Source organism: Mastigoproctus giganteus, chromosome 14, assembly GCF_048544385.1.
Source record: "Mastigoproctus giganteus isolate SK-2022 chromosome 14, ASM4854438v1, whole genome shotgun sequence".
Lineage (NCBI taxonomy): Eukaryota > Metazoa > Arthropoda > Arachnida > Uropygi > Thelyphonidae > Mastigoproctus > Mastigoproctus giganteus.
This window is the reverse complement of record NC_143588.1, coordinates 93,907,146-94,051,324: the sequence shown is the minus strand read 5'-3', so window position 1 is coordinate 94,051,324 and position 144,179 is coordinate 93,907,146. Positions and strand designations below refer to the sequence as shown.

Here is a 144,179-nt window from a genome sequence, read left to right as displayed (position 1 = left end):
GTTTCTATACACGGTAAACCAACTAAAGTTATACATCATTATATAAAATCTCATATTGTGATTCCTTCACAACGTGAAATGTTATGATATAATTCACATTAATTAACATCTCATATTGTGAAGGAATCACTATGAGATTTTATGTAATGATGCCACTGTACAACTTCAGTTGTCTTACTATGTATATAAATGATGCTAATGTACTAACTTATATGACTGTAAACTTTTCCTGCAGTCTAAGGCTTTTTAGCCATAATTCCTACACATATTAAATTAAACCCCACTTAAGCGCTCATATTGTGAGCTTAATTCACAATGGGGTTGTCAACTGTTATACCATCAGGGTACCTACCGACTGTCCTATGAGGGGCTAAATAGCCCTGAAAAGGCCATCTGGATGATGCCTACTGAGAATAAGTAACAGTAGTTTTCTCTACTAATGAGCTAGGTAACCCATATAGGAATTCACAATATGAGATGTTATGTAATGATGCCACAGTATAACTAACTTATATGACAATTTGTTTTTGTTCTTATTGCCTTTAGTACATTTATCACTCTTGGTAAATTTAGTACATTTATCATTAAAAATACTAATAATACTATTTTATTAGTATTTTTAATGTTTCCATATATTGTACTTTATTTTTACTGTAAATTCTTAATAAAGTTTTATTTTATACTTTTACATTTCATCACTAGTGACAAGATTTGTTTCAGTATGCTTGTTCTCAATACACAAAGTATTTTTGTTAATAAACTATATGCTTTTAAGATTATTTGAGCATGATTTTTTTCAATTTATTTTAATTTTCATTACTTGACAAAATTCTGAACTATTAAAATGGAAAATGAGCTAATTATTAGTTAATAAAACAGTTTGTGGCAGGCAAGGTTCTTTAAAAATAAAACACGGAGTTTTATTTTAGTGTAAAATAAAATGGTAACACCAACCCTTTGTTCCATTCACTAATCTTGTTGCCCTTCTCTGTACTCATTCCAGCAGCTCTGCATCCTTCCTAAAATGAGGCCTCCAGACCCATATATGGTACTCAAGGTGTGGCCTGGCCATTGCCTTATACAAGGGGACAATCACCCCCTTATCCTTGCTAGCAAAATTCCTGTATGTCATTGACAAAACATCATGAGCTACTCCTCAGCCTTTTTGCACTGTTAAGAAAACTTCATATCTGACTTTACAGTTACCCACCCAGATTTTTCATTCTCCACTACCCTGAGTGTAGTACCACCTAGTTGATACGGTACTCTGGGGTTACTGCCACCCATAGCAGTACTTTACATTTGTCAATGTTAAACTTCAGCTGCCACCTCTCAGCCTATCTGCTCAACTTTTCCAGATCCTGCTGCAGTAGCGTACTATCATTACTGTCATTAACAACCCTGCCAACCTTCGTATCGTCTGCAAACTTAGACGTTAACCCTGATATACCTTCATCAATATCATTGATAAATACTGAAAACGATAACGGGCACAACACCGAACCCTGGGGAACTCCACTAATAACATTAGTCCATGACATGAAGAGCAGTGTCCATCGATAACCACTCTCTGTCTTCTCCCACTCAACCATCCTTTTATCCGTTGAAGTAACTTGTCCTTAATGCCGTGCCTCCGTAGCCAGATAGGCAGGAGCGGCAGTACGTAGCACACGCTTCTTGATTAGACCAGGGTTCGAGCCCATGACCACCAAAAATGGAGGATGCGGAAAGGTCAGGAAATGACCACCGCATATCCCTAGAGCAATATGACCTTAGTTGCTAATGCTCCTAAAAAAAAAAAAAAACACCTTAATGCCATGGTGCTCCAATTTGTACAGTAGTCTTCCATGTGCCACTGTTTCTTGCTGCCTTTACTCTGTCAGCTAGTGACTGGAGAGAGAGAGTCTGGGTAGTGTGTATACAAGAAGCATTGTTGAGGACACATTATGTCAAGGAGCTGGGTATATTCTTGCTGTGTGTACACCATATCCAAAAATTTCATTAATTCATACATCATACCTTACCCCTCAATACCTGAAAGAGCCTTGCCATTTCCTTTGGCGAGGATAAAAATCTATATTGCATATTTTGGAACCTCTTCACCAGCATTGGCTTAGAGCTTCATCTAAATGTGGGCCTAGTTAACCCCTATTTAATTTTCAACTGAAATGTGAGCAGAGCCAGAACTGGACAATCCTATGCCTGGGGCAAAAGTGTTATAAGTACATCCCCATTATATGCAGGTAATCAATCTTTCAGTAGCATAGCTAGTGTCGTCGATGCCCAGGGGCAACACGTCTTTCTGGAGCCCCTGATTGTGATAGATAATTCCTTCAGTTTGCACTCCTGAAGCTCAGTGCCCAGGGAGAAATCCCCCCTCTGCACCCCCCTTGCTATGCCTCTGCAATCTTTATGAATTTATAAAAATTACTATTGCAATGGTCTACGATTTGCATATCTATCTGTCTATACATTAAAAATGTTTTCCTCCTAGTGATATTTATTCAAGCCAATGGGGAGAAGAGGGCGAGGCAATTATGTCACTACAAATGCAATTAATTATTGACAACTGCCTTCGTAATGTTCACCAACTCATGCACGTGATTCACTGTCTAACAGTTGATGTTCCATCGTAATATTTTTTGTATATTAATGAATATTATAGATTTGTAAATATTTCAGTTAAATATTTTAGTCCTGCCCTTTTGGATGCAACAATATTCCTCATGTATTATGGAACCTGAAGCAAAAGGCCATTTCCTAAGTGACTTATGTAAATGCAGGTAAATAATTACATAGTGATATTGGCTGAAGTTCAGTATAGTATACACCAGCATGTACTTCGATGAAGTACCTTCCGGTGCCAGAAAAGGGAGGTGCCTTCAGGTGAAGGCACCTCCCTTTTCTGATTGTTTTGTATTGTCAAGAAGGGGCAGCTTAGCTTAGGTAGGGTGTTTATCCTTCCATCCCACTGTTTTAAAATGGGAAAACGAGTTCCCGATTTAAAAACAGCAGCAAATATGGGGAAAAAACACCTTGGCATATCAACTTAGGAGGACAGTGGGTGGGGAAAGCAGTGGCATCTGCCAATCACTGCTTTGTTTCTGTCTGTTTGTCAATCACTGCTTTCTCACTGTTTTGCTTGCTGCCACATTGGAGGGTGTACACCGTTCTGGAGTTTTACCGTGATATTTATTCAATCTTCAGAATGTCACACACTAAAATGCACATGTAAATAATTACATAGGTCATTTCGTGATTAAATATCAACCAGTGCGTTTCGACAGGTGTGTCTTTTACGTAGAAAAGATTTGACTTTGACTACTCCACGCAGCTCTACATTTTACGTAGAAAAGCATGTGCAGGGGTGGGCGAGCAAGGGTGAAGCCCACTAGTATTTATTAATAAAATAATTTAAATAATACAATGAATATAACAAAACAAGGCTGCCTCCGTAGCCAGGTGGGGAGGAGCAGCAGTGCGTTACACACACTTCTTGATTAGACCAGGGTTCGAGCCCATGACCACCAAAAATGGAGGATGCGGAAAGGTCAGGAAATGACCACCGCATATCCCTGGAGCAATATGGCCTTAGTTGCTAATGCTCCTAAAAACCAAATAACAAACAACCAAACATAACAAAACAAAAATATGAAGGAAAAAGAAACTTACAAATATTTGTTTATATCTACAGAGAATTTAATTCTATATAACTGCAAAGTACATATAACTATAAATAAATTAGAAAACCAGATAGTTTATATTTATATATCTAGTATAAAATTATAGAAACAAAATATTGTAAAATATAGTATTATTATTAAAAAAAAAAAAAAAAAAAAATTTCCCATGTTACCCTGAGAAAGAGGGAGGGAGGGAGGGAGGGAGGGGGGGGAGAGAGAGAGAGAGAGAGTTAGAAGTAGAAGGGAATCACCAAGAAGGCAAGAAAGAGAAGAATGATGATATCCAGCTCAGGACCCTAGGTTTGCCAAGCCCATACTCACCAGATGTGAGCTCCTAGTACTTTTAACATTATAACGTAAACTAAAAATTATAGAAACAAAATATTGCGAAATATAGTATTATTATTATTTTAAAAAAAAAAATTTCCCATGTTACCCTGAGAAAGAGGGAGGGAGTGGGGGGGAGAGAGAGAGAGAGAGAGAGAGTTAGAAGTAGAAGGGAGTCACCAAGAAGGCAAGAAAGAGAAGAATGATGATATCCAGCTCAGGACCCTAGGTTTACAATGAAGGTGTTTGTTTTAATTGAATTATTCTCACTTTGAAGGACCTTTCACAAGAAGCTACTGTTACAGGCAGGGTAAGAAAAATTCATAGCACTATTTCTATATTTAGATAAGATTCTATTAGACAATATTCATGAGCGAATTGGAGAAGTTGAAAGGGGTTACAGATTTTATATCCTACAAAATTGATAAAACATGATGTTTTGAATATCTGTTGAAATATCAACAGATATTCGAAAAGTTGTTTGTCCTCCAATGCTAACCACTGGACGACAAACCAAATGCTCAGAGGTGTGACATTACAAAACGGACCATACTTTGTAGAAGTTTGTAATTGGAGTTTCTCTGTTATTTTCGAATTTATTAAACACTGTTCCTCCCTGATATTATTTTTTGCAAGTGATTATAAATCCCGAATTTATAACTTTTTTCACTCTCACAAAATCACAAAAATTTCTGAAATCATAAGTAGTATGTACAAAGGTAATATAGTATTTCTTTTAATAAAATTTTTATTTTAAACAAAGAACACAAGTTTACCAGAAGCTATTATCCATGTCGGGAATACGCCTTAATCTTTTGACTGCCTATAGAAAGCGGTTGACTAGCATGACTTCTCAGTACGTGGGATAGGTGGCTGCATACATCTTATGTTCCACTTACATTTCAGGAAATGTCAGTGGAAATTTTTCCTGAAATCCAAAATTTCAGGAAAGCTTTTGACACTGTTGCACATGGAAGACTACTGTACATATTGGAGCAGAATGGTATTAAGGGTAAGTTGCTACAATGGATAAAAGGATGGTTGAGTGGGAGAAGACAGAGGGTGGTAATCAATGGGTGCTGCTCTTCGTGGACTAATGTTATTAGTGGAGTCCCACAGGGTTCGGTGTTGGGTCCACTGTTGTTTTGTATATTTATCAATGATATTGATGAAGGTATATCAGGCTTAGTATCGAAGTTTGCAGATGATACAAAGGTTGGCAGGGTTGTTAATGACGGTAATGGCAGTGTATTACTGCAACAGGATCTAGAAAATTTGGGCAGATAGGCTGAGAAGTGGCAACTGAAGTTCAACATTGAAAAATGCAAAGTACTGCATATGGGTAGAAGTAACCCCAGAGAAATGTACCAACTGTGTGGTACAAAACCCTTATGAAGTTTTCTGAGCAATGCAGACCAGCTGCCAGGGCAGGTCATGGGATGTTGTCAATGATATACAAGAATTTTGTTAGCAGGGAAAAGGAGGTGATTGTCCCTCTGTATAAGGCAATGGTCAGGCCACGCCTTGAGTACTGCATGCAGGTCTGGAGGCCTCATTTTAGGAATGATGTAGATTTTCTTGAGCGTGTACAGAGAAGAGCAACAAGATTGGTGAGGGAAATGAAGGGATCTTCTTACCAGGAGAGGCTTAAGTTCTGCAAATTGCAGCAGCTGGAAACTAGGCACCTTGCGAGGTGATCTGATTGAGGTGTATAAGACCTTGAATGGGTTGAGCACGCTGAATTCTGATGGGATTCTTCCACTTGTTCAGATTATGAACCTAAGGGGGCATAAATTGAAATTGAGGAAGGACAGATGTACAATAGATGTGCAGAAATTTGCCTTTAGCCAGCAGGTGGTTAATTGCTGGAACAAACTTCCATCTGTCATTGTGGAAGTTGATAGGTTAAATAAATTTAAGGAGGAACTGGACAAATATTTAGAGGGGATTGTTTTGTAATTTTTTTTTTTTTTTTGGCTGATGCTGCATAAGCTCATATGCCTGCTTTCTTGCATCACATGCCAGTACTACTACTACATTGTGGAATGGTAATCCCTTTAACCCTTTCTAATTTTCACTTTCTAATTGCTTAAATTGCCTAAAGGCCGGAGATGGAAACAAGGCATACAAAGTTAAGTCTCTCGTAATCCGTTCATTATATGGAAATTTTCTTCATTCTGCAGAAACTTTTAAATGTTAAAGCAATTTTAAAATATATAACTGGTCGAATGTGCCCTTAAAAGTTCTGGATCTGGATGTGAGTACAATGAAATCCAACACTATGCATATAGAAACAAGTTAGTTAATGTATGCAGTGCATGAAATTTCAGATCCCTTATCAAACAATAATTTGTGATTTGTTACAAAAAAAAAAAAGATGAGCAAAAACTAACAAATTTTATATATGAAACAAGAGCATTTTGTTTCTGGGCATCTGCCATATTGGTCATTCAATCCTTAATCGGCACAGCAACAGACATAATATCCATTACTTCAGCTTCAATATATGGGTAGCCTATGTGATATGTATGAAAAAATTAATAATTGACCAATTTTAATTTAATTTGGATGGCTCATAAAATTGTTTTAAAAGAGTGAAATATAAAATTTAATGAAAATCCATCTGCTGGGAGCTGAGATATTATACATAGATGAACAGAGAATAATGATTGCTAGATTCCTATTGGTCCAATTTTAATGAAATCAGGAATGGCTTGACAATTTTTTCTGAAATGTCTAAATGAAAATCCTTTTGCTATGAGCTGAGTTATGACATACAGACAGACACAGTGAAGACAATAAGCACATTACACATATATACTAATGTGCCTAACAATCATAATGGGGTACTATATTGGACATGTATCGTATCTTATGTAGGGTGACTCTTGAATATTAGCTCAACTCCGCCATGATATTCTGCGATGATACAGAACTCCATAAAAAGCCAGGAATAAGCATAGTGCTTTGTTTGGGGAACTAAATTAAGAATAAGGGCATTACAGAAGAATTATGTATCTAATAATAATTTTAAGTATGTGAATTTGACGTTTAAGTTTGACAATATGGCAAACTTAAAAGTCAATACGAATAAATTTAGATTGGCACTCCTCGAAATTTCCCAAGGCCAGTAACATGAAATATCACTAATGATGATACTAAAAAGCAACCACAACAACTTGCCTGATTTATGAAACAAAAATAGTGACCATTGTGTCCCATCTCATTAGAAAATAACAGTGGTCACAGAATCTGCATTTCAAACATAAAAAAAAAAAAAAATCAACATCACAGAAACTGACAAATAATTTATCAAGCATGCTTATGCAAATGATTCTGTATAAAAGTGATCCTTATACAGTGACTAAGAGCATTCACAGTGCAAAGCCGAATTGAAAAATAAGGTTAAATAAAGAACAAAAATGTATTAAACAAGAATATGAGAGAATAAATAGAACTCTCCTCCGCCTCATTCTGTACTTTCCTTTTTTTTTTTAATTTACTGAAATTACATATAAAAAATTGATACAATGCCAGTAGTATGGCAAAACTCTACAACAAAAATTTAACATTAACCTAACAATTACATAATAGGGAGGGAAGAGAAGGGGTAGCAAGACAGAAACTAGCCAAAAGCTTCCAAATAAATCCATTTTAAATTTAATTTAAATTTAAAATGGATTAAATTGGTTAAATTTAAATTTAACCAATTGTATAGCAATTTAGCAGCACCTAGTAAGGTACCAGTTCTGAGAAACGTGAAATATCGTCAAAAGAGACTATTCAAAATAAAATGGATTTATTTGAATTGGGTTTAAATTATATTCTAAATTATTTGGAGACTTTCGGCTACAGTTTCTGTATTGTTATCCCTTCTCTTCCCTCCCTATTATGTAATTGTTAGGTTTATGTTAAAATTTTCGCTCTACAGTTTTGCCATACTACTGGCATTTGTATTAACTTTTTATACGTAATTTCAGTAATATATTGAGTATCATGTGGAGGATGTGTAATTTACTGCCTGTAATGACTACTTCATATTTATTTTATTTTATTATCTTATCTATTTTATTTTTAATGTTATTACTCATACATATTTATATATATATATATTTTTTTTATGAAACTCATTTAGCAAATAATTCAATACAATTTTACTACATCTAGCAGTTGGTTTAATTTTATAAGATACAAATAAGATAATTTTATAAGAACAATTTTTATATTGTAAATTCTATTACTTTTTAAATATTTAATAAATATTTTAAAAATAAAAAAACCCATAGGGGATCCAAAGAAAAAGAGAAAAACTGAGAAGATTATATAAAAAAACAAACTATTGCACCAGTGTCCAGTATTGATAATACAATACTGTTTTAGAATCTATTAGTTTACAGAGATATTATATAGAAAATCTTTTTTTTTTTTTTCTGTTTAGCAAGAAATCAGTTCCATAAATATATATACTGTATATCTGAAATTTAAGCTATAGAAAATTTAAATGCATTGTTCCATCCAAAAAATTTATAACAAAATTTAAGTTGTTAGCATACAAGAATTAAAACATGCATGAAATTTTAAATAACATTGACTTGCTTGATCAAAATTGATCATCAGAGACATATCAGGATCAAGTAGAGTACCAATCTGAGAATTCCACTGAACTGCATCAAGAAACCTGGTACACATTTGTAGAAGGTTATCTGTCCGTGATACATTTTTTTGTTCTTTGGCTCTATTATAAGATGCTCTTTTCAAGTTATTAACTAAAATATTTATCTTCTTTAACCAATGGTCAACAGTCCTGTTCATATAAAAATAAAAAACGAACCTTTTGCTTAATCTTGAATTTCATAGTGAAAGAAATATCATTTAACAAAGATCAAATCAATAAAAATTTTTATAAACTCCAAAAAAAACTTTATTTTATAAAAAGTTCAGATTTAAATATTTTCATATTTTTATTAAATGTTATATACACCAATGAGCCAAAACATTATGACCAGCAAGTCGTTATGCAAATCGAAGCAACTACAAGTGAATTACTACGCTGTGTGTGTGTGCGGGTCAGGACACGGTATAAAAAACACCTGATACTGAGCTCCATTAATCAGTGTTAATCTTGTTCTTCAGATGGGAAACACAGCGGACTTAAGCGAGTTTGACAAAGGCCAAATTGTAATGGCCAAATGACTGGGTCAGAGCATGTTCAAAATGGCACGGCTGGTGGGGTGCTCACGGTCAGCCGTGGTTATTACCTACCGAATGTGGCCCGAGGAGGGGGACCCCCACAAATCGCCAGTGAGGGGTTGGATGACCACAGCTCATCGATGCTCGAGATTAGCGAAGGCTTTCCCGGATGATGTGTGGCAACAGAAGGGCGACTGTGGCTCAACTCGCCAGTAATTGGAATGCTGGTGATGGGAATAATGTGTCACAACCCACAGTACATTGAACCCTGCTGAAAATGGGGCTGCATAGCCGCAGGCCGCTCTGAGTGCCCATGCTAACCATGGTTCACTGGCGACAGTACCTACAATGGGCACACGAGCATCGAAACTGGACCTTGAGTGATTGGAAGAAGGTCATCTGGTCAGATGAATCACGTTTCCTGTTGCACCATGTGGACAGCCGAGTATGTGTGCATTGTTTACCTGAGGAAGTGATGGCACCTTAATGCTCTGTGGGATGATTTTAAACAAGCCGGTGGAAGCAGTGTCATGCTTTGAGCAATGTTCTGCTGGGATACCCTGGGTCCATGTGCCAGGCACTCTGACATCTACCACCTACCTAAACATTGTTGCTGACCAGGTACACTCTTTCATGGCAACGGTCTTTCCCTTTGGTGATGCCATCTTTCAGCAGGATAATGTGCCATGCCAGCCACACCGCCTGGATTGTTCGAGACTGGTTCATGGAACATGGGAAAAACTTCCAGGTATTGCCCTGGCCTCCAAATTCCGTAGACATCAATCCCATTGAGCATCTGTAGTTTGTGTTGGAGTAGCAGCTCCGATCTGTGTGTTTCAAAAATGGACCTTACGGGAGTTAAAGGATCTGCTGGTTACATACTGGTACCAGATACCACAAGAGACATTTAGAAATCTTGTAGCGTCCATGCCTCATCAGGTACAAGCTGTTTTGGCTGCACATGGAGGACCAATATCATATTAGGCAGGTGGTCATACTGTTTTGACTCATTGGTGTATGGCTGTTATTTTAGAATTCTGTATAGATTTTTTTTCTAATTTTAATTTTTACGTAAATAAAAGATGGGTGAAATTTCCATAGTAGATTTTGTTAACTGTTTACAACTAAGAATTTTTACAGTGAATATAACTGAAGTTTCTTATTCATTCTAACAACCAATTGCAGAATATGACTTTTGAAACAGTGTTTGCTTTAAGTCTCAGTGGAGATTTTCAATTTAAATTCAATTCAATTCAAAGAAAGGTTATGCAATTAACTGCATAACTTTTGTTAAGAAATTAAAATGCAATGTTTCTCATGATTTTAAAATCATATAAAACACTGCCTATGAAATATATGCATGTACAAAGTTTAGCATTTAATGGGTGTCTAATGTGGTGATGATTTCAAATGTCTTACACTTTCTACTCTCCATCCTCTCCAGGAACAGACTGGCTATAGTTGTTCACAGCAGCTCCCAACAATTTTGGCTTCATTTTTTTTGTTTGCAGTAGCAGTAACATGCTACAATGATACTGGCACTGCCAATAATTGCCACTTAGCCACCTGGATCACCAACCTCTAACCCCCCCCCCCATACCATAACATTACACTTAGTTGAAATTAGCCTCATTAGTAGTGTGGCCACTGTTAAAGGCTAATTCACAATATAGCAAATACCAGTTTTTTTTTTTTAATTCATTCCACTTAAATTTGCTATGAAACTCTTTAAATTGCATTGATAAAAATATCAAAATTATTAATCAAGTATTTCAATAAATTTTAATACTCTATGAGTTTGTTATCCATTTCAGAAGAAATTATATCATTGAGCACAGTCAATGTACAGATTCCATCTTAGGCACAATGGCCGTGACTAACAAAGGTAGCTAGTTCCTCCGCTCAAGCTTATCCAATATAGTGGGTGGCTTTTCTATTGCATCTTCACACCATTACCACTTACTAATGGTCAGTGTAAGCCTATATGAGATGGCTAATAATGGCTGGTTGGGTTGGCCTAATCACATTTTCTGATTGGTTCTTGTGTGTTAGTATTAATGTTAGCCGTGCAGTACAAGGAAGCCTGAGGCTTTTGCTGCACTATACAAAAAATAAAAAAAATAAAATACACTAAGCAAGTTCTGGAAAGATACAGTGCCCTCACACTGGGAGTGCCAATAATATTTTTTTTATTTTTCTAATAATAGTACTGTAGGTGGGAATATTAATAACTTAAATCCTGTTCACTCTAATTCTGACATAAACAATCATACTCATCAAGAACTGCCATGTCAGTTGCTGAACAATACAGTGGTACATCAGTAACTGACCAATGAGAGCATTTGTATATTTGTTTTTATCTGTAAAGATAAAGTGAATGTTTGAATATAAAAAAGGCTTATAATGATGATAATTTTTATATTGTATTTTTTTTTTTTTTTTTTGTTTTTCAAAGCATTAGCCAGGATAAGAGTTAGAAATATATGAATAATATAAGTGTGTTTGGAAAGTCACCATACACCCGTATGACAGCAATGTGTAAAATGATATGCTTGATATGAGTCGTGCACCATCATGTGGTGTGTGTCAAGGTCAGTTGGATTTCCTTGGCCAACAGTAACACAAGACATTACAACCATCCTGTGTACTTGGTAGCAATACCCATCACAGAGTGGAATCCCCCAATCAGGGAGAAATAATATAAGATCAATAATAATAATAATAACAATAAACAATATGCAAAGCATCTTGAGATAAATATGCCAGTACCATATCAGTATGCTGTGTGGGCATTAATACAAAATTTCATGAGGGAAGTGTTGTACATGATGCAGTGTGTAGTGGAAAGCCACCAAAACTGACAGAAGAGAAACCTGGATATATCAGATTCAATACTGCAAGGTCCTTCAAAATCAAAGCAGAAATTGTCACAACAGCAAAATATTGGTCTTGCAACTGCGCATTTAGCAGTAAGGAAGTAGCTATGCCTTTGTTTGTTTGTTTGTTATTTGGTTTTTAGGAGCATTAGCAACTAAGGACATATTGCTCCGGGAATATGTGGTGGTCATTCCTTGACCTTTCCGCATCTTTCGTATTTGGTGGTGACGGGCTCGAACCCCGGTCTAATCAAGAAGCGTGTGCTACGCACTGCTGCTCCTTCCCACCTGGCTACGGAGGCGCCTAGCTATGCCTTTACCCATACAAAATCACAGCTGCCCAAGAATTAAAAGCAGCAGATCACCAAAAGCAAACACATTACTGCCATTGGTTTCAACAGTTCGACACTAAAAATACCAATAGTATTCTGGATCTTACATTCTTCACTGATGAGGCATGATTCCATTTGTCAGAGTATGTAAATGCTGCTCAAAATACCTGATTATGGACATCCAAATATCCACACAGTCTACATCAATACCTCTCTATCAGCAGAAGGTTTGTGTTTGGGTTGGTATCTCCAAAAGAAGGATCCCTTCCGTCCGTGGCTTGGTGGACTGTTTGTGCCTCCACTGTTTATTGGGAGATTTCTGCGTTTTACCCACCCTTTCTTGCACTGTTTCCTCACTACTCTAACTTTTTTATTAACTTGGTCTCCAACCATGAAGCTCAGGGAACCCTAGCAGAGACCAGCCAGAGATGCAATTTCTATTGCCTGGCTGACCTCCTAGTGGTGTGTACGGGCAACGTGGTTCCACCAGGGGCCCTACGGCCGAGTAGCTAGAACAACAGAACATGACACAAAATACCCCTTGTCGCCTGCCCCCTCACCATCCCTCTTTTCCCTCTATTGGGGCATTGGCCTAATCCACTGATTTGGGGATCATCTTCTCTATGGACCCCCTTATCTCTGTCTTTTCCCCCCAGCCTTCAGTCTCCCTCCCCCTTCTCTAACTTATAACCAGCGTCTGAACCATCTCTAAATTGCCTGCACCCTACACCCAAAAACTTAATAACAACATCAGTTGCATAATCAGTAATATTTTTGGCTAACCCATGAAGAAAAAATCCAATTTTTTTTTTAAGGTCCTAGCCACTGAAATCTCAGGAAATTAGGTGGCTGAACCTGCCAGAGTAAATAACTATATATAGAGTAAATAATACTGGTATACCTGGTCTGCCTCCACGGGGCAGAGTGTGGACAACGTTGGAACCAATTAGGGGCCCAGCGGCTAAATGACCAGAGGAACAACGGTACACAACACTACACATTTACAAAACCCATACACTTTTTAACCTCTGGCATTGACAGTATTCTGTTCCACACCCACAATGTATACTACGCGGAGATGGGGGAAACCCCTGGTGCCGTTTGACACTAAACACACTCTGCACGAACCATACACACACTTCTGGCATTTACAGAGTACTGTTTTCCTTACAAGAGTACTGAAGCTACATTTGGTCATCACGCAACACGGCGGCAGCCCCCAAGGCAGAATGCGCTGGTCCCAAAGGAACTAGTAGTTGTTGGTGACTCTATTGTCAGGGAAACGGGAAACATGCTTTGTAAAAGGATACGTGGAACAGGACCAGGGTATGTCTGCCAGGGGCAAAGGTTGATGATGTTGTAGAGCGGATATCATCTTTTAAGGGCACAAATGGTGATATAGTTGTACACGTTGGCACTAATGATATTAAGAGTAGGAGACCGGCGGAATTACTTAACAAGTACAGGTCACTGTTGAAAAAAAGCCGTGAATTAGGGTTGAATTTGAAAGTTTCTGCAATTCTGCCCAGACACGATTGGAGGGAGTATATGATGAGAGCCCTGTCGATCAATTCGGCCCTGGAAAGATTGTGCAAGGCTCAAGGGGTAGAACTTTTTTCAGCCTGGTCTGTACTTGTTAACAGGAGAGACTGCTTCTACAGGGATGGGATACACTTAAATAGAAAGGGTGCAAGAATATTTGCTGATGCTATCAAGGCAGTGTTAGGTGGGTCGAAAAACTGCTAGATTGGGTGAATACAAGGACTAATAGATTAACAGTAGCCACTGGCAGAGGTGAAAGTGATTCTTGCACTGCTTCTATTGGAATGAGCTGCAGCCTGGAAAATAAGATGCAGGATATTTCAGAGACTGCTGGGAATCATTGGGATACAAGTAAACACATAAGAAAAAGAACAGGTGCATGTATACTTGCGTGTAAACCAATGCTAGGAGTTTAGTAAATAAATTTGATGAATTTGAGGTATTGCTCAAAACATCAAAGGCAGATATTGTGGGGATGTCAGAGACATGGTGTCACACAGGTATAAGGAATGAAGAACTGGAATTTTAGAGTACAATGTCTACAGAAGGGATAGACAGGTTAGGAAGGGAGGAGGACTTATGCTATTAGTTAAGAAATACATAAAATCCAAGGAAGTGAAGCCAGTCGACATCGCTGGACAGTGCAGTGTTGAGTCAGTTTGGTGTGACATAAGCATTGGGAGATCAAAATTGAGAGTATGAGCGTGCTATAGGCCTAATGACTCTGATAAGTATAATAAGAAATTGTACAGGGAAATAGAGTGGGCCAGTAAATCAGAGAGTCTTATAATGGGAGATTTTAATTTCCCAGATATTGACTGGAATTTGGGGGCTGGTCACTCACACACTAATAGGGCTTTTGTGGATTTATTGGATGATTGTTTTCTACATCAGCATGTTCAGGAGGCAACTAGAGGGAGTAATACTCTTGATTTGATTATCAGCAGTGATTCTTCATGCATTAAGAATCTGCAGATAAATGAACCACTAGGTGGCAGTGATCACAGTGTGCTGAAGTGGGATTTACTGAAAGAGGTAACTACCATTAGGGGTAAAGGGAAGGGTTATTGCTTCCGTAAAGGCGACTACGATGGACTTAGACAGTATTTAAATTCTATACTGTGGGACCAACTGATGATGTTACCAACAGCAAATTCAAAATGGGAAGCATTCAAAGAACTTATCTTGGAAGCTACTAGGCTTTACATATCAACTAAGAAATATTGTTCATGGTTTAGGCCTAAGTGGATGTCAGATGAACTAATGAAACATATGGCAGAGAAGAAAAATGCATGGGATACATAAAAATTAACAAGTGACACAGAAGCCTATGTGAAAAAACAAGTTGATCTGTAACCAAGTTACAAAGGAGGTTAGGCAGGCGAAGGCAGATTATGAGAAATCTTTGGCAAGGGATGCAAAGGAAAACAGCACAGAGTTCTTTACTTATGTAAACTCTAGAAGGAAGGGGGTGAATCAGATTTGGCCACTTGATATCGATGGGTCAACTATTGATGATCCTGCTCAGATAGCTAACAAACTAAATGAATATTTTGCATCGACATTCACACATGAGGAGTTATTCAGTGAGGGGAATGCCAGAAGTGTATTCAACTCTGGCAGTAAGCTAGAGAATCTTGTAATAACTGAGAGTAAAATGGAGGAGAAATTGTTGAAGATAAGTACAAGAAAGGCACCTGGGGTGGATGGGATCTATCCAGTTATATTAAAGGAGGCAGCAAAGGAAGTAAGCAAACCCTTAGCCATAATTATGAGAGCTTCCTTGGACTCAGGGGAGGTACCCATGGACTGGAGATGTGCAAATGTGACCCCAATTCACAAACGAGGATCAAAGGGCAACACAAGTAATTATAGACCTGTTAATTTAACTTCTGTTCCCGGAAAATTAATGGAGGCCCTGGTTAAAGAAGCACTGCAGGATCATCTAGACAAGACTTCAGTTATAGCTCGGACACAGCATGGTTTTGTTAAGGGGAAGTCTTGCCTGACCAATTTGATTGGATACTATGACAGTCACAAAAGAACTGGATGCAGGGAATAACTTTGATATTATATACTTGGAACTTAGAAAGGCTTTTGATACTGTTGCACATGGAAGACTGCTGCACAAATTGGAGCAGTGTGGCATTGGAGGCAAATTGCTGCTATGGATAAAGGGGTGGTTGAGAGGGAGAGACAGAGAGTGGTAATCAATGAACACTGCTCATCGTGGACTGATGTTATTAGTGGAGTCCTTCAGGGTTCCGTATTGGGTCCATTATTGTTTTCTGTATTTATAAATGATATTGATGATGGTATATCAAGCTTAATGTCCAAGTTTGCAGATGATACGAAGGTTGGCAGGGTTGTCAAGGACACTACTGACACTATGCTACTGCAACAGGATCTGGAAAGGTTCAGCAGATGGGCTGAGAGGTGGCAAATGAAGTTTAACATTGACAAATGTAAAGTACTACATATGGGAAACAGCAACCCCAGAGCAACGTATCAACTCTGTGGTACTACACTGACAGTGGTAGAGAATGAAAGGGGCCTGGGGGTTGTGCAGGCAGATATGAAGTTTTCTGAGCAGTGCAGACGGGCTGCAAGAGTAGCTCATGGTGTATTGTCGATAATATATAGGAATTTTTCTAGCAGGGACAAGGAGGTGATTATTCCCTTGTATAAGGCAATGGTCAGGCCACACCTAGAGTACTGTATACAGGTCTGGAGGCCTCATTTCAAGAAGGATGTAGAGATGCTGGAAAGAGTACAGAGAAGGGCAACAACATTGGTGAATAGGACAAAGGGGTGCTCTTACGAAGAAAGGCTTAAGTTTTGCAAATTACAGTGTCTGGAGAATAGGCACCAGCGAGGTGATCTGTTAGAGGTGTATAAAGCCTTGAATGGTTTGAGCATGCTCAATGCTGATGGGATTCTTCCTCTTGCTCAGAATAATCAACTGAGAGGGCATAAATTCAAATTGAGGAAAGACAGATGTAGGATAGACGTGAGGAAATTTGCCTTTAGCCAGCGGGTGGTTGGTTGGTTGGTGGAACAGACTTCCATCCCTTGTCGTGGAGGTTGATAGCCTGAATAAGTTTAAGGCTCAACTGGACAGGTATTTCGAACGAGCGGAGGGGTGAAGTGGAAGTGGTTTTTTTTTATTTATTTATTTTATTTTATTTATTATTTTTTTTGGCTGATGCTGCATAAGCTTGCTTTCTTGCATCAAATGACTCTACTAATGCTAATGCTAATTTGTGGAAAAGCACCGGCTGCACCGCACCCCAAATATGATTCCTTGGGTCCCCACAATAGTAGACTTAGCAGAGCAGTATGGTAGTTTCACTACTGTCCCTAGATGCTAAGTGACCAGTCGATAACACTACTACCCATCCTAAATTGGCATAAACCAAAACTGTTCTCATGACTGGCTTTTCAGAGTATTGAATAGAGAGCACTCACAGAGAGCATATGTACATACATGCATTGTGTTATCCAAATATATATATATATACTGGGTGGTTATAAAATAAGTTTCCCTATTCAGGAGACCCTAGTGTCAAAACGGTTAGAGTTAGCGCTGTGAAAATCGGTGGGTATATCACTTAGGGTATGGGGAAGGGATTTGTAGAAGAAAAATAAATTAGTTCAAATTTCCGCCACCAGGGGAAATGGTGCTGAACATATGTAAAAGTTGTCATTTACTTCAAGAGACATGCTACTTATGCAAATAACATCCTGTTGAATAAAAGCAGAAAGGCCAAAGCCACCGTCAATAACCATTATGGCTCTTTAAAAAAAAAGGAATGTGCTCTTTTAGTAAAACTGTTCCACCAGTATAATAGTAACGCTAATGCAGCACTACATGAATATTGGACATGTAAAGGACCTTTGGTGTTAGTGGGGCTTCGAAAACTAATAAAGAATTTTTAAGCGGCCGGGGAATTAGATGTAATTCCAGGCAGGGATGACCACGTATTGGAAAGGAGGTAGTGGATGAAGTGGTTGTTGCAATAGTCAGAATGAAAAACATTACCAGTCAGTAGTGCCAGAGGTGTGTCAAGAGTCTTTAACCTTCCTTGGTCTATTGTACGTAACGTGCTTCGAATAATTTTACGCTGGTTCCCATACGAGATTCATGTAATGCAAAAACTAAAGTCCTGTGATCAGCAACAACGAATAGACTTTGTAGTCTGATGAGGCACATTTCACTCTTCATGGGGCTGTAAATGCACAAAACTGCCAAATATGGGGAACTTCTCGTCCATCTGCTGTGTATGAAAGACTGCTACAAAGTCCATGCGTTACAGTATGATGTGGATTCACAGCAGAGTTTATAATCGGACCATTTTTCTTTGAAGAGCTACACCTCATGGGCCCCGTAAAGTGTACGGTAACTAGTGCACGGTACTATGCTCTTCTAAGAGATCATATTATTCCTGCTCTGCAAGAAAGGCAATGCTTGGAGACCATAGTACTCATGCAATATGGTGTCCCTCCCCACGTTGGTCGACAAGTGAAGGAACTGCTCCGTTCAAAATTTAGAAATGATTGCATCATTTCTAGAGATTTTCCGCAGTTTTGGCCAGCCGGATCAGCAGATCTTAATCTCTGTGATTTCTGGCTATGGTGGGAATACCTGAAAGACAGTTTACTGTGGCGGCATACAGACGCTTGTCGATTTGAAAGCCAGTATTAAACAGCATGTAGCCAACATCCCCAATGAGATGCTACACGAAAGTGTCGCACGCAGTCCTCCGTTTTCAGAATGTCATCTCAAGTAAAGGAAAGCACATAGAACAATATCTGTAAATTTCTAAGTTCTGATATTAAAATCTAATACTAAGTTAAGCATTCCATCTCATGTTTACAGTGCCAATTTCTCCCCTGGTGGCGGAAATTTTAACATTTTTTTTTTATTCTACAAATCGCTTCCCCATACCCTAAATGACATACACACCAATTTTCACAGCGCTATCTCTAACCGCTTTGACACTAGGGTCTCCTGAATAGGGAAACTTATTTTATAACAACCCGGTATGTGGATATTGTTGTTCCTCCCAAAGTATATACACAGGGTGTCTCAAAAATACACGCCATACTTCAGGAATGAGTTCTTCATATATAGACAATAAAAATATTTTATATTAACATAATTCCGTAAATGCTTGGTTCCCGAGTTATTAACCGGAATGTCGTATCTCCTGCAGGTAATTTCCTTCATCACAAGGTACTGACAGAATCTGGTGGTTTTCCATTCCGACCATGTATTCAAATTAGGAGCAAGCGGATATGCACTTTATGTACGGTTTGGCGAATGGCAATGCCCTGGGAGCTCGTCGTTTGTACCATGAAAGGTTCCAAGAACGAAGATGTCCAGACAGGAAAACGTTTGAAGGTATCCATCACCGCCTTTATGAACATGAGACCTTTACATTTAGTGCTGCAGACAGGACGACCAAGATCTACGACTCCTGAAGTAGGGGAGGGGGACCACCTGCCCTCCACGCTCACTGATTTAAATCCACTAGATTTCTTCTTGTGGTGCCATTAAAGTCATTGGTGTATTCGAATCCGGTAGCTGATGTGGAAACTCCGCAATCGAATTGTGGCAGGTTGTGAGACAATATGAAATATGCCAGGAATTTGGCATCGTCTTTGTGAGTCGATGTGAGGCCTGTATTCAGGCAGAAGGTGGACATTTTGAACAATTACTATAAGGTGATGCGAACAGTTAAGTGTCATAGACAGACCCTCAAAACTCGGAAACCAAACATTTCCGGAACTATGTTGATATAAAATATTTTTATTGTCTACATATGAGGAACTCGTGCCGTGTATTTTTGAGACACACACACACAAATTACAGCAATTATTTGCACAACTGCAATTTTAGATGGAAATTTGTCCAGTGCATTACTAAAGCACATTCAAAAACAACAATTCAATTACGGTTAAATTAGTAACCTTTTATCCAGGAAACTGGACCATAGTGCATAATGTTCCAGTTCTCCATAAGCACTGACATGTATATATTTGATTATTAAAAATAAGATATTTATTAATAATCATTTCGTTTTATAAAATTTTACATTTTCAACCCTGGTTTTATCATAACTAATAAAAGATCTTTCATTTATTTGCCGTTTTTGTGTTTGTCTTTAACTGCTGAACACCAGTGCAGAGTACATGTGTATGGCTCGATGCTTTTGAGCACCAGCGCACAGCAGTACTGTACACTAGTGTTGAAAAGTTAAGGAACAAACACAAAAACAAGATTTGGTAGTTCTCCATAAAAATACCCTTGTTTATACTCCGGCACGACCACCAGCTCAGCGGAATTTACAATAAATCAATCAACACAAATTTTAATCATATTTAGTAGTCAAGGGCTTCAATCCCAGTCCACTGAAAGAGCGTGTGCTACTGCACTCGCGCTCCTGACCACTCGGCTAGGTCAGACTGTGCTTGCCAATGAACTGTGTTTTCACGGTAGCACAGTGATTATAATCACCGTCCTCCCCACATAGGGTGGAAAGGGCCTGGTTCAAATCTCGTCAATGACGTGAGGGGCAATTATGGGCTTTTTTTTGCTCTGTGGCTGAGTTCGTCGGTCTCAGGCATAGATAGCAAGGTTATCCCCCAATAAACTCTGGGTTTTCGTCCAGCAAAACAAGAAAATCGACCAAACTCAGTTCACGAACATAATACCCTTGGGTAGTTGAATTAATATTCCGGGTAATGGTTTTTTTTTTTTTTAACGCTGTGGCTGAGTTAGTCAGTGTCAGGTGAGAAGAGCAAGGTTCTCCCCAGAAACTGAGTTTTTTGTCCAGCACAACAGGCAAACTCGCCCAGAGAAAACATGGGTAATATTCTCAGGGCGCCCTGATGTGAAGTCTCAGGCGAGGATAGCATGCTTTTTCCCCAGAAACTCCGGTTTTTTGTCCAAACAAATCAGCCACAGAACACACGCAATTTACAGACATAATTATACACAGCACAACATGGCCTAAGTTGCTGTGTCCTTAAAATCCTACAAAAATAAACCAACCCTGATATGAATTTTTTTTTGTTTTGATTTTTTATAAATGAAATGTACACTTCGCCAATTTATGCTAAACCCTAAAATGCTTTATCGTCCACATTTTTAGTCTGTACAAAATAGTAAAGGAACATGATTACAGATATGGAAGATTCGTTTTTTTATATTCCGACATCCTGCCTGTGGAGTTTAGATTTTCATCATAACTGCTTATAATAATCATCAGATAATCTAAAACCACAATGGGTTAGTGGTCTCGAGCAAGGGTTGCATGGTTTTATCGCCTACAGACTAAGGATTTTTCTTCCCTCAAATAGGCAAAGAGACCTTCTTTCCTGTTTGCTTGCTTGCTTGCTTTTTTTCTTTCTTTCCTATTTGTCTGTATGCTTCTTTCTTTTAGAACAGGTACAGAGGCAACCAAGACCATGAGGTGTCAATATACTGTATAATTGTCGTAAATTACATGTGTTCTTTAGTTGGTGAGCCTGTATGAAAACTCGCTTCCAACTGAAGTTGCCAAAGTGTGGCTCAGCAGCCTACACACAATATATAAATAAGTTTCCTGCAGGAAAAAGCAACCCAATGCTCTCAAGACATGAAAAAACAGGTACACTTCGAAAAAAAAAAATAATAATAACATAATGGCACCAATTATGTTGAATCAAAAAGAATATTACACTAGCACACCACATTTCCAGCGGACGTATTTCAAATACGGGTAGTTCTATGTTTATAAAAATACCAAATGGGTCGAATTAACGGTAATTGTTATTGCTGTGTTGTTAAGAGCTAGGAATGGCCAGTCCATGTAGGCCACAAAAAAAAAAAAAAAAAGTCATATTAGGGCTACCCAAAAACTAACATATGCCTATGTGTATTATGTCCATAAACTGCATGTGTTTTCTCCATTTGCTTCTTTTGCTGGACGAAAAATCAGTTTCCGAGGGTAAATCTTGTTGTACGCCTGAGACCAACTAACTCGCCACGGAGTGAAAAAAAAAAAAAAAAAAAGAAAAAAAAAGTCAATAAAAGTTCCTCCCATCATTGGCGGAATTCGAACCCGAGCCTTTCAATACGGTATGGAGAGGACGGTGAATATAACTACAGTGCTGCCATTGCAGACAGGGCCATGCAAAGGTGCTTGGGGGCCCAAATGCAAAAGGGATTACAGGGCCACATTTATGTTGAGACTTTGTTGGCTCCCTCGATTGAGTCCTCTATATAGGGGGGGCCCTAGTGCAGCGCATCCAATGTACCCCCATTTGCATGGCCCTGCTTGCAGACGTCATATAAGCCAACTAGGCAGTCGCCAAAAAATCTCAGCATACATTTGTGTTTGAGGTTTTTTGAGGAGGGAGCCGGTTGCTAGCACTGCGTCTGCTAATTATTATACATAATATTAACCTTGTTGATATTATTTGACTTTTGAAGCATATCTTAAGAAACTTACATTTCGTAGGAAGCCTTTCTTTCGTCTGCCATTATTTTCATGATATCATCCAACTCCGGTAATTCATGCAGCTCTGGTCTTTCTCCTACCACATTTCTCTTTGCTTCTCTCCCTTCTTCTATATTATAGTTATTCATTTTGTCCAAATCCATCCTTTCTGTATGCATATCAGAATTAGGTGATGTCATATATCTTGCCTCAGCTTCGAAGTCATACCTGTAATCACCATAAGAAGATAATCGACTGTTTGGAATTACAGCACGCACACTACCAATCACATCAGCAATTGTAGTCACACTCATTGCACTGTGCACACGATGAAACTTTACAAGCTCTTCTTGCACTTTCCTGTGATAAGTACTTTCGTTCCTCTTATTCCAACCGGGTCTGGAGAGCAAGAACATATAATGGATTGCTATTTCAATTAAGGAGTAGCTCCGGTCCAACGTACTCTTGTTTATTCTAAACCGTGAAGTGGGAGGGGTATCAGAAACATTGTTTTTATCTTCATAAATATTCTATTAAAAAAATAAATAAAAGGATGATTATCAATATTACCTCTCCCTTTCATAATTACTGAAACTTTACATTTCGAATAATAAAAATATGAAATTATGATTTTTAACCTAAGAAAGTTGTCGCAAAACTGCTGCATGTTCTAGAATTAAGGTCTATGCATAAAATTCTACTAGGCTCATTTACTAAGTTTAATGTAATACCAGATGGCACCTGGAAGCTTCCAGGCTGTATAAAAAAAAAAAAAAAAAAAATGGTTTCACTTACCGGCCGTTCCATTGTAACAATCTTCGATGTAATCTCCTTGCAAGTAACACATATATTTGGCAATTCTTCCACTGCTGGAAGCATTTCTGAAATCGGTCTTTTAAACTACTCTTGGAGTGACTCGATTTTTGTTAGACTCCCAAAACGTCATTATATCTCTTCTCTTTGATTGAGTTTTAACCTCAGAATTAAAAAGAAATCATGAGCTAGATCAAATGGGGGAAGAGGATAACAGACTACGGTTGTTCTTGGTCAGAAGTCATTCCACATCGAGAAAGAAATACAGAATTTCTCAACGATTTTTCATATCGGTTTTTCACCAAAAAAATGCGTTGACAGCTTCTATAGAATACTCGTTGTTTGTTCTGCGAAGACATTAGCTTTAGTTGAGGCATATGATGCAAGAAAGCAAGATTATACAGCATCATCCAAAATAAAATAAAAAAAACCCTTCCCGTTATATGCTAAATGAATGCTAAAACCAGTTTTGAATTAGCTCGCTATCTTGTGCAACCTTTTAATCTGAGCTTGTCAGATGAATGCCCTAAACGTTCTGCATTTCACAGAGGTCAGCAAATTTCTGAATTTCTCAAACTACTAAAAAAACTTGCAGTCGACCGGAAAAAACTAACAGTGCTTGTTATTCAAATGGCCATTAGCATTTCGTGGATTTCAGAAACTGTAATTACAACTTTGTAACAGAACTTGGTGCAAACTTGTTTGGTTCGTCTTTCCAATCTGGTACTCCGATTGATCATTGCGGGTAGCAGTGATTGACATATCTAGGGTGTTTATCCCCACTTTCCTTGTCGCTGTTTTAAAATCGGGACTGTTGTTGTTTTGGATTTTAGGGGCACCGGCAACTAGGCCACGTTGCTCCGTGTATATTTTCTGTAAATTGCGTATGTTCTGAAGTCGATTTTCTATTTACTGGACGAAAAATCCGAGTTGTCGGGAGAAAAAATTATGCTACCCTGGACTGAGACCGACTAATTCAACCATGTTCTGAAAAAGGCTCATAAAAATTCCTCACTTCATCGACGGAATTCGAACTCAGGTCTTTTTCACTGGGTGAGGGGAGGACATCGATCCTGCAGCTGTGCTACCCACGAGGGCTTAAAACCGGGGACTCGTTTTCCGATTTTAAAATAGCGGCAAGGGGTGGGGGAGATAAACACCCCAACTAAGACTAACCATAGGCATGCGGGCTAGGCATGTCAATCACTGCTACTTGCAACGATTAATCGGAAGAGGCAACGATTAATCAGATTGTATAGACTAAAAAAATTTGAGACTCGTTCCTTCAAATATGCCATCCAACTAAAACACGGAAATCGTAACGGGTACCCAACACAGTTTTGCTCGGTGGCAAGTAAAATAACACTGAAGAAGGAGGTTGGATTAGCGAGGCTAGCAAAAAAACTATTCATGGAGATATCCACTATCACCATCTAACAGGAGAACGCAATTACATCATAAATACATAGTCCGCAAGAAAACAGAAAACTTTAGGTAGCACCTCCACAATATTCTGTATAATAATTATAAGTTCAGCAAAAGTGTTTTTTTATTATTATTTTATTTTTAACAGTATGGAACAAAATAATGAAGTCTTTCCCTTTTCCTCATTTTTTGATAATATAACTTTGGAACAAGAAAATACATGGGCTGTGATTGGGTAACTAAGATTAAGAACAGATGCATGTACACTTGAATGTACACCAATGCTAGAAGTATAGCCAATAAATTATATGAATTAGAAGTACTCGTCAAGATATCAATGGTGAATATTGTTGGAACATCACACACGTTGTGTCACACATATATAAGGAATGTAAAATTTAAATTTGGGGAGTACAGTGTGTACATAAAAGACAGACAGGATAGGAAGGAAGGAAATTATGCTATTAGTTAGGAAATGCATAAAATCTAAGGCAGTAAATCCATTTTACCTGGATGGACAGTGCAGGCAGTGCAGTTTTAAGTCAGTTTGATGGGACATAACCACTGCGAAAGCAAAAATTGGAGTAGGAGTGTGTTACAGATCTAATGACTTTGATGAATACAACGAACAACTGTACAGAGAAATAAATTTAAGTGGGCCAGTAAAGTAGAATGTCTTATAATGGGGGATTTCCACTTTCCCGATATTTCCTGGAACTTGTGGGATAGTCACTCGCACACTAGAAAGAGAGGATTCATTTTGGGGATTTATTGGATGACTGTTTTCTACAGCAACATGTTCGAGAGGCAACCATATGATTAATAATCTTGATCTAATTATCAGCAGTGATTACCCATGGATTACGAATCTCAGATAAAGGAACCTTTACCAGTAATCACAGTGTAGTGATGTGGGATTTACTTAAAGATGTAACTACCATCAGAGGTATAGGGAAGAGTTTTTGCTTTCGTAAAATGAGACTATAATAGTCCACAGTTTTTAAATTCTATACAGTGGGACCAACTTATGATGCTACCAACAGCAAATTCTAAATGGGAGGCATTCAGAAATTAATCTTGGAAGCTACTAGGCTTTTCATACCAACCAGAAATGCTGCTCAAGATTTAGACCTAAATGGATGTCATGTGAAGTAATTAGACTCGTGGCAAAGAAGCAAAATACATGGGATACACACAGATTACCAGGCGATAGAGAAACCTATGGTAGGTCATGGGGTTTTGTCAATGATATATAGGAATTTTCTAGCAGGGAAAAGGAGGTGATTATCCCTCTGTATAAGGCAATGGTCAGGCCACGCCTTGACTATACTTACAGGTCTGGAGGCCTCATTTTAGGAAGGATGTAGATTTACTTGAGCGTGTACAGAGAAGGGAAACAAGATTGGTGAAGGGAATGAAGGGATCCTCTTATCAAGAGAGGCTTAAGTTCTGCAAATTGCAGTGGCTGGAGACTAGGCACCTGCGCGGTGATCTGATTGAGGTGTATAAGGCCTTGAATGGGTTCAGCACGCTGAATTCTAATGGGATGCCTTCCACTTGTTCAGATTACGAACCTAAGGGGGCATAAATTCAAATTAAGAAAGGACAGATGTAGAATAGATGTGAGGAAATTTGCCTTTAGCCAGCGAGTGTTAATTGCTGGAACAAACTTCCATCTGTCGTGGTGGAAGTTGATAGGTTGAATAAATTTAAGGAGGAACTGGACAGGCATTTAGAGGGAATGGTGTGTTTTTTTTTTTTTTTGGCTGATGCTGCATAAGCTCATACATTTGCTTTCTTGCAACACATGCCACTACTACTACTACTACTATGTGATGCAAGAAAGCAAGCCTATAAGTTTATGTAACATCTGCCAAAAAAAAAACAAAAAATTCACACAACCATTCCCACTAAATGCTTGTCCAGTTCCTCCTTAAATTTATTTAACCTATCAACTTCCACAACAACAGATGGAAGTTTGTTCCAGCAATTAACTACTCGCTGGCTAAAGGCAAATTTCCGAACATCTATTCTACAGCTGTCTATCCTCAATTTGAATTTATGCCCCCTTAGGTTCATAATCTGAACAAGTGGAAGAATCTCATCAGAATTCAGCGTGCTCACCCATCACCCATTCAAGGCCTTATACACCTCAGTCAGATGACCTCGCAGATGCCAATCCCCGGTCGCTACAATTTGCAGAACTTAAGACTGCAGCAATAATTCAGACCCAGCATGGTTTTGTTAATTAAAGTCTTGCCTGACAAATTTAGATGTGGTTACAAAGGAACCGGACGCAAAAAATAATTTTGATATCATATATTTGGATTTCAGGAAAGCTTTTGACACTGTTGCGATTTCAGGAAAGCTTTTGACACTGTTTGACACTGTACAAGTTGGAGCAGAATGGTATTAAGAGTAAGTTGCAACAATGGATAAAAGGATGGTTGAGTGGGAGAAGACAGAGGGTGGTAATTAATGGGTGCTGCTCTTCGTGGACTAATGTTATTAGTGGAGTCCCACAGGGTTCGGTGTTGGGTCCTCTGTTGTTTTGTATATTTATCAATGATATTGATGAAGGTATATCAGGCTTAGTGTCGAAGTTTGCAGATGATACAAAGGTTAGCAAGGTTGTTAATGGCAGTGTGCTACTGCAACAGGATCTAGATAATTTGGGCAGATGGGCTAAGAAGTGGCAACTGAAGTTTAACCTTGAAAAATGCAAAGTATTGCATATGGGTAGAAGTAACCCCAGAGAAACGTACCAACTCTGTGGTACTATACTTAAGGTGGTAGAAAATTAAAATGACCTGGGAGTAATTGTGCAGTCAGATATGAAGTTTTCTGAGCAATGCAGACAGGCTGCCAGGGCAGGTCATGGAGTTTTGTCAATGATATATAGAAATTTTGCTAGCAGGGTAGAGGTGATTGTCCCTCTGTATAAGGCAATGGTCAGGCCGCGCCTTGACTACTGCGTACAGGTCTGGAGGCCTCATTTTAGGAAGGATGTAGATTTACTTGAGCGTGTACAGAGAAGGGCAAGAAGATTGTTGAGGGGAATGAATGGATCCTGTTACCAAGAGAGGCTTAAGTTCTGCAAATTGCAGTGGCTGGAGACTAGGCACGTGCGCTGTGATCTGATTGAGGTGTATAAGGCCTTGAATGGGTTGAGCACGCTGAGTTCTGATGGGATCCTTCCACTTGTTCAGATTACGAACCTAAGGGGGAATAAATTCAAATTAAGAAAACACAGATGTAGAATAGATGTGCGGAAATTTGGCTTTAGCCAGCGGATGATTAATTGCTGGAACAAACTTCCATCTGCTGTTGTGGAAGTTGATAGGTTAAATAAATTTAAGGAGGAACTTGACAGTCATTTGGAGGGAATGGTGTGATTTTTTTTTTTTTTTTGGCTGATGATGCATAAGCTCATACACTTGCTTTCTTGCATCACATACCACTACTACTATACTACTCTCTTGGTAAGAGGATCCCTTCATTCCCATCACCAATCTTGTTGCCCTGCTCTGTACACGCTCAAGCAAATCTACATCCTTCCTAAAATGAGGCCTCCAGACCTGTACGCAGTACTCAAGGCGTGACCTGACCATTGCCTTATACAGAGGGACAATCACCTCATTTTTCCCCTGCTAGCAAAATTTCTGTATATCATTGACAAAACCCCATGACCTGCTCTTGCAGCCTGTCTGCATTGCTCAGAAAACTTCATATCTTACTGCACAATTACTCCCAGGTTTTTTCATTTTCTACCACCTTTGGTGTAGTACCACACAGTTGGTATGTTTCTCTGGGGGTTACTTCTACCCATATGCAGTACTCTGCATTTGTCAAGGTTAAACTTCAGTTGCCACTTCTTAGCCTATCTGCCCAAATTATCTAGATCCTGTTGCAGTAGCACACTGTCATTAACAACCCTGCCAACCTTTGTATCTTCTGCAAACTTCGACACTAAGCCTGATATACCTTCATATTTATCATTGATAAATATACAAAAGAACAGAGGACCCAACACCGAACCCTGTGGGACTCCACTAATAACATTAGTCCACGAAGAGCAGCACCCATTAATTACCACCCTCTGTCTTCTCCCACTCAACCATCCTTTTATCCATTGTAGCAACATACCCTTAATACCATTCTGCTCCATTTTGCACACTAGTCTTCCATGCGCAACAGTGTCAAAAGTTTTCCTGAAATCCAAATATATGATATCAAAATCAGTTTTTGCATCCAGTTCCTTTGTAACCACATCATAATATCCTATCAAATTTGTCAGACAAGACTTTCCCTTAACAAACCCATGAATTATTACTGCAGTCCTGTCTAGATGATCCTGCAATGCATCTTTAACCAGCGACTCCATTATTTTACCCGGAACAGAAGTTAAACTAACTGGTCTGTAATTACTCGTGTCACCCTTCGATCCCCCTTTGTGAATTGCGGATACATTTGCACATTTCCAGTCCGTGGGAACCTCCCCTGAGTCCAAGGATGCTCTCATAATTATGGCTAAGGGTTTGCTTAGTTGCTTTGCCGCCTCCTTTAATATAGCTGGATAGATCCCATCCACCCCAGGTGCCTTTCTTATGTTTAACTTCAACAATTTTATAAATATTGATATAGATAAACATATACAGTTTTATATATACAGTTTTACCTAATAACTGTACTATGAAATAGCAGGATAACAAAATGCAGTGGTATAACACGTCTTAAGTCAAACTAATAATCATTAGAATAACACGAAACACATTTCTCAAGAAGTCGACAGGTAATGAAGCGTTGATCCATATTTAATCAATCGTGATAATCAAATATTTAAACGTAAACAAAAAACAGTATTTTTTTTTTTTTGTATTCCAATAAATTAAAAGAGATATAAAGAAAGAAAATGTAATATAAAATGTAATTTTAAAAAAGCGTCAAATAGTTCATAACATTAGCTCATTTCAACTTATATTTTTATTCGTTAAATAATGTTCATTTATTAAGTTATTTTATAAGATTACGAATGTTAGACTATAGGCATATTATGACTGTACATCTAATTAGAAACAAAAATAAAACATACCAACTTATTTAGTGACATCTTCATAATTTGAACATTATTCTACAAATATCGGCATGGAAAATATATGCCTTCGATCAGCTGAATAAAATCTCACTTCAAACTGCACCCATCATGTGACTTTATTTAGCTACTATTATACACGTGAACTTGTCATGAGCATAACGTTCTGGCATATTGTTAACTCAGTGTGTTTGTTTTTAATTTTTAAATCACATTTTCCACACATATAAACGGTCACAAATATCAATTAAGTGCTTATTAATATTTATTTTCCTTTTCATTTTTCATTTTATTTATTCATTTTTATTTTATTTTTTACGACCTGTGGAACAGTGTCGCTCCCAGAAATTTTGTTTAGGTCTATCATAAAAACAAATTAAACAAATAAAAAAAAAACAATTGTCTTAGCAGGACAGAAAAGAGAAAACTTAAAAAAGAGAAGAATGAACATGTAAAAAATTGTGTATATCCACATGTTTTGAACTTAAATCTAGTGAAGATGTGTCAAGTATAAATGAAAACACAGGAGACCAATTAGTGGAAAGTGAAAATGCGGAAAATTCATTTTTAGCCATTCCGGCTTGTTCAAATGCTGACTTATTAATACCAGATAATAGTGAAATTAATACCAGAAATAGTGAAAGTGATGCATTTATTACAGAAAAGTCCGAGAAAATTAATCTTAATTTTGCAGAACAGGACGATGATAAAGTTAAATTTAAGGACTGACATTAGTAGTGACATTGCCCTCGTGGGTAGCACAGTTAGTAGAATCACTGTCCTCCCTCAAACTGGGTGGAAGAGACCTGAGTACCAGTCCCGTAGATGACGAGAGGAAGTTTATTGGCTTTCTTCACAGCGTGACTGAGTTAGCCGGTCTTAGGCGACTGCAGCAGGGTTTTTTTCCTTCCCGGAAACTCGAGTTTTTCGTCAGCAAACGGAAAATCGACTTCAGAACACACGCAATTTACAGACAATATTCATGGAGCAATATGTCCTTAGTCGCTGATGCTCTTAAAACCCTACTACAACAACCTACAATTCAGTCTAAACCTCTGTCCCATAAATCGAAATTATAACCACTGGTACTGGAATTATCTATAACTGAAAATTTCGCTTTCGCTCATTTTACTATCTCCCCTCCGAGCCTTATAGACCTCAATCACTGCCCCTCTAAGGTGCTTGATTGCTAAGATCTGTATCCTATATTCGAAGTCGTTCCTCATATGGGTGCCCTTTTGTAGATCTGATCAAATTGGTTGGATGCTTTAGAGAGGTTAATATTTTTAGGTATAGTTTTCGTATGTAGACACAATATTTCAAGCGCAGTTTCCCAATTGCCTTATACGGTGACATTATGACTTCCCCATCTGTACATGAAAAATTCGATAGGACAAAATGAGCCTTCCTTGCAACCATTTCGCACCAATCGCAGATGTCTGCCGCTTTCGTAACTTCCAAATCTCTTTCTTTTGACACAGTTTTTAATTCAACAGCCAAAAATATGTGTTATTGGGGGGGTGGCGACTCCTTAAATGTATAATCATGAATTTTTCTGCACTAAAACATAGCTGCTACTTTTCTAGCCACTCCTAAAAGCTGTCCAAGTCATCCTGAAGAAGCGCTGCCTGCCGCTTATACTCTCCCAACCTCTACATTATCTGCATATTTTTACATTATGCCATCTGTTTGTCGATGCCTTTTATTAAAATTAGAAGCAACAGTGTTCCATTGGGGGTCTTGACTGTTCTTTATGGTTCCCAGAGTAACCATTAATGGCAACATTTTTTCTATTGCTTTGCAGCCATCCTGCAGTCCATCTTGTAATCTTACTGGTGACCCTAACGCATTATGGCTTATGCAGACATCTCATGAAACTCACTTGACTGAGTCAGATGCTTTGCTAAAATCCAAATAAATGATGAGGAAATTATTCCTGCATCCAGTTCATGAGTAATTGTCAAGTGCTAAGCAAGTTAGTTAAACATGATTTTCCCTTAACAAAACTGTACTGTTTATATTCCAGAATTTCATTTCTCTCTAAATGTTCCTCTATTGCACTTTTTGTCATTGTCTCCACGATTTTCCCTACCACTGAAGTCAGACTAACCAGTCTGTAGTTACCTACTTCACTCTTCGAACTGCATTTATATACTGGCGATACATTTGCACTTCTCCTCTCCAAAGGAATCTTCCCTGAATCCAATGATGCTCTCATATTTATCTTTTAAGATTCAATGCACTCTCTTGCCACCACCTGCAAAATTACTGGGTATATGCCATCAACTACAGGAGCCTTTACTTGCCTTTATAAGTTGTTATGAAATTTTTCTAATAAGTAATCTTCTGTAATTTCTATCTTGCTAATTTGATACTGCTCACTCACCCAGTTTCTCCTCATACTGAGGGATATTTCCTGCAAACATCAATATTGGTGCAAAGTACTTGTTCAATTCACAACATCAACTGGGTTATCTAAGACTTTTCTGCCCAATTACATAAGAGTCTGATCTGATTTTTCTTTCTTTGTATTCACATACATGAAAATTCCTTGTCCTTTTCTATGCTCTCTTATCCAGTGATTTTTCATATTGAACCTTCTGAAACTATTACAGACAAACTTAGCTGTTATAGGGTTCAGTAATCTTCATCGCTCTATAACTTTCCCGTGTTATCTTTTTCTGTTCTATTAACTGGCCTGTTCTGTATTCATCCATCACGTATCCTGCCGGCGATATTTTCTATACATATGCATTCACAGCTACTATGACTATTGCTTTAAAGATGTTCCATAATTCTAATGTATTGATCGTCCTTGTGCTAACTGTCTAATTGATAGAGGCTACTTCATGTATAAAACTGTCGTAGTCCCTTTTCCTGAAATTAAAACCCACGCCTTTAACAATTTTGCAACTTCATTCCTCATCGTCTTCATTCGAACTGTATGATTATTTTCTGCCAATGGTTGCTATAGTGTGAGACATACTGTATGATGCCCATTTAGTTCGACCAAAAGATTACTTCGAATGAATTAACACAGTTCTTTCATTTTCATCTGTATCGGTTTTAAATCCACACCGGGCGGAAAAGATCCGGGTTCGAATCCCGTCGATGACGCGAAGAACTTTAATGGGCTTTTTTCACTCCGTGGCTAAATTAGTCGGGGTTTTTTCGTCCAGCAAAACAGATAATCGACCAGAGGACACACGCGATTTACAGACATAATATATAAACGGGTATATGTAAGAAATTACGGGTGGCCCTAATATAATAATTTGTATCGGTTTTAAATGTACACCTTCTAGTTGTACGATGCCAACACATCTCACATTTTAATACATGAGCTTTCGAAAATGCATAATTATTTAAAAACTACTACTTATTACCTTTTTCGCTCGGTATGTTTCACTTTCACTGTAGAAGAGCAAATAGTGCTCCACCACAATAAAGATATAGCCAAATTGAATTATTTGCTCGTTTCCGAAATTTACGCTCTAGTTATTCCTGGTTGAGTTTCGGTTTGGTTGAACTTCATAGTTGATGCAGCAATACTCTTAATAACTGCATTAAATACACATGCCCATATATATGACAAAGAATTAAATTAAATTAAACACGGGATAACAATATATATTTAATATAATAATAGAATTCACTGATAAAACTATGGAGTTGAAAGCCATTAAAACAGTTAAAGGCTAAATCCAGATAAAAGTATTATCTGAATTTAGCCATCCTTTGGGATAAAGAGTCAAACGTCCATGAGATGCTTGGACTCTAGAATGATCCATCACTCTACACTGCCACTCCAGTAAAAGCAAATGTTTCATTTCTTTTACTCCAGCCATGTTTAGACGCTCATTTCCGGGAAATAGAGCTCTTGTGGGTAGCATAGTTGGTATAATCACCATCCTCCGCACACTGGGTGAAAAATATTTCAGTTTGAATCCCCTCATTGAGGCCAGGAATTTTTCTGGTTCTTTTTCACAACGTGGCTGAGTGAGTCGGTCTCAAGTAAGGAGAAAATGTTTTTTTCTCCCGGAAACTCGAATTATTCGTCCAGCAAGCTGCAAATCGACCACAGACTACACACAATTTACAGACATATTATATACGGTGCAATATGAGCTAAGTTGCTGAAGGGAAATAGTTCGACTTACAAGCTCTACCCATCATCATCATCATCATCATCATCAGCCATTTTCAATCCACTGCAGGATGAAGGCCTCTCCAGCAACTTTCCAGTTCCTTCTGTTTTGAGCACTGGCCATCCATTTACTACTCAAAAACTCATGAATTTCATCTATCCATCTCCGCCTTTGTCTTCCAGGATTTCTTCTAGCTCCTCTTGGGTACCATTCTGTTATTTTCTTAGTCCATCTGTCTACCCAGCTCTACCCAGCCATGGTAAATCATTCTACAAAAAGTTTTTCTAAGGGTTTTTAGTCCTACGCTTTTACCGTATCTGTCAACTGCACCCCAGGGGCTCACATCTAGTGGGTATGGTCTTGGCACACCTAGAGGCCTGAGCTAGATTCGATACACTATGAAGCTCGTGAGTGCAGTGAAACCACTCTGAAGAAACCCTTTTCCTGTTATATAAACTTCAAATTATGGAATTCTGCTGTAAACACTATCGACTGAAGGTCATCGTAACGTGCGGTACTCAGTTGACAGCTTCTCTTGGAAAGTTTATAATATTAAACTTTTAATGTCTTACTTTTTGAAAAAGAGGCATCGAGAATTTTTAACTTTTAATCTTTTACTTTTCATATCAGTTCATATAAATTACAACAGAAAAGTGAAGTAATTTATAATCACAGATTATACGTAAGCGCTGTGATAAACTTTTGATGTAGTTTAATCCGGTGTTACTTTAATTTATTTCAGTGCAATAAGAAGTTTTATCACGAATAATATTTATAAACTGTAGTTAAGTAACCCGAAATACCTGTAGTGTCAAACGTCCATCTACAGATAAGTGTATTTCTTTATTTTGATTTGATTAGTTATCGCGTTAGGCCTAATAAATTTTCAATTACTTGAGACGAGGCCGAAACCCGGGGGAAAAATGTCTTATCTCCCAGGGCTACAGGAGAAATAAGGACTTTGCCAACTTTCCACAGTTTAATAAGCTTAGTCCAGCAATCAAAGAAATGTATCCAAATGGAAATAATAACCTTTCACCTCAGTTCTAAGAACAGAAAGTAGAGACGGCAAATGAATATTGCCCTACTTTTTTAATATTTCACTCCCTCAACAACAAGCCACTAAGTAAAATCTCTCGATTTGTTATCCAACGATACCTGAAGAATGCTGCAGACTCACAAAAATGATAAGACGACTTAAATTCGGAGATCTTTTGGTGGGAAACACTCAATCATAAACATGCTTCAGCATTTCTGAAACTGTCGTCTTTCGTTGGAGTAAACATACAAGTCATGCTACACAAGACGCTAAATAGTTCTAAAGGCATTATTACGGAATGAAACCTAATGAATGTCACAGAACAAGAACTTATTCAAGAATTAAGTGATCAGCAGGTAAAGCAAGCTAAACGCACTCTGATAAAGAAAGATGGCATTCTGGTGCCCAAAAAAAACATCATCCTTACCTTTAACAATTCAACTCCACCAAGCTCAGTGAAAGCTGGCTACTTAAGTTGCCAAGTACGTCCTTATATTCCTAACCCACTAAGATGCTACGTGTCAAAAATGGGGTCACACCCAAAAAGTATGCCGTGGAGTGCCAGTCTGTCCAAGATGCGGATCCACAGAGCACAATCAAACATAATGCCCATCAGAAATAACGAAATGTCCAAACTGCAATGAAAATCATGCAGCATATTCTAGATATTCTAGATGTTGCAAACGCTGGAGGCGCCTCCGTAGCTAGGTGGGAAGGAGCAGCAGTGAGTAGCACACGCTTCTTGATTAGACCGGGGTTCGAGCCCGTCACCACCAAATACGGAGGATGCGGAAAGATCAGGGAATGACCACCGCATATTCACGGAGCAATATGGCCTTAGTTACTAATGCTCCTAAAAACCAAATAACAACAACGCCGAACGCTGGAAGATCGAAGGGAAAAAATCCAGAAATATAAAGCAGAGAACGAAATAATTTATCAGAAAATTAAAAATCGTATTGGACCTCCCACTTCCAAACCGTATGCTGTATCACCTCAGAGGAAGCAGACTGTTGAAACACAGGCAAACCTTTCCGTCTTACCCTACATCGCAATTTTCTCCTGGGTATGTACAGTTCTCTTGACACCAAAAGAACCCATGAATCACGCAAACGCAGATCAAGCTAATAACACAATCTTATTAATTCCACCAGAAAGTGGATCTTTAACAAATGCAAAACCTTACTCGGCAACAATTATTGACTCCAAATAATTACAAATGGATATGGATCTCCAAACTCAGCAATAAGAACCATTACTTGAGACATACAGAAATTGATACGAATTTTGACTGATCCTTTATTCCAAAGGAACGAGCTAAAACAGAAACACAAGCAGAATACTAGCAAACAGTCAGACCCAACCTTCTTCACCAAGAAGAATTGATGACCAAATTCATTCAATGAAACTGTACAGGAATGCGAAACAATAAAAACAATATTCACTATTTAATAAAAAAATACAATCCTGCTGACATCTCTTTATAAGGAATTCTGCCCTCTTGGATAGTACAGTTGGCAGAACCGTCATTCTCCCCCACACTGGGTGGAAAAGATCTGAGTTAGAATCCGGTCGATGACGGAAGGAATTTTTATGGGTCATTTTCACAATGTGACTGAGTTAGTCTCAGGCGAGGGTAGAATGATTTTCCTCCCGGAAACTTGGGTTTTTTTTGTCCAACAAGCCCAAAATCGATTCACAATATACTAATCAATTCCAACTTTCCATGTAAAGCAATTTCTACACATATCTTGTTGGAAGCAGTTGCAGTACGTGTTATCGTTTGGTTTCAGCTTTTTATGGTATTTTCAGTATTTATCTTCCCCTCTTTCTCCATAAAGGACTTCGATGATATTCTGAGAGAATGATGAATCAAATTGATGTCCACCACCTCTCCTTGCTAAATGCAAGCAACCGCCCATTCTTACACCTGCCTAATGCGTCATCCTCAGAAATTTATTTGTCCACCTGCTCCCCCCCCCGCTATACCTAAACTTCGGTCACTTGACTCACTTTACCAGGATCCACTAAGCAGTAACCATAGCAAAACATTCAAACGATAAACCTTGCTGAAAGTGGCAGTTGACAAAAGCAAACTGGCCAATCTTTAGTTCTCATGTGAAACTAGATCAGAATTTTATCCAGTCGGGACCGATCGATGTAGTAAATGATTAATTGTCACCACACACACACACACAAAAAAAAAATATATATATATGATATTAGGGTCACTCGTAAATTATATTTATTTTGTCTGTAAATTACGTGTGTCCTCTGGTCGATTTGTTCGTTTGCTGGACGAAAAAAACACTGCTATCTACGCTTGAGACCGATTAACTCAGCCACGGAGTGAAAAAAGTCCATTAAAGTTCCTACTGTCATCGACGGGATTCGAACCCGGGCCTTTTCTGCCCAGTGTGGGGAGGACGGTGATGATACCACTGTGCTATCCCCGCAGACTTCCATTCTACAACTGTCACCACACCGAAAACGGACTAATCAATGGTGGAATCAAAAAATGTACAAAAGCTAAGAAGGAGAAAACATGAACCGATTCCGCCAATATCCTACTACTGTAAACCTCGTAACCTATAAACAACGTAGAACTCGACAAGTTATCAGAAAAGAAAAGAAAGATTCCTCGATCAGATTCGCTTCATCAGTTAACAAAGACACCGACATCAGACTAATTTGGAAGATCAGGCTGCTCAATAACAAGTTTCCACCATCTCACTTTTCCATCATCTACTGGAATGGGAATGAATTATCCATTCCACAAGATATCGCGAACATCCTATGAGAAACATTTGCTCACATATCAGCAATGGCAACGTACAGCTCAACCTTTAAGAAATTTAAATCTCAAACTGAGCAATGCAAAATTAATTTCCATACAAATATTTCTTTTCCCTATAATCAGCGGTTTAGGTTATCACAACTGAAACAGTCCATAGCCAAATTTCGCGATTGTGCAGCTGGTCCGGACGAAATATCCAACTCAATGCTACGACACTTGAATGAAGCAGACTTAGAAAGCCTGCTAAACTACTATAACCGTATTTTTCTAGAAAATGTTTATCCGAGGTCTTGGTGCCATTCAATAATTTCAGCCTTTTTAAAACCAGGGAAAGACCCTTCTAATTCTCGGAATTATCGACCGATATCGGTATCCAGCTGTCTTGCGAAAACTCTTGAAAGAATGATTCATAACAGCTTAACTTGGCTATTAGAAACAACATTTGCTAAATGCTAATCAATTTGGCTTTGTCAAGCACAATCCCCTTGACCTTATGATCAAAATAGAATCCTACATTTTCAATGCATACATCAAAAAATAACATATGGTTTATGGTGATTCTGGATATAGAAAAAAATATTTGACACTACTTGGCGTTATGGAATCCTGTAGGACATTTATAAGCTGGGACTTCGAAGCAATCTTCGCTTCTTTTTTCAAAACTTTCTACTACGTCGACCCTTCCAAGTGTAATAACAAAACAGTCTTTCCAAGCATTGTACACGAAAAGAAGGAGTATCCCATGGATCGATGCTAAGCCCCACTCTCCTTGCTCTAAGACTTGATCAACTACACTGGTGTGCAAAATTTAAGAACCAGTCAGGTTTTCACCTGTAGGTTCTCATAGGAGTGACCTGGATATGGGAAAAGCATACCAAAGGAACCTCGTGAGGTACAGAAATGATGAAGGAAACAACACCGACACAACAACGGAAACAAAACGGTACAGGACTTTATTCAAAAATGGCAACATAGCACTGGCTGCCATGATACAGATTCATCACTGTCAAAGGTGGAACAAAGGGAAGAGGTTGTCCTCAGTAGGAAATGTGGCCACCCTTAATGTCGATGCAGGCTTTGCACCGCCTGTCCGTACTTAGAACAATGTTGTTGATAAGTTCTTGCGGCAACATCGTCCATTCCTCTGCCCGTGCCAACTTCAGCTGCTGAACATTTTCTGGTGGGTGTGGACGTGCTACTAGGCTTCTCCCCAGAGCGTCCTAGATATGTTCGATGGGATTTAGATCGGTTGAACGGGTTGGCCAATCCAACCGAGCAACGTCCTCACTTTCCATAAGCATATCAACAGCTGCAGTGCGATGGGGTATGGCGTTATCATCCATAAACACGAACTCCGCGCCAATGGCACCTCGGAACAGACGCACATGTAACCGGTGCAGGCTACTGTACCTCAGTACAGTAGCCTGCACCGGGTACAGTACCGTCTTCCAGTATCTGGAGTTGTGTACGTCAATCCAAGATAACGCCTCCTCAGACGAGAATACCTCGACCGCCATATCGATCTCTTTCAGTCATGTTTGCGGGGTGGTATAATAACTCTCGCCAGATTAGCTTACGTCCAGAGTCGCTGCTGAGAATGAATCTACTCTCATCAGTAAAGAAGTAAAGATTTTGCGGTTGTAACCTTTAGAAATAGTGTTGGTCCTTAAGTTTTTCACACCAGTGTATCTGTAATTACTATTCTGTGTTTGTAATATGCAAGAGGTTTTCCGTTTGACTATTTTCACCTAATAACTTAATTGAAGAATGCTGTAAGTCAAAGAAATATGAGCATTCAGCTCTAGAATCAATATAAAGCGCCTCGCGTCAATAGTGTGCACTCCGTTTACTGGTCTCAGGAAAAGCAAGTGCTTCTAGGTGTTAAGATCACTTACGCGAATCTATTAAATTTCAATGGTTTGTCGAGCCGATTGTGACCATAATTCTTTGTGTCAGTTAGCGAGCCCACTATTAATTGATGACCAACCCTCCACTGGGTAAAAGAACCCACAAATTAAAAAGTAAAAAATAAATAGAAAGAGAGAGAGAGAGGGAAAAAGAACAAGTTAAATATAGAAACTTCTGCGTGTTTCTTTAAAATAAAGGTGGTGAAATCACGTAGCTTCAATCTGGTTCTAGGCCTACTACCCACACAGAGTCATCTGCTGTCAGTGCGTTTTTCTAGGTTCAATGGCTTTATCAATACCTGCTGCTTCAGGAAGTAGTATGGCAACTATTTTCAAGGTTATTGGCTTTCTAAGAGTGTGTGGTGGTCTCTGTCAAACCACGCCCAGCTATTACAGCAAATTTCTTAGTTCAAGTAGAACAATTACACAATTTTTATGGATTCGTTAACATTGTAAATTAATCATAATATTATAAAACAGTTTTTATTTTCAATATTGTGAAACTCAGAGAACCGCATTTTATTCAAAACTCTAATGAGGTCTCTTGCCAAGAGTTTCAATCTTAATAGCATCTCTAAAATTATTAATCAAAATTTAAGGCATTAATTTTTTTTTTTTTTCTGGAATCTGATATCAACCTTCAAGTTTGTTGATTATGATTTATGGGTCGCTTATACACTTTGCAGCTAGCATAATGATTCTAATTACTGTTCAGCTATGTGGAAACAAAGCTGTTTCCACATAGTTAAACCACATCTTTAGTCCTGCAAAGGTGGCGGCTAATTTTAACAGCTATTTTCACACTGTGGCCTAGTTAGTCCATCTCAATCGAATTCTTCACGGTTCATCCTCGCGGAAATTCTGTTTTTTTTTTTTTTTTTTTTTTTTTTAACATACTGACACCCTGTCGTAAATACAAAAACCTGGGTTCGATTCCCGCCGTCCTCCAAAGTCGAAGAATATCTCCTCTCGGGTAAGGAGAGGAATATTTCCTCACGGGTAAGGGGAGGAATATTTCCTCTCGGTTAAGAGCCTTGTTTTTCACACTTCCACTGGTTTATCTAGGCTAATCCCATACGGATCAAGTTTTTTCACTTTACAAATTTTACAAACTAAAAACAGAATGCAAGCAATTTTCAGATGAATGCCCAAGGCCTCACATCTGGTGAGTATGGGCTTGGCACACCCAGGGGCCTGAGCTGGATATCATCATTCTTCTCTTTCTTGGTGATTCCCTTCTACTTTTGACTCTCTCTCTCTCTCTCTCTCTCTCTCTCTCTCTCTCTCTCTCTCTCTCTCTCTCTCTCTCTCTCTCTCAGCAGTAAACAGAAAGAAGCTTGAAACTATTCAAAAATTTATTATCCTTACCATTACCAGGGCCTGCCGTACTGTCAGCACCCATGCCCTTCAGGTGCTGGCAGGCGCCCTCCCATTGGACCTGGAGGTGATACGATGCGGGTTCCTCTACCAACTATCAAAAGGCACATCGGTGAGGTTCATGGACCACACCAATTATCCCACTAACAACTTGAAGGCTGAAAAGAAGCGCCCTAGCTTCCATTTACAGCAGACCTGGCAAGGTAGATGGGCTAACTCCACTAAAGGAGATATCGCTGGGAAATTTATTCCACATATCAATAAGGTATAAGGTATATCCCAAGTCTCCTTCATGGTTCTCCCCGGGCCTGCACGCAACTTTCATACTAACGGGTCACGGATCCATTAGCGCCAAACTCTCAAGTCTTGGAATTATTGATGATCCCCTCTGCCACTGTGGAGAGCTGGAGAGTTGGAGTCACCTAATGTATGACTGCCCTTTGTATGAGGACCTTCGCTGCATTCTGATTACCAGAATTAACTTCAATCCAAAACTGCAGGAGCATTACTTGTTGGATAGCAACAGAGAGTACAAGGCCTTCTCGCAATACTGCTAGGAGCTCTTCACAAGAAGAAATTCCCTACCACTGGAACGAACGTACACTTGACTAATTCGTCTTGCCCAAATTCAAGCAGGACTGTCAACTTGACTACCATTGATATTTGGAGGGGACCTCTGTCCCATGAATGACAACACTGTTTTGGACCTTCCTGATTTAGTCTCTTCACAAACTATAATATTATGCAGCTCTGCTGAGCAAGTGACTAAATGGACAGGAGCCCTGAAACCGCCCCCCAGTCAGACTGCAGTGAGCATACATCTCTAATTTTGACTTAACAAACGGGAAAAATCCGAGGAGAGACTCCTACTAGTGACACAGTCCAGTGATAACCACACACCTGACGACCAGAACTGAAAGCTCCGAACTTGTAGTGACAAGTATATATCGGGCGGGACGCATGACGTACAGTCCCGAAAGTGACCACAATCAGGCTCGTTGGACTCTGAAAAGGAAGACAGGATGGGACCTTCGTCCCAGGTATGACACTCCACCAGCACAGCTCAATTGCTGCCATTGAGCTTTCCTTGCCACGCTCCCTTGTGTGTTCCTTTTCTTCCACCACCCAGGCAGGGGAAGGTTACCCCTGGTTTGCTTCCCCCTCGCCACCCCTCTTTTCCCTCTGGTGAGGCATGAGCCTGCTCCACTGTTTTGGGGTCATCTCCTCTATGAACCCCTTTTCTCTGTCTTTCCCCCCAGCCTTCAGTCTCCCTCCCCTTCTCTAACTTATAACCAGCATCTGAACCATCTCTAAATTGCTTGAGCTCTACACCCAAAAACTTAATAACAACATTAAATCGCATTACCAGTACTCCTTTTGGCTGACACCTATTTGTAGCGTTTTTTTTTTTTTTTTCCCCTAAGTCCTAGCCACTGAAATCTCAGGAAATTAGGTGGCAGGACCTGCCAGTAAATAACCATAATGCTGGTGTACCTGGTCTGCCTCCATGGGGCGGAGTGCGGCAACGTTGGAACCCTTTAGTTGCCCAGCAGCTAAATGGCCAGAGGAACAACAGAACATGACACTACATTTATACAAAATCAATATACAGTACTTTTAAACCTCTGGCATTGACAGTGTTCTGTTTCACAACCACAATGTATACTACGCGGAGATGGGGGAAACCCTGGTGCCGTTTGACATAAAACACACTCTACTCTCTCTCTCTCTCTCTCTCTCTCTCTCTCTCAGGGTAACTCGGAAATTTTTTTTGGCTGGTGCAGCATAAGCCTCGGGCTTCCTTGCACCATAGAGCTAATAATAATTATGATACCGGTGTACCTGATCTGCCTCCGCCCCATGGAGGCAGACCAGGTACATCAGTATTATAGTTATGTACTCTGGCAGGTCCTGCCACCTAATTTCCTGAGATTTCACTGGCTAGGACATAACAATAACCACCCTGTGTACTTGGTAGTAATACCCGTCAGGAGGTGGAACCCCCAATGAGGGAGGAATAATATAAGAGCAGCAATAATAATAATAATAATAATAATAATGAAACAGTTATAACGAACCCAAAAATAAATAAATAATTTTGATTATTATGTTAACAGCATCCAAGCATAATTTATAGGCATATACACTGAGTGATCACTGAATTATGACCACCTCTCTGAAAACTGAATGCGATCCGTTGATCACGTGAGGTACAAGAGTGCGCAGTTAGTCGTCCTACATAGCATAGATAAAGTGTCAGAGGTTCAGTAGGTAGTAAAATTCCGAGCGTGATGGGTAAAAGGAAGGATTTATCGGACTTTGATAAACGTCAGATTGTCGGAGCTCAACGAGCTGTTGCCTCGATTTCCCACACGGCTGAACTGGTAGGGTGTTCAAGAGCAGCTGTAGTTAAAGTGTATCAGGACTGGTGTCAAATGGTCAAACAACGACCCGACGGAAAAACTGTAAAGGTCAGCGAAAGGTTGGTGTTAGAGATGAGCGCCAGGTCCGACGACTCATACAGGCGAACAGGCGCGACACTGTTGAAAAGTTTACTACCCAATACAACATGGGCCAACCCAGAACAATATCTGGCATGACCATGCATCGCACGCATGGGCTATACCAGCATATGACCCTTACTGTATCCTCTCCTAACCAAGTTCATCGGCGTAAAAGACTCGCTTGGCGCAAGTTGGTCCAACTTGCATGCAAGAGCATGCAAGTTGGACGTTCGAAGACTGGAAGAAGGTGTACTTGGTCGGATGAGTGATGTTATTTACTCCACACCGTGGATGGTCATGTACGGATTGAGCGTCAACAACATGAGGCTCTTTATCAATCAAGTAGAGTGTCAAAAGTGCAGACCAGTGAAGGCGATTGTATGGTGTGGGGCATGTTTCACTTGCAGGAACATGGATCCCTGGTGCATGTGGAACAACGTATCAGTGGTCTTCACTATCGTTAACTGCTTACTGACTGTGTTACACCCCACTATGTTACACTTTTTCCCCAATGGCGATGGTGTCTTCCAAGATGACAATGCGCCGAGCCATCGGGCACTTGTTGTAGGAATGGTTTGAGGAACACAGTTCTGACTTCCGGCATATCGATTGTCCTCCGAACTCCCTCGATATCAATCCCATATAGCACTTGTGGGACACTGTGCAAAGGCATATCAGGAGTCTGGATACACCATTCAACTCCATACCTGCATTGCTGACCGCATTACACACAGCTTGGTTGCCCATACCTCCCGAACGCTTCCGTCATCTTGTTGCCACGTCGGATAGCTGCTGTACTAAGGGCAAAAGGAGGACCTACGAAGTATGAGGTAGGTGGTCATAATTCAGTGATCACTCAGTGTAAGTGTATTATGATGAACCTCACGGAACTTATTTGGAATCCAACTAAGTTTCAGATTATGAGAAACTTGCAACGTTGATCATATTGAATGTTCCAGTATCTTGCAAGTTGGGAATGCATGTTACGAAGCCTGTATGTATTAGCTCGGCAGTCTAATAAATGGTATGAGGATGTCTAAAATTATTGACCTGATGAAGTTGTTTAAAGTCTCAAATCTGTGGATGAAAGCCTGGTCCCTTTTATTTGAAGCCCATGGTTATGATATGGCCTGTATCAAGACTTTTAATCACCTGAATGATAACGAGAAACTGCAACTCCACCCCCATAACATGAAAATCTCTCAATGTTCATTTCATCATGTTTACCTCTTACACGTTTAAAAAAAAAAAAAAAAAAAAAGTGTGTTCAACTTGCAACTCGACACTTGCCTTTTCATGATCAATGCCAGGCTTCTTTATTAAACACAGTCCTAGTCATGATGCTAACTTGTAAACAACCCTCCTCTTTAAAGCAGTTCCATCAACAAGAAGTCTAGAAGACTTAAATCAGGCAGTCACAATGATTTATTTACATGTCACGTTGCAGGTTTTTTACAATTTGAAACAGTGCAATAGGAAGTTGCTGGATCGGTGCAGAACACGTTCAGTGTCCGTTAAGGTGGGTATATTTCCCATATTCTGAGGTATGTTCCATGTGTTTTCTATATATTTCTAAGCATTTGTTACGAACATGAACAGGAATGGAAAATTCCTGTTCATGTTCGTTTGATAAAATATCTTATATTTTATAATTAAGAACATGATCTTTTCGATGAGTGTGGTGAGCCGGAACGGCGTTCTGCTTCTCTCCAGTTCATTCCTGGTTATGGTTATTAGCAACTTCGTACGTTCTCTGTTTATAACAACTGATACATTTCAATTACTTATTTCTTTTTAATGTACTATATATCGGTATACCCCCTATTTAGAAAGAAATTAATTTTTTATATGTGTAAAATATGAATGGTGAACACTTGTTTAAAATTGGAAAGATTCTATTTTTTTGTTGTTGTTGTTGTTATTGAACTTATGGCTTACGCATTTCACCGAGACTGAAAACATTTCTCAGTATTATTATTATTATTATTATTATTATTAGCCATATGGTGCAAGGAAGCCCGAAGCTTTGCATCAGCATAATCCAAAAAAAAAAAAAAAAAATTGAGTTACCCTGAGAGAGAGAGAGAGAGAGAGAGAGAGAAGTAAGGGAATCACCAAGAAAGAGAAGAATGATGATATCTGGCTCAGAACCCTGGGTGTGCGAAGCCCATACTCACTAGATGTGAGCCTTGGGGTTTAGTGAATATCATAGTTAAAATGCTTTCAGATGGACGATTTTAATTAGTCAAGTAACTGATAAATGAGTATCTGAGGGAAAGGTTGGTTATTCAGTTTATATTAGCTTTGTATTCAGGAAAATTAAAATATAACACAAAATTAATGTGAAAAAATCGATATTATAACGCCGTTCTCAATATCGAATCTATGCTGCACTGCGGTTGTTATTACTTAGTGCGACATTACTTATTTTTTTCATTCGATCCTCCCTTCCTTTCCCTTATCTTATCTGCCCCATGGATTAAACCTTTGGGTAAGCAGTATTGCCATTTTAGCGCTTTTCCCGCTAGATTTAGCGGAATTGCTCAAGGTTTAGCGGATAAAAATATGAAATAGCGGATAGCGGATTTTTTAGCGGGAAGAGTATAAATGTTTAGCATTTTATGTATTTTGGCAATGTAACATTTATATTAAGAAATATTAAATTAATTGTTCAATTAATTAACAATAAAAATAATTCATAATTGAAATAGTAGGGATATCATATTTCATAGTTTTTTTTTTTTTTTTTATAAAGCGAAGAATCGGTTTTATATTATTCTGGATTTCCCTGAGGAGAACCCCAACAATTTTACGTAGTTACGCTCGCGGTCAAACGACCTGATCATTGGGTCATGGCTTTAAATTGTTGAATCAAATCTAAAAATGTGGAAAAAATTCTAATGACGCCTTTTTTTGAAACAGCGAAGGAATGGCATTGGATAATTTTTCTTCGTCGTATTTGTTTGGCTTCCAAGAAATGCGATCCGAATTACCGACATCTCTTTCAACGTTTCTAATAACCACAGAGCAATAAGTAATAAGAGTAATAAGTAATAATTATTTCTAATAACCACAGTTTAATAATATCTTAGTATAGTCAGTCCACGTATAGCACGATAGTTGTATTCCTAGAAACCCTCGTGCAATGCAAAATCGTGCGTTTTTAAAAGCCCATTTTGAAATAACTCGTTTGACTAACAAATGTTATACTGCAGAACTTCTTTATTCAATGTTCAAAGATGAAAGTAATTTAGCATATCTTTTATTTTAAAACCTATCTTATCTGAAGTACAAAGAGTAAACAAATCTTTTGAATCAAATACTGCCGATCCTACATTATTACTACATGATTTAAACATGCTATTGTCGACGATTGCCAATCAAATGTTTTTACCAAATACACATATTGAAAAGATAGAAGAGGACATTAATAATTATTTAGACCCCAATTTGAAAGAAAAATAAATGAATTAATAATGAATAAACTTATCACAACAACAACGGATGAAATGGCAATAAGGGAGAGATGCCGTAATTTCTTGATTGATTTGTATCAACAATTAAAACAACGCCTTCCGGACAACATAAAAGAATTAGAAAAAATGTCATTAATCTCAGTTAACAATATGTTAAAGCAACAAAAAGAACCACTGATAAATTTATTACAAAATTTAAAATTGTCTGAAGTAGAAATTGAAAAAAATGAGCAACAGTATATAAACATTACTCTCGTTAAATGGGAAAACATCAACAATACAATGAAGTTTTGGTCAGAAGTTTCGAAATATCGAGATGCAAGCGGTAAAAATCCATTTAAAGAAATTAGCGAATTTGCATTGGGTATTTTAATTTTGCCATTATCCAATGCAGATGTGGAAAGAATATTCAGCAACTTAAATCTAGTAAAAAACAAAACACGTAACAGAATGAGTGTTGGCACGGTTAATGCAATCTTATCAGTACGATACGGGCTCAAAAGAGTTGAAAAGTGTTGTAAAAATTATGTTTTACCTGAAGAAGTGCTTCGCAAAATAGGTACACAAGAAGCATATGATGAGGAGGTATTGAATTTCGAAATTAATTTAGATTTTTAGATATTGATTTTATATTAAAAACAGAAAAATAAATAACTATTTATATATACTATTTGTTTGTTTGTTTTTATTCACTACAAAGTACAAACAAATGAAAATTTAAAAAATTTGGCGGGTCAAGTGCTAAAAATAGCGGATTTTGAGTATGCGGCTAGCGGGAAATATTATTAAGAGTTGGCAGCACTGTGGGTAAGTGCTCTAAGATGGTATTGTGTAAAAAAAAAAGCATAAAAAATCACGTTCTGCACATACGTTGAACTGAGATCGTCTTACATTGTCATTATACAAAAATTGAAACTGAGTATTTAAAGCAAACTGTTTCGTGGTAATACAAACAACCGTTCCCTCTAGAATAGAGAATTATTTAAACGGGATTTCGCACGGCATTCCTCAAATAACTGTAAGTAATTTTTTTTTTTTTTTTATAGTGCTCTTATTAGAAAAGTGAATAAATGATGTTTTGCACTTGTCTGGATTAATGTTTAATAAAATTCGGACTGAACTCTGAACTGGAGTGGACTTGCGGGGGGCGATTGTGAATTAAAGATTTATTCATTGTTATCACAGGAAACTGTAACCTAGGTAGCAGTTTTTTACACAGAGCCAGCTTTATAAAATTCGCGAGATTCGATGACTGATTATCAGGTGTAGTTTTAAGTGCCGGTCATAGATCAATTTATGAAACCGACGAGAAGCATCTGACTTCCGTTAGACCCCTCCTCGGCTTGGTGAAAGGCGAATGTATCACAGCTGTGAAAAAGTTTTAAAATATTAGATTTAACCACTACTTGAATGGGTTCAATAAGTTTACTTTTCTAAACAAAGTGTCAAGTTACAATTGTTAAAACTTCCAAAATGTTAAGATCGTCATTGAATGCATTCATAAATATGATGGTGCCCAAATATCAGACCCAGTAAGAACCAGCATATAAATTATTTTTAATATTTGCACTTGTTGGATAAAACTTTGACAAAAATATATATTTAATCAGTATAAAAAAATGCCTTGAATAGCAGGAATCATATTAATAAAATTTCTTGCAGCCACCATCTAAACAAATATAATATATTTAATAAATTGTATAAAACCAAAGATTAATATACTGTGTAAAAACAAAGTAAATTAATTCTCGTGTTATTATCATTCACCTTCATGCAAAACAAAATGGGGGGGGACCAGAGGAAGTGCAAAGACCAAGTGGATGAGGATCATCCTGGATTTAGATTTTGCAGTTGGACTGGGTGTTAATCATTCTGGTACCATAATCTATTATTATTAGCATTAGCATTAGTAGAGGCATATGATGCAAGAAAGCAAGCTTATTCAGCAGCAGCCAAAAAAAAAAAAAAAAAACCACTCCCATTTCACCCCTCCGTTCGCTCGAAATACGTGTCCAGTTGAGCCTTAAATTTGTTTAGGCTATCAACTTCAACAACAAGTGATGGAAGTTGGTTCCACCAACCAACCAACCACCAGCTGGCCAAAGGCAAATTTCTGCACATCTATCCGACATCCGTCCTTCCTCAATTTGAATTTATGCCCTCTGAGCTGATTATTCTGAGCAAGATGAAGAATCCCATTGGCATTGAGCATGCTCAAACCATTCAAAGCCTTATACACCTCTATCAGATCACCTCACCGGTGCCTAGTCTCCAGACTCTGTAATTTGCAAAACATAAGCCTTTCTTCGTAAGAGCAACCCTTTGTTCCATTCACTAATCTTGTTGCCCTTCTCTGTACCCGTTCCAGCAGCTCTACATCCTTCTCGAAATGAGGCCTCCAGACCTGTATACAGTACTCAAGATGTGTCCTAACCATTGCCTTATACAAGGGAATAATCACCTCCTTATCCCTGCTAGAAAAATTCCTGTATATCATTGACAAGACACCATGAGCTACTCTTGCAGCTTGTCTGCACTGCTCAGAGAACTTCATATCTGCCTGCACAATTACCCCCAGGTCCTTTTCATTCTCCACCACTGTCAGTGTAGTACCGCAGAGTTGATACGTTGCTCTGGGGTTACTGTTTCCCATATGTAGTACTTTACATTTGTCAATGTTAAACTTCATTTGCCACCTCTCAGCCCATCTGTTCAACCTTTCCAGATCCTGTTGCAGCAGCATAGCATCAGTGGTGTCCTTAACAACCCTGCCAACCTTTGTATCATCTGCAAACTTGGACATTAAACTTGATATCCCATCATCAGTATCATTCATAAACACCGAAAACAACAACGGACCCAACACTGAACCCTGAGGAACTCCACTAATAACATTAGTCCACGTTGAGCAGTGCCCATTGATTACCACTCTCTGTCTTCTGCCACTCAACCATCCCCTTATCCATAGCAGCAATTTGCCTCCAATGCCACACTGCTCCAATTTGTGCAGCAGTCTTCCATGTGCAACAGTATCAAAAGCCTTTCTAAAATCCAAATATATAATATCAAAGTTATTCCCTGCATCCAGTTCTTTTGTGACTACGTCATAGTATCCAATCAAATTGGTCAGGCAAGACCTGCCCTTAACAAAACCATGCTGCGTCTGAGTTATAACTGAATTCTTGTCTAGATGATCCTGCAGTGCTTCTTTAACCAGTGCCTCCATTAATTTACCTGGAACAGAAGTTAAACTAACAGGTCTATAATTACTTGTGTCAGCCTTTGATCCTCCTTTGTGAATTGGGGTTACATTTGCACATCTCCAGTCTATGGGAACCTCCCCTGAGTCCAAAGAAGCTCTCATAATTATGGCTACGGGTTTGCTTACTTCCTTTGCTGCCTCCTTTAATATAACTGGATAGATCCCATCCACCCCAGGTGCCTTTTTTATATTTATCCTCAACAATCTCTCCTCCACTTTCCTCTCAGTTATTACAAAATCATCCAGCTCACTGCCAATGTTTACTTTACCTACATCATTCTCCTTCCTGAATAACTCCTCATGCGTGAATGTAGATGTAAAATACTCGTTTACATTGTTAGCCACCTGAGCAGGATCCTCAATTGTTGAACCATCAGTATCCAGTGGACCAATCTGATTCATCCCTTTCCTTCTTGAGTTTAAATAAGTAAAGAACTCTTTTCTGTTTTTCTTTGCATCCTTTGCCAAGGATTTTTCGTAGTCTGCCTTTGCCTGCCTAATCTCCTTTGTGACTTGGTTACAGACCAACTTATATCTATCATAGGCTTCCATGTCACCCATTAATTTGTATGTACCCGTGCATTTTTCTTCTCTGCCACATGTCTCATTAGTTCATCTGACAACCATTTAGGCCTAAACCTTGAACAATATTTCTTAGTTGGTATGTAAAGCCTGGTAGCCTCCAAGATTAGTTCCTTGAATGCTTCCCATTTTGAGTTTGCTGTTGGTAACATCATCAGTTGGTCCCACTGTATAGAATTTAAATACTGTCTCAGACCATCATAGTCACCTTTACGAAAACAAAAACCCTTCCCTTTACCTCTGATGGTAGTTACCTCCTTGAGTAAATCCCACTTCAACACACTCTGATCACTGCCACCTAGTGGTTCATTTATCTGCAGATTCTTAATGCATGAAGAATCACTACTGATAATCAGATCAAGAGTATTGCTCCCTCTTGTTGCCTCACGAACATACTGATGTAGAAAACAATCATCCAATAAATCCACAAAAGCCTTGCTAGTGTGCGAGTGAACAACCCACAAATTCCAGTCAATATCTGGGAAATTAAAATCCCCCATTATAAGACTCTCTGATTTACTGGCCCACTCTATTTCCCTGTACAATATCTTATTATACTCATCAGAGTCATTAGGCCTATAGCACACTCCTACTCTCAATTTTGATTTCCCTATGTTTATGTCACACCTAACTGACTCGACACTGCCCTGTCCATCGATGTCGACTGGCTTCACTTCCTTGGACTTTGTGTTTCTTAACTAATAGCATAACCCCTCCTCCCCTCCTGTCCTGTCTATCCTTTCTATACACATTGTATTCCCCAAATTCCAGTTCCGCATTCCTTATATCTGTGTGACACCACATCTCTGATATCCCAACAATATCTGCCTTTGATGTTTTGAGCAATACCTCAAATTCATCAAATTTATTTACCAAACTCCTAGCATTGGTGTACATGCAGGTATACATGCACCTGTTTCTATTCTTGGCTACCCTAACACAACCCATGTGTTTACTTGTACCGCAATGACTCTCAGCAGTCTCTGAAATATCCTGCATCTTGTTTTTCAGGCTTCTGCTCATTTCAATAGAAGCAGTGCAAGAATCACTTCCACCTCTGCCAGTGGCTATTGTTAATCTATTAGTCCTTGTATCCCCCCCCCCAACTAGCAGTTTTCCGACCCACCTAACTCTGCCTCGACAGCATCAGCAAAAAATCTTGCACCCTTTCTATTTAAGTGTATTCCATCCCTGTAGAAGCAATCTCTCCTTTTAACAAGTACAGTCCAGGCTGAAAAAAATTCTACCCCTTGAGCCTTGCACAATCCCTCCAGGGCCGAATTGATCGACAAGGCTCTCATCATATACTCCCTCCTATCGTGTCTGGGCAGAATTGCAGACACTTTCAAATTCAACCCTAATTCACGGCTTTTTTTCAACAGTGACCTGTACTTGCTAAGTAATTCCGCTGGTCTCCTACTCTTAATATCATTAGTGCCAACGTGTACAACTATATCACCTTTTGTGCCCTTAAAATAATTATATAATTATTATTAGCTATATGGTGCAAGGAAGCTTGAGGCTTATGCTGTAACAGCCAAAAAAAATAAAATAAAATAATAAAATAAAAATTCCCTATTTACCCTTGAGAGAGAGAGAGAGAGAGAGAGAGAGAGAGAGAGAGAGAGAGAGAGAGAAAAAAAAAAAAGTAGAAGGGAATCACCAAGAAAGAGAAGAATGATGATATCCAGCTCAGGACTCTGGGTGTGCCAAGCCCATACTCTGGGCGCCTCCGTAGCCAGGTGGGAAGGAGCAGCAGTGCATAGCACACGCTTCTTGATTAGACTGGGGTTCGAGCTCATCACCACCAAATACGGAGGATGCGGAAAGGTCAGGGAATGACCACCGCATATCCCGGAGCAATATGGCCTTAGTTGCTAATGCTCCAAACAACAAAAAAACAAAAAAAACAACAGCCCATACTCACCAGATGTGAGCCCCTGGGGTTAATGTGGGCATCCTCTCTCAGGCATCATGAAAATATGTATAACCAGTTAGAGAGGATTGGATTTTATTTACAAATTTAAAAAAGTGTCACCTGTCAGATGACATACTAGCAAAGTTAAGGTAACTGATTCCAGAAAGCACAGTCTTTCATACATACATTTTTCGATGTGGAACAGCGATATATACATGGCAGTCATTCAGACTAGTTAAAACTATCTCCAACTCATCATTAACCTGTCATTCACACCCTTAATTTAACAAAGATGCTTGCATGGTGTCTGCCAGACACCCATTTTTGTTTTAATAATAAAAAATTTAATTTTAGTTTTTTTTACTGAATTGAAAATGGTGATCTATTAATTATGATTTGTTGAAGTTAATTTAAAAATGTCTAATGAAAATAAACGAGAGAAACCAATGAAAATAATAAAGGTTATTGTATTTTTTAGAATATTCAAGCCGACCGGGCTAGCCAGGTGGGTAAAGTGCCTGCCTGGCAACCCAAAGGTCGCGGGTTCGAATCCCGCCTCGGGCTTGGATCAAAGTACTGCAAAAACATTAGGAGGTGCACATGGCCACAGTAGCCGATGCGCCAACAACTACCAAAAAAAAAAAAAAAAAAAAAAAAAATATTCAAGGTCACTGATCTGGATTGAAACACAAATGCTCATGTAGTGTCTGGCAGATGCATAGTGAATGTCTTTATTTTTGTCAGTTTGCATTTAACCTGAAATAGGGCACCTAGTATACTAGATGTGACCGCAAAAGTGTAAACCAATGTAAGCAGTGGGCCAGGTGTGGCATCCACATCACATAAAGGAATGCTACCCTTCTGCATTACCAGACAATACAAGGTGGTAAATGATGCTCATCAACTGATGCAATATCACTACTTTGCTTATTTGCTTCAAGTGGTGAAACCCATCTTTAGTCTCTAGAGTAAAACTCCAGCAACTCCCTCATCTTTTCCATAATCCAGTGTGATTGATGTTCTTTTGAGATTATAATTGGCATCATGGCGAGATCAAATCTTTCTTACATTTCAAGGTTATGGATCTAAAATGGTGTTCACAGGCTGGCTGCTAGATATTCCACTGTACCTACCCTATTAGTAACTCTTTAGGTGGCAGCTGGATCAACTGGTGTATAATCTCGCTGCTTCTGCACTACCAGATAGTGACTGAAGGAAATCCAAGTAGGGTGTATGCAGGGGATGGGCATTCTTGAGACCATGTTATGCCAAGAATCTGGATATATTGCTGTGTGTACACCATATCCAAAAATTTCATTACTTCATATAACATGGTCCCCCTCCTTTTCTTTACTACTGAATACAACCCCAGGGGCTCACATCTGGTGAGTATGGGCTTGGCACACCCAGGGTCCTGAGCTGGATATCATCATTCTTCTCTTTCTTGGTGATTCCCTTCTACTTTTGACTCTCTCAGGAACCTTTTTTTTTTTTTTTTTCCCTGGTGCAGCATAAGCCTCAGGCTTCCTTGCATCATATGGATATTAATAATAATAATAATAATAATAACATCATGAATAGTCAAACTAATAGAACAAACTTATCTGCAAAAAAGATCTAAACCTCTCAAACACTTCCTTGTTCATTTTATAAATATACATGGTCTAGTTCCGATCTTAGTTATGTCCATTTCCACGTTCAATTTGCCAAGCCCAGTTACTTTTCTGACAGAATATCTCAATTATCGGTTGATTCAACTACTGCTCATTTCAGCAATTGTCCTAATTATTATTCTCTGTATGATTATTTTCACTTCAAAGGTGGTACTTGTGTGTATATGACTGCTGTAATGTTCCCTGTTACAGACTTGGCAATTTGGAATCTCCTCTTCTCGATCTCTTGCTTAAAATATCTCTATCCCTTTCAATCAAATTCACCGTTGCCTCTATTGATCTCGCAATTCCACTAATCACTTGAAACTCTTTTGACTTCTCTCTTTGAAGCTCAACTTTCTCCATTCCAATGTTCTCAACAGTAAGATAATTTTCCTTTACAATTTTAATGTTCACAATTGCAGCCAGCTGCACTTTACTAGTCATGTCGATATGTGGAGGCTTTTGCAATTACTAATGACTGCACAGATTGTTAATTTACCTTGGAGAATATCAGGCAATCCTAACCATATAGCCAACACCCATGATCTTTTTCTCACAAACAACCCATCCAAGTGCATGGTTGAGGTGAGTGGTCCTCTAGGCACCTCAGACCACAACTTCGTGATGAGCTTTTCTCCAATGGAGCTCTCATGGCCCTATTCAGCCTCATGTTGTTTGGCATTACAAGAATGCAAAATAGGATGAACAGCGATATTTCTATTCTTTTCCTTGGTTGGATTAAATTAAATCTTCTATTTTAAATCTTCTGATATCAATTTTTGCTCAGGTCATGTCTGTGAAATTATACATGTAGGGATGAAATCCTCGATTCCAAACTCTTTAAAATCTTGTTCTTTATCCAAACAGCAATTTTCAATAAATATGCAAAGTCTGTTCAAGATAAGAGGTTGCTGCATATTGCAGTTGGCTTGCATCCAAATCTCCAGGTTCATTTTCTATTTACACCAAATTATAAAACAGTTATTAATCAGGCCAAACTAGATTTTAAACAGCCTAAAAATAGAAAACTTGCTTTTTGTTTCATTGGTATTTGAGCATTCTGATCTCTTACCAGAGCTGTTGGCCACGACTTTTGCCTATCTGTACTCCTGCATCTTTTAAAACCTGATAGTTCTATTACTACCTAGGCTAATGATAAAGCTGATCTTCTGGCATCTTACTTTCCTTCTAACATCTTATATTGATGATCTTGGTAAACTACCTCCTACCACTCCACTCAATGCCTCTTGTGGTCGCCTGTGGTCTTCCTCATGGTAAAAATAAATACATGGGGTGCATTAGGGTAAATAAGAGTAAGAACAGGTTATAAGAGTAGGAACAGGTTCATGTGTACTTGCACACTAATGCTAGGAGCAAAGTATATAAATTTTATGAATTTGAAGTACTTAAATCATGAAATGCAAGCACTGTAGGGATATTGGTGACAAGTGTCACTCAGACATAAGGAATGCATAATTTGAATATGGGGAGTATAGAAAGGACAGACATGCAGGAATATGAATGGAGTTATGCTCTTAGTTAAGAAGTATATTAAATCTAAGGCCATGTATCCAGTCAAAATGGGTGGCTAGTGCAATGTTGAGTCAGTTTGTTGTAACATAAGCACTGGGAAACAAAAATGAGAATAGGGGGTGTGCTATAGGACTAAGCTGTGATGAGTATAACAAACAAGTATACAGAGAAATATAATGGGCCAGTAAATTAGAATTACTTATAGTGGGGGATTTTAACTTTCTAGATATTGACTAGAACTTGTGGTTTTGTCCCTCACACACTTGCAAGACTTTTGTGGATTTAATGGATGACTTTTCTACAGCAGCATGTTAGAGAGGCAACAAGAAGCAGCAATATTCTTTATCTGATTATCTGTGATTCTTCGTGCATTAAGAATCTGCAAGTAAAAGAACTATTAGATGGGAGTAATTGCAGTGTACCGATGTGAAACTTACTTAGATGTAACTACTATCAAGGGTAAAGAGCTTTTGTTTCTTAAGGACAACTAAAGTGGTCTCCGAGCATTTTTATATTCTATGCAGTGGGACCATTTGATGATGTTACCAACAGCAAATTCTAAATGGGAAGCGTTCAAAGAATTAATCTTGGAAGCTACTAGGCTTTTCATACCAAATAAGAAATATTTTTCAAGGTTTAGGCCTAAATGGATGGCAGATGAACTAATGAGACATGTGGCAGAGAAGAAAAATGCATGGGATACATATAAATTAACAGGTGACACAAAGCCTATGGCAGATATAAACTAGTCTATAATCAAATCACAAAGGAGGTTAGGAAAGTTAAGGTAGTTTATCAGAAGTCTCTGGCAAAAAAAAGCAGTAAAGACTTCTTTATTTATATTAACAGTAGAAGGAGGGGTTGAATCACATTGGTCCACTTGATATTGATGATTTAACTGTTTTCGATCCTGCTCATGTTGCTGATAAATTGAATAGGTAGTTTGCATCTACATTCAAATCTGAGGAAATCTTTAGGAAAGTGATAGGAGAAGTTTTTCAAACTCTAACAGGGAGCTAAATGATTTTGTAATAATTGAGCAGGAAGTGAAAGAGAAATTGTTGCAGCTAAATATAAAAAAAGGAACCCTGGATAGAGGGAATTTATTCATTTATATTAACAGAGGCAGAAAAGGAAGTTAGGAAACCCTTAGACATGATTATGAGAGCATCTTTGGATTTGGAGACAGTCCCTGTGTTCTATAGATGTCGGAATATATCCCCAATTCACAAAGGGAGATCAAAAGGTGACAAGTAATCAATTACAGACCTCTTAGCTTAACTTCTGTTCCTGGGAAAATAATGGAGTCACTGGTTAAAGTCATAATACAAAACCATCTAGACAAAATTCACTTACACTCTGGTCACATCATTGATTTGTTAAGGGGCAGTCTTGTCTGACCAACCTGATTGCATATTGTGATGCAATAAGAAAGGAATTGGATGCAAAAATTCATTCTATCATATACTTGGATTTCAGTAAAGCTTTTGATAGTGTTGCACATAATAGACAGCTGTATAAATTGCAGCATTGTGTCATTAAAGGCAAGTTGCTGCTCTGGATATAGGGAAGACAAAGTAGTAGAAGACAAAGTGGTTATTAATGGACACTGCTGTTAATGGACTGATGTTACTAGTGGAGTTTCCCAGGGTTGAGGACTGGCCTCATGTTGTTTTCTGTATTTATTAATGATATTGATAAAGGTATATCAGGTTTAATGTATTAGTTTGAAGATGATACAAAAGTTGGCATTGTAGTTAATGACAGTAATGAAAGTAAGCTACTGCAAAAAGATCTAGAAAAATTGGGCAGATAGGCTGAGAAATGGGATTTAACATTGACAAATTCAAGGAGCTGCTTATGGGTAGCAGTAATTCCAAATTAATGCACCAACTTTGATGTTTTAAGGTACCAACATACCTTGAAACATCTAATCCCTGAATGTGTGGAACTACACTGTGTAGTAAAAAGTGAAAAATTCCTGGGGCTAATTGTGCAGTCAGGTATGAAGTTCTCTGGGCAGTGCAGACAGGCTGCTTGGACAAGTCCATGGGATTTTCCTATATATCATTTCCTGAATGATATACAGGAAATTTTCTAGCAGGGATAAAGAGTTTGATATCCATATCCAATTATACGAAGCCATGGTTAGGCTGTATCTTGAGTACTGCATACAGTTCTTTAGACTTAATTTTAAGGAGGAGGTAGATCTGCTGAAATGAGTGCAGAGAAGGGCAAAGAGATTGGTGAAAAGAACAAAAGTGTTATCCTACCAAGAAAGGCTTGAATTCTGCAAATTGCAGTGTCTGTGGACTAGGCACTTGCGAGGAGATCTGATTTAAGAGCTTGAATGGATTGAGTAAGCTCAATGTTGATGGCATTCTTCCTCATGCTCTGACTACATATATGAGGGAGAATAAATTTAAAATTGAGGAAGGATGATTGCCGGACATGTGTGGAAGTTTGTCTTCAGCCAGCAAGTGGTTGATTGTCAGAAAAAACTTCCATTTGTTGTTGTTGAAGTGGATAGTTTGAATAAATCAAGGATGGACTAGAAAAATCATTGTAGTGGTTGGACAGGTGATGTAGAAAGTGTTTTTTTTTTTTTTTTTTAACTAATGCTTTATAAGGTTTCTTTCTTGCATCATTTGCTACTACTTATACTAAAAGGATGTCAGAAGAATTTTGAACAATCTTTGATGCCAAGGAAGCTCCAGGTTGTGATGACATTTCTCCACCTGTTCTGGAAACCTGTGCTCCTGTTCTGTGTTGCCATTTTACACTTTCTTATTCCACTGATGTTTTTTCTTATGCTTGGAAATTTGCTTGTATATACAGGGTGATTCACTACCAGTGCGACAAACCTGCAGGAGGTGTAGGGGACACAAAGACGAATCGGAATCACATAGCATTGCAGGGTCCGAAATGCCTTCATCATGCGGTAGAGGACGTTGAACGGGAAGTCGCATGAACAGCGATCCCGCTGGAAGTCAGCATTTGCAAACCGGTTCCCGAGGCAGTAGGATGGACGAGTATTCAAACGTTGAACTGGCCGACATACACCTCACGTATGGAGCTGCGGACTGTAACGGACGCGCCGCTCTGCTATTTCCCAGTCCACTGTATGGAGGACACTGTCAACAAACCAAATGAGTTCATACCATCTGCAACGTGTCCAATCATTGGAGCCTGCGGATTATCCACTCCGGAGGACTTTTGCTACTTGGTTTCTTCAACAGAAACTGTTCGCAAATGCTGACTTCCAGCGGGATCGCTGTTCATGCGACCTCCCGTTCAACGTCCTCTACCGCATGACGAAGGCATTTTGGACCCTGCAATGCTATGTGATTCCGATTCGTCTTTGTGCCCCCTACACCTCCTGCAAGTTTGTCGCACTGGTAGTGAATCACCCTGTATCTAATTCCTAAAAAAGGGTGACAACTCTTGCACCAAACTGATGTCATCAACCCACATTATTTATATAATTATTTTGTTTTAGAAATAAACAAGGAGTTACCTTTTATTCAGTCAGTAGGATTTATTCTTTACCAATTTTTCTTATGCAAATAAATTACGAAATGATACGTTAAAACCAGATTTCATAATTTAAAATAATTTAAAACTCATAATGTGTTCCTCACTGTTGACACACGGGCAGTCCAATACTCCAGGATCACAGTGGCAAACCGCAACCCTACCCCAGAAATTGACCCCAGAAATATCAAAACCCCCATGCAACCTTTAGTGAAGGAATCTCTTCCTTCACTAAAGGTTGCATGGGGGTTTTGATATATCTGGGGTCGGGTTGTGGTTCGCTACTGTGATCCTGGAGTATTGGACTGCCTGTGTGTCAGTAGTGAGGAACACATTATGAGTTTTAAATTATGTAATCTGGTTTTAACGTATCAATTCATAATTTATTCGCTTAAGGAGAATTGGTAAAGAAGAAATCCTACTGACGGAATGAAAGGTAACTCCTTGTTTATTTCTAAAATATTAATAGAATGTAGGAAAAATTGAGCTTATGTAAGCTCTCATTTATGTAATAATTATTTTGAAGTTTAATGTTTATTTATTTATAATCATGAAATTTAATCTTTATTGAAATTTAATCTTAATTAGAAACATGTTACTGAAAACTTTATTAAGTGAAACCATAAATGAACAGAATATTTATTTATTTTAGCAATGGCCTCAGAAGACATCTTAAACTATTGGAGAGCAAAATATAATGAACATGACACTCCGTGGAGTCTAAGAACAAAGAATGCGTAAGTGTAAAAGAATCCTGATTACAATGGCAAAAAAAAAAATAGATTAATAATTTTTTAGAATCTTTTGTGTGTCTAGGATGTTAAAAGCTTACTGACACCTGAAGCACGATAGTAGTGTTAATATAATCTTATGAAAAGACGCATATAAAGAACCTTCAAAAACATCAAACACCCTTGTGATACAGTACACTGACAGAAGAATGCATAAAGGATTGTTTGGATTAGCACCAAAGAACCTCAGACCACGAAGCAGGTACTTCAAGTAATGACTGATTGAAATGTAAGCAGTCTTGAATAGAACAAAAAAGTAAAATTATTAATCTGTAATATAAAATTTTGTTGCTGTGATAATATCTGTCATCGTAATCCTAAAGTATATATATATATACATATATATACGGTAGGCTCTCGATTTTCCGGGATAGATGGTAAAAATAAATTCCCAGATAATCGATTTCCTGGTTAATACAAAAATACAGTAAGTCCCCGACATATGTGAGAGATACGTTCCAGGACTTCTTACGTAAGTCGAGTTTTATGTAACTCGGGTATGACTAATAAAATATTGTTACTATATCCCTGATATGCCAAAATTACAAAAACCACATAACATCTTCAGAAGAATGAAGAAAACTAGTTATGTATTTTAATTAGTTCAATTAAAAACTTTATCTGGGGACAGCGGTGAATTAGCCAGAGTGGCACATAAGAAAAGAAAACATAAGGAAGAAAAAATGCATGTTATTGTACTGTAAAAACTGGTATGCATTTCGTAGCAGCCTTGGTTATTATTGTTGTCTTATTGGTGCCGATCACGTCTCGCATTCTGTCTTTCTCCTTTATTGTGTTCACTGTTGCCACTGACAAATCTGAATTCCGTGCGATGCTTGTTAATGTTTGACCATTTTCATACATATTGTTTCAATTTTCTGATTCAAATCGATCAGTTTCCTTTTTTTGGTAGATTTACTAGTACCTCTGTCACTTATTCTCTTAGTCGGCACCATGATAATAGTCAAAATTAAATTTTCTGAAAAGAACTTCACAGGGTTAAGTCAAAATCTCACTATTATCACCCCATGCAAGCTCACATTTTACTAAAGCATATTTCCGGAAGTCACTGCCATAAAACAACGAAAACAATTTGCACTTTCCGAGTTATTTGGGCTTTTCTGTTAGTGCAATTCATTATAAAAGGATAGTAAACTCGATCTTATTGCATTTGCGATAATACCAATAGCTGGAATTCTGTGAGTTTTTACGTTATTATGTGAAATACTGTTCCCTTCACTGAAATCTTCAGTCATATAAATAACGTAATCTAAGTCTGAAGCTACGTAAGTCAGGGACTTACTGTATTGAAAAATGTTCAGCAACCTATGTAAAAAGTATGGTGATAGACAAAAACAAAAAAACTTGCCATGCACTACTCATGTGTCCAATACGATGCTTCCCTTTATTTTTTACGATGTTGATTTTAAATCTAATAGCTTTCCTTTATTTTTTACAATGTCATGTATGATATGGTCACAAACATTATAATGGTTCCTTAGAGATTTAACGGTGCACCGTTTTCAAACTTTTGTATAATTTCAAGTTTTTGTTTAATTGAAAGCATAACTCTTGCGTTTGCCCATTATTTTCACAATTTCTAACAAAAAAAAATAGTTACTATAAAAAAAAAAAAAAATTCCGACATCCCTGACATGCATAACGAAACAAAATTTGTCCTTTTGTGGTGTGACGGAACACAACAATCGATGATGCACTAAAATAAACTAAACATTTGGTCTCTTTTTTTTTTTTTTTTTTTTTTGAGCGGCAGGTGTGAAGAAGACAGCAGGGGTTGCAAGTAATAGGTACATTAATCTCCGAATGACAATTTATAATGCCACTTCTTGTCGCTTATTTATGACTTGCAAAACATCTGTTTATACCTTTTTATTTATTACTTGAATTTTATGATTTCTGGTTGGTTTTTTTTTTTTTTTTTGTTTTTGATTTTTTTTTATTTGGAGTCTTTGAAGTGTCCCGGTTAATCCGATCTCAATAAATCAAGAGTCTGCCATATATATATATATGGCAGTTATTTTTATTTTTTTTTTTTATGGAAATCCCAAACACGAAAGGTATCAAATCCTATAGTACTTAGTACCGTGCATGGGTTGAAAGAGAAGTATGGAGGGAATGCCGGAAACTTTGCTCTAGAGACTAATCATGGGTTTCACCACTTCAAGCCTCCAATAAGCAAAGTGGTGGTATTGCACCGGTCGATGAGAGTCATCTACCACCTATAACTTATAAGTTTGCTGAATTTTAAAAGAAACTACATATCAGATTTCAGTAATAGAATCTTGCTTGCAACATAAGAAAAAGAAAAAAAAAGTGCATTCTTGATCAGCATAAACAAAAAATGACATTTACGAAATAATTTTATTGAAATGTACCGTTCTGTGCAATGTCTGTGGTTAACCAGCAACAAATTTTGGTGAATAAAATGCTGCAATACAGATTCACATAGTAGTATATCATCACAAGCTTGTGCCTTGGTGCAATTTAATTTATTTAAAATTAACTAAAGGCAACAAGACATAATACTCTAAGAGTTTAATATCTCTATAATATCAGTATAGATACCCCATAGATAACTCTTAAGAAACTACGATGGTAGTGTGGTAGGCATCATTAATATGGTTTCTTCTTCCCATGTGTAAAGGTTGATGAGTTTGTGGGACATCCTGGAATATTCCAAAAGTCAGCAATCATTTGGATACAGATTTTGCAATGTGAAAGGCTAGGTGTAACTTGAATTATAGCTGAGAACCTCTTCAGGTATGAACCTTAGATATACCAGAACTGCCAGTTTGGACTGGTGGTTCATTTTGCATCAGTATACTTTAGTGTGTGGTATTTTGTTTCTGAATGTTCACACAGTACAATTTCAAGGAAAGTGTAAGTATTATTCTGGTGATCTGCATATGTGCCACCATCTGCATTTTGTACATAAAAAAAGAGAGAAAAGGCCAGTGATTAATCTTTTCCTTTCGAAGATGGGTTACTTTGTGCTTACAGATTTTAAGATTACCAAGTGTGACAAATGGCAGTATTATGGTACCTGAAAGGCTAATATGTACTTTATCGTAAAGTACATTCAACAGTCAGTCCGCATTTGAAGCAATATTATTTGTGGTTTTGGAGAAAACTCATTATATAATTAATTCACTTTTGAAGGTCTGACAGCAAGAATGTTTGGAGGTGGCTAATCATATAAAGATGAAGATCTCATTTTTCTCAGTGCATTCTGCATAGTGCACCATGCAGTATTCAGTTCTTGAAAACTCATGGGGCTATTTACTTAGGTAGCCAGATATGTTTTATAATCCATACATGAGTATTATAGCCAGTTTATCTAGGTCTGCTGCATCTTGGTGGATCTGCTAAGTCATCTACTTTATTAATTACCTGTGTTGAATGACCTGCCTAAACTTCTTGTTACTGTGCATAAATGTTGAATTTTTGTAATTAGCATTACAAATTAGTTGAGGCATATGATGCAAGAAATCAAGGAAAAAACCCCTTCCCATTTCAACCATCTGGTCACTCCAAATGTTTGTCTAGTTCAGCCTTAAATTTATTTAAGTCTGTTCCAACAATCAACTAACCACTGGCTAAAGGCAAACTTCCACACATCAATTCCACAATTGTCTTTCCTCAATTTGAATCTATACCCCCTCAGGTTTTCTTGGTCTGAGCAAGCGGAAGTATCCCGTCAGCATTGAGTTATACACCTCAATCAGATCACCTCGCAGGTGACTATTCTCCAGATGCTGCAAGTTGCAAAACTTAAGCCTATCTTGGTACGAGCATCCCTTTTGTTTCCCTCACCAATCTTGTTGCCCTTCTTTGGACTCGTTCTAGCATCATTCCTAAAATGAGGCATCCAGACCTGTATACGGTACTCAAGGTGTGGCCCGACTATTGCCTTATACAAAGGGATAATCACCTCCTTGTCTCTGTTAGCAAAATTCCTATATATCATTGACAAAACTCCATGGCCTGCTCCGGCAGACCATCTGCACTGCTCAGAGAACTTCGTATCTGACTGCACAATTACCCCCAGGTCTTTTTCATTCTCCACCTCCCTGAGTGTAGTACCACACAGTTGGGACATTTCTCTTGTGTTACTGCTACCCATATGCAGTACTTTGCATTTGTCACTGTTAAACTTCAGTTGCCACTTCTCAGCCCATTTGCCCAACTTATCTAGATCCAGTTGGAGTAGCATACTCTCTTTCCTGCCTTTAACAACCCTACCAACCTTTGTATCATCTACAAACTTGGACATTAAGCATGATATACCTTCATTGTTATCATTGATAAATATACAAAACAATAATGGGCCCAGCACCAAACCCTGGGGGACTTCGCTAATAACATTAGTCCACGTAGAGCAGTGTCCATTTATTACCACTCTCTGCTGTATCCCACTCAGCCATCCATTTATCCATTGCAGTAACTTGCCCTTAATGCCATACCACTCCAATTTGTGCAGCAGTCTTCTGTGTGCAACAGTATCAAAAGCTTTCCTGAAATCCAAGTATGTGATATCAAAATTATTTTTTGCATCCAGTTCCTTTGTGACCACATCGTTGTATCCAATCAAATTGGTCAGACAAGACAAACCCATGCTGCGTCTGAGCTATTTAGGCTGAGCCTAAATAAGTTTAAGGCTCAGCTGGACAGGTATTTCGAACGAACAGAGGGGTGAAGTGGAAGTGGTTATTTTTTATTTATTTATTATTTTTTTATTTTTTATTTTTTTGGCTGATGCTGCATAAGCTTGCTTTCGTGCATCATATGCCTCTACTAATGCTATTACTGCTGTCTTGTCTAGGTGATCCTGTATCACCTCTTTAACCAGTGACTCCCTGGAACAGAAGTTAAACTAAAAGGTCCATAATTATTTGTGTCACCCTTTGAACCCCCTTTGACTCTAAGGATGCTCTCATAATTATGGCTAAGGGTTTGCATACTTCCCTTGCTGTTTCCTTCATTATAACTGGATAGATTCCATCTGCCCCAGGTGCCTTTTTTATGTTTAACTTCAATTTCTCCTCCAATTTGCTCTCAGTTAATAAGAAATCACTTAGCTTCCTGTTAGAGTTTAATAAACTTCTGGCATTTCCCTCCTTGAATAACTCCTCGTGTGAATGTAGATACAAAATACTGATTCAGTTTATCAGCTTCTTGAGCAGGATCATCAATAGTTGAACCATCTGTGTTAAGTGGACCAATGTGATTCATCCCCTTCCTTCTAGAGTTTACATAAGTAAAGAACTCTTTGCTAAAGATTTCTCATAATCTGCCCTCGCCTGCCTAACCTCCTTTGTGACTTGATTACAGAATGGCTTTTATCTGCCATAGGCTTCTGTGTCGCCTGATAATTTATATTCGTCGCATGCATTTTTCTTCTCAACCACGAACCTCATTAATTCAAATCACATAAATCTCATTGCAAACCTCATTAATCACATAAATTATATGCATTATTTACTTTTTTTTTTTTTTCTATTTCAGCTGGTGCGTAGTTTAGCATAGTCTAATGTTACAGTTACACTGTCGTTACAGTAGAGGCCCTCTTATCTGACACGAGGAGGACAGTAGTTGGTCAGTCAATTGAAAAAGTTGGTTAAAATGGGGAGTGACAAAAAAAGTATACCTACGTATACTTTCACTGTTTTATTTTCACTGTTTTCATCTATTTAGATGACGAATTGTGACACTTTACAGCATAACCCCCTACACTTCTTTAATAAACATCACATTATTGACTGTTGAATTGGGTTGTTGTTTGGTGTATTGTAAAGCTGTATTTAGGGTGATTTTTGCTCTCAATTTGATATGAAAAAAGAGAGCTAATATGAAAAACTTCTTTTTCATATTTAGCTCTGTTTCTATCACAGTATGTATGATTTTCTGCATTATCCTGTATTGAGCAACCTAGTAGCTGTTCAATTGCATACGTACAGTCAAACTGATTAATTTCAAGTTAATTCAGGGTGCCTCCGTAGCCAGGTGGGCAGGAGCAGCAGTGCGTAGCACATGCTTCTTGATTAGACCAGGGTTCGAGCCCATGAGCCACCAAATACGGAGGATGCGGAAAAGTCAGGGAATGACCACCGCATATCTCTGGAGCAATATGGCCTTAGTTGCTAATGCTCCTAAAAACCAAACAACAACATCAAGTTAATGCAGAAAATTGTTCTCCAAGTAGTGTTATTGGTTGACAAACTGATTCTCCAAATATGATTATATTTAAATGAAAGTAAATTAATATTTAAAAAAGCATATCCAAAAATTCATGTGACAATTTGCTATCTACAGATTCTCTTTGGAGCTAGTAGACTTTTGACTGCCACAAGGAAAACATGCTTTGGTTTAAAGAAACTCAGAATAGTAACAGTCAGCTGGCTGCTAAACTGTCAAATTTACCAAATTGATTTATAAAGTTATACATTTTCTGTGAGTGTATTAAATATTTGAAGCTGCAACACATTGGATTGTATCATCATACAAATCACCTTGATGTCACCATGCAGTGTCACACTGAATTCCCATCATTGTCATTCAAATTAGAAAGACCAGATATCAAGGTCCACGAGCAGGCTGGAGGTGTGGGGGGGGGGTTGCAGGTTTAAGTTTTTGTCAATACACAGCTGAAATGGGGTGACTTCTCCTTGGTGGCATTCTATCACTGATAGAAGGTTCAATAGGGGTGTAATAAGGATAAAGAACTGGCAAGAAGGGGGAAAGGAAGAAAGAGAGAGATAAGTCTACTTAAATTGAGCCAATGCGAGTGTTTAAGTTTCTTGTAGTTTGTTTGGCATTTCAAAGTGTGAATTTACCTGAAGTTCTGGAAATCTCCCATTTGAGCTGTGCATTGATGTCCTGGAGGCCCAGAATATGAAAAGAATAAGCAAAATCATCAGTAGGAACTTTAGCAGAATAACCATCCTCCTACATTGTTGTCCACCCTGTTTTAAATTAGAGGAAATCATCTAGCAGCTTTGCTGATCCACCCACAGACCCAGTTACAGTTTGCAGGAAGAAATGGCCAGTCATCTTCAGTTATTTGCCCTCAAGTTCCTTTCATTTGCCCTCAAGCATTGTCATGACAGTAAAACAGAATGTCAGGCCACTCCATTGCATGACAAATCTCCCAAAATTCCCTTCAGACATTGTGTTCTCTGTGTTAGTGGAAGATGTATTTTCTCACCAGAAACTTATTAATTGTTGTTGTTAAATTGATATATTTTTTACCACAGAAGAAGAAGGCAAAAACCTCTGAAATGCATGGTTGCTTAATATATAATAAATTTATTGAATTTATTTAAATTATGATACAGTAGAGAGTAGTGTGTTTACTTATAGTATTGCTTATTCCTTCATTCATCATTATGTCCTTTAACGGCATTTTAAATTAGTCTTTTGCCTTCCTTGTTATCTATAAAGCAATTGTTAGCTATTTTTTACTTAAGTTTGGTGGGTATCTGTTATTTTTTAAGTGTTTCATTACTTTTTCCAGTTATTTATAACAGATTTTTTTTGTCTGCCCATAAAATTGTAAATTTTGCAGTGTTCCAGTGATTGAGAATGCTATGTACACAAGGCTAGAGTTTATCCTTTGTCACTGTTACATTATGACAGGGATATAGCTTATAGAGTATATGAGTACACATTCCTTTCTGTATTAGTTGAGTGATGTATTTGTGATTAAGGTATTGGCAGAAATCCTCTGATGGCATAGATTTTTTAAATGCCACTGAGATACCTGATAATAATTATATAATGTCTTTCTCTTATAATGATAATAACTGATTTTTTCTTAATCAATACCAACATGACTGGTCATTTTTAATAATTTTATATTTTTTATGTTTAATGTTATTAATTTTTAATAATGTTATATTTTTAATGTTTTAATGTTATTAATTTTTTAATATTGTTATATTTTTAATGTTTTAATGTTATAAATTTTTTAATATTGTTATATTTTTAATGTTTTAATGTTATTAATTTTTTAATATTGTTATATTTTTAATGTTTTAAAGTTATTAATTTTTTAATATTGTTATATTTTTAATGTTTTAAAGTTATATTTTTAATGTTTTAATGTTATTAATTTTTTAATATTGTTATATTTTTAATGTTTTAATGTTATATTTTTAATGTTTTAATGTTATTAATTTTTTAATATTGTTATATTTTTTATGTTTTAATGTTAATTTTTTAATGTTATTTTTTGTTTTAATGTTATTAATTTTTTAATAATGTTATATTTTTAATGTTTTAATGTTATTAATTTTTTAATATTGTTATATTTTTTATGTTTTAATGTTAATTTTTTAATGTTATTTTTTGTTTTAATGTTATTAATTTTTTTCATAATGTTATCTTTGTATGCTAAGTAAAAGCTGTATCCAGCTTTTAAAATTATTTGAGATAAATTTTAATTCAAATAATTTTGGAAATGGTATAGAAACAATGAACAGTTAGTCATTTGGAACTTAATATCATTTTGATTGTAGAACCCTGCTAAGGCATAAAGACCTACTTTTGAATGGTCGCACCAATATCCAGATATTTTTTCCAATGTGTGGCAAATGTCTAGACATGAAATGGTAAGTGTAAGGAATCTTCACTTTTTACTCTTAGAAAAAAAATAACAAAAGGTGCTGTTAATCAGTCTTTATTATGATGTCAAAATTATAAAGAAATATTAAAAAAATAGTTATCTTTGAATGTACAATTTTTTTATATTGTTAAAATAAATTATATGCATTATTTAATTTCAGATTGTGCATAGTCTAGCATGAAGAAAATTGAACAAAATGGTCTTTTATTTTAAAATTGTCATTATGTGTAAAATTTTCAAGTAAATTCAAAATCAGAAATCTTTGTTTTGAATTCTGTATTAAGCACTTTGTTAAACTAAAGTTCACTATTTTAGTGGGGTTATGTATTTTGCTGTATTATCTAATTATGCTGTTTAGTAACTGCATTACATATAAAGCAAAGACATGAACTGTAATGATGTCTATTAACTAATGCAATATCTCTTATATTATACTATGAGATACTTGTATAGTATAATATATATAAAATATTATACCATACAAGTATTTCTTATGTATGCCTGTGTTGCCTTTCCTCCTTCTTTTGGTAGAAACAAAATGAGACTGTTCAGACATGGGTTAAGATGCGTAGACTTTACAGGACTGTTTAACTCCTTATCTGTTTATGTATGATCACAGTATTAGTATCAGAGTGTGCTGATATATCATAACAGTGTAGACGAGCTAGGAGAGTTTTCTGTGGCAGGTGGATTCTTATGCTACAGAAAGTAAAAAATTTTTAAAACTTAATAAAAGATGATCAGTTTTATTGGTCAGAATGCTGAGATACAAAAAGAGGATGTGATCACTTAGTATGCTTAAAAAGAGGATGTGATCACTTAGTATGCTTAGAAAGATATTTGAGATTATCAAGAAAAATTATGTCTGATCTATAAAGCAGAGATTTTATTACTATTATAAAAATTTTTCTTTAAATTGCATGAGAACCCACCTACCACATAAGACTGCTACTCTGTTGGTTTGAAGTACTTTAACCTTCTTCATATTTTATCCGTTGACGAAATTTTCTTCAAAGCTCTTGTAGTATACTGTTATTGATTTGGATCTATTAAAAAAAAAAATAATTTTTATACGTTGTAAATAAATTTAGGGACAATTCACAAAACTAGAGACAAAGCTGAGCTGCACATTAGCTGTAGGTTGTTTTTGTAATGATCCTGGTTATCCCTTTTTTGCACACGAAGAAATTGTTTTGTCATTAAACAGAAATTAAAATTGAAGAGGAGGGACATTATGATAAGTATATATTACAAACACTAACAGCTAGTGAAGCACTTAACACCCTTCAGATCACTACCAGATGGACAAAATTTCAAGAAGAATAAAATGAGAACCAATTTACAAAGGATTACAGGGAATTACCTTGTAGCTCTGCCTTACCTTCAGTATATGACACTGACTATTCCCCCCACCTCCTTTGCCCTGCTTTTCTCCTTCTGAAATCTACATGTGCAACAATAAGTAGCATGATCCATTTATATTAGTAATCATTTGATTGATCTAATCCATGACCTTTTGAAAATCAGTAATCCCTGTAAAAATTGATGAATCACTAGTGGAGAGAGAGAAATACATCTCTTTAGTAACTTATGTTTCTAATAGTTTTAATTTGTACCTGACAAAACGAGTACAAAGCAGAAGACTTTGTATACCGTTGGCTTCAAATTAAAATTGTTAAATTATGCTAAAGAACATGGAAATAGGGCAACGAAGACATTTCAATCCTCTTCAGCTAAGAAAATGAAATATATGCAATAACTTATCATACCTTCTCATTGTATGGATTAAAACTGGAGGAACAAAGTCAATGAATGTTTCAAAGTTAATCGCATATTCACAATTAAAACTAAATTGCCATCCACATGAAGAAAAAAGTAAGTTTTTAATATTTGACAATAGTTTTCGGCAGTTTGTACCAGGAGTATTGATAGATGATATTCCTTCAAGTTTTGTTACTAGATAAAATACACATCTGAGAAGGTATTATGACATATGCTTTTCAAAAAATGATATTAAGTAGCATGCTTTTTTCCTTTTGTGCACAATGCCAGATGGATGCAGAATTTTTTTTGTTTGATTCTTTATCAATTGAATGCCAAAGCTCTTCAGAAAAATTATTTGTTTCCTTCAAATAAATCACATTCTTTGGGGAAATCAAATATTTTTGCATAATGAACTAGTTATTTAAAATGTGTAAGTCTTGTATTGCAGAAAAGCTGGAAACCTAGTTTTTCACATTTCTTAGTAAACTAAAAAGTTCAGTATCTTTTTGGTGAAGACTGTGCCCATTTTTCATAATTTAAAAAAAGTTGCAAGAAAGTATCTTACATCAGATGATAGCTTTTTACTGTCACTTTTCAAACCAGAACACAAAAATGGTACCTTACTAAGAGTTGCACCAATTGACATTTCATACTCAATCCCAATTTTTTTTGCAGTTAATAGATTTCTTGGCATTTAATAGAGCTTTATCAAATTTTCAACAAAGAGATTAAAGAAAACACTTTTCTTTGAAGGTATGTCAAGTTTGAGTTAGTAAATTAATAAGAGGGGTTTACCTCAATATAGTACGTGGAACACTTCCGTATGATACCCTCCAGAAATTAAAACGGAAAAAACGAAAAAATCGACAACTTACCGGTACATTAAAGTAAAATATAAATAATAAGGAAGGAAAATCGTTTTGAATATTTTCGTTAGATTCTTTTAATTGCGTTAATTTGAATTTTAATTGTTTTGAATTGATTTTGAATTGTGTTAAATTGATTATTTAATTATTTATATTTTACTTTAATTATTTATATTTTACTTTAATGTACCGGTAAGTTGTCGATTTTTTCGTTTTTTCCGTTTTAATTTCTGGAGGGTATCATACGGAAGTGTTCCACGTACTATATTGAGGTAAACCCCTCTTATTAATTTACTAATATTATTATCAACATAGAACATATTGAGTATTTCAGCTCTGATTCATACTATCTAGTCAAGTTTGAGTGCATGGATAGGTTGGCTGAACAGCAAAAAAGAGCTCACGGTCAAGTTCATGTGGATTAACGAAAAAAAAAGCAAATAATACTCTGGTATGAATTGGAGTAATTCATTATGTAATAATGGGGAAAGGTCAGTCTTGTTGTTATGGCATGTTATGAGAGGTGTTAAAAAAGTTAAAAGTTGCATTACATAATTTGTGAATGGCCCCATAATAATGTCACACTTGGTCACTGGTTAATACAAGTTTTCTATGACCATCTTACACACCATTTTACAAGGGCAGTTTGTGCAGAGTTGCAAAGTTTTTAGTAAATAATCAATAATGCTAAAAGAGAAATGCCACCCTTTTTTTGCATGGGTTACAAGTATTAAACAGCAAATATCCAAAAATATGGATACTCCTCTTCAGTAGGTATATAAAATTATACATAATAAACAGTATAAAACTTGTTTTTATGTGTATGGTTCATATTCATCATGCTATGTGACATAATGGCAGAAATGAAACTCGGCAGTCTTTACTATGTAAGAAATTGACTAAGAATTGTACATGCCTCATTGTGAATTCCATAAGAATAATTATTTTTTTTTTATCCTTTAATGTAAAAGTATTTTCTCTAAAGTACATTCGTTGTCATTTTCCTATTGAGCATGTTTCATATCATAAGCAATTGTCTTATATTTTGGCCTTAGTGGTGTGAACAAAATAGATTACATCTGTGTTTGTAATGTGAATTAGAAGTATATGAATTCTATGTGATTCCACATGCAGTTCTGGAGGAAGTGAATGGAAATGTCAAATTTAAAGGTGACATATACTATATAATGATATAGTACAATAGCAAATTTTTGTTATTACAGTGTTTGACTCTAGTTGGTTTTGGCAGGCATTTCGAATTAGATAAATTGTTCAAGTCCCAGTTGATCAAGTCCCAGGATCCAATTCAGGCTAAATAAGGCATATTTCAAATTATCTCTACTAAAATTCATATAAAACTACATAATTAGTAAGTAAAAGGTTGTAACTTTGAAATATTTCACATTTTAAATAATCCAATGTAATATTAACAAGGATATACTGTATCAACACTATTTGAATTTTAAAATTGGGCTGTTTTTGGCCCCAAACAAAAGACATGACAATACGTGCCATTAGTATATATGGGCTAATTAATAATGTAAAAAGTTCTTATTGTTAACCCTAACATCAAAAAGATTGTTTTAAAAGCAGTTAAATTACTGTATCAGTATGTGTTTTAAAAGCAGTTATTTGTACTGTATCAGTATGTGTCAGGCACCTTTGGCTGTTGTATCATGTCCCAGAGGGCGTTGCCAAATTTTGGCATATCACCATTCTGATTTCCTTCCATTGCATATACTGATATAACTAATTAAAATGCAATTATTGAATAAGACATTAAAATTTTAATAACATTGATTTCTTTGTGTACTTCATACCCTGCACCTGGTGAGCTCTGGACACGTTCTTTCTTTTTTGAAAGATAATAATTGATGTAGTTAATTTCAAATGGCTTTGGTTAAGCTTGTTCTTGGTACTACACATCTTCCTTCTCTCTCTCACCCTTGTTTACATGTTTTTTGACCTGAAACAAGGAAGTTGCATACTATTGCATTTACCATCAACATAAAGATAAGGAACAAAAAAGGGTGGAGGATGGCAAATTAATTCTGGCATGTGCATAGTGTGTTGGCATCAAAAAGTTTGGAAAGCATTGACTTAAGTTATTCTGTTATCAGTTAATATTGCTTGACATCAACTGAGGTTAGGATTAATATTATTTTGCATAATATTATTCTTAACCCTGGAATGAGGCTGTAATTAATCTTATCCCTTGGTCAACTTCATTAAAGTGTTTATAATGGAATTGGAAAACCAAATTTTTATTTGGTAATTTTTTATATAATTTTTACTGTATTATCAAGGTGATGCCCATTTAATGGCTAATTCTTCATCCTCACTTAAATTGCTAGGTTGTATGAAGAAGGCCATAGAATAGTTGGAGTGGACTGTTCTGAGACAGCTGTAAGAGAGTTCTTTACTGAGCAGAAGCTTGATTACAGAATACTTCCAGAAGAAAGATTGAATGGATCTGTCTATCAGGTATTAAAGTTTCTTAATTCATTATGTTAGCACTACTTATCATAGATGAAGTTATGAACCAAGTAATACTTTTGCCATGAAATAAATCATAATTTTTGTTAGCTTTCTCTGTTTTTTATTTAAATTTATTTTTGCTTTCTGCTTTTGATTTGTTTTATTGATTTATATACTTGTTTATTTATGTACATAATAATTGGAAAAAAGTTGATTAAAAATTCAGTTTAGCTGGATGTTGTTGGTATGTATCAGATTATTTTTTTAAGGAAAATTTACCCGTTCAACTATAATAGCTGTCTTATAGAAAAAATGCATAGTTTTGTGAGTAAAAACTTTAAGAGCTGTATAATTTTGTTTAATATCATGCCTAAGTCATAAATTATCTTATTAGCATTAGCACAGGCATTTGATGCAAGAAAGCAAGCTTATGCAGCATCAGCCAAAAAAAAAAAAAAAAACCCACTTCCACTTCACCCCTCTGTTCGTTCAATATACCTGTCCAGCTGAGCCTTAAACTTATTTAGGCTATCAACCTCCACGACAAGGGATGGAAGTCTGTTCCACCAACCAACCACCCGCTGGCTAAAGGCAAATTTCCGCACGTCTATCCTACATCTGTCTTTCCTCAATTTGAATTTATGCCCTCTCAGGTGATTATTCTGAGCTAGAGGAAGAATCCCATCAGCATTGAGCATGCTCAAACCATTCAAGGCTTTATACACCTCTATCAGATCACCTCGCTGGTGCCTAGTCTCCAGACACTGTAATTTGCAAAACTTAAGCCTTTCTTCGTACGAGCACCCCTTTGTTCCATTCACTAATCTTGTTGCCCTTCTCTGTACTCGTTCCAGCAGCTCTACATCCTTCTTGAAATGAGGCCTGCAGACCTGTATACAGTACTCTAGGTGTGGCCTGACCATTGCCTTATACAAGGGAATAATCACCTCCTTATCCCTGCTGGAAAAATTCCTGTATATCATTGACAATACTCCATGAGCTACTCTTGCAGCCCGTCTGCACTGCTCAGAGAACTTCATATCCGCCTGCACAAACACCCCCAAGTCCCTTTCGTTCTCTACCACTGTCAGTGTAGTACCACAGAGTTGATACGTTGCTCTGGGGTTGCTGTTTCCCATGTGTCAATGTTACATATGTCAATGTTAAACTTCATTTGCCACCTCTCAGCCCATCTGCTCAACTTTTCCAGATCCTGTGGCAGCAGCATAGTATCAGTAGTGTCCTTGACAACCCTGCCAACCTTTGTATCGTCTGCAAACTTGGACATTAAGCTTGATATACCATCATCAATATCATTTATAAATACAGAAAACAATAATGGACCCAACACTGAGCCCTGAGGGACTCCACTAATAACATTAGTCCACGATGAGCAGTGTCCATTGATTACCACTCTCTGTCTTCTCCCCCTCAACCACCCCTTTATCCATAGCAGCAATTTGCCTCCAATGTCACACTGCTCCAATTTGTGTAGCAGTCTTCCATGTGCAACAGTATCAAAAGCCTTTCTAAGATCCAAGAATATAATATCAAAGCTATTCCCTGCATCCAGTTCTTTTGTGACTGCATCATAGTATCCAATCAAATTGGTCAGGCAAGACTTCCCCTTAACAAAACCATGCTGTGTCCGAGCTATAACTGAAGTCTTGTCTAAATGATCCTGCAGTGCTTCTTTAACCAGTGCCTCCATTAATTTTCCGGGAACAGAAGTTAAGCTCACAGGTCTATAATTACTTGTCAGCCTTTGATCCTCCTTTGTGAATTGGGGTCACATTTGCACATTTCCAGTCTATGGGTACCTCCCCTGAGTCCAAGGAAGCTCTCATAATTATGGCTAAGGGTTTTCTTACTTCCTTTGCTGCCTCCTTTAATATAACTGGATAGATCCCATCCACCCCCGGGTGCCTTTCTTGTGTTTATCTTCAACAATTTCTCCTCCACTTTACTCCCAGTTATTTCAAGATTCTGTAGCTTACTGCTAGAGTTGAATACACCTCTGGCATTCCCCTCACTGAATAACTCCTCATGTGTGAATGTCGATGCAAAATATTCATTTAGTTTGTTAGCTACCTGAGCAGGATCATCAACAGTTGACCCATCAATATCAAGTGGACCAATCTGATTCATCCCCTTCCTTCTAGAGTTTACATAAGTAAAGAACTCTTTGCTGTTTTTCTTTGCATCCCTTGCCAAGGATTTCTCGTAATCTGCCTTCGCCTGCCTAACCTCCTTTGTAACTTGGTTGCATATCAACTTGTATCTATCATAGGCTTCTGTGTCATGTGGTAATTTGTAAGTATCCCATGCATTTTTCTTCTCTGCCATATGCCTCATTAGTTCATCTGACATCCATTTTGGCCTAAACCTTGAACAATATTTCTTATTTGGTATGTAAAGCCTAGTAGCTTCCAAGATAAGTTCTTTGAATGCTTCCCATTTTGAATTTGCTGTTGGTAACATCATCAGTTGGTCCCACTGTATAGAATTTAAATACTGTCTCAGTCCATCGTAGTCGCCTTTACGGAAGCAATAACCCTTCCCTTTACCCCTAACGGTAGTTACCTCTTTGAGTAAATCCCACTTCAGCACACTGTGATCACTGCCACCTAGTGGTTCATTTATCTGCAGATTCTTAATGCATGAAGAATCACTGCTAATAATCAAATCAAGAGTATTACTCCCTCTAGTTGCCTCCCGAACATGCTGATGTAGAAAACAATCATCCAATAAATCCACAAAAGCCCTGTTAGTGTGTGAGTGACCAGCCCCCAAATTCCAGTCAATATCTGGGAAATTAAAATCTCCCATTATAAGACTCTCTGATTTACTGGCCCACTCTATTTCTCTGTACAGTTTCTTATTATACTCATCAGAGTCATTAGGCCTATAGCACACTCCTACTCTCAATTTTGATCTCCCAATGCTTATGTCACACCAAACTGACTCAACACTGCACTGTCCAGCGATGTCGACTGGCTTCACTTCCTTGGTTTTTATGTGTTTCTTAACTAATAGCATAACCCCTTCCCCCTTCCTGTCCTGTCTATCCTTTCTGTAGACGTTGTACTCCCCAAATTCCAGTTCTGCATCCCTTATATCTGTGTTTCACCACGTCTCTGATATCCCAACAATATCTGCCTTTGATGTTTTGAGCAATACCTCAAATTCATCAAATTTGTTTACTAAACTCCTAGCATTGGTGTACACGCAAGTATACCTGCACCTGTTTCTATTCTTAGCTACCCTAATACAACCCATGTGTTTACTTGTACCGCAATGGCTCCCAGCAGTCTCTGAAATATCAAGCATCTTGTTTTTCAGACTTCTGCTCATTCTAATAGAAGCAGTGCAAGAATCTCTTTCACCTCTGCCAGTGGCTACTGTCAATCTATTGGTCTTTGTCTCCCCCCAAGCTAGCAGTTTTCCGACCCACCTAACACTGCCTCGATAGCATCAGCAAATATTCTTGCACCCTTTCTATTTAAGTGTATCCCATCCCTGTAGAAGCAATCTCTCCTGTTAACAAGTACAGTCTACTCTGATTGTTACACCTAGCAGCATTGTAATATTTGCCTTCTCTTTTTTGGTTCTAATTCCCATATGCCAGTGTACTATTGAGGATCAATTTCTAATGACCAGATGAGTGGGAAATGTATAGTATTATTCCCCAAATTTTGATTGTTTTTAGGTCAGTTTGTGTTTACAGAATGAAAAACTCAGAGTAAATCTGAAAATCTCCACCTCAGACCAGCTAACTACAATCCTGACTCACTTTCTACAATAACTCGTGTATATAAGCTTGAGTACATTCCCAGTCACATGATGGAGGTTTCTTGGATGTGGCAGTTGTAAGTACTAGTAGAAAGATAATTATGCTGCAACCATTGTAATTTGGATGGATTTACAATATCCAGAAAACAGACTGTTGAAAATTGCAACAAGTCAGTGATTTTATTAGTTACAATTATATGAGTAATTAATCCAAACTCCCTGCCTTGGCTGCCCTTGAAGGGTAACTAGGATGAAGAGTTTGGTAAAATTATTCCAACATTTCACAATTTCTAGGTCAAGGATGTTTGATCCCCTTGTGCTTTGTCTAATAAATAGCACTCATCTAGTTGATTCAGGTCTATTTGTGGTGCCTCCATAGCCAGGTGGGCAGGAGCAGCAGTGCGTAGCACACGCTTCTTGATTAGACCGAGGTTCCAGCCCTTGACCACCAAATACAGAGGATGCGGAAAGGTCGGGGAATGACCACCGCACATCCCCGGAACAAAATGGCCTTAGTTGCTAATGCTCCTAAAAATCAAACAACAACATCAGGTCTGTTTGTGCTATGTGGACTGCATGTTCATTATTTCTAATATATGAGGGAAATTAAAGTTGCCCATAATGATGCTCTTGCTTCTCCATTCAAGCTGCCTCATGAGATTTCTATCATACTCTTCAAAATCACTTGACCTATAACACACCCTTGGTGTCATCTTTTCTTTACCACTAGTCATCTCATATTACACAGACTTAACATCTGCCCTTCCTTGATCAGATTCTGGGAACCATATTGTTACTTTCAAGCAACTTTTGATAGGCAGCACAATACCTCTCATCCCACCCCTTCACTCTTTCCTTTGTCTCCTAATGAAATTCATCATTTCTTGTCTCAGGATGGCACGAGGTTTCAGCTATTCCTACAATATCAGTATTAGTTAATCTAACCAGAAGCTCAAGTTCACTTGTTTTATTTACGACTGTTCTAGCATATTTTGACATATAGACGTTTTTTTTTTTTTATGTCCTAATATATCCCAAGTCTTTCTCTATGTCACGTAATTGCCAGAGGTTGTGTAATTCATCAGGTTTTTCCATATATATATATATATATATATACACAGAATTACGTAGTATTCCATATGCACGTTTGAGGAGAATGCAAGTGTAGCATTGGTAAATATCCTTAAAATGTGAGTCTTACTAGAGACTCCCCTTGTCTTCCCCCTCACTTAACAGTTTACCTAAACCCTGAAGGTATCCTCTTAAGTCTCGGGTTAATCCACAAGATTTTCACCATATAGTCCTATCATGTCTCGGCAGAATTTGCCAGACACGATGGAGGGACTGTATGATAAAAGTAACATTTTGACCTATCATGCAGCATTTTCCCAGCATGACGTTATATATCTTGACCAGATTGTCAGTTCACTTTTGTTTTAAGTCATTAATTCCCATCTGTATAATCATACACACTTTATTTTCTTTAAAAACTGACAACTGGTTAGTAGCAACATCAATTTTAGCACCTGGTGTGTGTATTCTAACCCTCTTCCATCTGGCTTGATTACAGAATACATTTCCAGTCTTTCTAACAGTTGATCACAGACTAAAATTAACTTATTTTAAATTAGAATATTCTACATCTGATGATCCGTTCCTGATGCTCGGTTCTTCAGGAGAGTTGTTCATTGGCTTAGTATTGGCCACTTGAGTAATTGCTGAGCCTCAGATTTAATTTTCAGGGCATCCACTCACTGTCTCAGAGACTCTCTCCCATCAGTAGGCAAAGTTTTGGCTTAAGATGGTTACATTCCTTACACCTTGAGCACAAGAAGTTATCACTATCAGCTGGCAACAGTTCGGCATGCATTCATCTGTGCTGGCAAGCATTCTGCAATTTGCTCATGAATCACCATTGGCAATTCCCTCACAAGACATACTATCCCAAGACACATTATATTTGCTGTTTTTAGTTTCTGGATGATAAAGTTTGATTCAAATCACAAAACTAAAACTATCACAATATTAATAAAACATATGTAATGATATCACTTATATACTCTTAATGAAATGTCTTGCTACACAACATCATACTTTATAATTTTGTATTGAATGATTCAGAAGTTCTAGAGTTTTCAGTAGTAATCAGGAACATCCACTACTGACTATTGTAATGTAAATCACTAAACTATCAATCTATAAAATTGCTGTAGTATTATTTATATTATTGCTTATAAAGTTAAATATATTATTTATAATTTCACAAAGAAATTTTTACCTATGATGCTAATTTTGCACCAAAAATCACTACTGGCAACAGCTGTTAATTAAATCAAGGGTGTCTATCTTCTGAAATACTTGTTTTATTTCATATGTGATCAGCAAGATAAAAAATTATAACGTGGCACTAGTTTATCCAGGGCTGGAAAAGTGCTGCCAATTCCAGTCATCTCTGTAGAGCACCCTCCTATTGTAAAGTACAAAATTAATTGCCAAAAATACTGATTAAAATTTAAGTCTAATTTTAAATTTTCCAAAATAAAATTTTTTGCAGAAAATGTCCCCCCCCCCACTTCTCTCTACTGTTGTGCATACCTATGTTATTAACCTTCACTTTAGAGAACTTCGTTATACATGTTTTGTTATCATCATCATCCCAATCTGTTATACCCAGGAGGTGTACAAGTCACTGTGGTAGTACAAATCAGTGCTTCCGAACTATCAGCCTTTCATTCACTATTTTCTCCCAGGCCAGATTTATTTTCTGTTAAATTTTTAGCTAGCCCTATCTAGAGTAAGTCCACTTTCTTATAATGCCTGCTTGGCACCATCAGTCCACTTCCCTTGTTTTGCCTCTGGACTTACTATCACTTATTTTTGCTTCAAATATCTACAAATTCAATGCTGATGGAATTCTTCCTCTTGCTCAGAATAATCATTTGAGAGGGCATAAATTCAAATTGAGGAAAGACAGATGTAGGATAGATGTGCGGAAGTTTGCCTTTAGCCAGCAGGTGGTTGGTTGGTGGAACAGACTTCCATCCTTTGTTGTGGAAGTTGATAGCCTAAATAAGTTTAAGGCTGAGCTGGACAGGTACTTGGAATGAACGGAGGAGTGAAATGGGAGAGGGTTTTTTTTTTTTTTTTTTTTTTTGGCTGATGCTGCATAAGCTTGCTTTCTTGTATCATATGCCTCTACTAATGCTAATTCAAATATCTATAGTTGTTAATCTCTCTCTCCTACTTTTGTACATGCCACCATAAGTTTGTGTCATGTAACTCTGATTTCATATTTGTTATCCCAATATTTTGCATATTTGCTCATTTGTAATATTGTTTTGCCATTGCTTCCATCTGATCATGTCAGTGAAATTATTCTTGTGGGAATGGAATCCTTTATTCCACACTCCACCTTAAAATCTCATCCTTTATCTAAACCTTGGTTTTCCAATAAATATGCTAAGCCTGTTCAAGAGAAGAATGTTGCATATCATAATTGGCTTGTTTCCATTCTTCAGTTTCATTTTCTGCCTACACCAAAGCTTGCAACAATTGTAAAGCAGTTATTAATCAGTCCAAACTAGATTTTGAACAGGCTGAGTAGAAAATTTGCTTCTTGCCCTAATGGCAGCCGGACATTCTGGTCTCTTGCCAAAGCCATTGACTGCAACTTTTGTCCATCTCTGCTCCCACCTCTGTCAAAGATGGTTCTATTGTCACTTCAGCAAAGAATAAAGCTAACCTGCTTGCATCCCATTTTTCTTCCAACTCACGTATTAATGATCTTGGTAAAACACCTCCCACCATTCCTAGCACGTCCATTCACTGCCTCCTGTGGTCTTCTGTCAGAAGGTAGCACACGCTTCTTGATTAGACCGGGGTTCGAACCCGTGACCACCAAATACGGAGGATGCGGAAAGGTCAGGGAATGACCACCACTTGTCCCCGGAGCAATATGGCCTTAGTTGCTAATGCTCCTAAAAACCAAATAACAACAACAATCTGTCAGAAGGATATCAGAAGGATTTTGATGAATCTTGATGCTATGAAAGCTCCAGGTCTTGATGGTATTTCTCCACTTGTTCTCAAAACCTGTGCTCCTGAAATTACTCCTGTTCTTTGCTGCCTTTTTTCCACTTTCTTATTCCAAAGGTGTTTTTTATTCTGCTTGTAAATTTGTTCATATCCAGCCAGTTCCTAAAAAAAAAGGGTGACAAATCCCTCCCATCCAATTATCGTCTCATTGCAATTACTTCTACTCTTTCTAAAGTAATAGAGAAATCCATTAACCGCCAACTCTTAAACTATCAAGAAACCTTCCATCTGATCAACAATCAACAGTATGGATTCTGTAAGTATCGATCCACTGGTGATATTTTTGCTTATGTTACCCATTTATGGACAAATTCAATGGAAAAGTTTGGTGAAACACGAGCAGTTGCTCTTGACATCTCAAAGGCTTTCGATCATGTTTGGCATGACGGTCTTCTAAACAAACTTCCATCTTATGGTTTGCCAACTGTTTTTTTAATTGGTTATCCAGTTTTCTCTCTGACCACTCACTGAGGGTGCTGGTAGATGGCTCTGTCTTCTAACTTCTTCACTAATTTTTTAATTGGTTATCCAGTTTTCTCTCTGACCACTCACTGAGGGTGCTGGTAGATGGCTCTCTGTCTTCTAACTTCTTCACTAATGCTGGTGTCCCCAAGGTTCATTTCTTTTCCCACTCTTTTCCTCTTGTATGTTAATGACCTTCTTCCATTGACCGGATATCTCCTATCCATTGTTTTGCTGATGATGGCACATTGCATTCCACTTTCCAGTTTGAGAAACCTTGCCCTACTCAATCAGCTTCAACTTCTCGAATATCCTCTGCCAATTCTCAGCGTTACTTTTCTTCCAAACAGCTGTTCACTCTGTACAAATCAGATCTGCCCTACCATGGAATATTGTTCCCACATCTGGGGGGGTGCCCCTAAAACCTCTCTCAGGCTTCAAATTCCATTCAGAAGAGGGTGGTTAGGTTAATTAATGACTCATCTCTAACAGAGTTTCTCCATTCACTGTCTCATAGACATACTGTGTCTGCTGCATGCCTTTTCTACAGATACTTCTATGCGCACTGTTCTCAAATACGGAAAGGTCAGGGAATGACCACCGCATATCCCGGAGCAGTATGGCCTTAGTTGCTAATGCTTCTAAAAACTAAATAACAACAACAGTGCACTGTTCTTCTGAATTGGCTTCTATAATTCCCGCTCTCTCAAAACATTCTGAACACATGCTGCCACCAGCCAACATCCATTTACTTTCCAACTCATAGAACCAACTTTTCATCTTCCTTGTTTATTCATTCAACTGCCATTTTCTGGAACAACCTTCCTTCATATGTATTTCCTGAAAATTACAGTCTATAGAAGTTCAAGTCTAATGTCAATAAATATCTTCTTTTGTCTTCCCAGCCTCCAACCCATGCACAGTACTAAGTACTGTAGGTTCTAATACCTCTCGTGTTTGGGGTTTTCATATGTTCTATTAAGAATTATTTAGATTTATTGCCAAAGTGTCTTATAATATTTTTTTCCTTTTCTATAACTGTTTCTAACTTCTTGGACCTGCCATGGCATTCTGAATTTCTTGTATTTATACCTTCTTCCCTCCTATATCTTTTTCAGGCAGTACTAAAGTTCTTAATTTTTTTGTCATTCTTCATCTAAATTCATATGAACATCAGGTGTGCCATTTATCTTTGAGAAAGAAAATTTCTATATTTAATGGTTGTTGGCATATCTGAGAACTTCAATTTTTGTCCATTTTGACACTCTTCAATCTCTTATTTTTGGAGCTAATGATAATTTTTTAAATTTCTCGCTATATCCTTATACTTTCAACTAGTTGTGTAAGTTCCTTTTCTGTGATGATATAGTCAGTTATGCTTTTCTTATTTTTATTATGCACCCTCTGCATAAACTTATGATTATCTTTTTTGTAATTAATAGTGCATAACTGGCACAAATTCCTATTAGCCTTTTACCATTATTATTTTGTTTACCTTTCTCTCCAAATTTTGTGTGCACTTATAATTATTAAACTATCATGTTAAGTAACTCACTTGTGTAAGTAATAATTAGAAGTGCACAAACTACCTTAAAATATTATGTTTTTGCATGTGATTATCGAATACTGCAGTAATAGTTTGTCATTCTGGTTAGTCTTCTTTTTTTTTTTTTCCTGACTGGGCATTATGCTGTTCATCTTGTCTCAAAAAAAATTAACAGTACAAATTAATTCCACAGTAAACAATAATTGAAGCATAACACAAGACTACTGAAATTTAAACCAAACTATATTTCAGTAGAAAGGATATAGTATACTGAATAAATGAACACTGAAATATATAAAATTTCAGTTTTTATTATGGTCAAACTATACATGATATTTCTTTAGTATTAAATATTAGTATTAATAAGTGGGCAAATGATTTAAGGAAGAAAGCTTATACAGCACAGGAGAAAAAAAAAAAAAAAAAGAAAGCACTATTCACCTCATCTGACCATCCCCTCTAATAATCTGTCTAATTCTTCCTTAAATTTATTCAAACTACCTGCCTCCACAACACCAGATGGAAGTTTATTTCAACAATCAATAACTGTCTGACTTAAATTAATGTCCCCTTAATGTGTACCATCCAAGCAAGAGTTAGATGCCATCCACATTAATTTACTCAGTCCATTTAAGGCCCTTAAACACTTCAGTCAGATATCATTGAAGTGTCTAATTTTCAGATGCTGGCATTTACAGATCTGAAGTCGTTTATGGTAAGAATACCCTTTTGTGTTCTTTACTAATCTTGTTGCTCTTCTTTGCATCCATTCCAACATATCCACATCTTTCCTAAAATGAGGCTTCCACAGCTGAATGTAGTACTCAAGATGTGGACTAGCCATTGCTTTATACAGTGGGACAGTCATCTTCTTGACCTTGTTGGAAAAATTCCTATATATCATTGACAGAATTTAGCTGCCCTAGCAGCCTGTTTACACTGCTTAGAAAACTTTTGTCAGACTGTGCAATTATCCCCAGTACCTTGATGTGGTACTGCCCAGTTGGTATGTTGTTCTGGGATTACTGCTTCCCATATGCTGTATCTTGCATTTTTCAATATTAAACTCCACTTGCCACTTCTCAGCCCATCTACCGGCGCCTCCGTAGCCAGGTGGGAAGGAGCAGCAGTGCGTAGCACACGCTTCTTGATTAGACCGGGGTTCGAGCCCGTCACCACCAAATACGGAGCTTGCGGAAAGGTCAGGGAATGACCACCGCACCGGAGCAATATGGCCTTAGTTGCTAATGCTCCAAACAACAACATCTACCTAATTTTTCTTTCAACATTTGTATCATCTGCAAACTTTGACATCAAACTTGTTATGTCTTTATCAGTGCTGTTAATAAATAATAACAATAAAGGACTCAGCACTGAACCATGAGGGACTTCACTAATAATTAGTTAAAAAAAAAAAAAAAAAGTGCCCATTAATAATCATTCTCTGCGTTGTGCAGCTTAACCACCCCTTTATCCATAGCAGTGACTTTCCCCTAGCGCCACACTGCTTCAATTTGTACATCAGTTATTCATGTGGAACACACTATCAAAAGCTTTGTTGAAATCTAAGTATATGATATCAAAATTATTTTTTGCATCCAGTTTTGTTACTTTGTTGTACTAGCCTGTTAGATTGGTTAGACAAGATCTTCCCATACAACACTGCTGCAATTGCTGTATAACTGCATTTCTGTTAGGGTATCCTGCATTACTTCTTTGATCGCTGACTCCATTATTTTCCCTGGAAGAGAAGTCAATCTTAAGTCTATAATTATTCGCTTCTCCCTTTGAACCACCTTTTATGAATAGGGGAGACATTTGTACATCTCTAATGCATAGGGACCTCCCCTGAATCCAAGGATGCTCTCATAATTATGGCTAAAGGTTTATTTTACCTCTTAATATAATTGGATGGATTCTATTAGCTTGAGTGCTCGATTTATTTTTAGCCTCAACAGTTTATTCTACTGTATGGTCAAATCCACAAAAAAAATTCAAGGTCGGTCCATTAATAACCATTGTATTGTTATATCAACTACAATACAGTGACTATACTGGGTAGAAAGATGTTTCGCCAGTGCAAAAAATTCTTGTACTAACTGCTTTGTTGACACAGCATTATCATACTTATACAAATAGTACACCTCTCCTAAGAATTGTCACAGTGCAGATAGGGAAAAATTGTTCAGGATGTCATAGCAGACAACTGCATGGGAAATTTTATCAAATATAAGTGGTCCAAGTCCAAACTTTACATACCACACCCTGTTGTGTTCTTCTGATGCCTAGTCTATGTTATTCTTCACACACCACATCATATTTTGCCACTGCTGTAATGTCCAGTGCTTCCATTCTGTGCACCAGGATAAGCAGTGACATGCACTGCTTTGGGCAACTGCACATTAAAATTAACTCAAATATTACCACTTTATACCATGTTAAATTAATAATATAGTTTATTAAGCTTTGCTTATTAAATTTATTATACCTCAACTATTATACATTAAGGTAATGTTTCAGGTATCTTACCGATACCCATCATGAGACTGTACTGTTAGCATTAGCATTAGTTGAGACATATGGGCGCCTCCGTAGCCAGGTGGGAAGGAGCAGCAGTGCGTAGCACACGCTTCTTGATTAGACCGGGGTTCGAGCCCGTCACCACCAAATACGGAGGATGACCACCGCATATCCCGGAGCAATATGGCCTTAGTTGCTAATGCTCCTAAAAAAACCAAAATAAATAAATAATGAGACATATGATACAAGAAACCAAGCTTATACAGCATCAGCCAAAAAAAACCCTTCCCATTTTGCCCATAGAGTCACTCCAAATGTTTGTCTAGTTCAGCCTTAAATTTATTTAAGCTATCAACTTCCACAACAACAGATGGAAGTCTGTTCCAGCAATCAACTACCCGCTGGCTAAAGACAAACTTCTGCACATCTATTCTACAATTGTCTTTCCTCAATTTGAATCTATACCCCCTCAGGTTTTCTAAGTCTGAGCAAGCAGAAGTATCCCGTCAGCATTGAGCCTGCTCAAACCATTCAAAGCCTTATACACCTCAATCAGATTACCTCGCAGGTGACTATTCCAGATGCTGCAAGTTACAGAACTTAAGCCTATCTTGGTACAAGCACCCCTTTATTGCCCTCACCAATCTTGTTGCCCTTCTTTGGACTCTTTCTAGCAACTCTACATCCTTCCTAAAATGAGGCATCCAGACCTGTATGCAATGGTGTGGTCTGACCATTGCCTTATACACAGGGATAATTTTTCTTGTCTCTGCTAGACAAATTTCTATATATCATTGACAACCATGGCCTGCTCTAACAGCCCGTCTGCGCTGCTCAAAGAACTTCATGTCTGACTGCACAATTACCCCCAGGTCTTTTTCATTCTCCACTTCCCGAATGTAGTACTACACAGTTGGTACTTTTCTCTTGGGTTACTGTTACCCATATGCAGTGGTGCCTCTGTAGCCAGATGGGAAGGAGCAGCAGTGCGTAGCACACGCTTCTTGATTAGACCAGGGTTCGAGCCTGTCACCACCAAATACGGAGGATGCAGAAAGGTCAGGGAATGACCACCCCATTTCCCGGAGCAATATGGCCTTAGTTGCTAATGCTCCTAAAAACCAAATAACAACAACCATATGCAGTACTTTGTATTTATCAATGTTAAACTTCAGTTGCCACTTCTCAGCCCATCTGCATAACTTTTCTAGATCCTCTTGCCGTAGCATACTGTCTTTAATGTCATTACAACCCTGCCAACCTTTTTATCATCTGCATACTTGGACATTAAGCCTGATATACCTTCATCGATATCATTGATAAATACACAAAACAACAATCGGCCCAGCACGGAATCCTGGGGGATTCCACTAATAACATTAGTCCATGTAGACCATATCCATTTATTACAAACTCTCTGCCGTCTCCCACTCAACCATCCCTTTATCCATTCCAGCAACTTGCCCTTAATGCCATACTGCTCCAATTTGTTGATACTGTTGCACATCGAAGACTGTGCAACGATATCAAAAGCTTTCCTGAAATCCAAGTATATGATATCAAAATAATTTTTTGCATCCAGTTCCTTTGTGACCACATTGTAGTATCCAATTAAATTGGTCAGACAAGACTTCACTTTAACAAACCCATGCTGTGTATGAGCTATTACTGCTGTCTTGTCTAGAAGATCCTGTGTCACCTCTTTAACCAGTGACTCCCCGGAACAGAAGTTAAACTAACAGGTCTATAATTATTCGTGTCACACTTTGAACCCCCTTTGTGAATTAGGGATACATTTGCACATCTCCAGTCCATGGGGATCCCGCTGACTCTAAGAATGCTCTCATAATAATGGCTAAGGGTTTACTTACTTCCCTTGCTGCCTCCCTCATTATAACTGGATGGATTCCATCTGTCCCAGGTGCCTTTATTATGCTTAACTTCAATTTCTCCTTCAATTTGCTCTCAGTTATTATGAAATCACTTAGCTCTCTTCTAAAGATTGATAAGCTTCTGGCATTCCCTTCCTTGAATAACTTCTCATGTGTGAATGTAGATGCAAAATACTCATTAAGTTTATCATCTACTTGAGCAGGATCATCAATAGTCAAACCATCTATGTTAAATGGACCAATCTGATTCATCCCCTTCCTTCTAGGATTTGCATAAGTAAAGAACTCTTTGCTGTTTTTCTTTGCATCCTTTGCCAAAGATTTCTTGTAATCTGTCTTTGCCTGCCTAAGTGCCTGACTTGATTACAGCTTATGTCTGCCATAGGCTTTGTGTCACCTGATAATTTATATGCATCCCATGCATTTTTCTTCTCTCCCAAGAGCCTCATTAATTCATCTGACATCCATTTACGCCTGAACCATGAACAGTATTTCTTAGTTGGTATGAAAAGCCTAGTAGCCACCAAGATTAAGTCCCTGAAGGCTTCCCATTTAGAATTCACAGGAATATCAGTAATCTCACTGTATAGAATTTAAAAACTGTCTGAGATCACTGTAGTCACATTTACAAAAGCAAAAACCCTTCACTTCCATATCACCTAGTGGTTCTTTTATCTGCAAATTCTTAATTCATGAATAATCACTGCTGTTAATCAGATCAAGAGTGTTACACCCTCTGGTTGCCCCTCGAACACGTTGTTGTAGATAATAATCCTCCAATAAATGCACAAAAGTCTTTTTAGCATGCAAGTGAGCATGCGACTATATTTCTGTACACAACTGTTCATTGTACTCATCAGAGTCATTAGGCCTATAACACATTCCTGCTCTAATTTTTCCATTTCCCAGTGTTTGTCACAACAAACAGACCGAACGTTGCACTGTCCACCCATGTCAACTAGATGCACTTCCTTAGATTTTGTGTTTCTTAACTAACAGCATAACCCCTCCTCCCTTCCTACCCTGTCTGTCCTTTCTGTACACATTGCACTCCCCAAATTCCAATTTTGCACTGCTTATCTGTGTGACACGATGTCTCTGATATCCAAACAATATCTGCCTTTTGATGCCTTGATCAGCACTTCAAATTCATCAAATTTATTTACTTCTAGCATTGGTGTACATGCAAGTATACATGCACCCATTTTTTTACTCATAGTTACCCTAACACAGCCCATGTATTTACTTGTTCCATGATGACTCCCAGCAGATCTTGAAATCCTTAACAACTTGCTCTCTAGGCTGCTGCTCATTACAATAGAAGCAGTGCAAGAATCAGTTTTGTCTCTGCCTGCAGCTACTGTTACTCTTTTAGTCTGTGAATCCCTCCCCCCAAGCTAGCAGTTTTCCAACCCACCTAACACTGCCTCGATAGCATCAGCAAATATTCTTGCACCCTTTCTATTTAAGTGTATCCCATCCCATCCCTGTAGAAGCAGTCTCTTCTGTTAGCAAGCAAGCACAGACCACGCTGAAAAAATTCTGCCCTGTGAGCCTTCACAATCTCTCCAGGGGGCATTTGATTGACAAGGCTCTCATCATATACTCCCTCCTATCGTGTCTGGGCAGAATTCCAGACACTTTCAAATTTAACCCTAACTCACGACTTTTTTTCAGCATTGACCTGTACTTGTTAAGTAAATCTGTTGGGGGAACTGCTGAAAGACTCCTCTTGCCGATGCTCCCAGAAACCTGATGTGCATAGTTTCTGGGAGCATTGGCAAGAGGAGTCTGTTAGCAGTTCCCCCAACAGTATGGTGTGATGATGGGTATTGGTAAGATACCTGATTACATCAATGTATAGTAGTTTAGGCGAATAGCGTAATAAATTATATTATTAATTTCACTTAGTATAGGAGTGGTAATATATTGAGTTAATCTTAATGGATAACATCCTTCCCTAACTATATTAGCAACTGCACAGTTATGGTAACCTGTATGAAGTGCTTTGTCTTTGGTCTTACATAGATCCTAGTTCTGTCAGCTGTTTCTCAAGTCAGCTCAATTTAAGGGTGCCTTTGTGATTTCTGCTTGCTACCTGTTTCAATTGTCAACATGTTTGTGATTGTTAATTATAACCTATCTAACTTGCCATCAGTCAATACATTACTTTCTGTCTTCTGTTGGTGTGCAGTGCTTCCAGTAGTTGATTTTTGGTTTCTCACTCTTTCTGCTATGTGAAAAATGAATATACCCACTATGTGACAAAATTACTATCACACCTCTTGTGAAGAGATCTGGGTCTTTTTCTCATCCCTCTGCTCCATATACCTACCTGGAGTGTGTATGATTTTATACTTTTAACTGGTATTACCATCTATGTGACCTCTAGAATTAATCATTACCTGTTACTTTCCAGGGAATAATATACAAGGTGTGATAATAAAATTCCCAGACTGGTGCTGTTGCAGTCATGTTTAATGACTTTGAAAATAAGCAGAATTGCTATGTTGTAGTTCAAACTTTCTCCAATAGATGGTCATACAGAGATTGTCCAGTAGGTTGACAGGTTGCAAGTAAGAACTAGTTTCATTAGTAGCATTAATGTTTCGTGTCATGATGGAACAACGAACAATATCAAATTTTACTTTGAACTGGGAAAATCTGCAACAGAAAAATGTATGAAATGTTAAAAACTGTTTAAGATGAAGCATTAAATTGTACCAGTGTATCTGAATCACATGAGTGGTTCAAAGACGAATGTGAGGACCTTCGCAATGAACTAAGGAGTGGGCATCTGTCAACCTCTCAAAATGAGGACAGAGTTGCAAAAGTTTGGGAAATTATGACAAATGATCGTCATTTTACCCTCAGAATAATGGCTGATAAATTGGATCTGAACAAAAAGACAATTCGTCAAATTCTGCATGAAGATTTGGAGAAGAGGAAGGTCTGTGCAAATTATGCTGCACAGTCTCACAGATGAGCAGAAGCAGCAAAGAATGTCATCATGCAAATACTTCATCCAAATTTGTTAGTTATTAGGTTTTTAGGAGCATTAGCAACTAAGGCCATATTGCTCCGGGATATGCGGTGGTAATTCCCCGCATCCTCCGTATTTGGTGGTGACAATCCAAACTTGTCAAAAGAATCCTAATTTCCTTGACTGTGTTGTCACTGCAGATGAGCATTAAGTAGTAGTAGTACTTTGAGTGTTTCAGTAAGACCCAGAAACAAAGCATCAGAGCATTCAGTGGACTTCAAAATCATCACCAAGGCCCAAAAAGTTTTTGTTTACAGAAGTTCTGAATCAAGACAGTACTGATCATATTTTTTGACAAATAGGGTGTGATTCACAAGGAATTTGCCCCTGGAGGGAGGAGAAGGAGGAGAAGAGAGAGATTGTATATGTGTTCCAGTGAGGCTACATTTTGAGAGAAAGGCAACTTGGTTCTTGTTGCACAACAGTGCATAAAAATGCTGAAGACATTTCTGACAAAACGTGACATTGTACAGATCCAACCATCCATCCTGATCTTGCACCATTGGAATTCTTCCTCTTTCCAAAGATGAAAACTGCCTTCAAAGGAAAGTGATTTCGGGATGTTGAGGACACAAAGAAAAATGTAGCCACTGAACTGAACATTATCTCTTTGGATGCCCCTTTGCTGACTCTTTTCAGAAACTTTTAAAATGATGTAATAAGTGCATTCAGTCAGATGATAATTACTTAATTACTTCAAATATAAATAAAACAATTTTTGCACTCCTTCACTTTGTGTTCTTTTTATTGTACCATTTGAGGAAATTTATTGCCACCCCTCATATGTTGCATAAACTTAATAAATACATAAAATCAGTACCAGTGCTAGATTGGTCACTTTTTTATTTTGATGTTTTATCATTGTGGTGGTTATTAAATAAATACCCTACTACAACAGACACATTCCTAACCATGATTTATATCTTAATAAATCAGTGTTTTATGGCAATTTTAATCTTCTTTTTCTTTGTATATTCTATATATTTGATTCTTTTGTACAACTTATATTGCCAACAAATTGAATATCAAAATTTGTTATAGAAGTACCAAACTTCACATGTATGGCAATTGTTATTGATTTTTTTAAAATAATTTTTAAAAGGTTTTATTGGAATCCAAGGGCTATTTTGATATTATGCATTTCATTTTCAGACCTTAGATGGCCGACTACAAATTTTCATATGTGACATTTTTAAATTTGACAGGTAATTATTAATATTATTATTGATAGTACTACTACTTGTAACTATTAATGCCTTAGACTTTTTTGAAGTTAAACTAATCAGGGTTAATAAAAATTAAAAATTTTGTAAATGAAATACTAAAATTAATTGTAGAAAAACATGGGCTGCTACTCTTAGTCAAAATAATGTGTTGCATAGGTTTTTGTTGCATATTATTATCTTTCATCCTGAGATTATGATTATTTAGGGAAAACATTATTTAACATATTATTCATATTATTTAACAAATATGAGAAGAGGCACTTTTTTATATAATGAATATTTTATGTAACAAAATAGATTTTGAATGAAATCTGACATAAAAATTACATTTCAAAAACGTAATGCAAGATACTGGTATTAATGTGAGAGTTGAACTGTTAACAAAAAATCTGCCAAGTATAGTTTATCAGAATAATGGTACCTTCGGGGATTCGAGGTGCCATTATTTTGATTTTTCCGTTATCTGGAAATTTTTATTTTTAATATATTTTTTAATGCAGAAATAATGGGGCTAAGTAAGAAATTGATGGATTAAGAATGCACTTTTATTAACTGCACATAAAAAAACATAAACATGTTGATGATCCAATGTCATGTTCTGCCATTGATACTTACACCCTGTTCTATTTTCTTTATTATATCAAGTTTAGTCTGCTTGGGTAGCACAGTGGTGTCATCACCATCCTCCATGCACCGGATGGAAAAGGCTGGGTTTGAATCCCGTCGATGATGCGAGAAACGTTTTTCACTCCCTGACTGAGTTAGTCTCAGGCTTAGATAGGAAGGTTTTTTCTCCCCTAAACTGAGGCTTTTCATCCAGCAAAATGGGCAAATCGACCAGAGAACGCACGCAATTTTACAAACACGATACATATGAGTATACGAATTAACTTTTCGGGTGACCCTAATGTAATACAGGGTTGTTAAAATTAAAGGATCCCTATGTAGAGGGCTCTGGAGCGAGTTCTAAGGCTCGTACTGAAGAGAAATTTGGAAAACAGGTACAGTAAAGAATGCGCTCAACATTTATTGGAAAAAAAAAATTAGTTACAAAATTTATCACTATATGGCATTGTGGCAATACAAATCACTTGAACAGTGCTACAATTGTTCAGTGTGTCCTCCATTTTGGTCAAGAACAGCATTTTCTACAGCAGAACGTAACATGTCAACTGGAATAGCCAGCACATGATATCTAATGCTGTTCTTCAGATCTGCCAGAGTTTGACATCCTTCCCGATACACCTGGTTCTTCAAAAAACCACAACCAGAAGTCGTATGGGGTGAGGTCCAGTGATTGGGGTGGCCAAGATGCTTGGAAAACAACGGCTGATGACTCATTCACCTGTAAAGATTGCCTTAGCAATCTTTGGACACAACGGTGGATGTGGGGTGCTGCACCATCTTGCATGAATATGGTATCCTGAAGGCACCCACGTTGTTGCAGCTCTGGTATTGCAAAATTTGCCAACATTTTATAATATCGCTGTCCAGTGATGGAGCAGGTGCAGAGTCCAGTCGGTGTTACCTGTTCAAAAAATATGGCCCAATCATGAATGCGGCCGTAAATCCACGCCACACTGTCACTTTTGGAGAATGCAATGGGACCTCTTGGACAATTCAAGGGTTTTCTGTTGCCCAAATGTGACAGTTGTGCATATTCACTTGTCCATTTAAGCAGAAGTGGACTTCATCACTCCAAAGGATGTTCCATGGCCAAGTGATATTCACTGTCATTCGCGCCAGAAACTGAAGTGTGTATGGGAAACGGCGCCTCCGTAGCCAGGTGGGCAGGAGCAGCAGTGCGTAGCACACACTTCTTGATTAGACAGGGGTTCGAGCCCATGACCATCAAATACAAAGGATGCGGAAAGGTCAGGGAATGACCACCGCATATCCCCCCGGAGCAATATGGCCTTAGTTGCTAATGCTCCTAAAAACTAAATAACAAACAAGCATATGTGATACAAATATCTGCATCACCATACTTTAGCTGCTGTAGCATGTGCATCTTGTAAGGATAGTACCGCAACACCTGACACATTACTAGCCTTACAGTGGAATGCATGTCCACTTCACGAGAAACAGCTGGCACACTAGTGCTACCACATGGAGATTGACTTGATAAATCCACGACAGCCATAGCCACACCTTCAACATGAGAGAAGTCCACTTGTTTTTGACTTCTACATGGTTGAACACCAAGATATCCTGTTGCTTCGAATTTTGCAATCATTTTGCGGATGGCACAAACAGTCATAGGTGCACGCCTTCTGATGCAGAATTCTCTGATAGCCGCAGCTGCATTGTTGGTGTTCTGATAATACAGCTTCAGTAATAGCACCTTTTCTGGCAACGTTGTTGTCATTGCTGCTGTAGTGCAGGCAGACATCTACTGTATGATTTTGAAGAGACTGCTTTGCTTTTATACAGTATAGTAGAGTTGAGTAGTGGCACTGTAGCAATAACTTATGATTATGCAAATAATGTAAGTTATTTGCATAATCGTAACTAAGATAGTTATGTGCCATGTAGTGACAAATTTTGTAACTAATTTTTGTTTTCCAATAAATGGCGAGCTCATTCTTTATTGTACCTGTTATCCAAATTTCTCTTCAGTACGAGCCTTAGACCTCCAGAGCACTCTACATAGGGATACTTTAATTTTAACAACCGTGTAGTTTGGATTATATCAAGTTTGTCACTAAGCTTTAATGTTGTTCTTCTTTTCTTCTCTGTATGAGGTTTAGGAGCCATAATGAGAAGGAGAAGTTTTTAATTTAAACTAAAAGTAAAACAGTGGTATAATCTGTGTTATCAGTACAGAATTCACTTCAAAATGGCGAGCGTAAAGAAATACAGTAATCGCATAACTTGCTGTTTTCTTTTTTTGTCACTGCAGGATATCTGCGCTGTATGTAAACATCCAATCTCAATGTGCCGTTAGCTCGAACGTTCCATTATTTGGGGTTCCGTTATTTCGACAGTCTACTGTAGTTTATCTCCTAAATGAATATATGTAAAAAGAAGTTTCATAGGTATATTAAGTTGATAATTAAAGTGTATATATATAATTTGTATTAATAACTATAAAAAACTTTCTATATTTGGTAAGAAACAAAAGCACTGTTCTTACTGATAAATATGTAACCCACAAATAATGGGTTAATCTTTTCTGCTTCCATTAGTATGAAGCTCTTTCCCACCCTCTAACTGCAGTACCTATATACTTATAAATTGAAATACCTTAAAATAAGGATGTGTGATTTTTTAGGGACAAAGGTTTACACCATTTTTAAGTTTTATTTTGCATTTTTATTGTTTAATCCTGTATGGAGGAATAGATGACTAATGGGATATGTTACTACTACAAATTTGATGCAACTTAATCCACAGCTGATAAAACTTTGATAGCTAATAAATATTTATTTTTAAATTTAAAAAATATGATTTTACAATTATATAATACATTATATATTTTTCAGATATGCCACAGAAAAAAAAAGGGTTTCTTTAACTTTTTTTCGTTATACTATGATATAACCTTAGGATGGCTAGAGAAATTTATAACTTTATTGTAACTGTTTTGAAAGCAACCATTATGTCAACTCCATAGTTTACAATGCACCTATTGTTTTTTTTTTTGTGATGTGTACTATCTAAAGACCACAGCCAGCCCTAATACAGTCTGTCCTCATATAGCACGATAGTTGTTCCTAGAAACCCTCGTGCAATATAAACAACAGGCCCTATGGGAAAAGTGGGGTTAGGTGCCGACCACCCAAGATTGAACACACATTTGGAACCAAAACATTACCAAACACAATAAATAATCAGGTAATTTTAATCGTTATAAAATACTTACGTATTTTATAACGATTAAAATACGTAATAAAAAATAATATTATAATATTTTTTTTATTTTTATTATAATATAATAAATAATAAAAAATATTTATTTTTTATTATTTATTTAAATAATAAAAATTTATTAATAAAATAGTGAAAATGTATTATATTAAATAAAATAGTCGTAATAAAATGCTTATGTTATTACGACTATTACGTAATAAAATATTGCTAAGCTTTTGCTTCTGTCGTAAGCAAACTTGTTTTTTGTTTGATTTTCTATCCAAACAGATGACAGCCATTCCATCTCTTCCACTTCTTTGTATCTTAATCTAATGGAATTTAATTACACTTTGTGTTGTTCCCGCTATGAAAGTTGTTTTTATTTTCTCTGTATTCTTTCTAATTCTCGGCGTTGCCTCATTTCGGTCTGTAGCACATGCAATATCACATGGTCTTTCATTTTGTTTTGCTCAAAGCGTTTCACAATTTCATATTTTTTCTCTATCGACGGAGGCGGACTGGCCATAAGCCTTACCTGGGAAATCCCGGTGGGCCGGAGGCCTGTGTGATTTTGGCCATAAACCGTAGTATGAGGCCACTATAAATTTTCCCGGGTAAGAACGGCGCCTCCGTAGCCAGGTGGGAAGGAGCAGCAGTGCGTAGCACACACTTCTTGATTAAACCGGGGTTCGAGCCCGTCACCACCAAATACGGAGGATGCGGAAAGGTCAGGGAATGACCACTGCATGACCCGGAGCAATATGGCCTTAGTTGCTAATGCTCCTTAAAAAACCAAACAAACAACCCGGGTAAGAATTTTTGACCCAGTCCACCTCTGTTTATCGATATTGCTTTTTTTTTTCTCTCTCTCTCTCTCTGAATCTGCAGTGTCTTCGCCAGGACGCTTCCTTTTCACACCTTTTAAGTATTTTACTAATTTTTAGGGAATAAAGCACAATTACAAAACGAGGAGGCACGCTTGATACACATAAACAAAGCTGCACCCGTGTAGCAACTGAATAAACAACACTGTAAAGGCTGAGATACACTATTAACATCTCACATTTTACTAAAGCACATTTCTGGGGGTTACTACCATAAAACAATTTCCAGTTGCGTTTCTGCTAGTGGAATCTGTTATAAACTGGTAGTAAACTCCATCTAATTGCATTTGCGATTATATCGATAGCTGGAATTGTGTTGGTTTTTACGTTATTATGTGAAATGTGTTTCCCCTTCACTGATATAAAAAACAAATACATTTTCAGAATCTTCTCTTCATTCCTATCATGTTGCGTTCGGTTGGGGTGATTCTGCGTTCGACTGCCATTTCTTGTAAACACAAAGGCAAATCGTGCATAAGCGAATTCAGTTCGTGCATATAAGATATCGTTCCTCTATTTATAAATCGTGTATGATCGAATTCGTGTAATGTAAACACGTGTTATACAAGGACTGACTGTACAGTATAAACCTACACAAAATTTACTCGCTGTCATGCTACATCATTTTACAAATATCTAGTTATTGATTGAGAAAAAACCTTAATATTTATTTTATTTGTTATTTTGTTATTTGGTTTTTTTTTTAGGAGCATTAGCAACTAAGGCCATATTGCTCCGGGATATGCGGTGGTCATTCCCTGACCTTTCCGCAATCTTCGTATTTGGTGGTGACGGGCTCGAACCCCGGTCTAATCAAGAAGCGTGTGCTACGCACTGCTGCTCCTTCCCACCTGGCTACGGAGGTGCCCCCTTAATATTTATTCTGTGTGTGTGTGTGTGTGTGTGTGTGTGTGTGTGTGTGTGTGTGTGTGTGTGTGTGTGTGTGTGTGTGTACCCCCCCTTTCTTTCAACATGTTAGACTTCATACAATGCATGACAACTCTAAAACTGTTCTTAAAATGTTCATCAGTGTGAAATTCTTATTTTGGATTTTACATAGCTTCATTCTGGAGTGCTAATGACTTTGCTAATGCCTTGGAAGTGAGATGAGCTGAATGTAAGTGAGGTTATAATAGACACCCAAAAACTGTATATACAACTGATCCTCAATTAACTGTCTGTAAGACAAACCGACCTAGGCCTCCTAGCATAATGACAAAATGTTATGATATTAAGCAGACAGTCACAGAAGAGGTTGTTGGGCTTTTCAATGAGTTGCAAGTTGAGAATCCTTCACAAAAAAAAAAAAAAAAAGTCATCTCTAATTTCTCAGCCACTCCCCGACTTACATAAGAGTTGTGTTCTGTTGAACTCTACGTAAGTCGGAATTTCCATAAATGCTTAGTGTACAATTACAAAAATTTTACTTTGTGGAAAGTACTTTGTTGTGGAAACTAGTGCAATGCTTGAACAAATTAAACTGCCTGTTGCTTGCCACAGGCAGTTTAATTTGGAACTTGGCTTGGGGTTTGCCATATTTATCCTTGCTATCTTCGTAAATACTTCTTGCTTTTGCTTGAATGGCCATTAGACTTGGGGGCACTTGCTTCTGAATCTGATATTCCATCCTTATTATTATAGCTTTACTATCTTCGATATAGCACTGAATGCTGTTTTGTGATCACTCTTGATCTTAAATGCATTGATCCTTTAACATGGTCTTTTACATGTACACTGGCCTTTAAAATAACATTCACTGTTGAAGTAGTGAGACCTAATTCCTGTGGAATAGATGACAAACTTTGTCCTGCTTCTTACTTCTTAATCATTTTCATCTTCATTTCTAAATCAATTTTGTTTCATTTCCTAGCACTGCCACCACCTGTACTTGCCATTGGTCGCCTTCCCTTCATCATTGTAATGAATGAAGGGAATGTAGGAATGAAGAGAAGATTCTGAAATTTTATCTATGTTATTTAAGATCGAGTTTACTACCCATTTATAATAGATTCCACTAAGAGAAAAGCCCAATGCAAATTGTTTTATGGTTGTGACCTCCAGAAATGTGCTTTAGGAAACTATCACAAAGGTGTTCAAAATTGATTCTTATAACTGAACATATGATAACAATGAAAGTGTAGTTCATTCTCCGCTGGACCGCATAGCCCTTCCTTTCAGCCAATAGTAGCATTTGCAAACATGTTGGCTGCGTGTCTTTTTTGCATCCTTTAGTTAAAAGTGATTTTTGTGTTGTGCTTATTTGACATAAATTTATATAAAACTAATCCAATTTCCATTATAAAAATTACCTTTCAGAGAGTTAAATATCTTAGTTATATAGCAAAAATTTAACATTTAACTTCCGAGGTCTTGGAACGAATTACCAAAAAAAAAAAAATGTGTTATTGGTTCACATTACGATATTTTCACAATACCCCCATTTATTCCTACGGGATGCTAAATACTTTTCCATATATTTTTTTTTAAATTTGTACCAGTCAGCAAAAACTTACGTGAAGTTGAATTTACATAAGTAGAGTATCACGTAAGTGGTCTATTACATCAGGGAGTGCCTGTATTAAAAATTTGACAAATAAGGGGACAGTTTTTTTGTAACCTTCAAAGTAATGTAATGTAATGTAATAGCCAGGGTTATAGAATAAAATTATTTTTAGATTACAGTTATATTAATTTATATCAGAAACACTTCTCCTAAATTAATATTGTGTAATATTAATTTTCATGCAGGAATATTGTTGGACTTATGGATGCTGTGTGGGATAGAGGTGCCTTCATAGCAGTTGAAAAAGAAAACAGAAAAATGTAATTAAATTGTTTCCTTGGTAATTACCTAGCTGTATTATTCTGTTTGCAGTTGTATATGCACTGTGTAACAGATATGCCATTAAAATATTTTTTCTAATGTTTACTTAGTGAAAAACATTTTTGCACTATTATGATGTTTAATACTTAATGCGATAGTTACTCTGTAAATTATTAATATTTTTCAGAATTTAATGTTTTGTATTCCTTTTTCTTTTGGGAGGGAAACTGTATCTTGCTGTATTTGAAGAGGTGTGGTTTCTGCTGTTTCATTTCAAAGGATGGTTAAGTGGGAGAAGACAGAGGGTGGTAATCAATGGGTGCTACTTTTCATGGACTAATGTTATTAGTGGAGTCCCACAGGGTTCGGTGTTGAGTCCGCTGTTGTTTTGTATATTTATCAGTGATATTGATGAAGGTATATCAGGCTTAATGTCGAAGTTTGCAGATGATACAAAGGTTGGCAGGGTTGTTAATGACAGTAATGGCAGTGTGCTACTGCAACAGGATCTAGATAATTTGGGCAGATGGGCTAAGAAGTCGCAACTGAAGTTTAACCTTGACAAATGCAAAGTACTGCATATGGGTAACCCCAGAGAAACGTACCAACTGTGTGATACTACACTTAAGGTGGTAGAAAATGAAAAAGACCTGGGAGTAATTGTGCAGGCAGATATGAAGTTTTCTGAGCAATGCAGACACGCTGCCAGGGCAAGTCATGGGGTTTTGTCAATGATATATAGGAATTTTGCTAGCAGGGAAAAGGAGGTGATTATCCCTCTGTATAAAGCAATGGTCAGGCCACGCCTTGAGTACTGCGTACAGGTCTGGAGGCCTCATTTTAGGAAGGATGTAGATTTACTTGAGCATGTACAGAGAAGGGCAATAAGGTTGGTGAGGAGAATGAAGGGATCCTCTTACCAGGAGAGGCTTAAGTTCTGCAAATTGCAGTGGCTGGAGACTAGGCACCTGCACGGTGATCTGATTGAGGTGTATAAGGCCTTGAATGGGTTGAGCACGCTGAATTCTGATGGGATCCTTCCACTTGTTCAGATTACGAACCGAAGGGGGCATAAATTCAAATTAAGAAAAAAAACAGATGTAGAATAGATGTGCGGAAATTTGCCTTTAGCCAGCGGGTGGTTAATTGCTGGAACAAACTTCCATCTGTCGTTGTGGAAGTTGATAGATGATGTTTCATCAGAAATATCCTCACGACAAGTGCAGAATGGGTGGTGACATTGTTGTGTAACAAAAACCAGATGCCTTTCTCTCAGAATTGTGGACCCTCCTGGGAAATGCACTTCATAATCTTTGAAGCACCTGTATATAGAACACAACGTTAACTCACTCCCTGTTAGGTACAAAGTCCTGAGCAATCACACCTTGTTCATCGAAAAACATGATCAGCATTGTCTTGATCCTGAACTTCTGTAAATGAAACGTTTTGGGCCTTGCAGATGATTTTGAAGTCCCCTGCATGTTCTGATACTTCATCTTGAGATCATACTGAAACACTCAGCTTCATCTCCAGTGACAATACAGTCAAGGAAATTAGGATTCTCTTGACAAGTCTGGATGAAGTCTTTGCATGATGATACTCTTCGTTGCTTCTGCTATCATCAGTGAGGCTGTGTGGCATAAAATTTTCACAGACCTTCCTCTTCTCTAAATCTTCCTGCAGAATTTGATGAATTGTCTTTTTGTTCATATCCAATTTATCAGCCATTATTCTAAGGGTCAAATGACGATCACCTCCCACAATTTACTGAACTTTTGAAACTCTGTCCTCATTTTGAGAGGCTGCCCACTCCTTGAGTCATTGCAAACATCCTCATGTCCATCTTTGAACCACATACACTATCCAGACACACTGGTACAACATAATGTTTCGTCACCATAAACAATTTTTAACATTTCATGTTTTCTTTTTGCAAGTTTTCCCAGTTCAAAGCAAAATTTGATATTTGTTCATTGCTCCATTGCAAAATTGTAATGTAGAACATTAACGTTCTACAAAGAAACTAGTTCTTACTTGCAACATGTCGGCCTACTGGACAATCTCTATACCATCTTCTTTTGGAAGAAGTTTGAACTACAATATACTACTTCTGTTTATTCTAAAAGTTATCAAACATGACTGTAACAGCACTAATCTGGGAACTTTATGTCCACACCTTGTATATTTCTGATTACAGTAGCTTTAGAAGGCTACCAACATAAAATAAAAGTTATGGCACCAGTTACTGGATGACATCCTAGTAATATAACTATGGTCCTGTGGAGAAGAGGAATTGAAGTGTTCCATAATATTCTGATATAGCATAAATAACAATATTTGAATTTGCACTGGAAATCAATACCAGTGACATATTGTCATCCTTGGATGTGTCTAGAGAGATTAAACAGTTAAATTCAGTTCTTGAAGAAATAGTGGAATGATGATAATATTTCATAATCATTCCCTAGGAAGCTGCACGGGGTGAACCTCTCCTCATGCTTTCGTACCACCTGGGTTTTAGCAAAAAAGCAGCAAAGGATATCTAGGAAGTATCAGTAAACTCTTCTTTAAAGGCACTAGGAAACGTGAGACGTTACTCCTCATTTTCAATGGAAACTAGATGCACAGTCTGCCGGTTGATATACTAGTGCAAAAAGATGTACATAGCCAGTTCTGTCGAAAATTAAAATTTCAGAATATGACAGGTATATCAAACTAAGTACAGTAGAGCATCAATTATCTGGAATAATTAATGTCAGATCTTTTCCAGATAGCAAAATTTTCCGGAAAATCAAACGTAAGGTAAAATTAAATAAATTCTGTTATTTCACATATTTACATATATATGTATATTTGGATAGGTATTTCACTGTGAGTTTTATGTGGAAAAAATTTAAAGTAATTTTTTAAAATAATGTTCAATTGTTTTTTGTGAGCTTTTTTTTTTTTTTTTTTTTGCTGTGAAATCTCTTAAGTTCCTTAATCACTGATTTGATTATATTGCATTCTTCCTGGTTTTTCTGCCAATTTCAGTGCTGTTTCTTGTCATTGACATTTTACTGTAAAAAAAAACTGAGAAAAATAATAAATCTCGCAATTTCGGGCTGATATTATTCTTACCGAATCTGGAGCTAAACTAAACATAATATGAAATGAAGAGAACAAAATATGTAATGGAAAATTGGGTTCAAGGAAGCGAATGACTAAACTTTGTCACTCGTGATTTCCAAGAAAACCCAATTAGTCCTAATACAACATTTCACTAGATATACAACATATAAAAACAGACAGAAATACTTTTGTAGTGTAATAAACATTTGTCTCAAATATTACCATTAATAAAAAAAAAGAATAAAAAATCAGCCTTTCAAATTATTCCAGATAACCGACGTTCTACTGTAATATGAATAGCAATGACACTGCATTTTGTTGCCATTAATTTAACCTCTTTTTTTTTTTTTTTTTTTTTTTTTTTTTTGTAGTTGTTGGTGCATCGGCTTCTGTGGCCATAATGCACCTCCCAAGGTTTTTGCAGCACTTTGATCCAAGCCTGAGGCGGGATTCAAACCCACGACCTTTGGGTTGCCAGGCAGGCACTTGACCCACCTGGCTAGCCCGGTCGGCTTAATTTAACCTAAAAGTGGGCCACACTAGAAATAAACAGTACAGTGAATCATTTTAATATACAGAAAAGCTCTTCTAACAAGAAGAAAACAACAAGAGGTATCAGCATTTCAAATCCCCTCTCCCAATGGATTGCTGTCCACCGCCACCATCACCCATCTGAAAACAGGAATCCCCCCCCCAGTCTCCAATACCCTTGGAGTTTACATCATCAAAAGTTAGTATGCGATAAATAAACTGAACTTACATATGAAATCCCCCCATATCGACCCAGAGAAAGCAAAATAGGTAGACATCCAAGGCTATACATGAATTTTTAGAAAATCACAGCAGAATAAATGGGAAAAGTCTTGCAGCCATGAGATTGGAATAAATTAGAAGGATCCATACAACTCACAATAGGCGCCTCCGTAGCCAGGTGGGAAGGAGCAGCAGTGCGTAGCACACGCTTCTTGATTAGACCGGGGTTCGAGCCCGTCACCACCAAATACAGAGGATGCGGAAAGGTCAAAGGAATGACCACCGCATTTCCCTGAGCAATATGGCCTTAGTTGCTAATGCTCCTAAAAAAAAAAACCAAAAACCAAAAACCAAACAACTCACATTTTGAGAATCCCTGATTAAAGGAATAGTTTCTGATTATACTTAAAATTAGCATCCTACAAACACACATTGCTGTTATATTTATGCTTGCTAATGCTGAATAAGTAACTTTAAACAAAACTTGATTCTAATACCTTATTAAAAAATTAACTGTTAAACAACTATTAATATAAGAACTAATTATTTTGCAGGTATGTAAAAACAATATTCTCTCTTTTGGCTCCTCGATTTCGTATTCTTTTGATCTGCTTGACTTTCAAAGACTGGTTTTTCTCAGGTTTGTTCTTAAATATTTTAATTTAATTTAATATAAATTTGCCAAGTTTTTAATGTGTTTTTAAATGAGTGAAGATATCATTCATTTAAAACATATAATATTGTGATGATGAAGTACCATATATTCCAGTATATAAGTCAACCTTTGAAGCTAAAAAATTGTCTAAAATTTTAAGGTTGGCTTATACTCTGAATATAAAATCTTAAGCTTGAGCTGAAGCCACTTCTTAGGGTTAGAAAGGCATGAATTCATAACACTATATTTATGATTTATTATATATAGATTTTTACACAAATATACACATGGACAAATTCTTGGACTTTTAAAGTCCAAGAATTTGTCCATCTTCTTCATTAGACAAAAACAATTCATGTTTTCAGGTTTACTTTTTGAAATTGTCAATTTCTAATGGCTAACTCACTTCCATATCGAGGTATTGTTTACAGAGGACTAATTAGTAGTACATTACTAAAGAGGCAACAAAGGAATGGCTCAGCTACACAATCAAAGCATCCCATATACAAATAGCATCAGTAAGAGAAATGCCACATTGTCACCTGTGCCTTCAGATTTGGTTTCGTAATCTGCTACATAAGGATTTACTGAAGGAATGTCTTATTGCTCTCTTTACAGTTTACTGTGCAGTGTAATAAAATGTCACAACATTTTATTATTTTAATTGTTTATGTCACAACATAAACAATTAAAAGAAAGAAAGGATAAAAATAATTGAATTAAAAAATAGGCAGTGGTTTTAAATGGAGATTTGAGTCAGTACTATGTAAGGTATGAAAGACAATGTTAAAAAAAGAGGGTCATCTTTTATGGCAAATATGTGACTAAGCACCAGCTTTTGAGGCAAAAATTAGAGGTTGACTTATGTGGTACAAAAAAAATTTAATGAAGACTTGGATAAGTGGAATGAAGTGAATTAAATTGAGTTAAACTTAATGAGTTAATATATTTTGAATACAAAATATGTAATGTTAGAAAATCTCATAATATTTAATGTTCACTTTAATAGTACAGCGGAACATCGGTTATCCAGAATGTCAGCGCCGGTTATAGTGATCACATTTGCAAATTGAATTTTGATTATAATATGTGAAAGATTGAGTTTGCCCATTTATAACAGATTGTACAAACAAAAAGCCCAATAAACCGAAAACTGCAAATTTGTTTTTATTGTTTATGGGTGTAACCTCTAGAATTCTATGTGACCTTCAGAAGTGTGCTTTAGAAAAATATCACAGAGACTAGTGGGTTTTCTCGAAAGCCATGAGTGAATTTCAGATTAGTTTAGCTCCAGATTTGGTAAGAATAATATCAGCCCAAAACTGTGTGATTTATTATTTTTCTCAATTTTTTATGGTAAAATGTGAACGAAAAGAAAACACATAGTTTTAACATTGAAACAAAAAACTGAAATTATTAATAGAATTAGAAAAGGTGAAAATTTAGGAAATCTCTCCAAAGGGTTTTTAATGTGGGGACTTCAACAATTTACGACATCAAGAAAAATTCTAATGCTATAACAAAATTTGTGTCGATTATGGATATTGAAGAAGGATCTAGCAGGAAGAAGACTATGTCGAAACCTGAAAATGCCGCTTTAGAGAGTGCACTTTATTTTTTGTTTTCTTCAGAAGCGAAGTTTAGGTGAACCAGTATCTGGCCCAATGTTGTATGAAAAAGCATTGGATTTTAATCGAAAATTAAGAGGTAATGAAGATTTTAAGGCAAGCACAGGTTGGCTGAAAAACTTTAAACCGAGACACTGTATATGTGAACTAGATATTCAAGGTAAGAAACTTTCTGTAGACGAATCGACAGTGGTGTCCTTTAAAAGTAAGTTTGCTTCAGTTATAACAAATTAAGAGAAAGAAAACATTTATAATGTTGATGAGATGGGCTTATTATGTAAAGCATTACCAAGAAAACCCCTAGTCACTAAAGAGAAATGCCTGCACTAAGTTTTAAGATGAGAAAAGAGCAGGTTACAGTTGCTATGTGTGCAAATGTCATTGGAATGCACAGATTGTCTGTGCTCGTTATCAGTAAGTTGAAAAAAACCGAGAGTATTTAAAAATCTTTCTAATTTTACTGTTTTGTATAAAAATCATAAAAATACCTGGGTGGATGTTTCTGTTTTCTGAGATTAGTTTATAATTTCTTTTTATTTAATTAATCTTAAGTATTTAATTTAATCGTAAGGTAAGATTAAATTTATTTAATCTTACTGGAAAAATTATCTAGAAAATTTTCTGGTTCGATTATCAGGAAAATTTGGCTATCCAGAAGAGGTCTAACATTAATTATTCCAGATAACTGATGCTCTACTGTATTTCAAAATTAAGGGAAAATATTGTTCGATAATAAGAGGAAATGATGATCTCTTTTATAAGAAGAGCTTTCTGCAACAGTTATTTCCTTTGTGGGCTTAACACAAAGTTGGCTGCTGGCTTGACCTACAACCTTAATGAGCTGAATTCACTGGAAATCACTGGATTGAATCAATCTGTATTGGGGAGGACAGAGATATTTTTGGGCTTTCTTCTCACTATGGCTGAATTAGTAAGCCACTAGTGAAAGTCATCCAGTGTTTTCTTCTATGAAATTGGAAGAAAATGGTTCTTTAAAATCAGATAGTTTATTTTTTTCATCCATGGGGTCTAAAAACCTCTTCATGTGTTTGTGTCAACCAGCAGTGAACATGTTAATATTCACAAGGAAGTTACTTCGTGCCAGTTTTGAGAATGGGATTTCATTTGGATTTAAAATAATTCTTGTATTCTTAGTGTTTATTGCTACATACTTAGGCTTTTTTTTTTTTTTTTTTTAGTTATTTACAAATTACTGCTTTGTTTTGTTTTTAGTCATCTGTTTCAGTATTCTTTCTGAAAATTTGTTTTTTGACCACTTTTATCATTACTGCAACCTCAATACTGAAATAATTGGTACAATACTATATACAGTTATACAGGGTGTTTCAGTTAAACGTTTCAGAACTTCTAAGAGGGGTAGGGTACATCCTGACAACTCGAAATCATATAGCAATGTGGGGTCGGAAATGCTTTCCTGAAGCGGTGTTGTACACAGAAGCACCACAAAAAGAAAAGAGACTGTAAGTGAGAAATCGTTTTAATAATACATGAAAAGAAGCAAAAGGTACATGGATTAAAGTAAGTGTTCGAAGTTTCTTCCACGGACTACAATGCACGCCTCACATCTCCGACGCAGGGACATCCGAACATTCTGGAATACTCCAGGCGAATTTCGAATTTCTTCGGCAGCTACTGCGATTCTTGCAACCAGCTCCTCAGCATTGTCAACAGGGGTGTCATAAACTAGCGATTTCATATGACTCCAGAAATAAAAATCAAGACATGATAGGTCGGGTGACTGAGCAGGCCAACGCACGGGACCACCACGTCCAATCCACTGTTGACCAAATGTGACATCCAGGTAGTTACGAACATCTCCGCTATAATGGGCAGGGGCTCCATCGTGTTGGAACCACATTGTCTGTTGCGTCGATGCAGAAATCTGTTCATCTCTCAAAAGTTGTGGCAATACTTGCTGCAGAAAGATCAAGTAGATAGGTCCGGTTAGACGACACGGTAACAGGTAAGGTCCGATGAGGTGATCTCCCATAATACCGGCCCATACTTTGACCGAAAATCGAATCTGTGCTGCACGACGTCGTATTGCATGCGGGTTCTCGACCGCCCAGATATGGTCGTTATGCGTGTTGAAAATTCCTTCCCTTGTGAAGGATGCCTCATCGGAAAACAACACTTCAGCAGGAAAAAGGGGATTTGTAGCACATTTTACAAGGTACCACTGTGCGAAAGCAATATGAGGTTGAAGAAACTTCGAACACTTACTTTAATCCATGTACCTTTTGCTTCTTTTCATGTATTATTAAAACGATTTCTCACTTGCGGTCTCTTTTCTTTTTGTGGTGCTTCTGTGTACAACACCGCTTCAGGAAAGCATTTCCGACCCCACATTGCTATATGATTTCGAGTTGTCAGGATGTACCCTACCCCTCTTAGAAGTTCTGAAACGTTTAACTGAAACACCCTGTATACAAAAAGTAAAAGCAAACCCCCAAAAATAGCATACTACTGGTGCCCCATAAGCAGCATGTGTGTAATCTGTACACACACTGCTTATGGAGCACCAGTAGTGTGTGTATCCTGTATGCACGAAAGATATTTTATTTTATGTGAAAACATCTTTGGCTTGGCTTGAGTTACCAGATTGTACAGTATTATGGTTTTGTTTTGTTTTTTTTATTTTAATTTTCATAATTTTACTAGCATGATGTTTTTGTTTTTTTTTTTTTGTATTGGATAATTTTACATTTCCAAGCATAATACAATGATTTTTCCCTCATATGCCATAGTAATTAAACGGTTTTAGAAATAAAAAGAATCCGAACACATTTAACATTTTAAAGCATTTATTTTGTTTTTCGACAGTTTCATCAATTTGAGGTTGCAATACATGTTCAATAGGTAATTTACTTAAAATGGGTTTATGATAGCTAAAATATGATACGTACACTTGAGATTGTATATAGTAGGGATTGGAGTTTGATATTACCAGAAGCTTTTGCAGGGGAAATGGAGATCAGCTGATTTATCATAGTTATCATTAGCATGAGCATTAGTATTAGTAGAGGCACATGATGTAAGAAAGCAAGCTTATGCAGCATCAGCCAAAAAAACTCTCCCATTTCACCCTTCTATTCGTTCCAAATACCTTTCCAGCCCAGCCTTAAATTTATTTAGGCTATCAACTTCTGCAACAAAGATGGAAGTCTGTTCCACCAACCAACTACACGCTGGCTAAACGCAAACTTCCACACAATTATCCTAAATCTGTCTTTCCTCAATTTGAATTTATGCCCTCTCAGGTGATTATTCTGTGCAGGAGGAAGAATCCCATCAGCATTGAGCATGCTCAAACCATTCAAGGCTTTATACACCTCAATCAGATCACCTCGCAGGTGCCTAGTCTCCAGACACTGTAATTTGCAAAACTTAAGCCTTTCTTCATAAGAGCAACCCTTTGTTCCATTCACTAATCTTGTTGCTCTTCTCGTATTCATTCCAACAGCTCTACATCCTTCTTAAAATGAGGCCTCCAGACTTGCATACAGTACTCAAGATGTGGCCTGACCATTGCCTTATACAAGGGGATAATCACCTCCTTATCCCTGCTAGAAAAATTCCTGTATATCATTGACAAGACACCATGAACTACTCTTGCAGACCGTCTGCACTGCTCAGAAAACTTCATATCTGCCTACACAATTACCCCCAGGTCCTTTTTGTCCTCTACCACTGTCAGTGTTCATAAGTTACTCTGGGGTTACTGCTTCCCCTATGTAGTACTTTACATTTGTCAATGTTAAACTTCATTTGCCACCTCTCAGCCCATCTGCTCAACATTTCTAGATCCTGTTGCAGCAGTGTATTGTCATTAGTGTCCTTAACAACCCTGCCAACCTTCATATCGTCTGAAAACTTGGACATTAAGTCTGACATACCATCATCAATATCATTTATAAATACAGAAAACAACAATGAACCCAACACTGAACCCTGAGGGACTCCACTAATAACATTAGTCCAAGATGAGCAGTGACCAATGATTACCACTCTCTGTCTTCTCCCACTCAACCATCCCTTTATCCATAGCAGCAATTTGCCTCCAATGCCACACTGCTCCAATTTGGGGAGCAGTCTTCCATGTGCAACAGCATCAGGTTTATAATTACTTGTGTCGCCCTTTGATCCTCCTTTGTAAATTGGGGTCACATTTGCACTTCTCCAGTCCACGGATACCTCCCCTGAGTCATAATTATGAGAGCTAAGGGTTCGCTTACTTCCTTTGCTGCCTCCTTTAAATTAAATGGATAGATTTTATCCACCCCAAGTGCCTTTTTTATGTTTATCTTCAACAATTTCTCCTCCACTTTCCTCTCAGTTATTACAAAATCATCTAGCTCATTGCCAGAATTCAATTCACCTCTGGCATTCCCCTCCCTAAATAACTTCTCATGTGTGAATGTAGATGCAAAATACTCATTTAGTTTGTTAGCCACCTGAACATGATCAACAGTTGCACCATCAATATCCAGGGGACAAATCTGATTCATCCCTTTCCTTCTAGAGTTTACATAGGTAAAGAACTCTTTTCTGTTTTTCTTTGCATCCTTTGCCAAAGATTTCTCATAATCTGCCTAATCTCCTTTGTGACTTGGTTACAGACCAGCTTATATCTATCATAAGCTTCCATGTCACCCATTAATTTATATGTATCCCATGCATTTTTCTTCTCTGCTATATGTGTCATTAGTTCATCTGACATTCATTCAGGTCTAAACCTTGACAATATTTCTTAGTTGATATGTAAAGCCTAGTAGCTTCCAAGATTAATTCTTTGAATTCTTCCCATTTTGAATTTGCTGTTGGTAATATCATCAGTTGGTCCCACCGTATAGAATTTAAATACTGTCTCAGACCACCGTAGTCGCCTTTACGAAAACAAAAACCCTTCCCTTTACCCCTGATAATTGTTACCTCTTTGAGTAAATCCACTTCAGCACACTGTGGCAATGTGATCACTGCCAGAGTGTGGCTGTGATCACATTGCCAAAGCCTTGCTAGTGTGTGAGTGAACAACCCACAAATTCCAGTCTATATCTGGAAATTAAAATCCCCCCATTATAAGACTCTGATTTACTGGCCCACTCTATTTCCCTGTACAATTTCTTATTATAGTCATCAGAGTCATTAGGCCTATAACACACGCCTACTCTCCATTTTGATCTCCCAATGCTTATGTCACCAAACTGAATCGACACTGCACTGTCCAGCAATGTCGACTGGCTTCACTTCCTTGGATTTTGTGTTTCTTAACTAATAGCATAAACCCCTCCTCCCTTCCTCTCCTGTCTATCCTTCCTGTACATATTGTACTCCCCAAATTCCAGTTCTGCATTCCTTATATCTGTGTGACATTACGTCTCTGATATCCCAAAAATATCTGCCTTTGATGTTTTCAGCAATACCTCAAATTCATCAAATTTATTTACCAAACTCCTAGCATTGGTGTATATGCAAGTATACATGCACCTGTTCCTATTCTTAGCTACCCTAACACAACCCATGTGTTTACTTGTACCGCAATGACTCCCAGCAGTCTCTGAAATACCCTGCATCTTGTTTTCCATGCTGCTGCTCATTCTAATAGAAGCAGTGCAAGAATCACTTTCACCTCTGTCAGTGGCTACTGTTAATCTATCAGTCCTTGTATCCCCCCCCAAGCTAGCAGTTTTCTGACCCACCTGACACTGCCTCGATAGCATCAGCAAACATTCTTGCACCCTTTCTATTTAATTGTATCCCATCCCTGTAGAAGCAGTCTCTTGTTAACAAGTACAGACCAGGCTGAAAAAAATTCTATCCCTTGAGCCTTGCACAATCCTTCCAGGGCCAAATTGATCGTTGCATTCATACTGTTTCGCATAGGTTCTTTAGGAGCATTATTAAGCCACTAAAAAATGTGATAATGTGGATTGCCACGATGTTGAAATTCAATCCATTTAAAACAGTTGACGATATAATGTTGTCGAAATGGACTGAAATGCTTAGACTGAAGTAAAGTTAAAATACAATCCACAAGTTTATTAAAATGAATTTCATGTGTTACGACATTTTCATTAACTAATGTCTCCTTTTCCATAAAATGAAGAGCTTCTGCTTACTTGTCAGAGATATCCAAACTGGCATGTTTTAATTTTATAAAATTTTTAACAATTTGGACCAACCGATTTCATTTGCACTGAAAGTTAAGAAGGACATAGGTTTATCCAATTGTCTGATCATCGCAAACTGATCTCTTTTTCGTTGTGTCCAGTAATAAGTTGAATTAAGAATCGATTTCAGAAACGCTAAATTGTTTTCAATGCAGTTATTGATGTATTCTTGAAATTGGAGTTGTTCTTTGGTGAGCTTTGTCCTTTCTGACATATTTAAAAGCAACTGTTAACGAACCTCGAGTCCTTATGCTCTTTATTTTCATGGCCCTATAAAGATGATGATAAGGCATCACTCCTAGCCGATCTGAACTATACATAGATTGAGAAAACACTTTTCTCCCTCTTGGTGCTTGATTGTTCAAGCGAAAGAAAGTGGTTTTGAAGATTTTATTTTGAATACTTAAAGAAGGTTATGTTGGTTTATGTCACTAATTCGGGATGTATTCAAGTGAAAAACGGTATGTCCGTAATCTTGTATGCTGTAGATTACGAAAACCATTTTATGCATGAATCCATTAGTCTTGGGTGTTTATCCCCCACCTACCACTGTTTAAAACAGTGGTAAGTGAGGGATAAACACCCACAGTAAACTAAGACTACCCACAGTGGGCTAGGCATGTCAATCACTACTACTCGCAACAATCAGTTAGGAGAGTTATCAGATTGTAGTCTTATGGGTGTTTTTTTTTTTTTTTATTAATTTTCATAATTTTACTAGCATAATACTTTTTTTTTTTTTTTTTTTTTTTTTTTTTTTATTGGATAATTTTAAGTTTCCAAGCATAATACAATGGTTTCCCTCATATGCCATAGTAATTAAAATTGTAATTCATTGCAGAAGTGTTTTCTCAATCTATATATATCATACAATGCACTAAACCTCGATTTGAAAGAATGACATCAGGCGCATTGATATACCCTGAAAAATGCAAGTATGCTGGATAAACAAACAAATAAAAATGGTTTCTCTTATTTCACAGAAGATGATTAAATAAATTAATTTTCATATTTTAACAGCACATTTCTTGTTTGCATATATATTATTCACTCTCTATGGAAAGTGGCGCATTATGGCCTTAGCTGGCAATGCGCCATTAAAAATCAAATCAAAATCAAACTCTATGGAAAGATGATAGCAGAAGGTTCAAATTTCTTTCATTGTTCAGTGAATGTTTTGTGATGGAGCATTACAAGAAATGCCACCAATATAACTGAAACCAAATCACTTGTGAGCTGATTGTAAGAAAATATTGGAATTGCTTTTATGTTACAGCTTCTCATGCAAGTGCTAAGTGTGGAAAAAAAAAAAAAGAAGTAATTTTCCTAATGTGTTAAGCGCTTATTAGCTTCAGTGTGTCTTGCTGGCTCATTCACGTGTAACAACTCTACTTCCAGTAAAGAAATTTTCATGAAATTGCCAAACCATTCCATATTTCATTAAAATCAGGCAAATTGAAAATGAAAGTGTGTTCAGCCATTATTAGTGGAAATGTAGGATTGACACGATTTTCATTAAATGTTCTTTGGACCCTACAAAGGTGTTTATGCTATCAGATTTATAGAAATTTTTCTATAAATTTGATAGCAGCTCTCATACTTTTTTAAAATTTCAAGGCTTATTTACAATATTCTTAGGGACCTTTGTAGATAGTTTCATGTTGATAAATTGACTTGTTTTCCCCCTCTCCCATTGTGCCAGAAAAACAGTTGATCAATCAATTCCCCCCCTCCCCACCAACTTAAGAAGTTCTGATACACGAACCAACTTCACGGCTACTCATCACATAAATTATCAGTGGGTGCTGTCAGATACATTAAATATTACCTGTTCCCTAAATATTTGCATTTTCATGTTTTCCAGTATTAAATATGGATGAGTTTTGTTTCATTAAGTTTTTCTAGACAATAATTCATAGGTATTAATGCAGTCCACCTCTGGGCTACCAAAACTACTTTACTTCATCTTTACATTTCATGTTCAAGAATAGATAAATGGAAGAATTCGTACATATTGTAGAAAGGATAGATGGAACAGGACCAGGGTATGTCTGCCAGGGGCAAAGGTTGATGACGTTGTAGAGCAGATATCATCTTTTAAGGGCACAAAAGGTGATATAGTTGTACATGTTGGCACTAATGATATTAAGAGTAGGAGACCGACAGAATTACTTAACAAGTAATTCTGTCGTAACAAGTAATTAGGGTTGAATTTGAAAGTGTCTGCAATTCTGCCCAGACACGATAGGAGGGAGTATATGATGAGAGCCTTGTCAATCAGTTCGGCCCTGGAAAGATTGTGCAAGGCTCAAGGGGTAGAATTTTTTTCAGCCTGGACTGTACTTGTTAACAGGAGAGATTGCTTCTACAGGGATGGGATACACTTAAATAGAAAGGGTGCAAGAATATTTGCTGATGCTATCGAGGCAGTGTTAGGTGGGTCGGAAAACTGATAGCTTGGGGGGATACAAGGACTAATAGTTTAACAGTAGCCGTAGGCAGAGGTGAAGGTGATTCTTGCACAACTTCTATTAGAATAAGTAGCGACCTGGAGAGAGGGGTGTTGGGGGTTTCAGGGACGGATGTCAGTCATCGTGAAACAGGTGGGTATATGGGATGTGTTAGAGTGGCTGGGAATAGGAATAGGTGCATGTATACTTGCATGTATACCAATGCTAGAAGTATAGTAAATAAATTTGATGAATTTGAAGTGTTCTCAAGACATCAAAGGCGGATATTGTTGGGATATCAGAGACGTGGTGTCACACAGATATAAGGAATGCCGAACTGGCATTTGGGGAGTACAATGTGTACAGAAAGGATAGACAGGATAGGAAGGGAGGAGGTGTTATGCTGTTAATAAAGAAAAACATAAAATCAAAAGAAGTGCATCCAGTTGATATAGATGAACAGTGCACTGTTGAGTCAGTTTGGTGTGACATAAGCACTGCGAAAGCAAAAATTAGAGTAGGAGTGTGTTATAGGCCGAATGACTCGAATGAGTACAATGAACAATTGTACAGAGAAATAGAGTGGGCTAGTAAATCGGAATGTCTTATAATGGGGGATTTTAACTTCCCAGATATTGACTGGAACTTGTGGGTTGGGCACTCACACACTAGTCAGACTTTTGTGGATTTATTGGATGATTGTTTTCTGCAGCAGCATGTTCAAGAGGCAACCAGAGAAAGTAATACTCTTGATCTGGTTATCAGCAGTGATCATTCATGTATTAGGAATTTGCAGATAAAAGAACCACTAGGTGGCAGTGATCACAGTGTACTGACGTGGGATTTACTTAAAGATTTAATTACCATCAGGGGTAAAGGAAAGGGTTTTTGCTTCCGTAAAGGCGAGTACAGTGGTCTCCGACAGTTTTTAAATTCTGTACAGTGGGATCAACTGACGATGTTACCAACAGTAAATTCTAAGTGGGAACCATTCAAGGAATTAATCGTGGAAGCTACTAAAAGTTTCATACCTATTAAGAAATATTGTTCAAGGTTCAGGCCTAAATGGTTGTCAAATGAACTTATGAGACTCGTAACAGAGAAGAAAAATGCATGGGATGCATATAAATTATCAAGCAACTCAGAAGCCTATGGCAGATATAAGTTAATCTGTAATCAGGTCACAAAGGAGGTTTGGCAGGCGAAGGCAGATTACGAGAAATCCTTGGGAAAAGATGCTAAGAAAAACAGCAAGGATTTCTTTACTTATATAAACTCTAAAAGGAAGGGGATGAATCTGATTGGTCCACTTGACATCGATGGTTCGACTGTTGATGATACTGCTCAGATAGCAAACAAACTGAATGAGTATTTTGCATCTACATTCACACATGAGGAGTTATTAAGGTTTGAAAATGGCAGGTTATCAAATTGTAGCAGGGTGCTTAATGATCTTGTAATAACTGAGAGCAAAGTGGAAGAGAAATTGTTGAAGTTAAACGTAAGAAAAGCACCTGGGGTGGATGGGATCTATCCAGTTATATTAAAGGAGGCGGCAAAGCAACTAAGCAAACCCTTAGCCATAATTATGAGAGCATCCTTGGACTCAGGGGAGGTTCCCACGGACTGGAGATGTGCAAATGTATCCCCAATTCACAAAGGGGGATCGAAGGGTGACACGAGTAATTACAGACCAGTTAGTTTAATTTCTGTTCCAGGTAAAATAATGGAGTCGCTGGTTAAAGATGCATTGCAGGATCATCTAGACAAGACTGCAGCAATAATTCAGACACAGCATGGGTTTGTTAAGGGAAAGTCTTGTCTGACAAATTTGATAGGATATTATGATGTGGTTACAAAGGAACTGGATGCAAAAAATAATTTTGATATCATATATTTGGATTTCAGGAAAGCTTTTGACACTGTTGCGCATGGAAGACTATTGTACAAATTGGAGCAGAATGGTATTAAGGGTAAGTTGCTACAATGGATAAAAGGATGGTTAAGTGGGAGAAGACAGAGGGTGGTAATCAATGGGTGCTGCTCTTCTTGGACTAATGTTATTAGTGAAGTCCCACAGGGTTCGGTGTTAGGTCCACTGTTGTTTTGTATATTTATCAGTGATATTGATGAAGGTATATCAGGCGTAATGTCGAAGTTTGCAGATGATACAAAGGTTGGCAGGGTTGTTAATGACAGTAATGGCAGTGTGCTACTGCAACAGGATCTAGATAATTTGGGCAGATGGGCTAAGAAGTGGCAACTGAAGTTTAACCTTGACAAATGCAAAGTACTGGATATGGGTAGAAGTAACCCCAGAGAACCATACCAACTGGGTGGTACTACACTTAAGGTGGTAGAAAATGAAAAAGACCTGGGAGTAATTGTGCAGTCAGATATGAAGTTCTCTGAGCAATGTCGACAGGCTGCCTGGGCAGGTCATGGGGTTTTGTCAATGATATATAGGAATTTTGCTAGCAGGGAAAAGGAGGTGATTATCCCTCTGTATAAGGCAATGGTCAGGCCACGCCTTGAGTACTGCGTACAGGTCTGGAGGCCTCATTTTAGGAAGGATGTAGATTTACTTAAGCGTGTACAGAGAAGGGCAACAAGATTGGTGAGGGGAATGAAGGGATCCTCTTACCAAGAGAGGCTTAAGTTCTGCAAATTGCAGTGGCTGGAGACTAGGCACCTGCGCGGTGATCTGATTGAGATATATAAGGCCTTGAATGGGTTGAGCACGCTGAATTCTGATGGGATCCTTCCACTTGTTCAGATTATGAACCTAAGGGGGCATAAATTCAAATTAAGAAAAGACAGATGTACATTAGATGTGCCGAAATTTGCCTTTAGCCAGCGGGTGGTTAATTGTTGGAACAAACTTCCATCTGTCGTTGTGGAAGTTGATAGGTTGAATAAATTTAAGGAGGAACTGGACAGGCATTTGGAGGAAATGGTGTGTTTTTTTTTTTTTTTTTTTTGGCTGATGCTGCATAAGCTCATACATTTGCTTTCTTGCATCACATGCCACTACTACTATATACAGTTTATGCTGCTTATTGTGTTCATGGATAATGTTGTCACTTTTATGAAGTACCAATCAGACCTATACGAATACAGAGAAAAAATTGACATTTATTATAATCAGTGCTTTGATTTCTGTTTTCACTTTTTTTTGCCTTATCATGGTTTATGCATGAGCAGTGGAAGTGATTAAATAACATCCCGATTTGTTCTTAAACTTCAACTTATTGCATGTCTGGTTACTGCTGTTGCTTCATACAGTTTGTATGGTTGTCAGTGTCATTACTCCATAAAAGATAGTACCATATCTGTATTCCTGTCGATCCATCTATTTTACAGTAGATTATTAACCGCCGCTTTGTTAATTCTTGATTTTAAATATTTTCTTTAGTTGTTTTAAATGGGTTGTATAGATTTCCAAAAGCACTGACAGTTTCATTTTTATTGATGACATTCTCATGAAAGAAATAGTGGACTGTCAAATTAAAGTATTATATACTGCCTTAAGTTTAATGTTTTCTTTCTGCCCACTTGCATTTTTTACATACACATTTCTTCTCAGTATTAATAAACAACACTGAACAGTTGCATTATTGTTTCATTGTTTATTATTATCAGTTAGGTTGTATCCTGAAGTGGTCACAATAAGAGGTGCCCATAATGATAAAATAGGAAATACAGCAGGCCCCCCGTTATAACGCGGTTTGCTTTACGCAGATTTGCTATAACGCTGTTCTTATATTATAACCCGTATCTGACTATAACGCTGTCAAAACTCACTGTAACGCTATTTTACTAGCATACAGATTGAAATTTTGGCAAATCCGTCTTCAGTCCAGTCTGTTTTGAGCCTTTTTTTTTTTTTTTTTTTTGGCAAAAGGAGAAAATAGCCACCATGAAATTAACTACAGTAATTATTTTTATAATTTCTACTCTATGTACAAAATTAAAACTTTCAATATGCTCTATTTTCTTGGTGTGGATAGTTTCAAGGGAGAAATTCTTTTTTAGTACACATGCTGAAAAAATTTACCATCCAGTGTCATATGTTGTTACGAAGTCTGCATTTTCTGTTCTGACCTGTAATAGAAAGATACTAAAAATAGATTTACTCCCTATCTCTTCTTTTGTTTTACTGTGGGAACTATAACTTGCGAAATGTTTTTCACACAATCAATCCCATGAGTGCTAAATGCGGTGCTGTTTCTTGTACAGTATTCTCTTGTCTTCTGAACTCTCTCTGACCTTGTGGTCACCCGAAGTACATAAAATTTGTTTGTTTTACTGTTTTGGAAATTCCATAGTCATTCTCCATGACTCACATCATAATTGATTACAGTACTTTTCGTGCAATAAATAACGATTTGATGTTACTGCATGGTAAAATCGAACTTTTCAGATAAATAAAACATTTGTCACCGTCTTCAGCTCACTTGCCAGAGGAATTCTAGATATCATTCAGTGCATACAGTGTTAGACATACAGACAGTTTACTGTACTCGAACATCGTATCACAATCAGTGCAACGCAGTTACATTTGCAGAGAGTTATGGCAGATAAGAATGAAAAAGCAACAATATCTGGACGCGGTACAAAGATTGGAAAGGTAAGAAAAACATTGAGTTTGAAAATTAAAATAGAACTTTTGAAGAGAATTGATTCCGGTCAAAGACAAGTGGATGTGTGCAATAATTTAGGACTGGTAGGTTCAACTGTAAGAACAATCATAAAAAATAAAGAATCAATTTTAGCAACTGGAAAAACAGCTGTTCCCCTGCAGGCAACTAAATTGACCAGGGCTAGCCGGCTATTATGATTGAAATGGAGAAACTTCTACATAATTTTATTGAAGACAACATTCAACGTAGAATTCCGTTAAGTTCAATTATTATTAAAGAAAAAGTGAAGAGCCTATATGAAGATTTAAAGGAAGCTCACCCCGAAAAAAATGTGGAACCATTTAACGCTAGTAAGGGCTGGTTTGATAGATTTAGAAAGCGCTATAACCTGCACAACGTAGCAATAAAGGGAGAAGCTGCAAGTGCAGATCAACAAGGAGCCGAAACTTTCAAAAAAGAATTTGTTAAAATTCTTTTTTGAAAGTTTCTTTTTTGAAATGTTATACTGCTCAACAAGTTTTTAACATAGATGAAATAGATCTTTTTTTGGAAACGAATGCCTAAAAGAAGTTTCATATCGAAAGAAGAAAAAAAACATGCCAGGCTTCAAAGCGGCGAAGGATCGGTTAACTTTGTTGTTGGGTGGTAACGCTGCGGGGAATTTTAAATTAAAACCCCTTTTAGTTTACCATTCCGAAAATCCAAGGGCTCTTAAAGGTTTAGCTAAATCAAACCTACCTGTAATCTGGAAGGCTAATAAAAAAGCTTGGGTAACCAGGCCGCTTTTCATTGATTGGTATGCTGAGTTCTTCTGGCCTGCAGTGGAAAAATATTGTGCAAAAAATAACATTGGTTATAAAGCTATTCTAATCATGGACAATGCGCCAGGACACCCAAGCAAAGAGAGCTTAGAAGACTTGAACAATCACATAAAAGTTTTTTACATGCCTCCAAACACTACGTCTCTGATCCAACCAATGGACCAAGGAGTAATTGCAACATTTAAAGCATACTACATAAGGAACACTTTTTCCCAAGCTATTAAAGCCATCAACACTGAAAATGTACAGAGCTTAAAGGAGTTTTGGAAATCCTATAACATTAAAACCGCCATCTACAACATTTGAAGTGCCTGGGATGAAGTGACTCAGAAAACCATGAATGGAGTGTGGAGGAAAGTTTGGAAAAATTGCATAAAGCATTCTCAGGAACCTGATGATTCCGTTGAAAATGTTAAAACACAAATTGTTGAGCTCGAAAAAGAAGCAGGATCACACGAAATTAACGAAGACATCGTACAAGAGATGATCGACAACGACAGGGATGGCCTTTCTAATGAAGAACTAATGGAAATTATAAAAGAACAAGAGCTTGCTATTGAGGGAGATGATGATCAAGATACTATAGATGAAGAACCGATGAAGTCACTGACTGCAAAAGGACTTAGTGAAGCTTTTGAACACTTCGAAAAAATGTGTGATTATTTCCGGGAGAACGACCCTGACATGGAACGAAGTGCCAAGGTAATAAGAAATTTGAAGAAAGAAATGAATCCCTACATGATGTTATACAATGAGAGGAAGAGGGCCAAAGCACAACCCAAAATTGACACATTTTTCAGTCCAAAGATACGAAAACTCGAGAGCACAGGGCCATCGAATTAATAAATTCATGATTTTCCTTAGTTAATTACCTCATAATTATATGTGTATATAATGTAGAATATTTTATATGTACAAAATTTTGAATATTAAATATTTTTAATCAACATTGGTGCATATTTTCACTACCATTTATTACTGATTAGAAAATATCCTATGTAATAGACCACAACTCACAAATATATATGTTACCTTATGGGAATAGGGCGCTCGCTTAGCGCGGATTCACTTAGCGCTCTGTTTTTCCGGAACGAACTATCAGCGTTAAGCGAGAGTCACCTGTATATTAAAAAAAAAATATATATATATAATATATATTTTTTTTGTAATAGCCAGGAGTCTAAATTTTACATTTATTTTAATAGCAAAGCTGGTTAGGTCTGTTAATTTGCATATAATAACTGAAGTGTTGGAAATTATTTGTGGCAGTGCACCAGTTGGGCAATATGGAGATACATGGAAAATTAAAAATTCTCAGTTGTTTAAGTATTGAGCATCTACTCACAAAAAAAAAAAAAAAAACCACTGCTTTTTAAGAGTTTTGTGAATTTGTTTTTTGTCACTTGTTTACTAAATGTATTAAAAATTAATTGCAGCTAATTGTTTATTGTATTAATTACAGGAAAGTTAAGAAATGCCTGTATTTCATGAATCTTCTATGATTAAAACCAGGAGGAAGATTCATGAAAATACTTGTAAAAGCGGCATCATTTAAGTCATATCTCATATTGTGAATACCTTCACGACAAGTTGCCATGACATTGCACTACTTTGAATAAGTAACGCTTCACCTAAAGGAGAAGGCTATTGTTACTAATTCTCAGTGGATACCACCACTCAGACGGCACCGTTTCAGGGCTATTTGGCCCTTCTTCGGTGGGTGGGTGGGTAGGTACCTAAGTGATGTAATAATGGCAAAACAGTTATGAAATATAACTCCACACCACAATATGAGAGATGCCTGATGGTGTATAAGATGAATTAAGACTATTAATGCATTAGGGCTTATGCCTCAGGCTGCAAGAAAGTTAAGACTATGTACAGGTTAGTGCAAATGCATCATATTAGTACACAGCCAATTCTAGATTAGCAAATTATTTGCAAAAGCGGCATCATTTAAGTCATATCTCATATTGCAAATACCTTCACGACCAGTTGCCATGACATTGCATTACTTCGAATAAGTAACGTTTCACCTAAAGGAGAAGGCTATTGTTACTTATTCTCAGTGGATACCACCACCCAGACGGCACTGTTTCAGGGCTATTTGGCCCTTCTTGGGTGGGTGGGTAGTCTAACTTTAATGCATTAATAGTGAAGCAATTACTTGCTTTTTATATAATATTAATGAATTATTTATTTATTTTCACTTCTGTTAAACACAAAGTGAAAAAATTCAGTTAATTAAAAAAACTATCAGAAACATAACAAAATATGTATATTGCCTAACTTGTTTTTACCGTGGTTTTCCTCTTTGTAAGAACAGGTAAAAATATTGTGCTGTTACCAAATGATATATACAGGCAGTTCTCGCTTTACGAGTTTTTTTTTTTTTTTTTTTTCAAGTATCAACAAAATCGAAAATATGAACATTAATTGCAAAAAATGAATGTTAAACATTCATAGATACCGCATTTCAAACCACGTGCGTAGCTATACAATACAGCATACTCCGCTTTATGATATTAATCTGTTACCATCACATCGCGAAAATATCGTAATGTGAAGCCAATAACACATTGTTTTTTGGTAATTCATTCCACGACCTCGGAAGTTCAAATTTTTGCTATATAACTCCCTAAAAGGTCTTTTTATAGTGTAAATTGTATAAGTTACCAATTCAAATCATTAAATGCACTACACTTTCATTGTTATCTATATTATAAGAACCAATTTTGAATGGCTTTATATTTTTCTAAAGCACATTTCTGGAAGTCACAATCATAAAACAATAAAAACAATTTGCACTTTCCGGTTTATTGTTCTTTTCTGTTACTGCAAGCAATTATAAACTGGATGCTATTGCATGGTAGTAAACTGGATGTTATTTCATTTGTGAAAATACCGATAGCTGGAATTGTGTGGGTTTTTACGTTATTATGGTGAAATGTGTTTGCTCTTTACTGAAATCTTCAATCGTATAAAAAACAAATAAATTTTCAGAATCTTCTCCTCATTCCTTTTTTTTTTTTTTTTTTAAGCTTCATAAACTTGTTACTCCATGCAAATCGTGTTAGTTGCAATTTGTGCATTTCATTAAAAAATGCTTATGCATGCTATTGAAATTTATAAAGAAAAGAGAAGGTTATCTTGGAAACAAATGCCAGCATTTCTGAAGAAGATGACTCCTTGTGCAACAAACCGAGTGCCAAGCCAATAATAAGTGATCGACGAGTGTGCATTTAGTCGATAATGATGAAAAATAAACATTCTTTAACATTTGTAAGTCATAAATAATTTCTCTATTATTATAATTTGCTTGATTTTACAGGCTACTTTTTTCATTTCTTTTTGATAAATCAATCGTTGTTTAAACATAAACTAGCTAACTAATTTCATTGTTGATAACGTAACCCCTATTTTTAACATTATGTCTATGGGAAATAAATTCCCGTTTTACGAGTTTTCGCTTTATAAGCGTGTGCTAGGAACGAATTAACTTGTAAAGTCGAGAACTACTTGTGTATTATTAACTTTAAGTTTGGAGGGGTGAGAGGGATATTCCTTGCCAAGACTTATTTCTGTTTAAAAATTTCTATGAAATGTATGGGACTCCAGTAGAGAAACCCCTTAAACTGCTTTGTCTTTTCAAAACAAGTATTGTTGTATATTTCTTTGTCTGTTTTTATGTGTGTTGTTGTGTATGTAAATAATTTTTTATTTTGTCTATAGTTGAGTAAAAGAAAAAAAAAATTTTTTTTTTTTCTTTACTAATACCTTGTTTTGTAATGTAAGTTTCTTATTTTGTGTGTGTATCTTATTTTGTAATGTAAGTTTCTGTAAATTGTGACCATTTTACAATATGGGTTTTTTTTTTAAGAATATAGCATCTTAAAACAACTTAGATTATACAGGTAGTGAATGTTACCTTTATATGCAATCTTCCCCCTTTCCATTTCTTCCCATTCTCCCTCTCATAATATATATCTTACTGTTATGGGAAGGATAGCAAGTGAACTGCTGAAATGTGTTGATATTCATAAAATAAGCAAATTACATATTAATTATGTTTCATTTAAAATTCTACATCTGTTTAGAACAGAATTTAAGAATATGCTCTCCTTTCCATATTTAGGATGCCCTCGTAGTGCTCCTGATGAACTTGTACATTTTCTTTTTGGTAAGCAAAATTTCTTTGTTTGAATTGTCTTCATATGGAATGAGTAGACAGTTTCAGTGCAAAATGAAATTGATTTCAACCTTATACACATTTATATTTAGATCTCATGAGATATATATATATATATATTGCTATCCTTTTCTTATTAGCTTTTGGCATTTTGTGTAATTTACGCTTCCATCTTCACAATTATCTGACTTATTAATTCTACCTTGCGCGCGTGCGGGCACACACACACGCGCGCACGCACACGCACTCTTATGAAATAGTTTTTTTGATCTATGAACTAAGAAAAATTAGTTTTGTGTATGCAAGAAATGAAAATTATTCAACTGTGTATAATTCAGCCTTAATAATAACATTTGGGAAACGATTGAGAAATGTACAAACTTGTGAATAGATAAGCTGAATTTAATATCATGTTATGAGGGGAGAAAGAGACAGATTATGAAAAGGATTTGCAAAAGTTTTTTTTTTTTTTTTTTTTTTGCATATCTGAACACTAAAGGAAATGAATGAAATGTATTTGGAATTAATTTATTTTGTGATAAGTGAAAAACTCTAGAAGATAAATTGTCATGTTTAAAAGTAAAGAAGGCACAAGGAGCTGATAATATTTATCTAGTTGTGCCGAAAGAAATAACCAAAGAGGTTTAATGCTTATTTATAATGATGACAGCATTTTTTGACTTAGAAGTTCCAGAAGATTGGAAATATGCAGATATCTAACCTATACACAAAGGGATTCTAATAGTTATCCAGGCAAATAAAGACCAGTAAGTTTACTTCTTTTTTTTTTTTTTTGCTGGAAAAATTATGAGATCTATGATGAAGGATGTAGTGTAGGGTCATGTCACTACAGTAGTACCAATAATATAAAAGAGGGTAGTCAATCTGACTGCACTCTTTTGAATAGTCTAATCCTAAGGGAGGTTTTTGGGGTATCACTCCCCAGATGTGGAAAGAGTATTCCATTGTAGGGCAGATTTGAGATTTGTATAGATTTGATTTTTTGCTCTCAGCATTACTTTTCTTTAGAAGAAAAGTAATGCTGAGAGCAAAAGAGAAAACTCAGTTTTTTTAGATGCAGAGGAAGCAGTATTCATTATATGCTTATGCCAGGTGAGATCAAAAGTCAGGGTAATCCCTAATAGAGATATCTGATCTTGTCTAAAAATCTGAGTGTCATTGAAAATAAGCATAAGAGCAGAAGAATCCTTTTAGAAAAATATAAGACAGAACTGAGTTTAGAAGGATTGAAATTAACTAAGTTAACTTGGCCTCATTAGAGAATTACCTGGAGATAAGAATTTAAGGAACTGATGGTGGATATTTGGAAGGTGTACTGCAATGTTCTATCATCAGCAAACTATGGATAGGACTTCCAATCAATGGAAGAAGGTCATTAATATACAAGAGTAAGAGAGTTGGAGAAAGAACTGAACCTTGGGAAACACCAGCATTAAGGGAGAAGTTAGAAGACAAAGAGCCCTCTACCATCACCTGCAGTGAGTGTCAGAGAGAAAACTGGATACCCAATTACAAAAAACAATCGTCAATCCATAAGATGGAAGCTTATTTAGAAGACCTTTATGCCAAACACGATCAAAAGCCTTGGAAATGATAAGAGAAATTGCTTGAGTTTCACCAAACAAATATTTTCATTGAATTTATCCATAAACAAATAACATAAGCCAGTATATCATCAGTGGATCGAGACTGATGGAATCCATATTGCCAATCATTGATCAGATGGAAGGTTTTGAGATAGTTTAGGAGTTGGCAGTTAATGAATTTCTCCATTACTTTGGAAAGAGTAGAGGTAAGTGCGGTGAGACTATAATTGAATGGGAGGGATATGTCATCCTTTTTAGGAATTGGCCAGATATGAGCAAATTTCCAAGCATAAGGAAAAACATCAGTGGAATAGGAAAGTGTAAAAGGCAACACAGAACAGGAGCACAGATGTGGAGAAATGCCATCAGGACCTGGAGCTTTCTTGCATCAAGATTGTTCAAAATACTTCTGACATCCTTTTGACAGAAGACTATACGAGGCATTGAGTGGAGTATATTGGGACTGGTAAGAGGTAATTTACCAAGACTGTCAGTAGAAGAAAAGAAAGATGCTAGTAAGTTGACTTTATCACTAGCTGAAGAAGCAATACAACCATCAGGTTTTAAATGAGGTGGGACCACAGATGAGTTACAGGCAATAGCTTTGGCAAGTGACCAGAATGGTCAACTACTGTTTGGGCAAGAAGCAAGTTTTCTACTCTTAGCCTGTTCAAAATTTAGTTTGGACTGATCGATAATGCTTTACAACTGTTGCAAGCTTTGTTGTAGGCAGAAAATGAACCTGGAGATTTAGATGCAAGCCAATTGCAATATGCAACATTCTTGTCTTGAACAGTTTAGCACATTTATTAGAAAACCAAAAATTTAGGAAAAGGACAAGATTTTTAGGTTGAATGATGATAAAGAATTTCATCCCTATAAGAATAATTTCACTGACGTGATCTGAGAAAACAATGGCATTAGAAGATTTAAAACAGTAATCCAACCAAGGAAAAGAAGAGTGGAAATCTTGCAGATCATCCCATTTTGCATTCTTGTAATGTCAAACAACACTAGTTGAGAATGGCCATGAGGGAAAGACCTCACTAGAGAAGAGACCATTACCAAGTTGTGGCCTGAGGTGCCTAGAGAACCACTCACCTTGACCCTATACTTTGAAGGATCATTTGTGAGTAAAAGATCAAGAGTTAGTTGTATGGTTAGGATTGTCTGATATTTTGATAGGTAAATGAACAATCTGTGCAAGATCATTAGTAATTGCAAGAGCCTCAGCATCTCAATCAGCTGGGTCCATGTGACCGAAATCTCAACCAGCTGGGTCCATATGATTGAAATTATGTAGTTTACTGAAACATAACTGAAGCCACTGAAGTGGTTTTAGTTATCTTTCAATTAGATAGTATGAATCAGAGCTGTAATGCTCAATATGTTCTACGTTGATATCAATATTTGTAAAATAATAAGAGGAGTCTACCCCAATATAGTACGTACTACCCTTCTGTATGATACCCTCCAGAAATTAAAACGAAAAAATCAAAAAACTTACATTAGAGTAAGCTCTTTTTTTTTTTTTTCCATTTTAATTTCTGGACTGTATCATACGGAAGTGTTCTACGTACTGTATTAGGGTAGATTCCTCTTATTATTTTACAAAGTTATCTTTCAGTAAACTGCATAATATTAAGGTATTTTAAATAATGTTTATATTAAAATAATATTAATATTTTGAATAATATTAAGGCAAGTGCTGAGGTGATTAATATTATTATTTTTTTTACTATTTTAATACTATGTACTATATTTTTGATGTTTCAGATAATCACTGTACAGTTACGTTGATAGAAAAAAATTACAGGGAAGACAAGATGATCAAACAGCTTGTTGATGCTGATCATGCTACTGAAGTAGTATGGCTTTTATCTGAGAAAAGCTGAGAAAGCTAAAGTGAATGCAGTTAGAAGCAAGAATTGCTTAAAACAAAATGCATGTAGAAATATTTGCTGAAAGTTGTTTCTGAAATAACTTTATTTTTAAACTTATGAAGCAGGAATATATATATATATGAAATAAATAATATATTTTTGCATTATGTTTGTTTGAAGTTTTAATAGTTGTTACATGTATAATTCTACTTATAGTATGTAACAGTACCATTGAAATCTAAAGAGGAATTAGAAAAAAAAAAAGTTTAGCATAACAAAAGGACAGTTTAACAATCATTAGATATCAATTATCCAGTATGATGAACAGTCATTAGGTTGAAATAATGACTGCTCATTAGAAATTAAATTACTACTTTTGGATGACTGAAATACAAAAGCTAGCTATTAGCATTAGTAGAGGCATTTGATGCAAGAAAGCAAGCTTATGCAGCATCAGCCAAAAAAAAAAAAAAAAAACCCCACTTCCACTTCACCCCTCTGTTCGTTCAAAATACCTGTCCAGCTGAGCCTTAAACTTATTTAGGCTATCAACCTCCACTACAAGGGATAGAAGTCTGTTCCACCAACCAACCACCCGCTGGCTAAAGGCAAATTTCCGCACGTCTATCCTACATCTGTCTTTCCTCAATTTGAATTTATGCCCTCTCAGGTGATTATTCTGAGCTAGAGGAAGACTCCCATCAGCATTGAGCATGCTCAAACCATTCATGTTAGATTTTGTTAGAAATTGTCTGTTAGTTAGAAATTGTTAGATTTTACACATCGGTTTCAATTTCACATAGTATGTAAAGAGATCTAAACTTGTCAACCTTTCTTGGTCTGTTTGTTTCTGAAAATAAGTTTTTAAATGTTTTTATGAAGTGAAGTGGCACTCAGTAGGAGCTATTCATACTGGCAGAAGAGTTCTTAAAAGTTTTTTAATCAAATACAATGAAACCTCCCTTAATTAACAGAGACCTGTCTGAAAGGGACACCTCTTGTTATTGGATATTCAAGCTTGGCTTCCAGCCAGATTGTTAGAAATAACATGTTAAATAAACCTTTCCAAAATTTTTGCTCTCTAATGTGGATGCTTACACTTTAATAAGTGTCCTTTTCATATTTTCAAGCTCCCTAGACGGTACATTTTCAAAGATAATGACACATACGTGTTTTCTTAGGTCAACAGGATTTGCCACTAATCAAGGTCATTACGGTAATACTAATTAGATATGTGATGGTCATGGATTATTCATGAAGCAGATAGCACAATGTCATTAATATACTCACTGCTGCTAGTAAGGAATGTTTACAATGTTATTTGGACTGTGTTGCAGTTTCAGTGACTTTCATCACTTAGCAAGGCAACAAAATTGCCAAACTGAGAGGTGCTGTTACAAGAATTAAAAACAATACTGTAGCAAGTCTGTATACAAGATTCAGTTTGAGGTATTGTGCATAAAAAAACTGTAGGGGCACTGCTGCAGTACAGCCCTTTCTTTTTTGTACTACACTTCAATAAAAACTTGTGATAATTGACATTACTCATAAGCAGTGCTTTTTTTTTTGTAAAAAAAATAGGTGCCGGTACTCATTCTTTGCTATCAAGAAAAATTGAAAATTAAAAGGACATGAGAAGTACAGTACTCTAAAAAAGTATTTCCTGATATTGTTACTTTAGTAGTAATGTTTTTGGAATAAGAACAACAAATTAAGTATATTAACACACAGTTTATTAAGCATAAATTTATTATTCAAGTATTTAAAAAAATCAGTAAAATGTGAGTAAAATAGGTAAATAAATCGGTAAACTACTGATTGCTGTGCACTCAGGATGAAGAGTCCATAGTCACGAATGGTCGTTAGTGTAGTATCTCAAATAGAGAGCTTTATTGTAACTGAAAAAAAGTTTCTAGTACCCCGGCTTGGCCTAAAACTGAGAAACTAACGAATATGTTCTCTATTTGAGTCTTTCCAGTTGTTGTGAATGGCTATGGGTGGGAGAAGCGACTGGAAGGTGAGGGCTGTGCAAGACTACGCGCAAGCGCCTCCCCACCACCACCACCTCAACACTTACTCTCTGAGTACCTCCTTGCTGGGATAACTCCAGCTTTGAAAATTGTTAAAAGGTACTTCTCATCACAAAATTTATAAATGACCTTTATAGAATTATTAACTAACTATTTAGCAACCTTTTTGTCACCAAAAGGAGACTTACTTAGTACAAAGAAGCATGCTATTGAAGTGCAATAAAATTTTTTTTTTTTTTTTTTATTTTAACACAAAAAGTAAATGATAATTTCAATCGGAATAGTTTTCCCTTGATAAGCATCAAATAATGCATAGCTAATGTGATTTTTAAATTTTTAGCTACGTTAGTGACAGAAATAAAGGGGGGACACGAAAATTACATTTTCCTGTCTGATGCCGCCATTTTTAATTTTAAAAATATTGTAAAATTATATTTTAAACCTACTCATTGAGCTCTTTCCAACAATGCATAATAAACATTTTGCCCATGATATACAAACCCATGCAAAATTTCAAGTCAATTGGTTGAGTGGTTCCAGAGATACAATGCTGTGGCAGACGGACAACCGAGTGACATTATAAGGGTTTCGTTAGACTGTGGACCCTAAAAATAATAAGTAAAAATAAATAACATAAGTAAAAATAATTTCATAATAAAGTTTTTGTAGAATATTCCAAATCTTTATTAAGTTCTCATCCGACACCCTTGCCTTTTTTTCTTCTTCTTTGTGTGTCTCTTGCTGAATGACGTTTCCAAAGCATTTTGCTGGATCAAAACGGGTCAGCGGTGGGCCTACAATTTTAAGAAATAGTTTTGTCATCAACGAAGCTTTGGTTGGGCTGGCAATCAGATTCATTTTTGAAAATCCTCGTTCACATTCACTCTATGAAATTGGTATCGTACTCAGAGCATCCATCAAATGCTTCAATTCTTTCGAAACCATCTTTTCAATTAGGTATTTCTGAAATCCATGATATGTATCTCTTTTATTTAACTGTAACCTAATTAACAATTTTTTCTCGCTCAACGGAAAGTATTTTAAATGTAACTTCCAAGGGGAATTCAAAATAATTTGCTATAAAAGGACTTCGTTAAACAGAAGTCCGACTGAGTAATTTAGAATTATAAAAATGGCTATAGTTTTATATTGAAAATATCTTAACAATAAACAGTGAAAAAATGCAAATTAGTTAAATAATTTTAAGCTTATTTGAATAGTAAGTAAACGTGTGAAAAAAATTTATGGATATACTGTATTACAAATTTCAAAGTGCACTGCATCCAAATGTCACACGTCACTGATAATAAAGGTGCCAGTATGCTGTACCATTGTGTACCATCCCAAAAAATGCACTGCTCATAAGTATTTTAGCAACAACAATGTCTAGCTTTTTGACTGAAGAACAAAGGCAATTTTCCTGTACCAATGACAGTGAGAAATGGCAGTCTAAGTAGCTACGTAAAAAAGGCTTTATCGAAGTTTTGTTCTGTGGAATACTGCTTGAAATTTTCCTGTGCATTGCATTGATTGCATATCAGTTTTTTAATAAACAAAGTTTCTTGCTGTTTGTAGTAGGACCCTATTCAGAAATTTATAAAGGGGGAGTTTTGACCTGTTAAGGGAGCGATGTATCTTTTTACATCAAAAGAATTCCTTGTAAGCAAATTGATGAATATTGACTAAAACTAGCAAGCAATCTAATTATCCATAATGAACATGAAATGTTCTAAACACGGCAGTTTATATTAATTTTACTAAAAGTTCATCGAAACACAAATATATATATATATATATATATATATATATATATATATATATATATATACACACACACACACACAACAATAATCAATAAAAAGAAAATAAAAAAAACTGAATAAGCAACCAGTTACGGTGAATTTCACTTTTCCAAATTATTGAAGCTGACTACATCTGTGTATAGTGGACACTTTCTTCTGACCCAGAAGTGTCCACTTTAGAGAGGTTTCACTGTAATATATATTTCTTCATCATGACTTTTGAAAGCTTCAGTGAACAGGGTGAACTGTCATTTCCAAATCTGGAATTAGTTTATAATTCAATTGCTAGTTTGTCATTACTTATAAGAGGGATTTACTGCATCATACGGCGCCTCCATAGCCAGGTGGGCAGGAGCGGCAGTGCGTAGCACACGCTTCTTGATTAGACCGGGTTTCGAGCCCATGCCCACCGAATACAGAGGATGCGGCAAGGTCAGGGAATGACCACCGCATATCCCCGGAACAATATGGCCTTAGTTGCTAATGCTCCTAAAAACCAAATAACAACAACTGCATCATACGTGCTGTTTCTTTTTAAACTTAGTTTGGAGTTCTGGGATGAAAGCATCCAAAAAATTGTGCCTTTCCCTTCCAAGTCTTCTGACTTATCACTCTGCTCTAAAGAAACTTAGTGGCAGTGCTGGATATACACCACCTTACCATTAATATCACAACACTGACATATCTACAAATAACCTTTCTTTACAAAAAACTAATAATGCATGCTGAAATGTTTTGACTTTATGACAGCCTCTAGTCTCTGTGGAACTCTCCACTAGTTTTTGTAAATATCCTCTGATATTTTCCCATTTGGCCTTCAAAGCAGTGACTAGTTCAGCTCTTTTTTTTTTTTTTTTTTGGACAGTCTCTTCTCACGTACCTGATGATACAATTCATTTCAGAGGTGCAATTGGACTGGGGTTAGCCAACTTTTCAGTGCTCCTGTCCTCAAACCAGTACATCGCAATGTGAACTGTATGATATGAAGAATTGTGCTGCTGACACAGGTATGGACCCAGACCATCACACTGCCTCTGCCCAGCTTCTGATGGTCATGCACAGCCTTCCTTTGGTCTAGAGCAGTGATCTCCAAACTTTTTTGGTCATGCACCCTTTTTTTACTTAAAAGAACTAGCGCGTACCCCGCAATAAAAAATTAAATACAGTCAGACCACTATATAATGAAATCGATCGTTCCCTTGAAAAAATTGTTATACAGAAATTTCATTATAAAGAAATATGACTATTTCAATAATGAAAAATACTGTAAATTCAGAAATATAGTAAAAGATGGGAAAGAAGTGGGAATGAATAAATTTTCTAACATTTTAAAACAATTTATTAATACATACATATTGAAAAATGACTACTTACATGATGCCCACAGTTTATTAATACACTTTTAAGAATTATGTCTAAAATATTTGGTTAATTTTTGTTGTACACCGGATTCTATTGTGTACCGTTCATAAAAATATTCACATTTGTTTAAACTTTAAACACTCAGATATATTTTGTGTTACATTTTTTTTCCCACTGAAGGCCTCGATGCAAAGTTTCAAATGCTACTAACATTTGTTTGGAAGGTATTACCCCCATTTTCATCCAACTCATCATTGATATTGTCACTTGTTCTTTAAATAAGCTCCAAAATGTTGGAGGCACTTGAATATTCAGCTACTATAACATCATTATCAACTCCTAACTATTCGTCAAAAACAATTTCTCCATTGATCAAACCTTGCTTGGAACTCTTCCCAAGATTGCTCAATGTCTTCTCATCTCTGTTAATTACCATTTTAGCAAAACCTGCTTTTGCGAAACAATTCTTAATCATTGTTTCCGTCACATCTTGACTCCACACTTTCACTAACTCTGATATGCACATCCACAAATCTATAACAGAATCTATAGGTTGGTTGGTTTCTATTCTCGGTATAATTATTTTCAGTATGCACCTTCAGTAGTGCATTTTCAAATTATTTAGAAGGAAGAAAACAAGCTTCACACTTGCAAGTTTCGAAATTACTGAGTGAAGGTGGGCAGGGCAGTTGTCGACAATCAACACGACTTTTCTGTTTTCTATCTTTCATCATCATCCTATCGAAATTTCAAATCCACTGCTCAAAAATTTTGCTTCTCATTCAAGGTTTATTGTTGCAGTTGTAGTCATAGTCCAACTCCATTGGCTTTACTCCTTTGAAACATCGGGACTGTTTACTTTTGCTTATTACCAAAAGCTTCAGTTTTTCATAACCAGCCATATTTGCAACCAAGAGTGTAATTCTCTCCTTACTATTTTTACCACCTAAATATTTATCTCCTTTAAAAGTCTGTGTCTTGTTTGGCAAACATTTAATTAATAGACATGTTTCATCAACATTGAATGTCTTTGGACTCATAGTCCACCATAATTTTTTTCAAAACTGTTTCAGAAAAGATGCATATTGCATAGCCTTTTCTTTTATTAATAGCCCTGATATTGGCATGTTTTGGTCTTGAATCAACTTCATCCACTTAAAAACTGCTTCATCTACATCTTCCCAAAGGCATAATTTTGCACGCTTCCAAATGGATCCCGTTTCCTCAAACACTTTGAGAATCCAAACACTTTTTCCGAATGGTTGACACACTACCAGCAGGGACATCAAATTTTAAAGCGTTTTTTGTTTTTAATGCCGCAATCTACACTACTAAGCACTTCCACTACACTCAAGAACACTGTAAGGTTACTTGCACAGCAGTTAAAACAAAGCTGAAATTGGGGACCACTTGTAGCTACCATGTTGTTGTTGTTATTTGGTTTTTAGGAGCATTAGCAACTAAGGCCATATTGCTCCGAGATATGCGGTGGTCATTCCCTGACCTTTCCACATCCTCCGTATTTGGTGGTGACGGGCTCGAACCCCGGTCTAATCAAGAAGCGTGTGTGCTACGCACTGCTGCTCCTTCCCACCTGGCTGCGGAGGCACCTAGCTACCATGTAAACAGAGACAGGTGAAATTTAGTGTAGATGACTCATTTTTCGAAAAAACAGATGAATTTCCGAGATAAAGGAAAATCACTCTCTCCTAATTCTGTAATAGGATGCTTACGATAGAAAATAAGTTGACTAGAGCCAATGCCTGCATCGGGAATATGCCTTAATCTTTGCCAATGGCTGTGAACAGCTGACCAGCGGGACTTCTCGGCATAGTAGTGTATAAGTTGTATAGGTTTTACTTCTTTTTAGCCATTGCTGACCCACTGCTGGGCAAAGGCTTCTCCCAAACTTCTATCTTTTTCTATCCCATGCCATGTTTGGCCAATTTCCTCCTGCACCATTAAATTGTAAAATGTTTTAACTCTTAATTCGTGGAATTAAAGCCTTTAGCTGTTAAAAGCTAAAGAGATTAATGCTTAATCCTTTTAGCTATTAATTCGTGCTTTCTACAGCATCAGTTTTTGCCTAAAATCCAGAGGTGCAAACAATGCGTACCCAGGTCTTTTGGAATCAGTTCATTATATGGAAATTTTCTTTGTTATATGGAAACTATTTTCAATGTAAATCAAAAAAGTTCTTTACATAGAAAATTTCGCTATATGGAAGTTCGTTAAAGAGAGGTCCGACTGTATATAAGTTTTTTTTTTTTTTTTTATTTATAAATCATTTACATGGAAGGCATATCTAAAATCACATGATTTTAAAAGATCCCAAATAAAAAAATACAAAACAAAATTAATTGAAGTTCAAGTACAAAATGCATGTACTTGAATGTGCATGTTCAGTGGCATGATTAAATAAAGCCGTGCGATCAAACAAAGCCACATATTGAAGTATAAAAAAACCTTTTTTATGATTTTTATTTTCAATTACATTTCAAAAAACTAAAATTTTCATAATTAATAAATATTGATTTATTGTGGATTATCTCATGCACCCCACTTTGGAGACCACTGGTCTAGAGTAGAGTCCGGGGGTTAGAGCCCGTGACCACCAAATACGGAGGATGCGGAAAGATCAGGGAATAACCACCGCATATCCCTGGAGCAATACGGCCTTAGTTGCTAATGCTCCTAAAAACCAAAACAACAACAACTGGTCTAGAGTCCAAGAATGGTGGGCCTCATACAAAGTTGAGAGAGAATCTCTCATTAGGGTGATTAGTGACTTATGGATAGTACACAACCATGGTAATCCATATAATGCAGCATCCTGCATTATATGGATTACCACTGGTCCCAATATGTCCCAATCATCTCACTGAAAGCCCATTGTGCTTCAACAATGTTGACCTGCATTCCGAGCAGAGGATTCTTTGCTGCACTGTCCTGTCACATTCCATCAACTTCAGAGGTTTTCTGGGTTATTTTGTGATAGTTTCAGTATGTAGATAAATTAGACAGATGGACTGAGAAGTGGTAAATGCAAGATACTGCATATGAGCAGCAGTAATCCCAGAATAACATACCAATTAGGTGATACTACACTCAAGGTGGTACAGAATGAAAGAGACCCTATATTAGAAAAGAATAGCGAAAGCTTAAAAAGCGGTACTCACTTTGAAATTAATCTGCGATGGTTTACTTAGGTAGCGTGGTTAATGTTTAAGTTGAATTGTTAAATTGAAAAATTAAAAGGGAGGGAAGTAGGTAAAAGTTGACTGAGTTAAATGGGTGCAAGGAAACAGAAGCATACACATCCAATCCTTGGTTGTCATCGAAATAAAAGAAAGAAGAATAATTAAAAACTATGTAAGTGAATCCGGTGAAGCCAATAGTCTTTACGAGGACTTTCGTTAGTTAAAGAACGTCTTCAGTTGGCAATGTGTGGGGAGAGAACACGCATGGTATTTTAAGAATAAAAAATTATACTCTCGTGATGCCTTTTTTGACATGTGGGAACTTTAATCTCGAGAGGTTCCAAATTGGGGAAAGATTGAAGGGGAGTTTAGAATTTAGAATTTTGAGGTTAGAGTGGTGCTTGTACCGTTCGATAACTAGAGCTTCATACTACCATTTCCGTAGTCTCACGTCTAACCAATCTGTCACAGAACTTACAACTCATGCCCAGACTCACAACCACAACCCGCTCATCGATTCTGCCATTTCCATCATTAAACTAAAATCCAGCTACAGAATACTTCAATATGAAGCTCTAGTTATCGAATGGTACAAGCACCACTCTAACCTCAAAATTCTAAATTCTAAACTCCCCTTCAATCTTTCCCCAATTTGGAACCTCTCGAGATTAAAGTTCCCACATGTCAAAAAAGGCATCACGAGAGTATAATTTTTTATTCTTAAAATACCATGCGTGTTCTCTCCCCACACATTGCCAACTGAAGACGTTCTTTAACTAACGAAAGTCCTCGTAAAGACTATTGGCTTCACCGGATTCACTTACATGGTTTTTAATTATTCTTCTTTCTTTTATTTCGATGACAACCAAGGATTGGATGTGTACGCTTCTGTTTCCTTGCGCCCATTTAACTCAGTCAACTTTTACCTACTTCCCTCCCTTTTAATTTTTCAATTTAACAATTCAACTTAAACATTAACCACGCTACCTAAGTAAACCATCGCAGATTAATTTCAAGGTGAGTACCGCTTTTCAAGCTTTCACTATTCTTTTCTAGTCTATTAACACGGTACTTGAAGATTTCTAAAAATTTCTTAGAGACCCTATATGTAATTGTACAATCTGATATGAAGTTTTCTGAACAGTGCAAGCAGGCTGCCAGAACAGCTCATTGATTTCTGTCAATGATATACAGGAACTTTGCCAGCGGTGACAAAGAGGTGATTATAACGTATAAGGCAATGGTTAGGCCATTTTGGGAACATACAGGTCTAGAAGCCTCTTTTAAAGAAAGACATCAATCTCTCGAAAGAGGTGGAGAGAAGAGCAACCAGTTTAGTCAAGAACACAAAGGGATTACAAGTGCTTAGCTTCCATAAAATGGAAGCTAAGCACTTGTAAGGAGACCTGATTGAAGTGTTTAAGGCTTTAAATGGATTTATTAAATTTAATGATGCTTTCTCAGACAATGCACATAAGGGAACATAAACAGAAAATGAGAAAGGGTGGCTGCAGGTTAGATGTGTGAAAATTTGCTTTCAGCCAGAAAGTAAGTGATTGTCGGAACAAACTACTGTGTGGTGGAAATGGGTAGTTTAAATAAATAAAGAAGGATTAGACATTAGATGGGATGGACAGATGAGGTGGATAGTGTGTGTGTGTGTGTGTGTGTGTGTGTGTGTGTGTGTGTGTGTGTGTGTGTTTTTTTTTTTCCAGCTGATGTTGTATGAATTTGACTTCTTTTTATTCCAAAGCATCAAAAATTCACTGAATGAGACACATTTTGCACATTTGGAGGGAACCCCTAACATCAAAACCACTAAAATTAGTAATCAGCAAACAAGTTCCAGAAATGTCAGATATTGGGAAGAAACAATGGCTTCATCTAGAGCGGTGTTTCCCAACGTGGGTCCCACGCCCCACATGGGGGAAATTTGATTGTTCAGGGGGGCAATTCAAAAATTGCTCGTCTAAGAGTTTAAAACAACTGCCTACTATGATTTAACTTGTACAAAAGAAGAATTGTTGGTATCTCAATTTGAAATAAGCATTCATTAAACGTTGTACTTTCTATAGAGCCGCACTTGAAAGTTTGGAGTAATATCAACTACAGTTTGTTCAGAGAGTATTGCTTACTATGCCTAATGAAGGAGTGGGCAGGAGCGGGAGTGCAGTAGCACATGCTCTTTGAGTAGACCGGGGTTCAAGCCCCTGACTACTGAATATGGTCGATCTGCCAACCCGCACTGGACCAGCGTGGTAGATTATGGTCCATTTCCCTCAACATGAATTGTTGAGGAGGCTTCCATCCTGCAGTGGGTTGATAATGGTTGCACTTGACTTTTTTTACTTTTTTTTTATGGCATACGCAATGCGTAAGCAAAGTGGTTGTCTACTGTAGCCTACCGCAAACTCCGCATGTTATATGAAATAGGTAATTCCTTTCATACAAATGCTCATTTGGGCGTCGTGACTGTACATTTGGATAGGTTTGGCGATCTCAGATTAAAATAAAAAATTACTTTGTCTGCGCACAGAATTATTATTAATGAAGAACCATGATACACAATGGTATGTATTTGTCGTACATGTATATTTCTGTGGTCTCAGTAAATAAGCAAATAACTCCAAAAACTCGAATTTGCAGGAGAGGAAAAATAAACTTCACACTCTCATATAAACATGCGCATATTCGAATATACAAATATTTATTACTGACACTAAAACTACAATAATGAAGATATATGCATGTCACATAATAGTAAATAATAAATACTTTTTTATAGTGCACTTATCTCATTTTTGACAAATTAGACTTATCTTGTTCACAGAGACCATAGATTTAAAAGCCCGAATTCAGTTATTTGTGTGATTTATTCATTCAAAAAGCATACTAATAATTAATTTTGATATATTAAAATAAAATTAAATTAACTTTAATGCATAGTTTATTTTTAGTTTTTGATTTATCTTATATTTATTTCTTTCAGTTGCACAGTAAAATGAGTAGTGCAAGTAAAAAAAAAAGTTCGTCAGTATTCAGAGGAATACTTAAAATTTGGTTTCATACCCGCTGTCCACGATCAAAGGTCACCTTTTTGTCTTTTATACCAACAATGCTTGACCAACGAATCAATGAAGCCAGGTCGTCTTGAGGCGCATTTGAAGGCGAAACATAATGCTCATGCAAATTCAGATTTAAATTACTTTAAAACTTTAAAGAAGAATTTTGAAAAAAGAGCAACATTAAAGTCTCTGTTTATTGCTCATACTGCAACTGTCAATCGTACTCTTGAGGCTAGTTATGAAATTTCTTTACTCATTGCTAAATCTGGGAAAAATCATACTATAGGAGAGAATTTAATCAAACCATCAATATCAGCATTTCTTAAAACAGTTCTGGAAGAAGATGACAAAGACGTGAAAGCTATGCCACTCAATAACAATACTGTTAGCAGAAGAATAGATGAAATGAGTGAATATATTGAAATACAACTTGTTGGAAAGCTGAAAACGAGAAAATTCTCAGTGCAAATGGATGAATCAACTTTGAGAGACAGTGAAGCCGTACTGATAACTTATGTAAGATATATTGATAAAGGTAATTTTGCTGAAGAAATGTTATTCTGTAAATCATTAGAGAGCACCACTACCTCCAAAGATATATATATATATAATAAGCTAAAAAATTACTTAGATGACAATAATATACCAATGAAAAATATAACATCTTGTGCTGCAGATGGTGCTCCTAATATGATGGGCAAGAAAAATGGCTGCTTAAAATTGATGAAAGATGAGAATCCAGAAATGCTTCTTGTGCATTGTGTTATTCATAGGGAAAACTTGGTAGCTAAAAATATTTCGCCTGTTCTTAATGAAGTACTAAAATCAGTTATAAAGTGTGTCAATGCTATTAAAGCTAATGCCAAATGTGGACGTCTCTTCAAACTTTTTTGTGAAGAACAAAATGCAGACCATGTGAGACTTTTACTTCACACTGAAGTAAGGTGGCTCTCGAAAGGGAACTGCTTGAAAAGATTTATGGAACTATTTGATACTATTAGTGACTTTTTAAGTGACAAACCTGAAATGAAGCATCTGTTAATGGTCGATGGTAAAGCATTTGTGAGTTATTTAGCCGATATCTTTGAAAAACTAAATATATTAAACAACTTCAAGGAACAAATAAAATTCTCGTCAATGCAAAAGCGAAGATATTTGGTTTCATTACATTTTATTGAATTATGTCAAAAATATATTTGTAACAAAAATTTTGAACAGTTTCATTGGCTGCAAAAATGTGAAGTGACTGATACCGCTGTACTTGTTATTGTCGATCATCTGAAAATTCTGTCCACTGATTTAAAAGAAAGGTTTTCTGGTTTAAAACAAATTGATTTTCCAACCTGGATGATGCAACCAATGTTAGTGGATTTGTCTGATGTATCAATGCAGTACCAAGAAGAACTCTCAGAAATGCAAAATGATGAGTCAGTTAAAACTTTATTCAATATAAAAGGAGCGATGGCATGGCTTTGTGATGAAACAGAAATTAAATACCCAAATTCAACCAACTTTGCAAGAGAGCTATTGTTACCGTTTCCATCTTCATATTTAGCTGAATGTGGATTTTGTGCCATAAATGATTTGTTACGAAAGAAAAGAAATTGACTGGATATTACAAAACGGGGAGACTTGAGACTGAAGCTGACTAAATTGGAGCCCAATATAAAATCTCTCTGCGGCAAGCATCAAGCACAAGGGTCTCACTAAATTTTGTGCACTCATCTATAAGTGACTTCACATGGAATGTTGAAATTATTAAACAATTAAATAATAATTACTAAAAATTAAAATATTATAGAAAAATCTTTCATATAAATTATTTTGTACTTGAATTTTAGTTGTCTATTATGTTTTGAAAATTTACTTACTGTTTTTTTCTTAATAATTTCCTAATGATTTCTTCCTAAAACCTAAGTCTTGTATCCTGAACAAGTTGTAATTAGGCTTCATTTAGGGAATAATTCAATTTTTGAATATAAAAAATATGTATATGTTACATAGGGGACATCAAAATTTTAGAAAGACTTAGGTGGGGCATGGTAAAAAAAAGGTTGGGAAACACCGATCTAGAGACACCCAAGAAAATTTGGAACCTCTCGAGATTAAAGTTCCCACATGTCAAAAAAGGCATCACGAGTGTATAATTTTTTATTCTTAAAATACCATGCGTGTTCTCTCCCCACACACTTCGAGTTTAACTTATTTATGATGCCATTTCTGGAACATTCTAGCAGACCTTGTACAATGGTCAAAATAGAAACAAATTTATCTGCAAAGAAACTTATCTTATTAGTAGTTTTTTTTAAGGATGCTTACGAACTAATCTGTAAAAATCCTTCGAAAACTCCCTAAACTGATTTCACAAATATGTTCTCAGTTCTAACATCGGTGGTGTTTTATTTCCACATAACACTTTCCAAACGCCGACCGGGCTAGCCGGGTGGGTAAAGTGCCTGCCTGGGCAACCCAAAAGTTGCAGGTTGGAATCCCGCCTAGGGCTTGGGTCAGAGTAAATGCAAAAACTTTGGGAGGTGCATTATGGCCACAGAAGCCGATGCGCCAACAACAAAAAAAAAAAAAAAAAAAACTTTCCAAACAATACTTCCTTTTACTAACAGAATCTCGGCTGTCAGTTTCCTCCCACTAGCACTCATCTCGAAGGCCAGATTTACAGGGATGCAGTTGCACCAGGGGCCCCCCCAAAATTTCCAGAAAGTCTCTAGACTACCACAACTACGCTAATAAGTAAATTTTTTAGCTTTAATTAAATTTCATTTACTGTAATTATTGCTTTCATTTAATGTGTTTAATTCTGTTTATTTCAATCCCATTTTTTAATACATGCTTCACATTAAAATACAAGCTCTGTATATGGCAAACATTTGACAAGGATCTAAAAAATACATATGGCAGAGCACCCACCACACTAATTAAAACCAGTGTTGCTCATTTTACTTCTCCTTATTAATCACTCTGTTGATCCTACCTTGAAGGTATATTCATATGTTCGCCAACTGGGCTAGCCAGATAGGTAAAGTGCCTGCCTGGCAACCCAAAGGTTGCAGGTTCGAATCCCACCTCGGGCTTGGATCAGAGTAGAAAATGCAAAACCTTGGGAGGTGCCATGTGGCCACAGAATCTGATGTGCCAACAACTAACAAAAAAAAAAAAAAAAAAATATATATATATATATATATATACACACAGGGTGATTCACTACCAGTGCGACAAACTTGCAGGCGGTGTAGAGGGCACAAAGACGAATCGGAATCACATAGCATTGCAGGGTCCGAAATGCCTTTGTCATGCGGTAGAGGATGTTAAACGGGAGGTCGCGTGAACAGCCGTCCCGCTGGAAGTCAGCATTTGTGAACCGGTTCCCGAGGCAGTAGGATGGACGAGTATTCAAATGTTGAACTGGCCGACATGCGTATGGAGCTGCAGACTGTAACGGGCGCGCCGCTCTACGCTTGTATCAGGAACGTTTCCTGCACAGGCGTGCTCCTCGTCATACCATTTTCGCACGTGTGCACAGAAGGTTACGTGAGACTGGTTGTTTCACGAGAGGTATCATGAATCGAGAGCGAATAACGAGGACGCCAGACAATGAGGAGAATGTCCTACGTCTTGCAGAAGGCAATCCGAGTACGAGTACTCGAGTGATAGGCCAACGATTGGGTATTTCCCAATCCACTGTATGGAGGATACTGTCAACAAACCAAATGAGTTCATACCATCTGCAACGTGTCCAATCATTGGAGCCTGCGGATTATCCACTCCGGAGGACTTTTGCTACTTGGTTTCTTCAACAGAAACGGTTCGCAAATGCTGACTTCTAGCGGGACCGCTGTTCACGCGACCTCCCGTTCATCGTCCTCTACCGCATGACGAAGGCATTTCGGACCCTGCAATGCTATGTGATTCCGATTTGTCTTTGTGCCCCCTACACCTCCTGCAAGTTTGTCGCACTGGTAGTGAATTACCGTGTGTATATATATATATATATATATATGTCTACTATAATACTGATTCTCAGAGACTTTCTAATTGAAATATCTCAAAATAAAATTTTGAAGTTCTATGTATGTATGTTCTCTGCCTTTCTGAGAATATATAAAGAATCTTAATCTCCAAAACATAGCTAGTAATATTCTTCAAGTACAGTCATATTTAACTTTATGAAGAAGTTTGAAATTTGCATGTCTCCTTTCAGTGAAATGAACACCAATTGGGATAAAAGCAAGAATGTTACCCTTAAAGAAAATGATTTTGAGACTAGTTTGGAAGAATAACTGAACAGTCTCCACTTGCTTTACTCGTGCATTGGAGCATCTAAGGTAGTCATTAATGTGGAAATTTTGCTTAAATAGACTGAATCTTCCTGAGAAAAATAACTCCAGTGAAACTCTTCTCAAGTTACAAAGGAAAAGATATTCATGGAAATAGCATATTTTTAGCTTTGATCTCAATCCCAGGATCTCTGCAGAACACTGGCAGGTCCAAATTATTTAGCTTATTTTGTGACATTATTATTAGCCATATGGTACGAGGAAGCCCGAGGCTTATACTGCCCAGTCAAAAAAAATTCTCGAGTTACCCTGAAAGGGAG

The 144,179-nt window shown here is 36.9% G+C and overlaps 1 protein-coding gene across 1 annotated transcript; it reads left to right on the top strand.

Annotated features, from left to right (window-relative positions):
- The first annotated feature begins 47,949 nt into the window (after positions 1 to 47,949).
- Positions 47,950 to 128,228, top strand: LOC150075388 (thiopurine S-methyltransferase-like). Its single transcript, XM_090388836.1, has 9 exons — positions 47,950 to 48,032; positions 60,151 to 60,235; positions 68,827 to 68,919; positions 73,918 to 74,047; positions 92,544 to 92,596; positions 100,102 to 100,176; positions 104,596 to 104,681; positions 124,565 to 124,609; positions 128,002 to 128,228. The coding sequence occupies exons 2-9, from the start codon at positions 60,153 to 60,155 to the stop codon at positions 128,118 to 128,120; spliced, it is 684 nt and encodes a 227-aa protein (XP_090244962.1). The 5' UTR covers positions 47,950 to 48,032; positions 60,151 to 60,152; the 3' UTR covers positions 128,121 to 128,228.
- The last annotated feature ends 15,951 nt before the right edge of the window (positions 128,229 to 144,179 follow it).

What these genes read in the sequence shown, in the direction of transcription:
- LOC150075388 (XM_090388836.1), top strand. Translation starts at nt 60,153, where the DNA reads ATGGCCTCAGAAGACATCTTAAACTATTGGAGAGCAAAATATAATGAA. An exon ending in AAATGTCTAGACATGAAATG is followed by an intron (nt 68,920 to 73,917) that starts GTAAGTGTAAGG and finishes TTAAATTGCTAG; the next exon opens with GTTGTATGAAGAAGGCCATA. An exon ending in GACATTTTTAAATTTGACAG is followed by an intron (nt 92,597 to 100,101) that starts GTAATTATTAAT and finishes ATTTTCATGCAG; the next exon opens with GAATATTGTTGGACTTATGG.